At 31.5% G+C, this 144,179-nt stretch overlaps 1 protein-coding gene across 34 annotated transcripts; it reads right to left on the reverse strand.

Annotated features, from left to right (window-relative positions):
- Window positions 1-27,340: 27,340 nt before the first annotated feature.
- LOC119603142 (twitchin) lies at window positions 27,341-110,159 on the reverse strand. 34 transcript variants are annotated; one of them, XM_037955050.1, is made up of 45 exons: window positions 110,023-110,159; window positions 100,793-101,580; window positions 99,947-99,977; window positions 98,412-98,574; window positions 97,527-97,668; window positions 95,932-96,067; window positions 95,227-95,427; window positions 94,822-95,123; window positions 93,370-93,593; window positions 92,840-93,242; window positions 90,337-90,989; window positions 87,457-87,864; window positions 86,829-86,888; window positions 86,274-86,378; window positions 86,042-86,101; window positions 85,858-85,956; window positions 78,214-78,528; window positions 77,756-77,881; window positions 77,472-77,510; window positions 77,070-77,255; window positions 76,109-76,381; window positions 70,041-70,211; window positions 69,464-69,499; window positions 66,249-66,281; window positions 64,635-64,676; window positions 60,132-60,279; window positions 59,575-59,948; window positions 54,769-54,894; window positions 53,334-54,033; window positions 52,909-53,262; window positions 50,886-52,598; window positions 49,583-50,482; window positions 48,746-49,509; window positions 48,356-48,491; window positions 47,198-48,088; window positions 44,451-47,117; window positions 44,114-44,395; window positions 34,284-44,051; window positions 33,196-34,174; window positions 31,740-33,124; window positions 30,688-30,744; window positions 29,672-29,850; window positions 29,157-29,289; window positions 28,784-29,086; window positions 27,341-28,697 (listed from the first exon to the last, which is right to left on the reverse strand). In XM_037955050.1, the coding sequence occupies exons 2-45, from the start codon at window positions 101,103-101,105 to the stop codon at window positions 28,063-28,065; spliced, it is 27,015 nt and encodes a 9,004-aa protein (XP_037810978.1). In that variant the 5' UTR covers window positions 101,106-101,580; window positions 110,023-110,159; the 3' UTR covers window positions 27,341-28,062. The 34 variants fall into 34 exon arrangements, with proteins under 34 accessions (XP_037810978.1, XP_037810980.1, XP_037810981.1 ...); XM_037955052.1 differs by lacking the exon at window positions 99,947-99,977 and adding an exon at window positions 100,201-100,222; XM_037955053.1 differs by lacking the exons at window positions 99,947-99,977; window positions 110,023-110,159 and adding exons at window positions 100,201-100,222; window positions 109,532-109,962.
- Window positions 110,160-144,179: the final 34,020 nt, after the last annotated feature.

Consider the following 144,179-nt stretch of genomic DNA (forward strand, 5'->3'; position numbering starts at 1 on the left):
AAATTTTCTTGAAATTAACTTAGCTTACACTTGCCCTTTTCTACACCTATATATACATACATATATGTATATATATATATATATATATATATGTATATATATATATATATATATATATATATATATATATATACAGCTTATTTACTGACAATATTTTGCTGGTATTATTTCCCGCCGAGACTTATTTATTTTTATACCCTACACCACTTTAGTGGGGAGGGTATATTGGATTTGTGCTGATGTTTGTAACATATAAAAATATTCGTCCTAGACCCACCTTAAAGTATATCAATCGGCTTAGAATCGTTTTCTGAATCGATTAAGCTATGTCCGTCCGTCCGTCCGTCCGTCCGTCCGTCTGGCTGGCTGGCTGTCCATGTAAACCTTGTGCGCAAGCTACAGGTCGCAATTTTCAAGATAATTGGATGAAATTTGGCACGCACGTTTTATTTGACCCAAGGACGAAGCCTATTGAAAATGGTTAAAATCGGTCCATTATTTCACCTAGCCCCCATAGAACAGAACCCCCCGAAAAGGGCTTCTGAGCTCATAATTATGTTAAATATACATATATATCGATAAAATACGGCACAACTAAGTTTTATAGAAGTCTTGATAACCCTGCCAAATTTCATAAAGATCGGGCCCCAGTTGACCCTAGCTCCCATACAAAGTCCCCTTCAGAAAATTACTTGAATGTCCCAAATTAACTTATAAACACAAATATCGCGATGAAATTCAGCACAATTAAATATTATGTAAATATAAATATATTCACAAAATTTTATCGGGCTTGGTCCATATTTGCCCCTAGCCCCCATATAAAGCCTCTTTCAGAAAATTGGTTTTTCATCCATAAATTGCTTAAATGTATCGGAACAAGGGAATATTGGAGATAAATGTGATATTATGAAAAATAAATCACATTTAATATTCATAACTGGTGTAGGGTATCATATGGTCGGCCACGCCCGACTATACTTTCTTACTTGTTATATATATATATATATATATATATATATATATATATATATAGTGCATAAATAACTAGTTTTTGTGTATTAACAATAAGATACAAAACAAGTAAGAAATTATAGTCGGGCGTGGGTGACCATATGATACCCTACACCAGTTATGAATATTAAATGTGATTTATTTTTCATAATAAAGCATTTATCTTCAATATTCCCTTGTTCCGATACATTTAAGCAATTTATGGATGAAAAACAAATTTTCTGAAAGAGGCTTTATATGGGGGCTAGGGGCAAATATGGACCAAGCCCGATAAAATTTTGTGAATATATTTATATTGACATAATATTTTATTGTGCTGAATTTCATCGCGATATTTGGGTTTATAAGCTAATTTGGGACATTCAAGTAATTTTCTGAAGGGGACTTTGTATGGGAGCTAGGGTCAAATGTGGCCCGATCTTTATGAAATTTGGCAGGTTCATCAAGACTTCTATAAAACTTAGTTATGCCGTATTTTATCGATATATCTGTATATTTAACATAATTATGAGCTCAGAAGCCCTTTTCGGGGGGTTCTGTTGTATGGGGGCTTGGTGAAATAATGGACTGATTTTAACCATTTTCAATAGGCTTCGTCCTTAGGTCAAATAAAACGTGCGTGCCAAATTTCATCCAATTATCTTGAAAATTGCGACCTGTACCTTGCGCACAAGGTTTACATGGACAGCCAGCCAGCCAGACGGACGGACGGACGGACATAGCTTAATCGACTCAGAAAACGATTCTAAGCCGATTGGTATACTTTAAGGTGGGTCTAGGACGAATATTTTGGTATGTTACAAACATCAGCACAAATCCAATATACCCTCCCCACTAAAGTGGTGTAGGGTATAATAAAACGAAAGAGAATACAAGTAAAATAAGTTGTTGTAGATGTTTCAAAGAAAATATTTAAAAAAAATTTTTTTTTCCTACAGCTGTTCTGTTCTGTTTAGTTCTGTTATTGTGAACAAAATATTCTGTCCTTTGATAGTGTAGTGTTTTAAAATTTTGCACGAAGCACATTAACGTCTATGTGAACATTTTGAGGGAACTATAGTCTACTTTTTATTTTAAAATTTCATGTGTTCAAAATGCCACGCCTACATACATAATAAGTATTTTAAATCACATATCTCATAAACTGCAACAGCTAGAGTCCTCAAATTTTGTATGGACAACTTTGACATCCACATGAACATATGGGGACAATATGGGCGGACTAGCTATTGTGAGCGTGGCTCCTCCCATATAAAGAAAATCTTAAATTAGTATATCTGAGAATATACATAACTCCCATATGCACGATTAGAGGTAGAATCGTAAAATTAACATAAAAGTGAACATTTTAGAAACTATTAGAGCTCAAAGTATTAAAAGTCGCATATCTCAGAAACTGCAAGAGTTGGAGTCCTCAAATTTTGTATTGACAACTTTGACATCCATAAGAATATTTTTGGGTAAAATGGGCGGAATGGTTATAGTGGGCGTGGCACCTTTCATATGAAGATAATTTAAATCATATGACATTTTGGAGAAAATGGACGGATTTTTATTAGCGGGTGTTAGTGTTAAAGTTATTTAAAAAAAAATGGCACGAAAGATCTTTTCTGTTCAATTCAGTTTATTGGAATGAGTATTTATTACAATATTTATAATGTAGTTAAAATTTACAACGGTATTCAATTTAACAACAGGGTGTACATAAAATATATAATACAATGTTTACTTGGTTTACACAAGAAAGGAAATTATTAATGTTTACAAAGTAAAGTGAATGTTAATACTCCAACACTCCTCCTCATTCACTTTAAGTTGCATTTATTACAAAAATAAATATGTTTGATTGGTGACAACGGCTTTGTTAAAATGTCAGCTATCATCTCCTCCGTTGGACAGTAGCTTGAAGTTATTATACCTTTCTTTACCAGATCTTTTATCATTTTATATTTTGTGTCCATGTGTTTTGTCTTAAAAGAAAATTTGTCTTCATTTAAAAGACGTAGACAGCTTTGATTATCATTGAAAATGTTTGTTGTTTCATTTATAGGTTGGTGTAAATCTGCTAAGATTTGCCTTATCCATTTTGCTTCTTTAGCAGCTTCTGATAACGAAATGTATTCCGCCTCGCATGTTGAAGTGGCAACGAGAGTCTGTTTTTGACAAGACCAAGCAATTGTACCGCCATTGTAGAAAAATATTCGTCCGCTATTCGACTTTCTTTCAATTCTATCGTCTGCCCAGCTGGCATCAGCGTAACCAATTAATTCTTTATTTCCATTCCGGTTGCTTAGAAGCAGCTTTAGGTTTGCAGTAGTTTTTAAATATTTTAATATACACTTACATTGGTTCCAGTCTTCATTTGTGGGGTGTGAAACCTTTTGTGCTAAAATGCTTATAGCTGCTGAGACATCTGGTCTGGAATTAACTGAAATATATAGGATATGACCAACAAGTTTACGATACATATTATTGTTTTCAAGAAGTTTTGTTTCTCCTCCTTTTCCGTAACTTAGATCCATTGGTGTTTTAGTTGGTTTTGATTCTTCTAGTCCAAATTCTTTGGCAGTTTTATTAATATAAGTAGATTGGCAAAGCTGAAAATTACCATCTTTATCTTTTGATATTTCAATACCTAAATAATGTTTTAATTCACCTAGGTTCTCTATAGCAAAACTGCTTGATAGTTTGTTTTCAATATATGCTATCTGATCCTTAGTTGAACAGGCTAATATAAGATCGTCTACATAAACAATTATGTAACATACCTTTTCATATATATTACCATAATATAAACATGGATCATTCAGGCTCTGTTTAAATTCAGCTCTTAAAAGGTTTTCATGTAGACTATTATTCCACGATCTCGCCGACTGCTTCAAACCGTAAATACTCTTCTTTAACAAACATACAATGTTTTCATTTCCCTGTTGGAAACCTTGGGGTTGCTTCATAAAAATAGTTTCTGACAAATTACCATTTAAAAACGCTGTTTTAGCATCAATATGATTGACAATAATATTATTTGTTCCTGCAATTGACAACAAAATTCTGAACGTTATATGAGATACCACTGGGGCAAAAACCTCATCGTAATCGATGCCATATTTTTGTGAGAAACCTTGCGCAACAAGGCGAGCTTTGAAACGACATATATCACCGGCAGCATTTCGTTTAATTTTATAAACCCATTTGCTCCCAATAGGCGATGCTTTCTCAGGCAAATTAACAAGCTCCCATGTTTGATTATTCTTCATCGATTCCATCTCATCCTGCATAGCAGCTAACCACTGCTGCTTTTCATCACTATTGATAGCCTCCTGATAAGATTTGGGTTCTTTAAACTCTCTTGTTAACCAGATTTCATTTATTAATCTTCTAGGCTCTTTACCTTTATTCTCTCTGCTAGAAACTCTTACGGTAGGTGTTTGTGTCTCCAAATGTTCTTCAGAATTCTGCTCGCTAGTATTAATATTTTCATCGGCAGCCACAGCTTCATTATTGATTGTTATATCATTCATCTTAATTGATGTGGAATTCTCCTCCTCAATCAATAATGGATCAAAAATACGATCAGTTTGTTTACGAAAATCTAGAGTAACTTGCTTTTCAGCCGAATTAAACATACAATCTGTGAACCGAACATCCCGACTAATGACTACTCTTTTTGTTATATTATTGTAGCAACGAAAAGCTTTAGAATTATTATCGTAACCTAGAAAAATCATTTCAAGTGCTGTATCGTCTAACTTACGCCTTTTTTCAGAAGGTATATGCACAAAACATTTGGATCCAAAGATGTGAAATTGTTTTAAACTTGGTTTTGAGCCATACCACAATTCGTGTGGTGTTGAATTTGTAGTTTTTGAAAAAACTCTATTTTGAATATAATTTGCTGTTGATACAGCTTCTCCCCAAAAAGTATACGGTAAATTGGCGTCAATAAGAATACATCTAGCCATTTCAATTAAAGTCCTGTTCTTTCTTTCTGCCTTTCCGTTTTGTTGCGGACTGTAAGGGGCTGTTAATTGATTCTCAATTCCTTCAGACTTCAAAAACTCTATAAAATTCTTTGCTGTGTACTCACCACCTCTATCGGATCTAATTACCTTAGGAGCACGACCAAAACGTGTACGACAAAACATAACAAAATCTTTTAATGCTTCTTCTACTTCAGATTTTCTTGATAATAAACGTAGTGTCGTAAAACCAGAGTAATCATCAATAAAAGTAACTATATATCTCTTTCCAGATGGAGTAGTGGTTTGCATTGGGCCACAAACATCCGTGTGTATCAACTGCAACGGTTCTGTAGACTTACTTAAGGATTGTTTCGGAAAAGGTGTTCTAGTTAGTTTGCCTTTAGCACATGTTTCACAAATTTCTTTAATATTACATTCAACAATCTTGAAATCTTCAGCTAAATTTTCTGAAAACATTTTTCTTATAGCCTCCGGATTGCGATGACCTAATTTACGATGCCACTGATGAATACAGTTTTCATTATGTTGCATTATGGCATTAATATTTTCAAATTGACGTAAAATATACATTTTCCCTTTCAGATCTGCCACGCCAGTGTTTTTATTTTCAAAATTTATATAACAAATATTTTTCTTGAATGATAAAACCTCTTTAGCGAGAATTTTATTTTGATTGCCATTCTCATCGCACAACACAAATTCAACAGATCCAATACCTTCAATCTCAGCTGTTTCACCATTTGCCAATTCAATAGAACTTTTGTAAGAGTTGTTAATCGTTGTGAAAAATGTATAATCATTAACCGCATGTCGAGTCGCACCTGAGTCCACCAGCCAACAACATTTTTTATTTTTACCAAATGTGAAAAGAAAATCTGTATATTTTGATTTTTCCTCAACAGAATTGATTTTGTTAAAATTATTATTATTAGAAGATTGTTTAAGTTTCCAATTTTTATACTTGCCGCAATTTTTCTTTTGATGACCAGGCTTTTTACAAAAATAACAAACAGCTCCATTCTTAGCAACCACTTTTAAAACAGCATCATGTACGTTATTACCAGCATGTAAACGACGTTCATATTCTGCAATCACCTTTTGTTGAACCAAAGCAAACGTTATTTCATCCTCTTTACGAGACTCCAGTGAAGTTGTCAGGGTATCATAACTTTCTGGTAAACTACTTAACAGCATAGCAGCACTCCACTTGTCAGACAAGGCGTCTTCACCAATATCACTTAATTTTGTAAACAAGTCGTTCATAGCAGATATATGAGCAACTGCGTCACCACCTTCTTAAAGTTTAAGACTACATATCGATCTCATCAGATAAACTTTTATTACTTAAGGTGTTCTTTTCGTGATATTCCTTTAAAGCGTTCCATGTGTCTGCAGCAGTCTTCATGTTACGAATATATCATCCATCACAAGCAAACCGATAGTACCTCTAGCTTCATCGTCCTTATTATCCCATTCATTTATAATGGACTGATTGGTTATTACTCCAGCCACATAGTTTGGTGAGGGACGTTTACCTTCAATGACATGCTTCCATAAATTATGTTTGCGTAACAGAAGCTCCATTTTAAATTTCCAGTTCGCATAGTTTTCATTATTAAGTTTTGCAAATTTAGGCTTAGTGTCTGCCATATTCTCCTTATTCCAAATGTAGCAATAAAATTTGTTTAATATCATTATAATTTTATTACTCTTTAATTGTTCTTTAATTTCTTTACTTTATTTAAATTCCAATCTTTAGCAAAGGCCCATAACCTGTTAAAGTTATTTAAAAAAAATGGCACGAAAGATCTTTTCTGTTCAATTCAGTTTATTGGAATGAGTATTTATTACAATATTTATAATGTAGTTAAAATTTACAACGCACAGTGGGGCAGAATGGAAATTTTTTGGAAATAAATCTGGCATTTCTAAACGGCTGATCCGATCTGGATAAAATTTGGCGTGAGCGTAGCCAAGGAGTATTCGAGTTTAAGTTTTGAAGATGAACCCTGCAGATGCCCCAGGGACGGCGCTGTGGCGGCTCAAAGTAGGGTACCTACGACATGTAAAATTTTTAAACTCGTGCCATTTTTTTGTTTTTCACCCAAATACAAAGATTTTTATATTTTGTGAAAGCGCTCGTCGAGATCTTGAAAAAACATGCTTGGACATACTACTTATCTCTTATAATATCCGAGTTATAGGCATTTAAAAATTTAAATTAAAAAACGTATATTTTTGGATCAGTAAATGATATTGATCTGAAATTTTTTGTATATTATTGGAAATTTTGTTGTCTAACTAACAGAAAAAATTGAGTCCATTTGGTCCAAAATTACGCCCGGTATTCAAAAAAAGGCGGACCAAGGTATGGTAAATTTTGTATCACTAAATTTTTAAATGCCTATAACTCGGATATTATAAGAGATAAGTAGTATGTCCAAGCATGTTTTTTCAAGATCTCGACGAGCGCTTTCACAAAATATAAAAATCTTTGTATTTATGGCACGAGTTTAAAAATTTTACATGTCGTAGGTACCCTACTTTGAGCCGCCACAGCGCCGTCCCTGGGGCATCTGCAGGGTTCATCTTCAAAACTTAAACTCGAATACTCCTTGGCTACGCTCACGCCAAATTTTATCCCGATCGGATCAGCCGTTTAGAAATGCCAGATTTATTTCCAAAAAATTTCCATTCTGTCCCACTGTGCAACGGTATTCAATTTAACAACAGGGTGTACATAAAATATATAATACAATGTTTACTTCATTTACACAAGAAAGGAAATTATTAATGTTTACAAAGTAAAGTGAATGTTAATACTCCAACAGTTAGTACCTCCCATATGAAATAAGTAGAAAAAATCTTATGCCTCTGAAACTATTAGAGCGAAAATCCTTTGACATCAATGTAAAAATATGGGTAATAAATTGGCGGACTAGCATACTAGAACCTCCCATATGAATTAAATAAAAAATCCATATATCTGTGAAACTATTAGAGCTAGAAAATTTTACATGAAAAACTTTGACATTTATGTGAACATTTAGAGAGAAATGGGCCCTGGCATCATCCATATGAATTAAACTATTATATTATACAAACTTTTCATAGGTTAAAAAAAATCTAAATTAACATTTGGATAAATTGGCGAACTTCCAATAATTTGCTTGGCATCCCCAAAATGTAAAAATGTATATCTGAAAAACAATTAGAATCTTCAAAATTGTAAATTGGTTTTTTATATACATTGATTTTTGGCTAGCAAAGCATAATGGGTATAGCTAGTTGAGGATAAATTTTAATAATTTGAGTATTTAATTTAACTAAAGAAAAAAATAAGAATTAAAGAGAGACATAATTATTCAGCTTTTTTTGTTAAGTATGAATGTTTAGAAAAGTTAAGAAATAAGTTATGTATGACTAAGATTAAACCAATATCAATAAAATTTTTATGTTATATATATATATATATATATAGCTCTCCCTCTGCCTCACTCTGAATATATTAAAAGAAAATAAAGTAATATACAATATAATAATATATATTCATTTAAGCGCAACAAAAAATAACTTTATTTTTTGCGGACTTTATTTGCTTAAACAAAATAAATTAACAAATTATTCGTTACTCCTCTATATCATTCTCTTACAATACCAGGCGTTCAGTAATTTCAGCAACGTACAAGATTTCATTCATAGTTTTCTATTTTCAAATTTTAAAAATTAGTTACTTTTGAATGAAAACTGCAACCCTGCACATATTTTTTACTTCGTGCGTTGCCAATACTATGTTTACTAAACATAGTTTCTCTACGACTTATACTCAAACAGCTGTTATTTATATACACATGGCGTATAATGATGGTAAGAAGTACGACAAATTTTATTATTTATCTTTTATTTTCTTTATTTTCAGGAATCTAGGACAATCTTTGGGCATGGAGATGGGTAATTGTGTATTGTTCCAAATGTTTTCTTTACTTTTATTAATATGTTTTCTTTTTTTCTCTTCAGGTACAAAATATAAGCAAAAAAAACAAACAAAATGAAATCCACCGAGATAGGACTGGAGGAGTGGTGGCTCCAACTGCATTTTATTAGCCCAATCTCATAATAATAAATCCACCGGGAGTGGTGGCTCCATACGTATTTAGTAGCCCCTCCTTGTTACAAAAAAAAAAAAATAAATCCACCAAGATTGAGCTGGAGGAGTGGTGGCTCCAACTACAATTAGTAGCTCAATCTCAATTACAAAAGAAATCCACCGGGAGTGGGCAGGAGTGGTGGCTCCATACGTATTTAGTAGCCCCTCTCTGTTGTTTACTAATTTTGGGGGAAAAAAATAGGTTGTAGGAGTAGACGACCTCTTCCCAAACAGCGATTTCCCCGTCAGCGCTTGATCTCACTTTACATGACATGAGAAGTAATTCTAATTTATTTGGAGGTGCATTAATTGTTTTAGCGGGTGATTTTCGCCAGACACTTCCTGTGATACCTGGTTCAACACCGGCTGATGAACTCAATGCTTGCCTGAAATCATCATATCAAACAAACATGCGTGTACAGTTACAAAATTATGCTTCAACTTCAGGGTTTGCAAAACAATTGCTTGATTTAGGAAATGGAAAAATGCCAATTGACCCAACCACAAATTGTGTAAAGTTTCCTTCTAACTTTTGCAGGATCACACAATCAAAGGAAGAGTTAATAAATTTTGTTTTTCCAAATCTTCAACGTAATTTCAAAATTAGGCAGTGGTTATATGAGCGTGCTTTACTGGCACCCAAAAACATTGACGTTAACTGTATCAATAATATTATTTTGAATATTTTATTCATTTTTATGGTATTTTAAAAACATATAAATCCATCGATACTGTTACAAATAATGATGATGCCGTCAATTATTCTGTAGAATTTTTGAATACACTTGATTTACCATGCTTTCCACCCCACGAACTGAAGTTGAAAATTGGCGTTCCAATTATTTCATTGCGAAATATTTATCCACCACGTCTTTGTAATGGTACTCGATTAACAGTTAAGAAATTAATGAACAACTAAATCGAAGCAACGATTATAACTGGCCAATATAAAGGAACGGATGTCTTACTACTTCGGATCCCAATGACAACATCGGAAATGCCATTCGAATTTAAATGGTTGCAATTTCCTATACGTTTGGCATTTCCGATGACAATAAACAAATCTCTGGGTCAATCCCTACGAGTGTGTGGAATAAATCTCGAAAATCCATGCTTCTCACATGGTCAGCTTTATGTTGCATGCTTGCGAGTTGGGAAACCTTCAGATTTGTATATCTACGCTCCTGAGGGGAAAACGAAAAATATTGTATATCCCAAGGCTTTAGAATAGGAAATAATTATTAAGAAAAATTTTAATTGTAAATATTAAGTATATTATATTTTAGTAATTTTGTAATATGTATATCTATATATATAAAAATGAATGTGTGTTTGTATGTATGTATGTTTGTTTGGACTTTATAGATGGCTAAACGGCTTTTTTCACGAAGACCTTTAACATCCATGTGAATATATGGGAGAGAAATGGGCGGACTTTTGTAAGGGGGGCTTAGCACCTCCCACATGAATTAAAAACAAAAATTCTTTTATTTCAAAAACTGTTAGAGCACGAATAACTTTGACATCCATGTCAACATTTGTGTAATAAATTAGCGAACTTGATTTTAGGGGCGCATAGTGTGTTTTTAATTAAAATTTCTTATACAATAAGATGATTATATTAGTAGTAAATATCATCTACTTAAAAAAGAAAGAAATAATTATTAAAGCTCTAGAGTATAAGAATCCATGCTTAAATTGGATCGCTCTTTTGAGTGAAAAATTTGGCGCAAATCGCTCTGAAACTCGATTTCACTTGAAAAAAAGCGTGGAAAGGAACAGTAGGTGGCCTTCCATTAAAAACTTCCAATTTTAATGACCAAATTGGAGAAAGATGTTACTGATCGTTTCCAATTTGGCAAATGAGCATATGGGTGACTCTATTGGAGTTCACATTGCTCACAGAAGTTTTAATAAAGTGTAATTTGCTTGGGAAATGATTCACAAACGAATCCCACATTAGAAGAGTCAACAAAAAGAACCGCCTTGAATTTGAGAAATGTTTTAAGCATTGGTCAGATGATGCTTGGCATATAAACAGTGATTTCATTGCGAATTTCATTCTTCAAAATCGGCTCACGAAGGCTGTCAGTGAACGTTTCCAGTTTGGCAAATGAGCATATGGCTGACTCTATTGGAGTTCAGCTCTTCCTTTATTAGATGATAATTACTATTATTATAATCCTCGTATTGTGTAATTTCTTCAAGAAACTTCCATTAAAAACACACTAAAAATCATAAATTTACTGTTATTTCATTGCTTTGCATTTTTTGTGCTCACGGAAAATGTTCCCTTTTTTTCAGCAAATATAAAATATTTATTGTAATAGAAATTGGAACAAAATGTTACTAAGTTAAGGGAATAAACAGCAAAAAGAAGAGATGGATTCAATACTGTTATTTAGAAACAGACGAAATTAAAGAGCATATCGTTACACGTTTAATTTTTTGTGCTCGCTACTGTACATACATATGTACTACGTTAAGGAAAAAAAAATGTCAGCCATAAAAATATAACAAATATGTTTACAAAAGTTGGCGATATTTTCGTATAGGGATTAAAACTCGAAAATTTATATCGAGAATTGTCTGAAAATATTTTGTTCAATAATACCGTCGATCTGTGGAATAGGGTTATAACTTTTATACAATTTTTAAAAATTTCCTATCCATTCCGAATAGAGTATAAAAAATTCCGTTGAAGAAGTAAAATACTTTTTTCCGAGCGTTAAGCAGTTTTTCTCCTTCCAAATTTAGTACCCATACATGTAGATTTTACTATAAAAAATTCATTCATTCAATTTGTTCATGAAAGGTTTTAGAAAATCAATTTGCCCCGGAAGGTTTTTCCACCAAAATGACCCGAGAAAACGTTTCGTATTAAAACACTACTAACTACCACGCAGTGATAGGGTTTTGGTTATTACCCTACTGTGCAATTAAATTACATATTTATGAATGTTTCGATTATCTTTTGTTTATATTTTAAACGAATAACGTTTTTATAAGTATGTTTTCTAATAATAATAACTTATTTCAAGAATTCTCTTAAAGAGTTCTTAATTCAAAAATATAAATTTAAAAGCTTGTTTTTATATCCTAGACCCCAAAGAGCGGTGTTTTGGGTTGGCAATCAAATTCCAATTAATAATCAGATTAGTTAATCTAAAAATAAATTTAATCTGATGTTAATCCCCTTTGATGTTTTTGAGTTCAAGATTATTAAACTTTGTAGTGTTGTAATTTTTAAAAATTTCCTAATAGAGTATACAAAATTCCGTTGAAGAAGTAAATCACTTTTTCCGAGCGTTAAGCAGTTTATTCTCCTTCCAAATTTACATGTAGATTTTACTATAAAAAATTCATGTAAATTTGTTTATTAAAGGTTTTAGAAAATCTATTTGCCGCGGAAGGTTTTTCCACCAAAGTGACCCTAGAAAACGTTTCGTAATTAAAACACTACTAACAACGCAGTGATAGGGCTTTGGTTATTACCCTACTGTGCAATTAAATGTCATATTTACTAGCTGCGCGTACCCGCCGTTGCCCGGGTTCTTTTAAAAGTAAAGAGAATATTTTTCTATCTGTAATGACTACACCTTTTGTAAGAGATGCCAAAATTTAGCTTATAACGATAAAATAGTTATTAAGGGTTTTCATTTAAACGATTAAATTTGCCATTTGTGCAAGTATGCAACTTTATTCGACTTGTTTCATGAAACCCCTGTTCAAATTCTGTTCAATTACAATATTTGTAAACATTTTAAAACAATGCACAGTGGTATAGGAAAAAAAAGAGGGAAATAATTCGGTAACTTCTAATCGGTCGGTTAATCCGATTTTAATGAAATTTGGTATGCACAAAGAGGAGGTGTTGTCGAGTTTAGGTTTTGAATTTGGACCTTATAGGCCAACCAGGGGCCCGGCGGGGGGCCCTCAAATTAGGACACCTCGGCTATGTTAAATATTTAAAACTATCCTATTTCTTCATTTGAGTTCCGATTTAAAAGTAAATTATCTCTTATAGTTTAGGAGATATTCGCATTTGAAAATTAAAATTTTAAAATTTTTACCGTCCTTACTTTAGTTTTTTGATAATAGCGGGTCCAAATATTCCCGATATACCGTTTTGAAAAATAGACAAAATTACCTTTCCATTGATATATAACATGCCTACCTAATGTTTTTTAAGTGACAAATTAATTAGGGAAAACTCAACATCTTTTAGAAAATTTACCTAGTACTATTATTTTCATCCATAAGGTTAACTCTTAAATTTGTTACATATATGGATGAAAATAATAGTGCTAGGTAAATTTTCTAAATGATGTTGAGTTTTCCCTAATTAATTTGTCACTTAAAAACATTAGGTAGGCATGTTATATATCAATGGAAAGGTAATTTTGTCTATTTTTCAAAACTGTATATAATTTTTGAAAATTAAAAAATTCGGAATACTTTAAAAAAAATTAAAAAATGCTTTTTATTCAGTTTTTGCGAAGATACAAATTTTTCAAATTGCAATAAAAATTTTATTTATGAATATTTTTTGATGAAATTTTACAGTTAGGTAGATTTTTTACTCAAAATCCATTTTCTTATTAGAAATCCCGGAATTCCCAAAAAAGTTTTAAAAAATCCCAAGAATGGGATTTTTTGGTTTTTTGCCTATTATATCCATACCAGGGGCGGGGTTATCGAAACCCGTTACAAAATGATTAAGAACATATTGGGTCATATAAAACAGGTCACTATAATATGATATCGACTATGCGATTTGAGAATTTTTGCTCAAAATTGAATTTTCGATAAAAAATAGGGTTTTTTTGGATGGACCTGGTCCCCTCGGTATCAAAAATTTTTAGGTTTTGTTTCATTTATCGTATTTTATGTAAAGTCAGCTTTTCAAAAAGTATAAATTCTATATACATCTTCTTAGAAACTTTTTAGATAACTTAAAAAGAAAAAGATACTTTTTTCCCAACAAAGTGGCAAAAAATCGCCTTTTTTTAATTTTTTAAATTAAAAAATTTGAAAATTTTAATTTTCAAATGCGAATATCTCCTAAACTATAAGAGATAATTTACTGCTACATTTTTTATAGTGCTCGATGAGGAGATTCTATATACGAAAATCGGAACTCAAATGAAGAAATAGGATCGTTTTAAAAATTTAACATAGCCGAGGTGTCCTAATTTGAGGACCCCCCCGCCAGGCCCCTGGTTGGCCTATAAGGTCCAAATTCAAAACCTAAACTCGACAACACCTCCTCTTTGTGCATACCAAATTTCATCAAAATCGGATTAACCGTTTAGAAGTTACCGAATTATTTCCCTCTTTTTTTTTTCCTATACCACTGTGCAATGTCAAACGAAATTAAAAAATAAAAATTAAATATTTAAACGAAAAATTATAAAAATTGTGTTTAAAATGTGTTTATTCAATTCTAAAAAATGTATAAGTGAACATTAGAAAGCGGTTTTATAAATGCACAATGAGATTGTTTAAGTTTGTCAGTCTAAACAGTCTCTCAAACTTATAAGGGCTGTGCAAATCAATTCCCATACAATTCAATTGCGAGAATGGAAACATGCACAGTTTGCGCAGTTTACGAGGGTTTTGAACGTTTAAATGAAAACCCTTATTATATTTTTCTGCATTTTGTTAAATACTTAAAGTCAGTTTCTGGACCAAAATGTCCCTTAAAAATTTACAAATTGAAAATTAACTTTAATTAGGAAATTTTGACTAATTTGTAGAAACATTTAGGAAACTTTCTTTGAGAAATTAAACTGAAATCATCATTGTCAATCACTGGTAGGGAACTAAGGACACTTTCAAATTAGTTGTTATATTTATCCCATGTGCAGTAGATTTAAAGAACTGTTCAGTTTAAATTCGGTCACACTGTACTTTGAATTGTAGTTCCCCTGGTGTATAGAGACAAAAGGCTTCGGGGCAAAATTTCACGCGATTTTCTTTCTATTTGAAAAAGTACAGGCAATTGAAGAAACTTTGAAGCGATTATGAAAAATTCTGCACAAAATCATGAAAAACTTGGGCTCATTGGAAAATTAAGTTTTTTTCTGCCCTAAAAAATATGAAGAATCCTTGAATCTTGAGAGAAAACAAAACAACCCAGCGGTAAAAATACACATTATGTACTCGCTTATCTAAGTGATATTTCGTGGCAGTCACTTTCACTTATTCTTCCACTTAGATTTAACATAAAAGTGTCCTAGGCTGCCTCGTCGATGTGCTCTCGCTTAGAATGTAAGCCACAATATCATTAAGACAAATTAAAATTTCACTTCTTCTTCATATTTTCACTAAAAAATATGAAGAATCCTTGAATCTTGAGAGAAAACAAAACAACCCAGCGGTAAAAATACACATTATGTACTCGCTTATCTAAGTGATATTTCGTGGCAGTCAGTGGTGATGCTTTCACTTATTCTTCCACTTAGATTTAACATAAAAGTGTCCTAGGCTGCCTCGTCGATGTGCTCTCGCTTAGAATGTAAGCCACAATATCATTAAGACAAATTAAAATTTCACTTACATAATGTGTGGAGTTCTAAGCGAAGTTAATGAGACGCTTATAAAAGCTTGCAAATAAGAATGTAATGTATGTAGATTGTCTTCCGATTTTGTTATAGAAAAAATATATATTTTTTATATTTATTTTAAAATTATGCAAGTTTATTTAAAAATGATCATCAAATAATAAATATGTATTATAGTTAATTCAATAAAAATATAATTAAACAATTTTAACGAAGATAAATGAAATGAATCTTAATTTTCTTTTGAAACTTTCGGTCATCTTCCTTTAGAGATCCTGTAAAGAATCAAGAGGAAATTGTCAGTATTAAAACTAGAATATATGAAGTAAATTTACCCCAATTTTTAAGTCCGTTTCTGCCATTTAGATCACCACAATTATTTTAAATTTTTACAATAAAATAACTTTTTTAACAAAACACAACGTCACTTACAAAAGATCAACTTTAAACTGAAACAAAAATATTCTTCTTTTCATGTATGTAGTCAGTGTTGCCAACATTGGTCAAGCAAAACGCGCGCAAAAAAATTAAAAAGGGGTAAAAAAGCGTAATTTTCTAACTGAAAATGGGTAAAAAAGCACTAACGTTTTTTAGTCAAATATTGTTTATTTTAATAAAAATTGCACATTATTTCGCTCATTTCCTACAAGACTCCAAAATTCGTTTTTTAGAACATTGACTACAAAACAAAACATGCGTCATACTAAAGTCTTTCATCTGTGTGAGTTAGATTTTTAGTAACGTAAGAACTAAAACTAATGTTTGACGAATATTAGATAAATAAGATGAGAAATTTTCAAATTCCTTGATTTGTTTAAAAGTTATTTTAAAAATAGTAAAATGTCATTAAACATTCAAACTGACAGGCACACTACCAACTGGCGAACCGATGTAACCACACCCAAATTGTAAACTTGTGTGAAATATATTTTTTTTGCAAAATCTATATATATTATTTTTAAGTTTATATATCGATACCCATAAAATTTTGTACATAGATTTTGTTTTGTTGGTCAGTTATATCGTCATAAAATTCGGAATAAAGAATTATAATAAAAATCTTTTTATTGCGAGTACAACGATGAAGTAATCATGGAGGCTTTATATATTAGGGATAGGTTCAATTGTGTAAAAAAATTGTATAAAACTTATTTTTTGTCAATTTTCATCGCTGTACTCATATTTTTAAGGGGACCTTAATAGGGGGTAGGGAAGGTTACCGAAAAATCCGAATTAAATTCGGTAGGAAGATTACGTTTGTATAAAAGTTGTTTATTTCGAATTTCTCCGCTATACTCGTATTTTTAAGTCAGTAAAGAGCGTTAAAATCAATTTTTGAAGGTGACAATATGTGGGGGTAGGGTCAATTATGGACCGATTGCCGTAAAATTTGCTAGAGAGATTTTGGCTTATATAAAACATATTTATGTCGAATATTTTTAAGTCGGTAATGAGTATTAATGTCATTTGGTAGAGAAATTTTGATGCATATAAAAGTTACTTATGTTGAATTTCAACGCTGCACTCATAGGGAGACCTTATTTGGGGGTAAGGTCAGTTATGGACCAATTCCCATAAAATTTGGTAGAGACATTTTGCCTTATATAAAACTTATTTATGCCGAATTTCATCGCTATACTCGTATTTTTAAGTCAGTAATGACCGTTTAAATAATTTTCTGAAGGAGACCTTATATGGGGGTAGGCTCAATTATAGACCTATTTCTATAAAATTTAGTAGAGATTTTGGCTTATATAAAACTTACTTATGTTGAATTTCATCGCTATACTCGTATGGGGGGTAGGGTCAATTTTGGACCGATTCCCATAAAATTTGGTACAGAGATTTTGACGCATATAAAACTTATTTTATCGCTATACTCGTATGTTTAAAACAGTTGTGACTGTTAAAGCTGTTTTTCGGGGGGTCACTTGTATGAGGGATATGCGAAATTGCGGACCCATATTGCCCATTTGCCATACCAAACAAACCTTACCTATAAGAAATATTTGTGGAAAAATTTAACTCGCTTGCTCTTTCCGATCTAACCCTATCGTGCTTTCAACAGACAGACGGACGGACAGATGAACAGACGGATGGACATGGTTAGATCGGCTTAGAATTTAATAAGGACCCAAAATATATATACTTTTGTGGGTCTACGACCAATATTTCGATGTGTTACAAACGGAGTGACAAAATCAATATACCCCACTCATCTTTTTTGATGGTGGGTATAAAAAGCACTAAATGCACTGTCATAAAATTAGAAAGCACCACTGTAGTGCCTTTTTGAAAAAAGGCACCATGAGCAAAATTTTCCGCGTTTGGCACACCAAAAGGCACCGCAAATAGTGCTAAAAGCACTAAGTTGGCAACACTGTATGTAGTATACAAAAGAAAAATAAAACGGTACTTTAGTTAAGTTTTTTTTAAAGAAATAAAAACAAAACACAACAAGAAAAAGACAGATAACTCTCTGCTTAAATCGTAATCTATGTTAAAATTAAAGTGCATGATATGTTGGATTACGCATATATTGCACTCTAAGTACTTAGATTGCTCGCTTAGAACGTCATACTGATGTCATCGAATATTATCTAAGTATTTTGTTTCATTTACCGCTGGGAACTTTTAATTTGACAAACAGTTTTGAGTAGTTCATTAAAGAGTAAAACCACCGTTTTTGTCTCATCATTGTTTCTAAAAATAAATACATCCATTTATACAAACGTATGTTTAAACATATTATTTTTATTCATTAGCTTTTATGCATTCACACTAAAGTTTTGTCTGAATTTAGACACCACTTATTAAATCCGAAGAAATAAATGTCAAATATCGTTAGATGTACAAAGCAGATACCCAAATAATTTTACTTATTAAAATATCCACGTCTTCCTCTAATTAAAAAAAAATCCGGATTTTGTAAATGGAAAATATGTGCTGGAGTTATTCAAAATCATTATTTAATTTGAAAAGCTTGGAATAAATACTGCGCTACATACAGAAAGAGTTGTGGATAATTTTCTAAAAGTATAAAAAGATATCAAAAGATCAATTTATCCAAATTTTATATGAACAATGCTTTCTATGCATCGTTTGAGAGGTCTACCTATATAAGATTTGCAAAAGTACTGTCTTTCGGGACACTCTAATGAGTAGTAAAATTCATATCTTCATGGTTTTTTAGATTTGAGCTGCATTTACAAAATGGCAATCAATATATCAATATAATTTTTTAATAGCATATTTACCTGGTCATAGATTTTTATTGTTATCTCGATTAACAATAAATATAAATTTTATATTTTTGATATGAAACTCGATTTGTATGGAAAATATGAATGATTACGGATCTTTATTGTTTTCTCAAATTCAGAGTTATTTAAAGTAAATTTTTAAAGAGTTATATATTTTTCGAAAATTTCCCTTTTTATAGAATATTTTAAAAAATTCTCTTTTTTTATACAGTATAGTTCTTATGAATAGTGAAATATACGTTGTTTTTGTTTTACTTAATTAATTTTTTCATAAGTAAGATTTATTTGTTTTAATTGGTTTGTTTTTATAATCATTTTGATAAATTTTTTAAGTAAAATTTCTCCAATAAAATATGAATACAAATCAAACACTTTTTTTAGATTCGGGTAAAATTATGAAAAATAAAGTATTTTCAAACACATACAAATGCTTCTGATAACCCATTCGGGCATATTTGCAAAAAAAAAAAAAAATAAATTTTGAAATATTAAAAACAGCTAAAGAGGTTAAAAAAAATCATTAAAAATACATTTATTTTGCAAAAGTTCATAATTCTAAAAACATACATAGTTGTCCATCCCTGCATTGGCAGATTTTCATGTACAAAAGAATGAAACAAGCGACAACACAACCACCTTCAATCAACGCTCAAACGAGACTGAATGTGTTTTTAATATATGTGAGTATGTTGTTGTAAATTTAGTAACGACCGAAAAGCACGCGTGCATAGAAAATGCTTTGCTCTGCTCTAAAACAATCTCAAGAGAATAATCTCGTGATGAAAACAGAAAAACTCAAAGTAAATACTGAAACTCCTGCAAAAATTATAAACAGAAGATTGACAATCGACGGAAATGATCAATGGAGACTATTTATTTATTTATTTGTATTTAATTTATGGCTTCATTCAAAATCATACAATGGAACATAAAAGGATTTTTTAATAACTATATCGACTTCCAATTAATCTTAAAAGATGAAAATCCCCAATTTATTTCATTGCAAGAAACACACTGTCCTTATAATTTTATTCCTACTCCCCCAAAAACATTCAAATCTTACTTTGAAAATGACATTGCAAATACCTCAGCCAAAAGTGGAATAGGCTTATTCATTAAATAATATATTCCTCATAAACGTATTTATAATTCATTTTCATATTCATTCATAAACTGCTCAATATTACAATCGAAATCACACTGAATATAACATTTGCGATAATAAATTTATACATTCCACCCACAGAACCATTTTCGTTACACGATTTTAACGAACTTTTTAAAAATATTCAAACTCCCATTATTCTGTTTGGGGACGTCAACAGCTGGAATGTTCTATGGGGATCCCAAACTAATAATACGCGAGGATTAACTATTGAACCCTCCTTAAATACAAACAACATATGTATTATTAACGATGGCAATCCCACTCACCTTTTAACACATAACACCTTAACGCACATCGACATAGCTGGCTGCTCACCCTCGTTTACTTCCGTATGCTGTCAAACTTTAGATGATTTACATCACAGCGACCATTTCCCGATAAAAACAACATTAACTACCGGTACTAATAACTTTATAAATACGCCAATAAGAAAATTCAATTTAAAAAAGGCGAACTGGGATCTTTATGGCCAAAAAGTTGAAAATATATTAAGTAACATAAACTTTTCACATGAGGTTAACAAGGACAATGCTTTAATTACTAAAGCGATTAGAACTGCTGCCAACTTCTATATACCACAAACAACACCAACTCAAAAAAGAATCGTTTCCTGGTGGAATGAAACTCTCACAAAACTTCAGAACGACAAAATGAAGAAATGGCAAACTTTCAAAAAGCACCCTCTCTGTAATAATTTAGTTTTATATAAAAAAGCCAATGCAAAATTTAGATTTGAATGTAAAAAATCAAAAGCCGAAAGTTTTAAAAAATTTACCGAGACCATATCAAGAGAATAGAAACTAACAATGAATTATTACGGAACCAATTTCAAATGCAAACTACTTTGCTGACAGGCGGTCAACAAACTCTCTTGACAGCAACTTTTCAACAAATTTCTCTGCAACTTAAAGGTCTTCTTTATCAATTACAAATATTCATGCCGTCAACACCAAAGCCAAACAAATTGAAAGTCAGTTGACGAAATGTGAATTATTATTGGCTTTAAAAAAGTAAAAGGTACTTCACCAGGTCAAGATCGGATATGTTATGACATGCTAAAACACCTTACTTGCCAAGGGAAAGAAACAGTACTCCAACTATATAATGATGTTTTTAATACTGGAATCACACCACAATCGTGGAAAGCAGCATAGTTATAGCCATCACCAAACCAAACAAAAACCCATTACACTTTAACGGATATAGGCCAATTTCATTATTATCATGTTTGTCCAAAATTTTGGGAAGAATGATTGCAAACCGTATAGCATGGTATATGGAAACTAGAAAATTAATTGCCGTCAATCAAGTAGCATTTAAACATAATCGTAGTTGTACAGGCGCATTGCTCCACATTGACTATTACGTTACAAAATCACTTTTATCCAAAAACCACACATCCATCTTGGGAATTGACTTTGAAAAATCGTTCGATCTCATAGGAATACACGTCATATTGAAAACTATGAATTACTGGGGCATCGGTCCTAAAATTTTTAATTATGTAAAATCGTTTTTAACCCACCGAAAAATAAAGGTCAGAATAAACAATACTCTCTCAATAAACTACCCTCTTAACAATGGGATTCCACAGGGTTCACCGCTTTCGGTTGTTCTCTTCCAAATAGCTTTTAATGAAATAAGCTAAATTATTAAAAACAAGTAGGAAATTATAGTCGGGCGAAGCCGACCATATAATACCCTACACCTGTTACAAAAAAAGTTATTTAGTTTTCATACTAAAGCATTAAGGTTGAATTGTACCTTGCCTCAGATATACTTAAGCCATTTATTGTTGTATAAAATTATGGACATTTAAGTCAAATTTTGAAGGGGGCTTTGTATAGGGGCTATGGTTAAATGAGACCCTATATGTATTTATAAAATTCATGAGAGTCATAATGGCAATAGGCTTCGTCTCCGCTACCATAGAAGATTATGTGCCAAATTTCATTGAAATATAATCAAAATTGCGACCTGTAGTTTGATTACAAAGTTTACAAGCTATATTCAGGGGTTCAGTTATATGGGGCTAGGTGAAATAATGGACCGATGTTAACCATTTTCAATAGGCTTCGTCTCCGATACCATAGAAGATACCAAATTTCATTGAATTATCATCAAAATTGCGACCTGTAGTTTGATTACAAGGATTACATGGACGGACAGACGGACGGACATAACTAAATCGACTCAGAAAATGATTCTAAGCCGATTGGTATACTTTAAGGTGCGTTATCAGCACAAACCCAATATACCCTCCCCACTAAAGTGGTGTAGGGTATAAATATAAATATGTTGATCATTGCCTATACGCAGATGACTTTTACATACTTTCTAAAAATAACGACACTTCTAAAACAAATATTACATTTGAAAAAGTAATTCAAGATATTGAGACTGGTCCAAAGTGTCTGGGGCAAAAATATCCTTGGAAGATCATCTATTTTACATATATGCAGAAAACACAATTGTACTCCAATATATCTTAATATCAACAACAGTATACTAGGAGTAATATTTGAGAAAAACTATAGCTGGAAAAACACATCTTAGTGCTCAAAAAATCTCTCGTCACTACAGCAAGCTTCATTAGATATTTATCTACTAGATGCTACACTGAAAATAATCCATGCTCAACTTTACGAAAAAAAATTTCGTAACTTCTATTTTCGTAATATTTACAAAAATTTCGTGTATAATACGAAATATTATTTAACAAAACCCTTTACTATTTTTACGAAAGTACGAAAACCTTTCGTAATATTTTTTTCTTAAATTTTAGCGAAATTAAACACAATGATACTAATAATATTATCATTAAATAAAACTACAACATTTTTATAAAATTTAAGAAAATGTATATTATTCACGAATTTTGAACTGAAATTAGATAAATTATTTAAAAATGAACAAAAATGTTTGCATAAATTAATATTTCGTAAATTTTGCCATATTTATTCAAAATTCTCTTTTTTCAATTTATGTAAATTAATTTTTTCAAGATTATTTTGCATTATACTAAAATATTTCGTACAATTTCGTATATATTACGAAAGAATTTCGTGGTGCGAAACAATGAACGATTCGTACAATGTACGACATTTTTTGTATATATTAGGCATGGATTTTTTTCAGTGTATGTACACATAGATACTATTAAATACCTAGTTACTGCTCTTATTTTGAGTAAAATCAATTATGGCCTGTTTTTGTACGGCAGTGCAGCAAAAACTAATATAAATCAAATTAAAACTCTTTATCAGGTCTTTCCTCACTTGAACAAAAGATCTCTGAGTGTATGAACCGACTTTTACCCAAACTCATTTCATTTCACAATTCAATTATAGATTCTGACGTTGCAAAAGTTTTGTCTTCTAATAAAAACCAAAGAATACAATCTGCTTTATCAAAAATATTAGCTGAATTCTCTTCAATTTTTACAGCCGAAGCAGCAGGAATTTTACAAGCTATAATAATTGCGACTAAAACCAATAAAAACACTGTTATTTACACCGATAGCTTATCCGTTATATCAGCAATATTCGTGACATATTAATAAAACACAGAGGTAAAATTAAATTAGTTTGGATACCTGGTCATTCCGGAATACAAGGAAACACTTATGCAGATGCAGCAGCAAAAGTAGCATGTTCAGCTCCCTTATTAAAAGATCCATTAACCGAAAGACTTGATATATGTAATTATATTATTAACAAGTTGAAACATCAAAGAATTACAGAATTGAAAAGTTATTACCACCCACACTATTCTCAAAATAATCCCGATATAAAAACACCTAAATATCCAACGAACATTAATATGATACCCTACACCAGTTATGAATATTAAATGTGATTTATTTTTCATAATAAAGCATTTATCTTTTATTACCTTGTTCCGATACATTTAAGCAACTTATGGACGAAAAACTAATTTTCTGAAAGTGGCTTTATATGGGAGCTAGGGACAAATATGGACCAATCCTGATAAAAATTTTGTGAATATATTTATATGTACATAATATTTTATTGTGTTGAATTTCATCGCGATATTTGTGTTTATAAGCTAATTTTGGACATTCAAGTAATTGTGCCGATACATTTAAGCAATTAAGGATAAAAAACTTATTTTCTGAAAGAGGCTTTATATGGGAGCTAGAGCCAAATATGGACCAAGCCCGATAAAATTTTGTGAATATATTTATATTTACATAATATTTTATTGTGCTGAATTTCATCGCGATATTTGTGTTTATAAGTTTATTTTGGACATTCAAGTAATTCTCTGAAGGGGACTTTGTATGGGAGCTAGGGTCAAATGGGGCCCGATCTCTATGAAATTTGGCAAGGTCATCAAGGCTTGTATAAAACTTTGTAGTGCCGCTTTCTATCAATATACAGGTATATTTAACACTATTATGAGCTCAGAAGCCCTTTTGGGGGGTTCTGTTGTATGGGGGCTAGGTGAAATAATGGACCGATTTTAACCATTTTCAATAGGCTTCGTCCTTGGGCCAAAAAATTTCATGCCAAATTTCATCCAATTATATTGAAAATTGCGACCTGTACCTTGCGCACAAGGTTTACATAGACAGCCAGCCAGACGGACCGACATAGCTTAATCAACTCAGAAAACGATTCTAAGCCGATTGGTATACTTTAAGGTGTACCCTTAAAGTTTTTTACCCTTAAAGTTTTTTACCCTTAAAGTACAATTAAAGTTTTTCACGCTAACGTATGGGACACACGATCACTACACATGAACATCTACTGAATACCAACTTTAATAATGAATGTCCATACTGTGGCTCCACAATATCATTCAAACACCTTCTCTCTACTTGTCCCTATCTAAGTAATCTTCAATCCAAATATCTATCAAACAATGGTCTCAATCTTCTTAAGGAAACATCAAACGATAACATCAACGCCATTTTTAACTACATTAAAAAAAAAATAAAAAAATCTAATTTTTACCTTATATAATAGCTGATAGCCTTCGTAGCTCTTGCTAATCTCCTTTTTTAGTAATATTAGTCTTATATTAATATAAGTTTAATATAATGTAAATAAATAAATACATAAATAAATAAAACAAATAAATTGGAGCTAAGACAACCGAATTTTATCCTGATAACTTTGATTGTCAATGTGCATTTGAGTAATTTTCGGAAATGGTCCTTATATGGGAGTTGTGACCAATTATCGACCGATAAGGAAAAAATTTCGTATAATATGCCAAAAAATCAAGTCGAATTTTACTACAATGGATTTATAAATTAACGAAATATGTGCGTTTAGGTGATATTTGGAAGTGGACTTTATATGTATAGGAGCTATGACCTTACACAAGATATATTTGTGTCGAATTTTATCAAGATATCTTTATTTGATAATGAAATATGTGCATTTAAGTGATTTTTTTGGAGTGGACCAATCCGGAAAAAAATTTGGTAGAATGATTTATATGCTTACAAAACATATTCAAGTACTTTATCTCGATAGCTTTATTATTCAAAGAAATATTTGCGTTTAACTGATTTTCGTAAGTGAACCCTCTATGGGAGCCGATCCGGAAAAAATTTAGTTGAGTGATTCATATAAAGACAAAACATATTTGTGTCGAATTTTATCAATATAACTTTATTTGACAATTAAATATGTGCGCTTAAGTGATTTTCGGAAGAGGGACTTATATGGGAGCTATGGTCAATAATGGACCGATCAGGGAAAAAAGTGGTAGAATGATTTATGTGTACACAAAATATATTCAAGTGGAATTTTATCCTTATAGTTTAAGAATTTAATGAAATATATGGGTTTAAGTGATTTTCGGAAGTGGACTTTATATGGGAGCTATGACCAATTATAAGCCTATGCGGAAAAAATTTCGTAGAGTGACTCATATAAAGACAAAACATATTTGTGTCCAATTTTATCAAGATTGCTTTATTTGACAATGAAATATGAGCTTTTAAGTGATTTTCGGAAGTGGGTCTTATATGGGAGCTATGACCAATAATGGACCGATCCGTAAAAAAATTGGTAGAATGATTTGAATATACACAAAACCTATTCTTGTCGAATTTTATCCCAATAGCTTTAGAATTCATTAAAATATATGCGTATAAGTGATTTTCGGAAGTGGACCTTATATGGGAGATATGACTAATTATGGGCCTATTCGAAAAAAATTAGGAGAGTAATTCATATTTAGACAAAATATATTTATGTCGAACTTTATCACGATAGCTTTATTTGACAATGAAATATGTGTTTATAAGTAATTTTCATATTTGTGTCGAATTTTATAAAGATAGCTTTATTTGACAATGAAATATGAGCTTTTTAATGATTTTCAGAAGTGGGCCTTATATTGGAGCTATGACCAATTATGGATCGATTCGGAAAAAATTTCATAGATTGATTTATACATATACAAAATATATTCATGTTAAATTTTATCTTGATAGCTTTGTTGATCAGTGAAATATGCGCGTTTGAATGATTTTTGGAAGAGGGCCTTATAAAATTAAAATTCATCGAATTATCTTTTGTAGTTTCTGAGAAAACGACTTAAGAATTTTGAAAAAAACGTAATTTTTTTCGAAGTAGTCTGAAATTTTTACTCATAACTTTTAACGTTGGGAACCGATTTTGCTGATTTTTAATACCAAACTGCTTAGGACAACAATGAGTAGTGTTTGGTGAATTTGGTTTATTTCTTTTGCTTAGTTTAACGTGAGCGTGTTTTAGGCAGACAGACATAGCTAAATCGACTCAGAATTTCATATGGATCAAGAATATATATACTTTGTTGGGTCTCAGATGAATATTTCTAGGTGTTACACACGGAATGACAAACTTATATATACCCTCTATCACCACTGATGTTGTAGAGGGTATAATGAACAAAAATGTTTGCATAAATTAATATTTTGTAAATTTTACCATATTTATTCAAAATTCACTTTTTCAATTTATCTAAATTCATTTTTTATACTAAATATTTCGTACAATTTCGTATATATTACAAAAGAATTTCGTGGTGCGAAACAACGAAAGATTCGTACAATGTACGACATTTTTCGTATATATTAGGCATGGATTTTTTTCAGTGTACCTTTGCCCTAATGTACATGTGTATAAATATTCGCAGTTTTTTAAATTAAATAAAACATGAAAAGAAAAAACACATTTGTCTTTATATTCAGTATTTATTACAAATTATTTATTTTTAATGCGCAATACGTAAGTCAAAATAAATTGATGTAAATAATCGTTTTTAATACATTATCACCAACTTCGTAAATTAAAAAAAATATTGGAAAACACTTTAAATAGCTCTAATTAGTTTAACAGGTTTAATTGGTTTAATTCGATTTTGTTAATTGGATTTGACATTATTGATGTTCTTTTTTCACAGAGAGAGATATAGTATATATTATAGAGAGAGTATCTTTATTGAGAGTTGAGGATGCCACTTGATAAAATGTCAATATCAAAATAAACACCAATCGAACGAAACCGTTGAAGAAATTACTAATTAAGTGTTTTTATAACAAAACTTAACTACAAAATTAACCAACAGAAAAAGTACATCAGTATTATCAATTTAATCATATAGTATAATATAAAAAAATTTATTCTAATGAATTAAACAAAATATGTATGTAAAGTACAAAAAGAGAACTCTAGAGGGAGAGAGTGTGAGAGCGAATTTGTTTTTAACTACATTTTGTAAACAAGAGAAATGCATATATAAGTTTGTATGTAGGTTGTTCAACTATATATGTGAGAGATTTATAGCGAGCGCCGTTATTTTGTTCTCTTGTTTGTAAAAAAATAAACTATGTGTATTTACAATTATTACAATAATAATAATATTAATAATATTAAGTATTCGTTATTCGTTTGTTTTATGATTCGGTACTAAATACATTGATGGAGAAAGCGGCAAATGTTTCACCCTTTCTTCCAATCGATTTAGCTTGGTATTGACCTATATCATCTATGGAACATTGCTTAATGGTGAAGGTGTAGCGATTGCCATCTTCCTTGGTAAAGGTGTAGCGTGAACTAGATTCGTTGACTTGTTTGCCATCTTTAAGCCAGGTCAATTGTAAAGGTTCTTCTTGGGTTTCACATTCGAATTTAGCGTTTTCACCTTCCTGAACGGTTACTGATGTGGGGAATTTGACGAAAGTGGGTTGCTTTGGCTCTTCACCTGGTACAATCACATTGATGGTACATGTGCTATATGATTCACCAGCGTCGTTGAATGCTTCGCAGGTATAAGTACCAGCATCTTCAGGGAAGATCTCTGCTATTTGTAATTTATAAATATTCGCCTCTTTGGTATATTGGAAATCTTTGCTGGGCTTGATTTCTTTGTTATTATGCAACCATACCACATCGAAGTTTTCAGCGCCAATAATGCGGCACGCCAATGTCACCATATCACCGTCTTTAACGAAGCGGGATTCTAAATGACTAACAATTCTTGGTGGTTTATCACTGCTAATTAAACGTTTGGTGGAGTTTTTATCCAAAGCTATTATTGAGATGAATTGAAATAAAAAAATATTATAATTAGTTAAGAAATCGTTTCATTGATTATAGTTAAAAAAAAAAACATACGTTTAACAGTTAATTTGCATTTTGTTTCGACGGCGCTAATAGAGTTGGTTGCTGTGCAGGTGTAAACCCCTTCATCTTCGGGGAATACTTCATGTATGGTAAGTGTGGCAATGCCATTTTTATATTTCAAGTCCATAATATCTGACGAGGCAATGGATTTTCCATTTTTAGACCATGTGATTTGTGGATCTGGATCTCCTTTAACATGGCAGGTCAATACCAATTGATCACCATCACGTATACTCAAGTCTTGTAAGGGCTTGGTAAACTCTGGCTTGCACATTAAAGAATCATCTGGAGGCACTAGAAATTTACAATAATTGGAAATATTATTATATATATCAATTAATATTCATTTTGTATTTCATCTTACGTATCAATTCCTTAGTGGCACTACGTGATCTGGAGGGACTTCCGGGAGTTTGAAGGCTGTTGGCGGCATATTTCTTTTTGTTCGAAATGCTATTATTTGTTGTTGAATAGGAACTTGTAGAGTTATTGACAGTCTAAAAGTCAATAAAGAGACAAATAGATACGTATAAGATAAGATTATAATAAACAAGTAACGGCTATGTGTATTCGGCTATGCCAAATACCATAGGGTTATTTCATTAACTGAAAATTGACCGAAATTTCTAAAAAGTGTTAAACTTGAATACTAAAATCATTCCTTTGTTAACCATTTTGCTGACTTAAATAGCAAACATAATGATTTAAAATACACATACATACTTATATACTACTTGTAGAAATCAAACGGAATCACAAACTGATATACACCCTTTTCGGGAAGGTAAAATTATGAATTTTTCAACAATAAAAATTTTCAAGCAATAATATAAATTTCAATACTAATGTAAATCCATATAATTGCACTTTTGCATTTACCTTGTTGCTGCTGCTGGATGAGTAGTTTTGATTCGTCGATGAATAGTTCGACGAAACCCCATTCTGTCGTGTTGTGGATGAAGAAAATGAGCTAGAATTATGTGAAGATGAACTAAATTGTGTCCTCGTTATGATTGGTGGTGGCACTGGTTTAAGAGGATGTTCAATATATTTGCGATCTAAGGAAACAAATGTCATAAAAAAGAACATATAAATATTCGCACTAGCAGACGGTAATAAGTGGATATATTTGGTCATTTACATACATGTGCATACATATTCTAATTAAATCATTAGAATGTTTTAATTTTTTTTAAGAATAATACTCTGTGTCATATTAACATAAATAAATTTAATTGTTCTAAATACCAGAAAAGTTTGATTAAAATGCTTCTTTATGTACTGACTGATACTGAGTAACATGTATGTAGATGCCTAATGTTGTACTGTATGTGAACATTTAGTTAGTCCTTTAAATATATTTTTTTGTCTGGTTCTCCCAAGTTCTTAGATCAATCTGAATGAAATCTATTCTGGAACACTAAACATTAAATGAATTGTTTACGTTGTATCATTTTATCAAACTTTGGGAGCACAAATTTAAGGACCAACATAATGTATCAAACAACATACAGTATCTAAATTAAGTTTATCGGTAATTATTTTATTATATATTACGTATTCATTTTATTGCATGACAAAATTACTAGATGTAATTCTATATTAAAATGCATGCTTTGTGAAAATAGATCTAGTGGGTGCTATTTAAATTGGTGTGAGTATTTTTATATAAGTATTAGTTTATTTCAATACCTTATTATATTTAGGGTTAATAATATACATACATATATTTACAGATTTTGTTTAAATAACAGGAGTGGGATTGGAATTATACGTAGGGAAAATTTTATGTGTGTATTTAAAATAGAATACTTATTGTTTTTAACCAAATTAAGGAAAATTAAGTGTTAGGGAAATTAAAAACATAGCTTTGTTTTCCTTAAAAAAATCTTTACCTCCTGAATATAAGAAATTATGAGCAAGTTCTGCCTGCTCAGGTGTAACCCATTCTCCTATTCAAAAAAGAATTATATAAATTTTTGTTTTAATATTAGTAAAAATTATAATTAAAAATATAGTAAAAACTATAGTCGGTCAAGGCCGACCTTACAGGTATGTAAATACATATACACAAATTATATTATTTGCAGTGTCCTACCGAACATTAGAATTCGATTAGGGTGTTCGGCAAAATCTTATTTGATTCCTGGATAACAATTACCATGACCTCTAAATTATGTTTTAGATAAATTATAATAAAAAGTTATGTAAGGGTTCGCTCTAAAACTTGTGTTTGGTTGGCCACTACTAATAAGTTTAAAAAATAATATTTTATGTAATTTTAATCCCAATTGACGGAATTACTGTTATAGTGTCGATATTTCTGAATACAATACATATACTACGTAAACCGGAACATCAAAGATATAAATAGTAACTGATTTTTGTGAAACAAATTGAGTAACGGACCGTAGCAATATAACGATGTACAAATATATATTGAGTTATTTCGAAGTATTTATTCGAGAACACTTACTTTCTCTCCCAAGATTTCAATCTCACTCGTATATAAATTAAAATAAATTTGGTATTGACTAATTGGGGAATGTAGAAACAATGGCAGCAATTTTTGTTATAAGCTAACCTATTGATGTCATCCAGTTAGATATGCCGAATCCTGCTGATCAGTCAAAACACCAGTACGATATACGTTTTTAGCTAATAAATATTGTGACTCACCATTTGAGGATTGTAACCTATACAGCACTCTTTTTTGGGGATTGTTTCTTTTGTAACGCTAATTGAAATAATCTTTTTGGAATAATGTTAATGCATTTTTAAGAAATGTTTAAATATTTGACGTGTTTTTCAAACAAAAAATAAAACTAACATGACTATATAGTTTCATATCTATACAAAAAGTGCATATTGCTGCTTTGTTTCTACACCCCTCAATTGATGAAGCAAAATAATTTATATATTTATATTTTTCATAATATTTATTTACCTTCAACAATGACTACACATTCGGTTTCATCTGTACCATGGCAATTTGTAGCCTTGCATGTGTATTTACCAGAGTCGGAGGGCTTGCAGTCAATGATTTCCATTGTAACTACACCATCAGAATGGGTCATAGAATATTCATATTTGTTTAGTTCGCGACCATCCTTGTACCACTTAACGGTTGGCACTGGTTTACCACTTAGACAGCAGAGAAGTTTGCAGGTATCACGAGCCTGCATAACGCGTGGACGTAACAGGAATGTAAAACTGGGTGCTGATTCGGATTCTTCTTGCCAGAACGTGTATGGGAGAGGTTCACGGCGACGAACCGGTGTTGACTCATGGACATATCTAGGCTGTTCCTTAGGCAGTGGTTGAACGTTTAGGAAAACGACTTCTTCGCGTGAGCCATAATGATTTTCGGCACGTATTATGTACTCGCCGCGATCTTCTAGTTTTACACGATTGATGATAAAGTAGTAGTCATCGCCAGCGTATCTCTTCATAAACTTGACGCTTTGGCGCAGCTCAACATTGTTGTGGGTCCATGTAAGTGTAGGTGTTGCAATGGCAATGCAGCGGCAGTAGAATTTGACGCTTTGACCTTCGTAACAGAATTGGGATGATGGACGTATTACAAAGCGAGGAGCAGCTTGACGACGATCAAATGATGTGTCATGCATTTTGTATTTTTCCATAAGAAGTTTGCGTAGTGAAGAATATTCCGAAAGGCGACCAATAGGTAACAGGTATTTTCCAAAGTCTTCATACTTCTTACGAAGTTTGTCCCGGAATGCAAGATAACGATCGCGTGCAATTTGTTGTGTAAGATCACTATGATCGCCGGTTAGCCATGGATGCAACAAGCACTCATGTGCAGTCATACGTTTTTCCTTGTTAGCCACCAGAAGTTTTCGTATAAAGTCTTTTCCCTCCTCGGAAATATGACGGAAAGCCTGAGCATCAAAGTCCCAATCACAAGCCTTAACGTTTTTAAGTGTTTGTATGTCATTATCACCAGCAAAAGGTGAAAGACCACTAAGCAGGACATATGTTAAGACACCAGTAGCCCACATATCGGTGTAGAAGCCAACTGGTTCGCGATTGACAATTTCTGGTGCTGCAAACTCTGCAGTACCAGTTGTAATCTTAACTACCTCATTGGGGTCCAGACGTGTCGCTAGACCGAAATCTATTAATTTCACATTTGTGCTATTACGGGTTTGACACATTATATTTTCTGGCTTTATATCTAGATGTATAATATTCTTTTCGTGCATATGTCTTATGCCTTCGCAAATTTGTCTCATGTAGTTAATAACTTCGGCTTCAGTCATACGATAACCTTCTGTTGTAATGCGTTCGAAAAGTTCTCCGCCAGATAAGCTATATGATGAATAATAAAAAATACACATATATATATTAAAAGTGGATATTTTTTATAGTAAAATACTTACAATTCCAAAATTAAAACCATTTCATCGTCGTCCTCATAGGCATCGTGCAAGTTTATTAACTTTTGATGGTGCAATTGGTTCATTATATCGATTTCACGTCGAATGAGGTCTTTTTCAACAGCATGTGAGACAGGTATGAACTTGGCAGCGAAAATGTTGCCTGTACTACGTTCACGGCATCTGTGTACTACACCAAAGGCACCAGTACCGATTTCTTCTAAGATATCATATTTGTCATATACACTATCGTGTGAGATTTCGACTGGTTGCGGTACATATTTAGAATAAATATCAAAGACATATGAATCATAATCCTTGATGGGCCCATCAGCCTTGCCTCGTACCTTTTTGCCATTTTCATCGATTTCCCATTTACGTTCTTTAGGCTTCTTTTTAATAGCATCCTTTGTCTTCACTAAGGTACTTACGTCTGAAGGATCGGAACGACCATAAACATTATCGGCATAAACCCGGAATTCATATTCCTTTCCAGGTGTCAATCCTGTAACAGCCATTGTTGTGAAACGGGTATTACCCACACGAAGCCAGGAGGATAGGGGATGTTCACGTTTTTCTACCAAATAGTTGGTTATGTTACTACCACCATCCCAAACTGGTGCCTTCCAGCTAAGTGATAACGAATCAATGCCAATATTATCAACGGTGGGGAATCGTGGAGGATCAGGGCGGTCACTTATTTGTATTTTAATAATAGCCGTATCAGAACCCAATTCATTTTCTGCCGTTATTCTATAAGGGCCCGAATCCATACGAGAACCATCACGAATTGTTAATATAGCGTGACGTTCTTTTGTTTCTACGTGGTAGTGACCACCAGACTCAATATTTTCACCATCACGTACCCAATGAATACGAGGCTTAGGGAAGCCAGTGAATGGAATTTTAACAACAACATTTTCGCCTTTGTCAAAGTAGGCAGTGTCACGGAATCGTGGTGGAACGTTCAATTTTGGTGCGGCTTAAAAAAACATTTTTATAAACATTAATATGAGTCATTTGATAAAAGTAGTGTACAATGCTATATATAATTCTAAAGTAAATGCATGTTAAAATAAGTGCATACTTACTTGCAATTGCAAGAGCGGCGCGAGTTGATTTGGCACCAGCTTTGTTTACAGCACGGCATACATATTCATCAGCATCTTCGCCAAAGACATCGTTAATATTGAGGAAATAATTGTCGCCTTCTGAGTACATATGATAACGGGCACCATTGGTAATTTCACGTGCTCCCTTGTACCAAGTAATAACTGGCTTAGGAATACCGGTTATTGTACAACTAAATTGTGCGTTATGATTTTGTATGCATTGGGCATCGCGTAGCGGTTTCACAATCACAGGCGCTGTTGCAGCCTTTGGATCAATCATCTTTACAGGTGTTGAAGCTACAGACTCCTTGGAGAGACCAGCTTCATTTTGAGCGAAAACGCGGAATTCATATTGACGTCCCTCAATAAGGTTGGGACAATTGATTTGGTTGGCCGCGCAAATGGTAACGTTGACACGTTGCCATGTGCTGCTACCAACCTCGCGCTTGTCTATCCAATAGCCTTGAATGTGAGCACCGCCATCCGATTCGGGTTTTTCCCATTCCAAATGCACAAAGTCCTCGCCGATTTCATGAACCTTGGGGGTTCCTGGTGGAGATGGTGGGTCTATTGGAGCCTTGGCTCTAATTGGGTTAAGTCCTTCCAAAGCTGGACCCATGCCATTTTCATTAACAGCCATAACACGGAACACGTATTCTTGATTTTCAATAAGACCCTGAACATTGAATGAGGTCTCCTTACAGAAACTGGATACGGTTATCCAATGTGGAGAAGTAACGTCTTTGCGTTCTACAACATAGTGAGTAACACGTAGACCGCCATCATATGTGGGTGGACGCCAAGCCAGTGTACAAGAGTGCTTGTTAATATGTGAGACACCCATTGGGCCGACAGGTGCTGAAGGCAAGCCAGTTATGCGTGCATCAAATTGAGCAGTGGCAGTACCTGAATCATTGGAGAATTCGATTTGATATAATCCTGCATCAGTCTTAACGATGTCACGTATGAAAATGGCTACATAATCGTCGAAAATGGTGTATTTGAAATGAGACTCGTCATCAGTTATTGTTTCATTGTTACGAGTAATCCTAACATTCATAGGTTGATCACCGCCATAGAAGATTTTAATTTTAGTGTTATCACCTTCGGGCCAGAACAACTCTGTTGGACATCTGTTGATAACTGGAGGTGAGCCAATCTTGAGATGTCCAGATGTATGCACAAAACCAAGGGAGTTAATGGCTTCACAAGTGTAATCGCCATCATCACCATTCTGTACATTGGAGATATGCAAACGGAAAACGCCATCCTTACTATCACAAGTATAACGGCCTGAGCCCATTTGAATTTCTTTTCCATTACGTAGCCATCTTGCTGTAGGAGCGGGTTTGCCAGTAGCCTGACATTGCAAAGTAAAGTCTTTGCCAAATGGTGCCACACGATCTTGTAGACGAGTTATCCATTCGGGCTTCTCACCACCTAATACTTCGCAAACCTTAATAGGCATGGTGCAGGAACTGGGTTCGGAACGACCGGCAGCATTGACAGCAAAAATGCGGAATTCATAGTCTCCCATTTCAATGAGGTTTATAACAGTGTATTCAGTATCCATGACATTGTAGTCATTACATTTAACCCAAATAGCGCCCCCAATATCACGACGCTCCACGATGTAACCAGTGATACGTGAACCTCCATCGCTGAGTGGTTTCTCCCATTTGAGGTCAACGTAGTTTTTGCCTACTTTAACAACTTGAGGCGTACCAGGTGGTGAAGGAACCGTGAACTTACCCTTAAGTTTAAAGCGTGTGGAAGGAGCTGAGGGTTTACTGAAACCAGCAGCATTTTTAGCTTTAACTCTGAATTCGTATTCACAGCCATTTGTTAGATTGTATAGCTGATATTTGGTGTCTTTAATCAAAAATTCATAGGTATTCCAAGCGGAGTCATTCACAACGTCTCGGTATTCAATTTGGTAGCCTTGGATGCGGGAACCACCATCACTGCTTGGACGAGTCCAGATCAATGTGACATTGCCTGAGTCCCAGTCTATAACTTTAGGTTGACCTGGAGCATCAGGAACGGTAAATTGGTATTTTGCTGTTATAGGATCTTCCATTTCCAGGGGTTCGGAGAGACCATATTGATTTTCAGCGCGTACACGGAAGTGATACTTGTGATTTGGTTCCAAGCCCATTACATCGTAGTGAATATTACGCACAAAACTACTAACTTTTACCCAGGTGCCGCTGTTATCAAGTTTTTCGACCACATAGTTGGTAATCGGTGATCCGCCATCATCTAATGGAGTCTTCCAAGACAGTGTGCAGGTATCGGGTGTAATGTCTGAGGCCATCAAAGGTCCTTGAGGAATGCCTGGTTTATCGACAACCGTTACATAGCAAGAAGCAGAATCAGAACCCTTGTTGTTGGTGAGAGTAATGGTGTACGATCCAGTCTCTGAGCGCTTAGCGCACTTGTTGTGATAGACAGAACTGTAATCTGTAGTCTCGAATTTGATACGATCGTCTTGCAAAACTTCTTGGTTGTTAATAGTCCATGCTGAAGTAGGCCGTGGATTGGCATGATAAGGCACAGTTATACGGAATTCTTCACCAGCAATTACAGTCATATCACGTATTGAGAGATCAGAAGTAATCTTTGGTGCATGTGGTGGTCGGCGGCAGAATATAGGATCACTTGAAGCGCTATATGGTGATTGACCAGCAGCATTTACTGCAGCTACTCTAAACTCATATTCAGCATTTTCAATAAGGTTGGGAATTTTACATGTCAAACTGGGATACAATGATTGTATAGCTTTAGTCCACTTTTCTTCACTGATCAAGCGTTTTTCTATAACATAACCAGTAATGGGAGAGCCACCATCGTGTCTAGGTTTAGTCCATGTAATTGTAATGCTATCTTCGGAGGAATCAATACCACGAGGCACGCCTGGGGCATTAGGAACATCGAAGGGATGTCTGGCGCGAATATGTTCATCTGTAGTTGCTGGATCAGATTGTCCATATTTATTTTCAGCAATTACACGGAAATCGTATTCCTTGCCTATCGTTAAATTACGTATACGTACGAAAGGTACAGTGCAGTAACTGCTAACCTTTGACCAAGTTGATGAGTGGGCTTCTTTCTTTTCAATAATGTAGTTAGTGATTGGTGAACCTCCATCATCTTTAGGTGGTGTCCAATATAATGTAAGAGCATCACCAGCGAATTCGTCAGCACACAAATTGGTGGGTGGTTTTGGACGATCTAGAACCTTAACATTTATAGTAGCGGTATCAAAACCAGACGGATTTTTCAGCTGCAGTCTGTATTGTCCAGAGTCGGAGCGTTTAGAATTTTTTACAATAAATGAAGCCGAATCATCTGTTAAACGTTGGAACATACGTTGACCATCATCCTCTAACACTATATCGTTAGCATACCAATGAGCGGTTGGTCGAGGGAAGCCTACATAAGGAACGTGAATGCTAAAGTCCTCACCAGCACGACAAACAATATCGCGAACGCCTCCTAGATCCATGCATGGTTTGTTGGCTTGTTCTTCAATAACAATTGGTTGTGAAGGTTTTGAAGGATCTGAGCGACCAACTTCATTAACAGCAGAGACGCGGAAAGTATATTCTTCACCTTCCTTTAGGTTTGGTATGGTATGTACGGTATTATTTATAGGCAATTCGTTAACTGGTTCCCAGTTCTTAGAATTTTTAGGTTTAATTTCCAAGAAATAGCCCTTGATTTTAGATTTACCATCATTTCTAGGAGGACGCCATGACAAGGTAACACTATCCTTAGTTATACGATCTGCCTTTGGTGGCTCTGGTGGATCAGGTTTGTATCTTTGTAATTCAGCCGTAATAGGTTCCGAAGGCTTGGATGGTTTACCAGGTCCGGCCTCATTAACAGCCAAAACGCGGAACTCATAACGTCCGCCTTCGTGTAAGTCAGGTACGGTATAGCTGGTATTTGGTGTTGGATAGTTGTTGCATTTGATCCATTCCCCTCCACGTTCACGACGTTCAACTATATAACCAGTGATAGGTTTACCCCCGCAATACTCTGGTGGATGCCATTCCAAACTGGCTGATGTTGGTGAATAGGCGACAACCTTTGGCTGACTTGGAGCATCTGGGGGATCAAATGGCGATTTCGCAACAATGGGTTTACCTTCTAATGGTTCAGATAGGCCATATATATTTTCTGCTCTAACTCGGAATACATATTTCTTGCCCTCTGTCAGACCCTTCACCGTATAGCTAGTTTTAGGACAATAGCCTGGTACAGGGCGCCAGTTATCAGAACCAAATTCACTTAGTTCAATAACGTAGCCAGTAATATCACTTCCTCCATTATCTTTGGGAGGGTTCCACGAAAGGGAGATGTGATCAGGAGCAGTTTCAGTGTAAGTCAATGGTCCTTCAGGTGGAGTGGGCTTATCAACAACTATGATTTCGATATCTGCGGAATCTTTTCCGAATTCATTTGATGCCGTAATATTGTAAACAGCAGCATCGTCTCTGGTGGTATCGTCGATGCGGAAGATAGTACGTTCCGAATTTGTACTAAATGAGTATCGGTTATTTTCAGGTACTCTAACACTTCCACGCTTCCATTCAATTGTGGGTGTGGGAGCTCCCGAAATGGGTATATTAACATTCACGGGTTCACCAGCACGCACCTTAATCTTGCGGCCGATTAAACCATCCAAATGCAAACGTGGTTTTTCGCGCATTGATTTAGCAGTCAATACATTGGAGGGTTCTGAGTGTTTACCATTACCAGCTGCATTTACAGCAGACACGCGGTATTGATATTGGTGATCGAAAGTAACGCGATCATCTGTGTATTCGGTGTTAGGAACAGGTTCAGCATTAATCTTAAGCCAGCGACCAGTGGCAACGTCACGTCTTTCAATGTCATAGCCAATGACAGGAGAACCTCCATTACTAATAGGGGCCTTCCATTTAATAGAAATATGATCCTTATCACTTTCGGTCAGCTCTGGCTTGCTAGGAGCTCCAGGTACTGTGTATTGATTCTTGGCAATTACTGGTTCTTCCGATGTCAGAGGATCAGAACGTCCCTGCAAGTTTTCTGCCATTACGCGGAATTCATATTGTGTACCTTCCAAGAGTCGTGGCACAACGGCATGATTGTATTTGGCATTAACATAGGTCACTGCTGGCACCCAGCCACCACCGTGAGTCAAGTCACGTTTTTCAATAACATAAGCAGAAATTTCTGAACCTCCATTGTCTTTAGGAGGTTTCCACGAAACTGTTACAGAATTTGCAGTAATTTCTTCATACTCCAGAGGACCAACTGGTGGTCCAGGGCGATCAAGTACAACCAATTCAAAGCTTCCTTCATCAATGCCTGAATCGTTACGTAAGAGCAAATGATAGCGACCAGAATCACTACGCTGACAATTGACAGTGTGAACAACTGTATGGTAGCCAATCGAAGTTATGGTAGAGCGTTCATTATTTGTCAAAGGTTTGCTGTTGAGGTTCCAAATAACTTCGGGCGCTGGTTCACCAATGAAATTGATATCAATATGGAAAATAAGACCCGCTTTAATGCGTATATCATGCAAGGGCGTAATAATTTTAGGAGCCAAATATCTAGCCTTGGCTGTGATCATATCCGAAGGTTCGGAAGGTTCTGATTGGCCAGCTTGATTTACAGCAATGACACGGAATTCATACTCTTGTCCTTCTGTTAAATCTGGAACTGTCGCCGATGTTTTGTTTGCAGGGGCATGAACCACATTAACCCAGTAGGGACTACCCTTTTCTTTCTTTTGTATAATATACTCTGTGATGGGAGAACCACCATCCGACTTGGGCTCAGCCCATTGCAAGTCAACGTGATCACGATCCCAGTCAGTGACGACGGGCTTGCCAGGTGCATCTGGTTCATCGAATTCATTTTTGGCGATAATACTCTTGGCAGCTTCCAAAGGTTCGGATTCTCCAATAGCATTTACTGCTTTGACACGGAACAAATATTCTTTGCGATGTGTAAGGCGTGTCACATCATGTACTGGGTGTGTGCTCATACCAGCGTCAGACCAAGTACCGCGTGACAAGTCCATTTTTTCAATAATATAGTGTAAAATAGGTGAACCACCATCATCTTCGGGCACTTGCCAGGTAAGATGACAACCATCTCGAGTAATTTTAGTGATATCCAAAGGACCAATTGGTGGGCTAGGACGATCCAATACTGTTGCGTGAGCAGTAGCGTCAAATGATCCGTGTTCGTTTTTCAAAACCAGGGTATATCTACCTTCATCGGAACGCAACGCACTTGAAATTTCGAATGTTAATTCGTTTTGGAATAAGTTCATATCGACACGTGGCGAAGGTTCAATTTCCTTGCCATTAAACAACCACTTAATTGTTGGTCTTGGAGATGCTTCAATAGGCAGTGACCAACCGAGGCTCTTTCCAGCATGAACTGTAATGTCGTTAAGCAAAGACTTATCAAAGTAGGGTGCCAAAAATCGAGGTTTACAAATTACTGGCATTGTAGGATCAGATGGGTCACTGTGACCACCACGGTTAACTGCAACTACTCGGAATTCATACTCTTGACCTTCAGTTAAATCAGGAATATGAGCTTTTGTTTCACCTCCAGGAACGTCCAAAGCTTTCTCCCATTGCCCGAATTTAGGACGCTTCTCTATGATGTAACCAGTAATGGGGGATCCACCATCACGTTTAGGAGCTGGCCATTCCAGATCGACAAAGTTTTTACCCCAATCAACTGCCTGGGGTTGTCCAGGTTTGTCAGGTCGTGAGAAGGGATCCTTGGCCGTAATGGCTTGGGTGGTTACGAGAGGTTGTGATTGGCCTTGTTTGTTAACGGCACGTACGCGGAAATTGTAGTCATGTCCTTCGATTAGATTCTCAGCACGAATTTCGCAATCAGCACAATCACCTACTGGTACCCATCTCATGGCATCAGTATCCATTTTTTCCACGACATAGTGTGTAATTTCTGAACCACCGTCATCTTTAGGTGGACGCCAACGTAAAGTAATGGAGTTCTTGGTGACTTCATCAGGACGTAGAGGTCCCTCAGGAGCCGACGGTACATCCAAAACAGTAACTTTAACTGTAGCTTTGTCCACGCCATTAATATTGCGAGCTACTAATGTGTATTCTCCAGTATCGGCACGCTTAGCATCGACTACGCGAAGTTTTGTGCGGTAGTCTTCATTGACCAGCTTAACACGATCAGTGTTAATAACAATATTGCCTTCATGTGACCATTCCTTTGCAGGAACAGGTTCACCAATTACAGGTACATCAAATTCAAATGTATTACCAGCACGTACTTTAATATCAAGCATAAAGTTACGATCAATCTTTGGCGGTAAATTCTTAGGACGTGCAACATGAGATAGTGAAGCATCACTAGGTTCTCCTGGCCCAGCTTTATTAACAGCACGTACACGGAATTCATATTTAACACCTTCGACCAAATCAGGAACATGACCCGATGTGACATCACCTTCAACTTCTGCACAAGGTTCCCAGTTTGGAGAATACTTATCGCGCTTCTCAATTACATAGCCTGTAATAGGCGAGCCACCATCACTCTCGGGACGAGACCATTCCAAGTCCACAAAGTCTTTGTCAAAGTCTTTGATTTCTGGTGTTCCAGGTTTTGTGGGTTCTCCATAGGGATTTTTGGCTTCAGTGGCATGAGGAGTAGTCAACGGATCAGAGGTTCCTTGACGGTTCTTAGCACGTACACGGAATTTGTATTTGTGGCCTGGGGTAAGACCTTTAACATCGAAATTAGTAGTAGGACCATCAGTTTCACCAGCTGGAACCCAACGTCCAGTAATTTCGTCCAACTTTTCAATTACATAGTTTTCAATTGGTTGCCCGCCATCATCATCTGGAGGATTCCAGTGTAATGAGCAACCTTCAGCATGAACATTATCCACCTTCAAGGGGCCATTGGGAGGTGAAGGCTTGTCAATTACAGTGACTTTGACATCGGCACTATCTTCTCCACTCATGTTTTCAGCATGTACGGTATATACTCCTGAATCAGCACGTGTAGCGTTAGATACCTTCAGTTTGGTGTTATAATCAACATGTGTAACTTTCACATTATCTTTAGTGTAAACTTCACGTTTTTTAAGCAACCACTTGGTTTTGGGTGCAGGTTCACCTGACACCTTGCAGTCAAATGTAAAGGCCTGTCCTGCTTTAATGCGAACCTCGATGAGATTAGTGCGATCAATAAGAGGTGCCTTATTACGAGGTTTAGCTACAATGGGTTGGGTAGCATCTGATGGTTCACCAGGACCAGCGGCATTTACAGCCGAAACACGGAATTCGTAAGCCTGGCCTTCTACTAAATCAGGTACTGTGGCCTTGGTTTGATCAGCAGGCACTTCAGCGGCTTTCTCCCATTTACCATATTTATCCTTCTTTTCTACAATATAACCTGTAATAGGAGATCCACCATCGTTAAAGGGAGCTGTCCAGGCCAAGTCAATATGGTCTTTATCCCAATCGGTAGGTCGAAGGTTTTCTGGCTTGCCAGGTTCATCGAAGGGATTTTTGGCAATAATGGATTCATCGCCTACTAAAGGTTCTGATTCTCCTTCAGCATTGACAGCAGAAACACGGAATTTGTATTCACCTCCAGGATTGAGGCCTGTGACATCGGCTTGAGGTTCCGTAGAACGGCAACAAGGTATCCAGCATCCACTTTCAGGGTCCAGTTTATCAATTTGGAAATATTCAATAGGAGTGCCGCCATCATCTTGTGGCCGTTTCCATTTTAGATGACAGCCTTCTTTGTGAACATCAGAAATTTGTAGAGGACCTTTAGGGGCAGTTGGTTTGTCTGTTACCACTACATTAATTTGAACTGTATCTTTGCCGGAGCTATTTGTAGCCGTAACAACATATTCGCCTGAATCGGCGCGCTGAGCGGGACGAATGACTAATTTCGTATAGTAGTCGGGAGAATCAATAGTGACGTTTTTGCCTGTTGTCAAGGGACAATTAGAAAATCTCCATTCCACTTTGGGAGCAGGCTCGCCCACAATGTTGGCATCTAATTTCAAAGTGGAACCAGCAGAAATTGTTACATCTCTTAAATTACGTCTATCAATCTTAGGTGCCAAATAACGAGGTTTGGCTACAAATGTTTTACCGGCATCAGAGGGTTCAGATTGACCAGCTTTGTTGACAGCTATAATACGGAATTGATACTCATTTCCTTCAATCAGACCATTTATTGTTGCCAAGGGTGCTGGAGAATCAGTTTCAAGAGCTTTCTCCCACATTGGACTATATTTGTCCTTCTTCTCTACTATATAACCAGTGATTGGTGAACCGCCATCACTAGCAGGTTCTGGCCAGGCCAAATCAACTTTATTCGCCGTCCAGTCTGTAGGTTCAGGTGCTCCAGGCTTAGATGGTGTTGTGAAGGGATCTTTAGCAACGATTGTTCCAAATGTTTCTAGAGGTTCTGATTCACCTTCTTTATTAACAGCTTTAACACGGAATTTGTATTCGTGTCCTGGAGTTAAGCCATCAACTTCAAATTCAGGTACATCACTCTTTCCACAAGGCAACCAAATACCGGTATCTGGATCGAACTTTTCAATGACATATCCATCAATAGGCTCACCACCATCGTCCTTGGGTTTTTTCCATTTCAATTTGCAACCTTCTTTGTGAATATCCGAAACTTCCAAAGGACCCTCTGGTTTGGCAGGTTTTGCTGAAAACATGTATAATATGTATAACATTTTGTATTTGAATTAATTATTTTACTATACTTACTTATAATGTTTATTTGAAATTCAACTTGATCTTGACCATATTTGTTAGTAGCTACAATCTTATATAGACCAGTATCTTTACGTTCTGGACTTCCATTGATGTATTTAGTATTGTACGGAATATTGTCAATGCGACGAGATGAAGTTTGTTGAATGGATTTTCCACTTTGAGACCAAACAACATCAGGAGCTGGTTCACCGGATACCTGAATATCCAAACAAATAGGTTCTCCAGCTTTTACATTGTAAGTGCGGATATTGCGGCGATCGATTTTGGGAGCGACTAAAATTAAATTTAATTAGTATTTTTTGAATTGAAATAAAAAAAATTTATTTACGTTTTCTTGGTTTTGTTATAACCGTCTTGCTGGCATCAGAGGGTTCTCCAGGCCCTGCAGCATTTATAGCTTTAACTCTAAATTCGTATTCACAGTTTTCATCCAAATTAGGTACAGTGGCTTTGCACTCATCACCTGGTAATGGTGCCGAAATTTCAGTAGCCTTAATCCATTTATCTGTACCCTTTTCACGTTTTTCAACAGTGTAGCCAGTTATAGGAGAACCACCGTCGTTGAGCGGTGGTTTCCAAACAAGATCTACATGATCCTTATCCCAGTCAACTGCCTCTGGTGTACCAGGTTTACCGGGTTCATCGAATGGATTTTTAGCAATAATAGATTTATCACCATTCAAAGGCTCCGATTCACCTTCAGTGTTAACAGCCAGAACACGGAATTTATACTCCTGGCCAGGCACCAAATTATTCAATTCAGCAAATGGTTCCTTAAAGCGTCCTGATGGTAACCAACGGCCAGTTTCCACATCCATTTTCTCAACAATATAGTGTTCAATAGGTAAACCACCATCGTCCAATGGAGGATTCCATTTAAGCTTACAACCTTCCTTATGTACATCTGATATACGAAGAGGTCCTTCTGGCTGACCAGGTCTATCAAGGACAGTAACTTCAAATGAAGCTTCATCGTGGCCAGATTCATTTTCAGCCTTAATGGTATATTTGCCAGTATGGGAACGTTTGGCAAAGGGTATTGCAAGTTTAGTGCGGTATGGTTCTAAATCAATAGTAACTTCATCGCCTTCCAGACGTGCTTTATTGTGGAACCAAGTCTTTGTTGCTGGTGGTTCTCCTGATACTTTAATGTCGTATCTCACATGGTTGCCAGCCTTAACTGTAATATCCTTAATGTTTGTGCGATCGATTTTGGGAGGAGCAAATCTGTCTTTAGCAATCATTTGATCTGAAGGTTCTGAAGGTTTACTTTGACCAGCTTTGTTAACAGCCTTGACACGGAATTGGTATTTTGTGCCCTCAATTAAATCATTGACGCGAGCCTTTGGCTCAGGCGTATTGGTCTCTAAAACTTTTTGCCACTTGCCAGTATTATTATCTTTCTTTTCGACTATATAACCGGTAATAGGAGCTCCACCGTCATCTTCGGGAGCACGCCACTTCAAGTCAGCATGATTACTAGACCAGTCGACAATTTGAGGTTTTCCGGGAGTATCAGCTGGATCATATGGATTTTTAGCTGTAGTAGGAATATCTGTAACCAATGGCTCAGATTCGCCTTCAGCATTGACAGCTTTAACACGGAACAAATATTCCTTACCCTCGGTAAGGCCAGTCACATCGGCTTCCGGAGACTTTGTGGTTAGTACTGGAACCCAACGTCCAGTTTCTGTGTCCATACGCTCAACCACATAATGTTCAATAGGTTCACCGCCATCATCGTCTGGTTTATCCCATTTCAAATGAACACTTTCTGCTGTCACATCGGAAACAGCCAAAGGACCTTTAGGCTTGCTGGGTTTACACAAAACTTCCAACTCAACTTCAACAGTATCAGTTCCGGAATCATTTTTAGCCATAACGATGTAAATGCCCTTATCGGAACGTTTAACTTTTGGCATTATAAATGTTGTTTTATAATCTTCATTTTCAATTTTTATTCTATCGTTAGTTTTAAGAACTTCGGCATTGTAAGTCCAGGTAACCTTTGCTGGTGGTTCACCTTTAACAGCTGCTTCCATATGCAACATTTGACCGCTGCGTAATGTTTTCTTTTGTAAGTTTTTGCGGTCGATATGGGGTTTAAGAAAACGAGGTTTAGCCACAACAGATTTTGAAACATCACTAGGTTCACTCGGACCTGCTTTATTAACCGCAACTATACGGAACTCGTATTCATGACCTTCTTCAACATTGGTTACTGTACCCTTAGTGTGATCTCCCGGAACAGTAGCAGCATCCACCCAAGATCTACCTGATTTATCGCGCATTTGTATAATATATTTCTGTATGGGTGCACCACCATCACTTTTTGGTGGATCCCATGCCAAATCCACAAAATCTTTATCCCAGTTAGTGGGTTCTGGACGTCCCGGCTTATCTGGCTCATCGAATGGATTTTTAGCAATTATAGGCTTTTCAGTTTCCAAATCCTCAGATTCGCCTTCCTTGTTTACGGCTCTTACACGGAACTTGTATGGTTTACCTTCGCTCAGTCCAATGACTTTAGCTTCGGGTTCTGTGCTTTTACCACAAGGCAACCATTGACCAGTATGTGGATCAAGTTTTTCAATTTCGTAGTAATCAATGGGAGCACCGCCATCATCTTCAGGTTTCTCCCATTTAAGTTTGCAACCGTGCTTAGTAATGTCATTGACTTGTAAAGGACCTTTAGGCTTTCCAGGCTTTCCTAATACGGTGACATCTAGTTCAGCAACATCTTCGCCCACTTCATTGCTAGCTTTAATTGTGTATTTGCCAGACATTGGACGTTTAGCACGCATAACGAAAAATTTGGTGTTATAGTCGACATTATCAATTTTAATGCCTTCTTCGTCGGACACCAAGGGTTGATCTCTGAAAGACCATTCTACTTTAGGTGCTGGCTCACCTTTAATGTTAATGTCCAAGCTAATAGAAAGACCCACTTTAACAATGACTGGTTTTAGATTAGTACGATCGATATGTGGTTTAACTGCAAAAAGAAAATAGTTTTTTTAAAGATATGTCTATGACCATGTACTGCTTCAGATTAAAATAGAAAAATAAACTTACGGAAACGTGGTTTGGCAATATGCCAATTCGTTTGCTCAGAAGGCTCGGAGGGACCAGCCTTGTTGACTGCTCTGACACGGAATTTATATTGTTGGCCCTCTTCTAGTTTTTTGACAACACCCTTGCAAACTGGTCCATCAGTTTCAGCGGCCTTAACAAACTCGCCGGAATCCTTGTCCATAACTTCAATTATGTAACTAGTAACAGGAGCACCACCATCACGAATTGGTGGTTCCCACTTCAGCTTGACATGGTGTTCATCCCAGTCTTCGAATTCTGGTAGACCAGGTGGTGCAGAAACATCGAATGGATTCTTGGCAACGATAGCCGAATCCGTTTCCAATGGTTCGGATTCACCTTCTTCATTAACTGCCTTAACACGGAATTGGTATCTGTGGTTTGGTTCCAAACCCTTGATTTCTTGTTCAGTCTTTTCGGGATCAACTGTACCGGCAGGTACCCAGCGCCCAACAGCGGTATCTAATTTTTCAATTACATAACCAGTAAGAGGTACACCACCATCATCTTTAGGTTTCTTCCATTTGAGTTTACAACCCTCCTTGTGGACGTCACTAACTTCTAATGGTCCTTCTGGTTTCGATGGCTTGTCTAAAATTATAACTTCCACTTCAGCTTCGTCGACACCATTAATATTCTCAGCTTTAAGTTTATAAACACCGGTATCCTTTCTGGAACTGTCCATAATAACTAGCTTGGTATTATAGTCCTCATTTTCAATGCGAGACTGTCCAGTGGGAATTAAGTCTTGTTCTTTAAAGAACCAAGTTAAAGTGGGTGCCGGCTCTCCCTTAACATCGACATCGAATTTCACTGTTTGGCCTGCGCGGACCTTGACGGGTTTCATCTTTTCCCGATTAATGCATGGTTTTACTGCACAATTCAACAGAATAACATTAAACATAATAGAAGAATTAAGAATAAAAAAAATTACTAAGAATTCAGACCTATTCAAACATATTCAAACGCTATATTAAGAAGCTATGCTTTGTTTAACTTAAGGCCATATTTCTCGTGTGTACATAACTGAAATCTGTTATAAAGCCTTGCATAATAAATTATATATTTATTGTATTTTATTAAGCCTTTGCATTAAAGAATTAAATAAAAACCGTAAAGTGGAAGCGTCAATTATCTTACAGTTTCTCGGTTTCGCTAGATGTGGTTCAGTGGCGTCACTAGGTTCGCTAGGACCAGCCTTGTTGACAGCCCTAACACGGAATTGATAAACATTGCCTTCAATCAAACCTTCAACTGTTGCCTCAGGAAGTGGACTCTATATTCAAAATAAGATTTTAGTATTAATCATACATAGCCTTCTTGACGACTAAATTATAAATTAATATAATATGATATGTACTCATCTTATGTTTAATATTTAAAGAATCATAAAATAAGTAAGAGAAGCTAAAATTTTCAAACATTTTGCAACAAATATGATTTTTTTCAGTTTTTACAAAACATCTTCTTTAGAATTACCCAAAGAAATTATATAAATAATCAATAGAAATAGCCTATATAACAACTTACTTCTGTTGTTAGTACTTCATCCCAGATTGGAGAGTATTTGTCCTTCTTTTCAATAATGTAACCTGTTATGGGTGCACCTCCATTGTCTTTAGGTGGCTCCCAAACAAGCTTAACCATATGTTCATTATAATCATCGATCTTTGGTGTACCAGGTTTGCTAGCAGCATCATAAGGGTTTTTAGCAATGATGCTGCCATCGGTCTCCAAAGGTTCTGATTCACCTTCCTCGTTGATGGCCTTGACCCGGAACTGATATTCATGGCCTTCTTGGAGGCCCTTGACATCGATTTCGGTATCATTGCCAGACGTACGACCGACTGGCACCCAACGACCTTGCTTTTTATCAAACTTCTCGACTTGGTAGGCGGTAATGGGTTTGCCACCATCATCATCGGGCTTCTTCCACTTAAGTTTACAGCTATCTTTGGTAATGTTACTGACTTCCAGGGGACCTTTCGGCTTTCCAGGAGCTCCCAAAACATTAACTTCCACCGTCGCTTCATCCTCTCCGTGTTCGTTAACAGCCCGAATTTTGTATATACCGGTATGTTGACGCACAGCATCAATAATTGATATTTTCGTGTTGTAAGGTACATTCTTGATTTCACAATTGCTTGGTACTTCCTCAGGTTTTAACTCCTTATCATTTTGATACCATGTAATTGTGGGTGCTGGTTCACCACGCACATTAACATCATATTTAATTGGTTTGCCAGCACGAATAAGTAGTGGTTTAAGGTTGGTACGATCAATACGGGGTTTAACTGTAAAAATATATTAACATTATAAAAAAATTTGAAAAGTGAGCAAGTTCCGAATCTTTTAAATACTACTCACGTTTCTTGTATTTGACAATTTGCATTTTACTGGCATCTGATGGTGCCGATGGACCTGCCTTATTAACTGCAACTACACGGAATTGATATTCTCCATATTCTTGAAGACCAGCAACGGTTGCCTCTAACTGATCACCAGGTACCTCAATAGCCTTCTCCCAGTCAGGCTTATTTTTGTCCTTCTTTTCAATAATATATTTCTCAATCGGTGCACCACCGTCATTATTTGGTGCAGTCCATTTAAGAGAGACACTCTGGTTATCGTAGTCTGTTACCTCAGGAGTACCTGGTTTGTTAGGTTCGTCATAGGGATCCTTAGCAACTACACCCACCAAGGTAGTAAGTGGTTCCGATTCGCCTTCCTCGTTGACTGCAGAGACGCGGAACATATACTCGGAGCCCGGATTCAGGCCAGTCACATCAAAACTGGGAGGTTCTTTCTCACCAGGAGAACGACCGACGCGCACCCACTTGCCAGTAGCTGTATCCATTTTTTCAACAACATACTCCTTAATTGGTACACCCCCATCATCTTCAGGTTTCTTCCATTGCAATTTGCAACCGGTGGCAGTGACATCGCTGACGGCAAGTGGACCCTTAGGCGAGGTTGGTTTACCCAAAACCAATAATTCCACAGTCTCAGTGTCAACACCATTGCGATTTTCTGCTTTTAATGTATACATACCAGTATCCTTACGAACGACATTCGAAATAATGAAATCGGTATGATAATCGACATTTTCAATCTTAATACGATCACCAGTGGTCAGTGGGATGTTATCTCGCCAACTCCAATTTAATGTTGGTACAGGCTCACCAATAACATCCACAGACCATTTATGGGTGCGCCCAGTCTTGATTGTGACACGCTTGAATGTTGATCGATCAATTTGAGGTTTCACTATTTATTTTATGAATGGGAAGTAAAAATAAATTTAATTTTTCTTCTTTGCATAAATTTTGGCATGGAAAGCTAAAGCGGAACATTTAAGCTAACTTTATAGCAGATATTGACATCTGCACACCTCAATCGTGTTTCCAAAAATGTCATGGGATCTAATATATGAATTTTAAAAAATTTTATGCACGTCGGGTTATTTGCGTACTTATTTATTCATTTTTAAAATCAAACCTATGTATAAAAATTGGGAACAGCTAAGTCTTCAGATCTAGCTTCAAATTTATATAATGTTTCATACAGAAAATTAAATATAAATTTATATTATTTTGATAAGACCCAAAGCAAAGCAAAGCAAGCTTTTTTAACTGAAAATAAAAGATAATTAACTGTTTAAAATACTTACGGTTCTTGTGTTTGCACAAATGGTTATCTGTAGGTTCGGATGGCTCTGATGGTCCTGCCTTGTTAACAGCACGTACACGGAACTGATAAACCATTTTTTCCTTCAAGCCCTCCACTTTGCAGGTGGGAGAAGCGTTTTCAGTTTTAGCCACTTCGGTCCAGGTGGGTGAAAATTTATCCTTTTGTTCTATGACATAGTGTAGAATTGGTCTACCACCGTCGGAGGGAGGTATTTTCCACTTTAGTGTAACGCTCTTATTATCGTAGTCATCAATAACTGGTTTACCGGGTGCACTTGGTGGATCGTAGGGGTTCTTTGCCAAAATAGAATCAGACGTTTCCAAAGGTTCTGATTCACCTTCTTTGTTGATGGCTTTAACACGGAATTTATATTTTTTACCAGGTGTAAGTCCCTTGAAATTAAATGAGGTTTCATCGGGACCGACTTCTCCTGCTGGTATCCAACGTCCAGTTTCTTCATCCATACGTTCTAATGCATAGCCGGTAATTTCACAACCACCATCGTCTTCTGGACGTCTCCATTTCATTTTGATGTGATCGGCACGCACTTCTTCAGGTTCAAATGGACCACCAGGGGCTAGAGGACGGTCTAAAACGATAACTTGTGCTTCTGACTCAATAGTTCCAGAACTATTAGATAAAACCAGTTTATATTTGCTGGTATCTTTGCGCACAGCTTTCTTGATGGTGATCGAGGAGTTTCGTTCAAGTTGCTCCAAAACTATACGTTGGTTGTCGAATACCAACTCTTTATCACCTTTGAACCAAGTAGCTTTAGGTTCAGGTTCTCCATCGTATTTTATGTCATAGCGCACTGTTTGTCCCTTCTTTACTGTAATATTCTTAAGACCGTCGCCCACTAAGAATGGCTTGACAAAACGGCATTTCGCGATAATAGCCTTTGTCTTGTCGCTAGGTTCACCTGGACCGGCCCTATTAACAGCACGGACTCGGAATTCGTACTGTTGTCCTTCTTTAAGTCCATCTACAGTACCCGCGCGAGCATTGCCGGGCACCTCTTTACCTGCAACCCAATCGTTTGAGAACTTTTCTTTGTACTCAATAATGTATGAAGTAATGGGGTCTCCACCATCGCTTTCAGGAGCTTCCCATTTAAGATCAGCATGATCTTTATCCCAGTCAGTTAAATCTACATCTTTAGGTTTGCCAGGCTCATCCCATGGATCCTTTGCAAGAATAGTATTCTTAAATGTAGCTGGATCAGAAGGACCGATCTTATTGACAGCACGAATACGGAATCTGTATTGTTTTTTCGGTACCAAGTCTTCGATGCTCTTTGAGCACGGTTCACCCTGCAATACTTCAGCTACAGGTTCCCAACCTTGCTTCTTACTAATGTCTTGTCTTTCCACAATATATTTTACAATTGGCGATCCACCATCATCCTCAGGTGGCTTGAAAACTACTTTGCATGACGTTTGGTATATGTCTGTGACATCAACATCGCGCGGTGGTTGAGGTACATCCTGGCAAATTACATTTACATCCTTAATGTCATCACCCTGGCCATTAGATAACTTGATTTGATAGGGGCCGGACATGTCTCGTGTAGGTTTCTTAATTTTGAAGGTGATTTTATCATCCGTAATAGCAACCTCTACATCTTTCACAGCCAAAGGCTTTCCATTCTTCAAAAGCTTGGCCTCGACTGGTGTTTGTTTAGTACCGTTAACTAAAATAGGGCACAAATTTTATTAAATATATAAATTTATACGATAGGCTGTTATTTTTGGCGAAATGACAAGTTTGAGAATTTATTATGGAAGAATATTTTTTCTTTCATAATACTTAATTATAAATGTGATTTTTGTCTTATTATAAATTGTAAAGCGCATCTATATTTATACATATACATAAAGATTTTAATACAAGAGAAAGCTATTCTGAAATACTATTGTGGCAATAAAGTTAATAGTGATTAAAATTGTTATTGAATTAAATAAATATTGTCTTATATAAATATTCTTTTATATAACACCTACCTTTGTATGGTACTTCCAATACAACGGGTGCACTAATCGGACCAGCAAACTCATCGGGACAGTCGATATTAGGCTTACTTTCTCCTTTACGTACAGTAAGCTTACAGCTTGACTTCAATTGACCAGATTCACAAGTGATCTCACCCTCATCAGCCAATTCTAAATTATTGAATACTAGTTGATGTTTGCCACCACCCAAATTTTTAATCTCAATGCGATCACTGGGAACAATTGGCTCGCCATTGAATTTCCAGTCACATGGTGCTGTCTGATCTTGCAATTCAACATCGAGTACCAATTTCTCGCGTTCCACGGCATCGGTGTCCTTAAGTTTCTTGTTGAAGCGATTTTGATCTAAAATCATGTGAAGATAATTGATATTAATGTGTTTTAAGGCGTGTTTTAAAATAACCATTTACACTTACAGTTAATGATGATTTCGGCTTCAGTTTTGTCGGCATTCGTGGTACATTTAAACATGCCGGCATCGGTAACTTTGCAGTCTTTAAGGATAAGTTTACGTTTGCGTCCGTCTTTAACGATTTGTATACGTTTGTCCGGCTTAATTTCTTCATCGTTACGCCACCATTTCACTTCACCCTGAGCATCATCAATTTCACAGGCCAAGGTGACGGTATCCTTTTCGATGCATTGTTGAGACTTCAAAACCTTTACGAATTTATATGGGTACTCGACAATTTTAAGTTTGCATTCGGTTTTGTCCGGTTGTCTGTCCAATTGACAAGTGTAGTGACCGGTGTCTTCCAATAAAGAATCTTTAATTATCAGCTTCAGATTACCATTGATATCTTTCGAGATAAGATAACGAGGATCATCAGATTCGATCTTTTTGCCGTCTTTAAACCATGATACATTGGCCATGCTGCTGCTAACCGAACATTCTAACGTTGTTTCGTGTTCTGTATAACCTTCAAGTTTCTTTTTCAGAGGTTTAGTGAAAGTGTAGCTAGGATCAGCTTCTTCCACATTAAGGAAAGCCGTACTCGAAACACCGCCGATTTCAATAGTATACTTGCCTGTATCTTCAACTTTAGGTGCGGTAATAATCAGTTGGTATGTATCATTTTCATTCTTGAATTTGAATTTACTGCCGGGGAAGCATTCCTTTTTAAATTATAAACAAAACAAACATTACATATATTTTCATTTCAAATATTTTTATTATCATGTGAACAATTTAACTTAAAATTCCTTTTTTGAAATTTATGATTTTATCCTTAATTTATATAATTTTAAAAACAACTCTGTATTGAAAAGGATATTAAATGAAAGGGTATTAATACGAAGTTTGAGGCAGTATTTTTTGAAAATTTTTAAAGGGTATAGTACCAATGTATTCCAACATTTTTACCGATTTATTATTCAATTTATCTGTCTCGTGTGCTGCAAGACCTGTCAGATTTTCAGATAAGCTTTAAATTTTTTCTGAATTCAGGAATTAAAAAATGGAAAATGTGAGTCATTTGAGCAAATTTTACTACACATTTTTCGTGAAGATATTCTAAAGATAAATGTATATTTTTTATAGAAGTTAAATAAAAATTTAGACTTATTATTGTACAGTGAAATATTTTTTTATAACTAAAAAAAACGAGTTATGTATTTTCGGTATCTGAAAATGTGAAGAGATTTTATTGAATTCATCAGAAGTAAAAAATATGTATTATGGAATAAACAACAACAATTTAAAGATTGATAAACAAATGCATGTATACACAAGAGTCCTGGCAGCAACTAAAATATAACCCTTAATACAATTTCCTTTTTTTATTCTTTGTCAACTATTTTTAAGTATAATGTGTAAATTTATAGTTTGCAGATTATTAAAATAATACTTACATCCTTGCGGAACAACCATTTAGGTTTACAGTTGGGTTTGCTGAAACGAGCTTCAAAAACAACCTTCTTATCCTTTCCTTCTTTTGCAAACTGATCAATCAATGGACTTAAGAACGACTCTTGTTTCTACAGTTTGGAATTAGGCAGCGTCGCGAAGTTTGAAAAAGGTGGTTTCGTAGACGGTGACATTTATGTTTACGTTTTTATTATTTTCAATATTTTATTCATATTGAAATTTATATAGAGAAAGATTGAAAATTTTTTAGTTTGGTTTGCGTTGTCAAAAATGGGAAAAGAGTTTGTTTCTTTCTCATTACATTTTTTATATAATAACAAACAAAAATATTCATACACATATGCGATACATGTTACATGATACATGTTAAATAAAACTTTGAAAAATTAGTCTTAGAAATAGTGAAAGATAGTATTCAAAATTTATCTATGTATCGCATATGATTTTATTTCTAATGGTTTTGGCTTGTAATATTATTAAAAAAGCGTTATTTTTATTTTTAAATAAAAATAAATATAGAGGTGGTTTGTAATGAAAGGTTAGCAATTTCAATACAAAAACAAAATACATGCATGCTTTATTTATTACACAAATTATCAAAAATATATCAAAAAATAATGATTACATCAATAAATTTACAAAAATATATTTACACATACTTTCAAAAATTCTTATATTAAATAGAAAAAAATTAAATGTACCAAGAAACAAGGGTACAGCTCAACAACTTTTAAGTTGTCTGCAATTTGTTTAAGGAGTTTTCGTTAAGGTTTACTTGAATGTTACCTCGTAAACCCGATTAAATTTTTAATATTCTTTGAATAAATAATGTTCTATGAATACGAGTTTAAATTACAAAACTATCGTTTTAGTTAAGAAATAAAACATTATGGAATGGGCAAAATATTAATTTTTGAAATTTTCTTTGAAATTTTTAAAATATATAACAAATATTTTTGATTCGCCTATTATTATTATTATTTTAAATGGAGTTGAAATTTTCGGTATTTGAGAATGTCGAATAATCGACCCTCTTACTTGATAATGAATTTAAAAAAAATCTAAATAAATTTGTAACCAAAAACAAATTGCTGTTTAATGTCAAATAATTATGTTATTAAAAAATATACGTGTTGAGCCGTGTACATAATAGATTCATACACATAAGAGAATTATAAAAAAAAAAAAACAGTATGAACTGTTCACCTTAAAACGCTGTAAAATCCAATTTAATAATTATAGTATGTACATTTAAATAAAAAATTCAGACCCGTTGAAATTACAAAAATGGACAAAAAAACAATTGGGGCCATGTTGCGATAAGAGTAAAAAGTTCTAATTATAGACAACAGATAAAAACTTTAATAAACATTCAGAGATAAAAAGTGTAAACAGAGAAATTGAAAGATATAAAGAGAGAATGAAAGAGAGAAGAAGAGCGAAAAAACAGTAACTGTAAGATGTTCAAAATCAAAGGTAGTATAAAATGATCAGCAGAATTTTCTGAATTCAGTTTAACTGAACTGATCGAACCTCTTCTCGTCGAAATGGGTGTAGTGTTGGCCAATCTGGAATCAATTCAGCCAGTGATGGTCTACGCGATGTGGGTGCCTAATCATATTTTAAAGAAAAATGGACATAAATTGTTTATTACTAAAAAATTCTTTTTCTGTTTCAACATTATTTACTTTCTTTAAAATGTGTTTATTAAAATTGTTAAAAACGAAATTTATCAATATGAAATTTCGTATCTGGTTAATTATAACACACGTACACAAATAATAAAATAAAAATTATGCATACTATTTTTCACTACAAAAATACAAAAACAATATTTGCCAAACAAAAATCAACTTTTGTTTTAATTTACAAAAAGTTGACTTTTAGACATTTTTTAATTTATAAAAAAGTCGAATTTTCTGAATTTAAACTAAATTTTTACTTATGAAATATACGTGTTAACCGGTGTTTCAAGTTTTGATGTTTACTTCAACAAATCACTCTTGCAACGAAAATAATAGATTTAATAGGATATAGATAAAACTACATTAACCTTTTCACGCAAAAAACTTCACCACACACTTTATTTTTACGTATATTGATCATTTTTGATGAAAAATGCAAAAAGTGTTTTCGAAGGATATCGCAGGATATTATCCTTTTTAGCATGTAGTGACATTAAATTCTAAAAAATAACTTATTTTTCTTTGGAAATAAGCTTTTACTGTAGCTGTGAACTCAAAATTACGCTCAAAATCAAGAAATTAAAAAACTCTTTGGACACCGGTGTCCCGTATATGTGAAAGAGTTAAAGACTTTAGAATGCAGTACTCAGTTAAAAATACCCGGATTTTTAGTACGGGCATTCCATCTTTTAAATCTTTATAAGTGAACAAATAACAAACTACTTATGTATCTATGATTAAATATGGATCAAACAAAATAATTATATAAGTGTAGAAATACAACTGGACTGAATTTTCTGCATTTTGTTTTACGGTTTATTCGGTACCGAAACATATTAAGCAGTGTACATGCCGGTATTATAATTATATACATTTAAACTCTTTTATGGTAATTATCATTTTTGGCATCTGCATAATAACGGTATTTATACCACTATATTATTAATTCGGTATTAATAACGGAAGCAGTTGCCTGACTGACATCCTGTTTTAAAATGTTGTATTTCCACTTTAATAAATTTTAATTTCTAATTTGAAAAATCATGTTAGTTAGAAATTTTGTGCATATTGAGTAATTGTGCTTGTATGTTTTACATTAGGTTGATTACAACACATACATATATTTCTAAAAAAATTAAATTGAAGTACTGGGGAATTATGCTGAATATACGGTAGAACTGCTACTAATTAAAAATATACTCTTAACTACAGTTATATGAATGTAATACATATACTACATATGTACATATGTATGTTCAGCTGAATCGATAAGAAACAATATTTTCGTTCAAATCAGTTTCTGGTAGTATTTTATTACGCCCTTTAATTTTCTCAAATCCTTCAAGTAATTTTGTTAATATATTTATAATTGACTAATTGGGTTTGCACATTTCTTATAATAGAAACTGATTTGAGAAAAAAAGTGTTTTTTCGACACACCCTAACATGTTATCATATGTATTTATGTGATAAAATAAGGGGAAGCAACAAAATAGATACTTATCACCTAAATTCTAATGAAATACGGGAAATTTAAAAATAATATTTCGGCTTATAAAAATTGTAAAGGTATTATGCCTACCTCATATTCTTCACCTAATTCCGACATATTATGCTTTAATTGTTAAAGTAAATGTGTTTTTATTTACATTTTAAATGCCGTTTAAATGTAGAAATTAAAAAAATATAATATAATTGGGAAATATTTACAAAAGATAACACTGGCCAACAAATTTTTAACCCAAATTAAGCAGCGCTGAATTCAAATCTAGCATCAGATTTTCTCCATCACATCATATTTCCGAGATATCGGGTTCTATTATTTTTTTTTTTTCAAAATAAAGAAACCGATATTTTGAAAACCTAATGGTAATGGAGAAACTCTGAGCCCAGATTATGATTCAGCACAACTCAATTATGTAGATAAGCATATCTTGGTCTTTGGGTTTCGACTTTTTTTTAAATTTTGTTGGCCTGTGTAATTATAATTACTGTAATTAAAATAAAATAACTAAATATACTTGTAAAAATAACTTATTACTAATTAGTATAAAAAGAAGCAAGATAGAATGGCATAACTAAAAAAATATAGTTTTTATAAAAACTGCATCGAATGTTTTGATATTTAATTATTTTTTTAAAAAAAATTTTATGCAATAAGGGAATTTGAAAACTAAACCGCCTTTAGATAGTAGTAATTAAAATGTTTCATATATCAATTTTAATTAAATTTTTACTTATTAAATATTTGTGAAAGACATGATTTTTTGATATTCTCACACCGAAATTAACAGACATTTTTAAAAATATACTTAGAAAGCAATATGAAAGCCAAATAAAATTTAGTTTTGAGTTATGCCAGTCTTGTAGTTAATGAGCGTTCCGAATGGCCACCGTTCGGTGTTTTCTTTCATTTCAAGTACAGCGAGAAACTGGATAAATTGTCAAATATTCATGCAGCAACGGCTCTGAAATTTGTTCAGCGGCTTGGACACCGCAATGTATGTATGAAATTGATAACTTGTATTTTGTTCTTTATAAAAACTATAAAAATTGGTATGAGCCGATGCTACATGTATTGAAATGATTTTGCTTTATTTAATAATATTTTTAATTTTATTGTTTTAAAGGAATTATTTATAGATAAACAAAATATTCAGATATTGACAAAAAAGTGTTATATTAAACAAAATCAAAATGTTAGATTTATTTTAGAAACGTCAATTTCATTCCGAATTTTTGTGATCAATTCTTGAAACTGAAATCTTTGATATTGACACAATGAAATATTTTTGTTGTATTAAATATAATATAAAGAAAACACCAAACGTAAGGGAATTGCCACAATGTTTAGTTGTTAAGAGCAAAAATACAAACTCGTTTATTAGATATTTGAAATTTGTATTTATACTCAAAAATTATGTTAATATTGGTTTGTTTCATCCATTGGTTCGATGTTCCATTTGTTTTAAATTTGAAAATAAATTGGCAGAAAATAAATATAATGTATGTTTATCAAGAATCAAAGCAAGTTATTTATATTATATAATATGCAGATAAGCCATTTTGTTTGTTCTGTTTTACGCCTAATAAAAGATGTCTTACCCTTTCGACTTTCTTAAGAGCAGGCATTGGTTTTTCGGTTTCTTTAAGTTCACCCCAATTGGGATCTTCTTGATCTTTGTCCCATTTTTGATAACGACGTTTCTTTAACATGGCACGGAAATCCATGCCGCTTGAATCAGATACAAATAATTGCATTTCGGCTGAATCCTCGCCATGTATATTTGATACCACAACTTTATATTTTCCCTCATCATTAGGCTTACATTTACGCATACATAATGTAATGGTATTTGTTTGACCATCGGTCAAAAATTTGAAACGACCACCTTCGAGGATTTCACTAATACCTTTGTAGAATTTAAACGTTGGTGCTGGATTACCTTCTATTCCTACTGTCATGTAGGCAGTCGAATCTGTTTATGATTTTGATAATGTATTTTTTAATAATATTTTATTAATTTTTAGAACGAAAACATAATAAAATAGAGACACAGAAAAATAAAGACGATAGTTTAAAGACAGACAAATAAAGATAGCAACAGGATAAATAATAGAAAAGTGTTTAATACAAAAATGAACCATTTGCATGAACCTACCTTCAACAACGGAATATGATTCCTGTACATCGATAATTGTGGGTGGTCCGCCATCACCGATATCGCGCAATGGAGTTGACGGCTTATTAATGAGATCTTCAAGATCCTGAACACTGGGACGACGTACATCGATGGACGTGCGACGTCTCTGTTTACGTACACATAACATTATCACAACGTATACAGACATATACATAAATGACGAAGATTGGCGAAGAACAAACATAAAAAACGAAAAAATATTATTAGTTTTGAAAAGTTATAAAAAGGGAAATACTGAAAATATGTTCAATGGGAAGGAAAAAAAACAAAACTACAAGTTAAATAAAATCAACAAGAAAAAATGCCGCAATTCAACAACTTTTGAAAAATCAAATTAAAGTTACATTTTACAAAATACTTTGCATTGGAAAGTTCATCGAAGCAGTTTTGTGAAATTATTATTGTATTTTTTTTTTTAATTTGAGAATTTTGAATTGGTGTCATACTTGATGACTTAGCCATCACTAAATTTAAATTCTGAAGTTTTACAACGAGTATCATATAAATTCACAAAAATCTCCGATTTTTGATATTTCAAAATAACATTTTAAAATCCCAGCAAAGCATTTTCTCGTATTGTGTGTAGCTTATTATATGACAGTGTTCATAAATTGTTAAATTTTAACTGTTATTCAATTCAAAACTTAGCATTTCTACTTTCTACAAAACACTTTAACTACAATTTCTACATTTATTTAAATATTTGGAATGGATTTTTTTAGTAACAAGAAAAAATTTTTCAAAGGGAATTTTGTTGTTAGAAAGATGATGGAATAAAATATGATTTATATACATACATATGTCATATGTATATGATATTAGTACAATTAAATGCTATGAAAGAAAATTAATTTTTCTAAAAACAAATCTTGTCTTAAAAGATTTTTACGATTTTGTTAATGACGTAAATAGATGATGTATGAATGAATGTTTATAATAATGCTGTCAATAAGGATTTATTTTGTAAAATGGATTTATTGGCAACACTGGATTTCAATGAATACTAGTCTTACACACAAATCTTGATACTATTTATTACATACATACAAATATAAATGTATAAAAATATACATATATACATACAAACACATAACATAATTAAAAATTAAATAGTTTTTTATAAATCTAATTAAATATATATTGTCGTTTTCGAAAATAATTTTAACCCAGCAATGACCTTGGTTTACCCAGTACTATTTGTATATGATATAAAACAAATCCAGATCGCCAAATTGTCATGATCAACAATGACTAAAACTATTTTATTATAAATTTTATCTTGCGACTGTGGATTTAATTTCGAACCATTCCACTATAGTTCAAACTACCAGTTTTCCTGTGCGAAATTAAAATTTTGGAACAGTGAATTTAATTTATTTTTTGATATCATTTCCAATACACCAATATATTAAAATTCGCAATAAATTTTTGCGAAATGCTAAACACAGTTCTACTGCACGCACTCAAATTCATCATTTAAAAATATTAAAAAAATTTCTTTTGTGGAGTCTATATTTTATCATTATTTTTAAACGTTATTTTTGGAAAGTGTGTAAATAATCTTCAATAACTGTCAAATAGATAGCACTTAGAGGTGTCAGTAATTTATATATATTCTTGTAAATGGTTGGAAATAATATTCCTTCACTTCGAAAAGACAATATTTAAAATAACCTTGAAAAAATTGAATTTGATTTTAAAATTTTAACTTCATAAAAGCTTTTAAGAAAATGTTAACGTTTGTTAAACCTGAAATAAGAAGAAATGAATAACCTAAAATGTTGTGAATTAGTTTCATTTTACCTCAAATTGCACATTTCTGCGCGTTTTGAGTAATTTAATATTTTCTAGGACTACGCAAAGGATGATGTCCTTATCAGACATGAGTTTTTGTCATCCTGTTATCCATGGTGTTTGCAAGGAATTACTGTATTTATAGGTGCGAATTTTCGTAATTTTTTAGCAACAAAATGGAAAATTGCAGTAGGAAGGAAGAAAAAAATGTATTAAAACTGATTTATAATTTCAGGCAGTAACAACCGCTGCTTGGAAGCAAAGACCATCACGCTAGAAATTAGTTCTAAAAAACTTTAGCGAGTCCGACAAGTCCTTCCAAAATGAAAAAAAAGTTGTGTTATATAAGTCCTCTTAATTGTAGACAATGGGTTAATAACGTCCAAAGAATTAATTTTCGCTTAAATTTGTTCTAATATACCTATTTATGCTTATGCTCCATCTAAGACTTTAAAGAGTTTCATTATTTTGTCAGTTCTAATTTCGCACTGAAAAACTGATGATTTGAACCAATGTGCATTCTTAAAATCATACATACATACATGCATATATCCAATTCTTATAACAATATCGATGTATAAATACGACATTTATGATTTTCAGAAGAAGGGGATTGATTGATTTTTTTAGAAAATAAAATTAATTTGTGTAAAATTTCATCACGATACTACGATACGATTTTGACAAATTTTCTGACCACTCGGGTGTTTTCTGAGTGGAAAATATGTATGTAAATTTAATTTAAAACAACTATTTTGTTTCAATATTTTTATTTGTAGTAGACGATTTTTAACATGAATATTGTTGGCAACTTGGTCATCGCGCGGGCTAAAGTTATGCTGATGACATTAAAGATATGGTGATGACACTATTAACACAGATTTATTATTAAAATATGAAATATGTATATATACATTTATTTATGACAAGGACTAAAGCAGGTGGTTAAACATGGCAAATATTTGTAGAATTAAATACGTAACAATGCTATGTAAATAGGAACATATTTTTCCAAGTAATTTTTTGGGACACTAAAACAATATATATTAGAGAACAGCACAATCCGAATTTGATTTTTTGTGAAAGATTTTGTTTATAAATAAAATGCAGTAAGCCCAAACAGAGAAAAAGTTGAAGGTGGTTACTATGCAACCACGCATATGCAATTTTTCCAGTTTAACAATGTTAAACATATATCATATATTAAGAATATATACAGTCAAACTTGTTCGTTATAAGTGAAGTTCGTAATAAGGCGGGATAAGTTTTCGTAGATCAAAAAATAATGTACCATTTTTCGCAATTAAAAAAATATGATATATAAATTTATTTCATATTCTTAAAAAAATACCATTGATTTTATTTGTTACAAATAGGGAGATCAAGAAGTACAAAATGACAAAGTCGAAAATAAAGCACTTCTATATCAGATTACAAGAAAGTCATTACTGGAGTACTTCTAAGTAATGCAGACGGTAAGTAGTAGTCAAAGAAAAGTAGGTGGCTATGGAAGTATAACCCATTCCCGAGTTTTTGTTGGGTAGTTTCTAAAATGTGATAACTGTACAACATATATTTATGATCCGAAAATTTACAATATTATCGACATAAATTTTCCTTTTATACGTTAATATACGGTGCATATGTATATTGTTGTTGTACATATGTCATATTTTTATACCCTTCACCTTCATGAGAGGGGTATATATAAGTTTGTCATTCCGTTTGTAATTTCTACAATATAATTTTCCGACCCTATAAAGTATATATATATTTTGGATCTTTATAGATACCGGATTCGATTAAGCCTTGTCTGTCTGTGTGTTGAAATCAATTTTCTTAAGACCTCAGATATCTTTCGGATCTCAGCCTTCAATAGTTCTATCTGACATGCTTTCGAGAAGTTTCCTATTTAAAATCAGCAAAATCGGTTCATAAATAACGGAGATATGAGCAAAACTCTGAGAGAACCTCTGCATATTTCGTTAAAAAATTAGTATTTCAGATTGTGCTTGTTTCAGATTGCTTGTTTAAATAAAGCGCTGGAAACAACAACAATGTACATAGTATTTGTGTTTGTTGTTTTGAATTTTTTCTTTGTCATAGAGATGGGAAAGCATTTATGAACGAAATGCGTTTTTTTTTTTTTTGAAAAATTAAAGAATCAAATATTAAATTTAACACTATGGTGAAGGGTATATAATATTCGGCACAGCCGAATGTAGCACTCTTACTTTTTTATTATTGGTTTGTTTCGTGGGAAACCCTATAATAAAAAATGTGACATATGTATGTATGTATAACGATAGAATTAGACAATTAATTTACTAAACTTGTTTTCATCTTAACACAAAACATTTGCCAAAGCTATCCTTACATTAATATAACATGGTTATTTACATTGTATTTTAGATTCAGAGAACTTGATATAAATCCCTATGATTTGCTTATTGTGTGGTACATTTAGGAAACATGTTGTTTCCCCGTGGACACATGAAATCATATGAAATAAACCTTTTATATACATTATTTAATAGCCAAGGATTATTTACAAATAAAATGCGACAAAGTTATATTTTGGCACATATTATATTAAAAAAAATTAATAAATGTTTCTAAAACTAAGAGGATTTTAATAAAAAAATCAATTTCAAAGAAATTTTGAACCTGTTTAGAATCACCCATTTCGCCGGGACGTGGTTTGTTTTTCTGATTAGAGTGTTTTTTTTAATAAATCACCAAATAAAAATAAAGTAAAAGAAAATAGTTTTTAAATAAATATGTTAATAATAATTCTGATAATAATAATAATAATAATAATAATAATAATAATAATAATAATAATAATAATAATAATAATAATAATATAATAATAATAATAATAATAATAATAATAATAATAATAATAATAATAATAATAATAATAATAATAATAATAATAATAATAATAATAATAATAATAATAATAATAATAATAATAATAATAATAATACTAATAATAATAATAATAAAAATAATAATAGTAATAATATTATAGATATACATAATGAAAAATCAATAAACCCTCTACACGATTACCTAGATTATTAACATCAAAAAGATTTTTCCCAATAATGTATTAAAAATTCCGTTAGCTTTTTTAATTTAATGTCATTTAACCGGCTTTGCAGCAATAAAAAGTTTTAGTAAAATTATAGAAATCTGACTTTTTCCACTTCATATTTTTGTTGTACATTACATAATAATTTCGTCTTACTTCCACCCATTAAATAAATAATCTTAACTAATAAAGTAATGGCTAATTTTATTCTCGGTTCCTTTGAATATTAGAGATATAGTCACCGCCTGAAATGGGCAATAATTCAAACATACATTCATACATACAGAACATACATACATACATACATACAATAATCATACATACATACAGACTATAAAATACATACATACATACATACATACAATACATACAGACATTACATACAATACATATCATACATACATACATAGCATACATACCTACATACATACATACATACATACATACATACATACATACATACATACAACTACATACATACATACATACATACATACATACATACATACATACATACATACATACATACATACATACATATACATACATCATACATCATAGCGATACATACATCATACATACATACATACATACATACATACAACATACATAATACATACATACATACATACATACATTACATACAGACATACATACATAACATACATACATACATACATACCTACATACATACATACATACATACATACCGACATACATACATACATACAGCTAAACATACATACATACATACACATTAGATAAAATATGTACATTGTACATACCGAATTTAAAAAGCTTCAGCAAGCTATCCTTATTCGAACATAAACTATTTCAAATGGTGAATACTTATTTTGTAAAAAAAATACCTACTAATATGTGTAATTAAAAGTAAATATATAAAATTATTATTAATAAATGTATTCGTTTTAAATATTTTTAGTTAAATTTTTGTAAGAAAATTAATAAATGCAAATTAAACCAACTTTGCACTACATGAGTAAAGCTTTTAAACGTTTTATCGGTTTTTTCTTGATAACAAAAGCTTTATCATTTTTATGATTTTTTAATTTAATCAAGACCAGTAAGTAAGTATATGTTCTTTAATAGTTATTATCTACTGAGTTTTAGGGCAAAAAAAAAATGCCAATTTGTTGTTGGAGAATTTGATCGTTTCTCACCTGTCCGTCACCAACTTCTCCAGGTCTCAATAACTGGAAAATTTTGCAATTGCAAACAAAATATACATAAAATTTGTTAACACATTTATTTTTGTTGTGCAGGTTTAGATGAACAATAAAATATTTAAGTATATTATGGAATTAGAAATAATATATATATATATATATATATATATATATATATATATATATACAGAAAGTAATACCTTGATTTGATGTAGTAGTTTATTTTTTTAAATTTATTTTCTTAAAGAAATTGTATTTCAATTTTATTAACTTAAGGCATAGCTTAATTTTTATGGTACTTTATTCCTACTAAACTGTAGAATGTGTATATCAATATATTATATACATTTCATTTATTATTTAATTTATTTATTTCATTTTATTTTATTTATTATATTTAATAATATTTTTTAATCACTTCACTTTTTATTTATATCTATGTATATATTAATTTATACATATATAAATATATATATATGTACATATATTATAAATGTAATGCACTTTATGCTTGACAAATGAAAACTAACTGTGCGCTTTAATAATTTCATTTAATTTTGTTTTATTTTCAAAAATTTTATTTTTTTTTAACGCCAGCTGTATATTAATAATTAAAAAAGAGGCATAAATAGAAAATTAATTATGCACCTGCCAAGGAAAATGTATATAAAACCCCAGCTAAAGGCCAGACATTTTTTTATTAAATCATTTAATATTATTTGCAATTAATATTTATGTATGCGTATTATACAACAGTCCCCTTCTAAAAATATAACTTCTTATGTTTTATGATATATTCCTAACGGAGGGTTAAATGTTGGTGAGTGGCACCGTTTAAAATATTATTCTAGAGGTATTTAGAAGCAAAGTTCAACAATATAACAATTTGTCATTATTCTCAAAAATAGTACTTTTGTGTGAAAATAGATTAGAGGGCACGATTTGGTTTATACATACATATGTACGTAGTGATAAAAATAAATCTTTAGGTTAAGATTTTTCTTAATCAATGATTTCTTCTGTTCAAAAATTAGATAAAATTAATAAAATATGTATGTACTATGTGTTTTTATCAATTCCTTTATATGCCTTGTAATGTAAAAATTTCCGTCAATATTTGGTTAAATGAATTGAAATATTAAAAAGGATATATTTATGATATTAATTTCGTATTACTGCCAAATGAAAGATATAAGGTATTTATATCATGTGAAATTTCTTTAAATTGTGTGTGACCCCCAAAGTGTACCAATGATCTCAACGTTTTTCACTAATATATAATTTATGATTTCATAAAATTATAGTTTAATTTAAATATTGACAATTTTCATTAATACATCAAATCATTAATTATTTTATAAATTCCATTATATATCTTAAATATTAATTTATACATATAAATAAACATAAATGAAATAAAATTAATACGCAATTAAATTAACTTTGAACTTTGGACAAAGTAAAATTCAAAAGAAGGCGAATTATTGAATATTATGAACCGAAAAAACAACAGGTCCACTTATTTGCGATTATGCGATTTTACGTTTATCTTTGGCAAAAGTCCATAGTTCCTTTTGAGACTAAATTTTTTGGAAAGAATTAAAGGGCTTGTTGCAGTAACTCGTAACGGAAATTAAATTTTATTTGTATAACATTTTTAAAATATAAGAAATTTATACATAATGTATATATTTCTGGTGATCAGATCATATTTGCTATTATACATTATATTATATTATTGAAACAAGCCCTATCTTTAATTTATACAATTAGTATTTTTTTATTGTGTTGTAAAAGTGTACGTGTGTGCATTTGTGAAAGAGTTTAGTGGATAAAATATGTGGGGGTGGGTGTGTTGTATGAAAATATGTTTTTGTGTATGTGATATGTTACAGATGTGCAATAAAATATGTATTTTTTATTTTAAAAAAATAGGGAAAGTTAATGTATCTTAAGGAGATTTTTGTTTCTTGTTAATATAATTACATCTGTAACTAATTGCCGTAATAGACTATTTCCGAGATATAAATATGAAATGCATTTTTTAAACACTTAAAATGACATATATAGGTTAACAAGAATGTAAATATATGTCGTTTTAAAATTTTTAAAGATTAAATAAATGTTTTCTTGCAAAACGCCCTTTACATAACATTAATACCATTTTCAATTAGTCTAAATCTAAATTTTATAAAATTCCTGCAATTTATGTTATTTTTTTGAAGAAACGTAGTGAAATTGAAGGATAAAAAAAGATTTTTATTTATTCACAATTTATACCCCATTTACACTACAGCGAAATCTAGTACTTAGAGATTTCGAGCAAATCCAGTTAATTTTCACTAGATTTCCCATACAAAACAAAATCTACTCAAAATCTAGTAAAAATAGAAATGCAACTCTGTTTTTTTGCCAAATAGTACTAAAAAATACGACGCTGTAGAAGAAACAATGACAATTGAAACAAAACAAATAAAAAATGGAAACAAACTAATTTTTTAAGAAAATTTCCTACAAAACGGAAAACATGAAAGAAAAATGTTTTGAAGGAAAATATAACGTGATATTTAAATGCCGAATTCTGTACAATAAGCAAAATACTAATAAATATTTTATATATTTTATTTTTTGCTGTTAAACAAGATTTATTTTTAAAAGAAATCTAGCCGATGTCAAAAAAGTGAAGTGTGAACGATCTAGATTTTGAGCAAGATTTTAAATCTAATCTACTAGATTTCGCTGTAGTGTAAATGCGGTATTAATCTAAAGCGCAGTAGTTGTGCCTCTGGTGTTAATTATACGCATTAATTAAAGCTATTTCATATTAATTTAATTTCGACGACTGCTATAGAGTAAATGTATATCGAAGGATGTCGCTTTTTATAAGTTAGAGCTTGTCAATATTATTAAACAATTTAATAACATTTGAAGAGTTCAAATATTATTTCGTACTATAATCTTAACGACTGAAAAATATCCTAATATCAATAAGATGTTTCAGTTTCTCTGTAACGATTTCTAATACACATTTGTATTCTAACATTTGAGTTAAACGTGAGCTAGATTACAAAAGGAACTTTTATGGAGAGATTCCTTATTCAACGTAATATGATCAACTGCTACATTCCCGAAATGGTAAGTAACTTAGAAGAATAATAGTAATAATCGTGTTATAGTAGAGTTGTAGAAAGTATAATAAGTATGCTTACCCTTGTGTCCATAACTTCTCCCGGACGTAGTTTCTTCTACATACATTTAATCATTCATCATTTGTGAACAGTAAAGGATTTGTTTGTTGTTTAATAATAATTGTTGTTGTTGGTTTGTTGTTGTTGGTAATGATGTTAGAGCAGATCGGAGTGGATCGATGCAAGGGGATTGGGTCGGGATTTTGAGGTGTAATGTTTTGAATGTGCCAACAAGGATGTAAATTCAGGTGTACAGGCAATTGGTTGGTAGGTTGGTTGGTGATGGTGTTTTGTATGATTTGAGATTTTCATAATTGTGTGTTTGTGTGTGTTTGATGTTTTTGTATATTTTCGGTAAATATTATTAACAAAAAATGTAGTTGCAAAGACATAAAAAAGAAACAATGTTAATATAACATAAAAGAATAATATTATGTGTATTTAAAACTAAATGATTACATATTTCAAAATAAAAATATATATGTATTTAACAATAAAAACTTAATAAATTTTAAAACCAAAACCAATGTATTATTTTAAATAATTAAATAAATTTTTATAAAAAAATAAAATATTTATACTTGAACATAAAACTTACCTCATCATTAATAATTAATGACGGGCGACGACCAGTTTCGGGTGGTACCAATGAGCCTCTTCTACTTTGTGGTTCAGGGGCTAATGAAGGCCTCTTCTCGCGAATGACTTCAATTTTAGGTGGCTCTCCAGGAGCTGGAGGTTGCACCTTAGGAATTTTGGGCTTATCATCCTTTAAAAATTAAACAGAAATATAACGTTTTAATGAATTAATTGTTAATTCTTAAAGGTAAACTAAAAGTAATAATTATGAAACTATAATATAGCATGTCCGACAATGTTTAGCCTACACCGTTTATTACACACTTTATTAAAGTGAATAATGTTGTTGTGAAAATTTATTTGTTCAGTTCACAGAGTTGTGTTACGTTGTTTATGATTTTTTTCGGGTTCCAGCAGACATTTCTCACATAGGGTTTATGACTTTTTGCAGATATACAAATTCAATTCTAGTAATCAACAAGGCTATTAAAAATCTGGGAGAATCCATAGCAAAACGGACGGATTTACCATCTCCGATTTTAATGAAATTTCTAATACATGTTATGGTTTGAAGGTCAAATCAATGACTTTTTGATCGGAGTCCCGTTAGCGCTTTGAAAACTTAAAAATATGTTAGAATTGTCCAATTGTATAATTGCCCATAGCTTTTAAATTCCTTTAAGTACAAGGTAATTTTTGATTTCGTTTTAATGCCAAAGATATTGTCCACCACCATCAGTGGTGATAGAGGGAATGTATAATTTTGTCATTCCGTGTGTACCACTAGAAAATATTCATCTAAAACCCAAAAAGTATATATATATATATTCTTGATCCTTGTAAAATTCTGAGTCTCAAAAACTACCAAAGATATTTCGATGAATTTTTTCACACATTATTTTTTTGTGCCAATAATTCCCGGAAATTAGTTTACAGTTAATAACTCCTCAAATGTATCGGTATCAACACAAAATTTTGTACATATAAATATAATATGAATAGTAATCATACTACCAACGCAGATCTCAGTCGGTCCACAATTGGTCATAGCTCCCATATAAGGCCCACTTCCGAAAATCACCTTAATGCACATATTTAATTGTCAAACAAAGGTATCTTGATAAAATTCGACACAAATATGTTTCGTCTATATATGAATCATTCTACGAAATTACGGAAAGGACCATAATTGGTCATAGCTCCTATATAAGGTCCACTTCCGAAAATCAGTTAAACGCATATGTTTCATTGATAAATAAAGCTATCGATATAAAATTCAACTTGAATATGTTTTGTGTACATATAAACCATTCTACCAATTTTTCCCCGGATCGGTCCATTATTGGTCATAGCTCTCATATAATGCCCTCTTCCAAAAATCATTTAAACTCACATATTTCTTTGTCAAATAAAATTCAAAAATTGTGTTGACAAAATTCGACACAAATATGTTTTGTGTACATACATATGAATCACTCTACGAAATTTTTCTGGAGAGGCCCTTAATTGGTCACAGCTCCTATATAAAGTCCACTTCCGAAAACCACTCAAACGCACATATTTTATTAATTAATAAATCTATTGGAGTAATTTTAGACTTGATTTTTTTTTTTTTTTTGCATATAAATCATTATACGAAATCTTTTCTTGATCGGTTCATAATTGGTCACAACTGCCATATATATAACTGCCATTACTTAAAGGCACATTGTCAATCTAAGTCATCGGGATAAAATTCGACATAAATGTGTATTTTGTATATATAAATCGTTATACGGAATTTTACTTCAGAATATCACTTAATACCACTTAATTCATTATTAAATGATTATATCCATATAAAATTCGACATGCGTATGTTTGTGTATAGATAAATCATTATATTAAAATGTTTGCAAATTAGGTTTTATGAACCTAATCAAAATTAGTTCCACATATGCATAAATGTTAGTACCCTCACTATGGAAACAAAAATTTTTTTAAGTTATCTAAAAATTAGATAGCTAAATGGGTTTTAATAAAAAGTAGCTTGCTGGTGGAGGGTATTAAAGTTTCGGCATAGCCGAATATAGCACTCTAACTTATTTTTTCTTTACTTTTTTCATATTTCTGGCAAAAAAAACCATATGCAAATTTAGTATCATATGAAGGGTCTTTGAGAGACGATTTTAATGACGTAACACAATTTTGAATACGACTCCAAATTTATTAGAAATGTTGTAATTTTTCGCACAATTTTTAGATTTTTCATATATTTAATGTAATTAATTGAAATTATTACATTATAAACCACATATTATTTCACTAAAATGGTTTTTTCAGTTTCTCGATATTCGTATTGTATTTTATTTCAACATTTTAAAATATATTTGTAAATAACGGGTTCTATGTTTTTGTTTACATTATTCTGCAATGTTTTGCTAGCGTACATAGGCTTCGATAAATTCAAATAAAATTCGATGTAGATTAAATTTTGAAAAACGGAAACCGTTTCGGTAAACTTTTTTGAGGATTATTATTAAAAAAAAAATTTTATATGAAATTGGAAGACTGAAAGTCCTTTCTTATGATACCAAAAACTCATATCGTTCCTTTGGAAGGAAAATTAAAAAAATCATAAAAACCTCAAAATAGGATCTTTTTATCCTTTGATCCAGCTCACCAAATTCGACTCCAGGACAAACAATTTGAGAAATGGTATCTTAGAATCAATTAAACTTTAATTTTAGTTGGGAAAATTAACACCTTATATTTCCTCCATACAAACGGGGCCACTCTAATATGTATAGACATACCCTTTTGGCACTGAAAAACCTTGAAAATGTTCTCATATTTCCTAAGAGAAGAAAAATATCAATATTTGCTTAAAATAAATATATTTACTACTATATAACATACAATTGGCTAGTCAACTACCTAGAATTTGAAAAACGTTTGACTTCAGCGCTCATTTACTAGGTTTGTCAGTCGAATGAATATCGCGAAAATATGTTTTTTCAGTTTAAAGAAAAATATTAATATGTATATATGTATATCACTAGTTATGGTTATATGGGTACCATTGAAAACTATCTTGTCTATCGATTAAGAATAGAACTCCGGTTTCAAAACACTTTTTTATTTTTGTAGAGTCTTAAATCGTGAACTTTGTTTAAATACATACTTTAGAAATTAATTGAATAATCTAGGAAATTGTAAAAATTATTCAATCACTCGAATAAAACAATTTTAATTAATTTTTTTCGAACTAAATAAAACTTGATCAAGACTTGAAGTGAGTAATTAATTTAATACTGATGTTAGTCCTAATTTTTTCGCCAATTTTCTATTTGGATAGAAAATAAAATTGTTGGTGATTGTTCACTGCTGGTGTACATATGTATGTCTTATAAATTGTTTACATTTTTAGAGATTAAAAATTATTTTCACAGCAAATTTGTTAACATAATACACACCGCTGGCGTTATTTTAATTGTAGCCATATTGATACGTTATTTGCCTTTAATAAACAAAACAATATGATTTATCTAATATTTATTATAATTGACATTATTCAATATTTAATTTTTTAACACGCAGCAATATTTTCCACTATAAATCCACGTTGACAAAGTGAACTTTTAAGCGCCAGGATGTTTTCGTCACGCTTTATTAATTTGTATGTCTAATAATTAACACTTGTCAGCAAGTAATTTTTTAATAAACAAAGAAGGAAGATGAATGAAAAATAAACAAAGTGACACGGCCCGTGCTGTTGCTGAAACAGCAAAAAACTGAAGACAAAATCGTCAAAATGCCCAAAATAAAATGACAATATGACAAAAATTCTAACAAAAACAATATTAAACATAAAAAACCAGTCAGTACCTAAATTCTCTAAAGATATTCTCACAAAAAAGGTGAAAATATGTAAACATTTTTATAAAATTTTTGAAGAACTATAAATATATTAAGATACATACATATATACATCAAATTATTGTCATAAATGTTTCTTTTTTTATTTTTATATTTTTTATTTTATCTGTAAAGAATATATGTATACTAAATATAAATTTATGTATATATATTCTTATTAATATATAAACTTAAGTATTTAAATAAATACAACATCGAATTAACAGCTTTCCGCCAAATTTGTTATTATGTACCAATAAACTTTGATTATTTAAATCACCCTCAACATGATACTTTCACCTTTTAATAATACATAGTCTACTAAAAATATGTTTCTTACGAGGCACATATCGTAGTATTTATTAAATTTAAGTCTTAAACCACCGAACCGATTGTTTTAATCTTTACGTGGAGAGCCCACATGTCCAAGCAAGGATATGTAAAACGGATCGGGCGCCAATAGTTATTATAAAGACTCAGAACTTTTTGGAGCAGTGTATAATCAAAGATAAAAAATCACAAACGCATAATACCCACTATAGTGGTATAGGGTATAAAAAAGGGTTAACGCGAATTTATTGCAAGGTGAAGTTAAAAGTTAAGTCGAAATACAGGAAATGAAAAACTCATTATATTTATACCCTACACCACTATAGTGGGAAGGGTATCAGAATCGTGTACCCATGTAAACCTTGTGCACACTCTACAGGTTGTAGTTTTTAAGATAATTTGGTAAATTTGGACGAAACCTATTAAAAATGGTTAAAATCGCTAAATTTTTGAGCTCATAATTATGTTAAATATACTTGTATCTCGCTAAAAAGCGACACAACAACAATATTTTATACAAACCTTAATTACATTGCTGAATTTCGTAATGATCAGGCTTCATTTCCATAAAAAGGCCCCTTCGCAAAATAGGCCCACAATTCACGCACAAATAAATACTAAGTAAATATAAATCTCTCCACCTAATTTTATCGAAATTGGTCCATATATGCCTTTAGCCCCCATATAAAGAATTTTGCAGAAAATTTGTTTTTCGTCAATAAATTACTTAAACATATCGGAACAAAGGTAAAATTCAACATATGAATAATAAATCACATTTAATATTCATATTTGGTGTAGGGTTTCATATGGTCGGCCATGACTGACTATATTTATGTACTTGTTTTTATATGTATATGGCAGCGGCGTGAAAAGAAACTTATATTAAGCCAATTTCTGAGGGAAATTTGTTTATTTATATTTTTTATATAAATACTTATATCGAAGTATTAAGGTTTACATAAAATATGTTTTGGCGTTTTTGGTAGACATACTATAACATTTAAAAAAAATAATGAAGTGATTTTAATCATTTTCTATAAGCTTGGTCCTTGGTCTGAAATAAACATCAAATTATTTTAAAAATTGCGACTTGTACTTAGATAACAAGGTTTACATGACTTAATTAAATCAGAAAATTATTCCAAGCAATTGTTATTCTTTAAGGTAGGTATATGACCACTATTTTTGTGTATCACACACATCAGCACAAAACAAATATACCTTTCCCACTAAAGTGGTGTAGGGTATGAAGAAGAATACGTTATATATTTGATATTTATATTGCGTCACGGTTAAAATTTAAGTGAAAAGAACTCTACTTTGCCTTGTCGAAGGTATGTATATTGCTGGGCGCACTGATTAGATTGTGATAACAATTCAACAACTAGATTTACAAAAACAACATTGAAATTGTCGATTATTTTTCTGGCTGTTTCAAAAATTATCCACAGAAAAATGAACTGGTAAAATATGTTGTAGATTCAACAAAAATTAAAAAAAAAATATTTAGGCTAATGGAGCCTGTATTAAGAATTTGGTGCCCACTAAAAGGAACACGTTCAATTTTCTCCAGCGAAGAAAGACTTTTACTGACAACTATAGTCTACGCTATTTTTTAAAAGCTTGTTAATTAATATAAATATTTTTTCCAAAACCAAGCTAAAACAGAGATTACGCGTTGTAAATGGTGAAATATTACTATTTAAGCAGTGTGTTTCTATGCCAACAGTTCATATTCAAACCATTAAAGTAAGAATTACTTTTTAATTGAAAATTTTGTGAAATAATCGGCGATTTAAAATTCCAGATAAGTAAGCGATAAAGGTAAAGCGAGGTGTACCGAAGATAACATCTTACCTTAACATCTGGAGCCACTTGTTCCATAGGAACTTTAATAATGGGCGATTTGTTTTCATCGTTAGCCACTATTTGGCCTGATGGCTCCGCGGGAGTTTTAATTTCGGGTACGGGTTTTTCTTTTAGGGATTTTTCAAATTCGGGTTTTTCATATTTTTCTAATATTGGACGTTGGTAATTGTCGTGAATTTCTGGCAAACCTTCTGACTTCTTTAAGTGGGATATTTGGGCCTTTGAAGCTTTGCTTGGATTAAATTCCATTTGAACAGTTTCCTTTTAAGAAAATTTCACATAAATAATAAAATAAACATACACAAATTCCAGCAAATTCAGCGCAACAGGCTTTGCGTTTAATTTAAATTTTTAGCGTAGAAGAAAGTTTTAATTTTGATAGCTTTTTTAAAAAAGTTTGAAAGTAGTTTAAAATAAAGAAAATTATAAAAGTTACAAAGAGAAAAATAAAGAGAATTACAGCCGTGTCACCGTTAACTTTGAAATTTCAAGCTGATCTTTAGCAAAATATTTTTTAGATAGAGCTTAAATGTTCTAAATCGCGATTACGCGTAGTAAATATATGTATATCATTGTTGATCTGTTTATTTTTTTCAGTTCTAACATAATTTTGTCTTCCTTACGTTAAAAATACAAGTTTAGGCGGTAAAATAAAAAACTATTGATAGAGCTTTAAATAATCTTCAATAGAAAATAAACTATTTATAATTTTGTAAAAATCAAACATATACTGTTCCGTAGTCTCGATTTCTATTTAATACAGCAGATATCTGGTTAAAAAAGTATAGTAGTCCAGAAAAAAGTAGAGAGAGAAGAAACAATAAGAGTAAGAGAGTAGCATCAATATCATTTAAAAGGAGTTGTAGCAAATAGTATTAAAATCAAAAAGAATTTTATTTAAGAGAAGATGACAGTTTTGCAGCATTTTTATTTTACTTTCATTAAGTACCTTCAACAATTGTTTGGCTTGTTGAGGAGCCTCACACTCTTTTTGATCTCTAACGACTGGTTTAAGGATAACACCCAGAAAACTTTCCTTCTGTATGGGTTCTTTGGTCATTAGAGCACGTACAGATGAACGACGTCTCTGTTTAATTAGTTCCGATATTGACTGACGTTTGTCGTTATTTATGTTCTGTTAGTTGTCGAAAATATGTATTTAAAAGTTAAAATTTCAAAATGGTGGTGTTAATAGTATTGTGATAAATATAAAGTGGAAGCAATAGGGAATTTTTGTGATTTCGTACTAAATTCATGAATTCTCATTCGCTACTACATACGCGAATCAATGCATATACATTCATATTTATGTACTATTCCTTGATCCATAGCAATAAAGATTCAAACTTACCTCTGCTGGTTTTTCGACGGCAACTTCAGCAGCTTTTTTCTACACACATTCACATTTTGTTTATTTTAAGTATTTTTTGTAATGTGTTCAGGAAAATGAAACCATACATAATACGCATAAGTAAAAAATACAAAGAAAGAAGACATGGAGAGTAAACAAAAAGAATGAAAATAAAGAATGAAAGGTATTATACGTTTAATGCACATAATGTACATATGTAGGTTGATTAAGAGTTTTTTAACATTTTTTATATTGTCTACTTTTCTTTTGAATATGTTACTTACCTCTGGTTCAATGATTACAGGACGCAAAGTAGCAGAATCCTTGTCATTACTTTCTTCAGGAAGTTTACCTTTACCAACTTTAAAGCCTTTAGGCTCATCAGCAGGTTTTTCGACAGCGGCTTCTTTCTGTTAATATTTAAAATATGGGGGAACATAAAAAACAAAATGAAGACATAGTGAAAATAAATAAAGAAACATATAACATATAAGAGGCAATATGAAATGCAACAAAAATTTTCAATTAGTGTTTTAAACAGAGAACGAAAATAATTTGTCGAGCTTTTCAAGTGGTAGAAATTTCTTAAGTCGTACCAAAACAATAATTTCTGGTTGCGGCACTTTTTCCACACAAAATTTCCTCTAAAACCATTAAAAATACTATTAATTGTTTATGACAGAATGTTTAACCGCAGTGTTATTTTTGATCTCTGTTCCTAAAAGACGGTAATATGTATTACCTTGGGTAGGCCATTCTTTTGTACAGCCTGCTGTGGCTCCGGCTTGGCTGTATCGAAGACGGGTTTTTCCATTTTATTTGGAATTTCTGATGCTCGAGTAAAGTCACTGGCTTCAAATTCAGGTTTTTCGAATTTCTCCAATACGGGTCTTTCATAATCCGGTATTTCAGGCAGTTCTTCATATTTCGATTTTGGTTTTGGCTTAGCCTTTGCTTTAGGCTTAGCTGCTTCTGGTTTTGGTTCTTCCTTTGGTTGAGCTATCGAAGTCTTGCGCAATTTAGGCAGTTCTTCAGCTGGTTTAGGCTCTTCAATGACCTGTACAGACATGTAGACAGACAAATTCATCAACGGTTACATACAGACATGCATAGATTATTTCAACATTAATTATTTTCACAGACAAAGTTGTTTAATTTCCTTTTCGATATTAATGATTAAACATATACAATAAAGCGAAAAGAAAGCGCGATAAATATAGATATAAATAGAATATTGCAGCGAATTCATTATTTTTTTATTTATGTGGATCTTTCAAGGCTAATTTATAAAGGTGACAATAGAGTTATAACAAATATAACTTATAAAAAACTTATAAAATTAATAAAATTAACTAATTTTCTCACATACTCAATATATAAATAAATACATGAATTTGCTAAACTTTTTTTAAATTCAATAAACAAATAAATGACAAACAAATAAAGAAGACAGAGCGATAGAGAAAGAGAGAGAATAAAAATAATATACGTTCAGATTTAGCAAATAATGAATGAAAATTATCATTATTTGCCCAATATTAACGTACCAAACTTATGTAGATTATGATGGTTCATGAACGTTTTCATCTAAAATATGTATTACATTAATTCCGAGATACAGTTACTCCAATTTTTTTTTTAGTTTTTGATGAGATAAATCAAAGAATATGAATATTAATTTTTGAGGACTTTGGATCTGTTTACTGGAAGGTATTAAAAAATTTCATAAAATACTATAAACAAATTTTTAATTTATTTGAGTTCATGAAGACAATAATTTTGAAAATTAGCCTACCTAAACTTAGGTGGAAACATCATGGCATTATTTTTATTTAATATAAATTTGACCACCATAATATACATACATATACATTGGAAGCAAAAACAGAGAATTTTATTAGCAACGAAATGCAAAATAGAGCAAAGAAACAGTTGTAAGCCTTGAAAATAACCCAAGGTGGTCCAAAATCATCATGAGATATTATAACTTCGAGTTATATAGAACGCCCTTCATAAAATTGTTTTATAACATTTACATACGTGCTATTACCCAATTCACAATCGTTGTCGTATCGTTGTATGTCGTATTTTTTATTATTAATTTGTTTTTGTTTTGATAATAAAAAATATGACATACAACGCCGATTGTAATTGGACACTTTTTAGGATGAATATCTCTAAAACGATGCGTTTCAATGTACTAAATACGAGAAAATTAAAAAACTATTTTTTTGATAAGTTCCCTCAGTTCCCTACGTGCGATTGTAAATCTTGATCTCAGTACAATATGTTGAAGAAACAAATTTTGCAATCTTTTCGAATTGGATGTCAAAAATTCCGTAACTTTGAGCTTGTCGCGGTAAAAATAGTTAAAATTTTTGTTAATGTATTTCTGGTCTGCAAAACGACTTTTATTGTGTTATAAGAGGCATATAAATTTCAAAAAATTCTGAAGTGGACTAAACCAAATGTCAAACTATTTTTTAAATATTTTTCTGTATGAGCTAAAAATTACAACTATTTTGACATTTCGATTAAAAGCGAAAACAATATGCCTCTTCAACCCACTTAAAATCATTTTGTGGACCAAAAATATTATATTGAAAATATATGCCCCTTATAATACACTAAAAGTTGTTTTGCAGACCAGAAATACACTAACAAAAATTTTTATTTGTTTTTCCGGGATAAGCTCAAAATTACGAAATTTTTGACAACCATTTAGAAAGGATTGCATAATTTTTTTTTTAACATATTATACTGAGATCAAGATTTTCAATCGCAGGTAGGGAACTGAGGACCTTTTCAAAAAAAATTTTTTTTTTTTTTTTGTCGTAAAAAAGTGGTCCACGGGACGCCCTAATGTACATACGTATATTTTCGAGCATAACGACTGGTAAGATATGCCATACAGTAATCACATTATTATTGATTTCATATTAAAGTATTCAAAAAATGAAACCGATTAACAGGTTTTTTTTTGAAAACCGATCGGTTTTATGTTGGCTAACCAGGTTTTTATGCATGACATTTTCTTTAAATTTTGAGAAAAACTTTTATGTAGATTTTATGTTAATTTTACTACAAAATATTTTCTTTTTGATTTTTGTTAACAGGATGGTTTTTCTTTCTACAAATTCTTCACTTTTAGAAAGATTGAGAACTTTAAAAGCCCAAACGTACTCAGCCTTTTTTTCTGCACACGCCATTTTTTCTTTATTAAGAAGTTGATTTAAGGCTCGTTAAATAACATTTCAAGAATTCTTCATAAGTTTAAATTTTTTCTCAAATATTTTTTTAAAGTAAAGCGATTTTTTTTCATATACGTCGAAATTTTGAATAAAGTGGTTTTTATTTACCATCTTCCTTCAGTAGTGCCGGACAAATATTTGGAAATGAGAATTGATTATTGGGTGTTTGCATCGATTTTGTGAATCTTAAAATCGATTCAGACAAAAAATTCAATTATATAAAATTTAGGTCTTCATTATGCCCACTTTTTACCAGATTTCTTTCTTTTTGGCCCGATTTTTAGTAAGTCAATCTTTCTAAAAATTAAAAAAATAATAAATTTCGAAAATATTATTGACATTTTATTATTGAATTGAAACATACGGATCTGAATTTATACCTCATAGCTCATTTCTTACATTACAATTTATACTTTTTCCGAAAAATTCTTGGAAGTGTGAGTGATAAAAATAGCATCTATTCACCAAGATTTAAGATTATTGCAATGTAATTTTTAATATTTTTGTGACAGGAATCCATAGTAATGTGAGGAAGACCAGTAACATTTTTTATATAAAAGATAACAACTCTGACTATTAAATTTTTTCCTCCTAATTTAATTCTTTTTAGCATTTCCTTTCTATACGAATAATTCAAAAAATTACGTTCCAAATTTTTTTTTCAAAATATTTTTTTCTGGACTTAGACGGCCAAAATAAGGAAATCCATTTAGGTTTTACATCATTTTATATCGTTGTAAACTAGTGTTATATGTTATATTTAGAAAATTTATTTTATGATTTTTGCCGATAAAATTACCATTAATAAAAAGTCAGTTAATCGGTTTTAATAATTAAAAACAAATTCGATACCGGTTTTTTAGAAAATACATTTTTTGAAAACCGTTTTTTTGTCCTCCGACATAATAAAACGATCTAAATATAAGAGTTATATTAATCACACCATTTTGGGCCACCTTGATAAACAGAATTATAGGATTGAAAAGAAAAAAATTATAAGAAGAAGTAAATACTTAAGTATGTATATATCGCTCATTTACTATAAGATTGGCATAATCAAAAACGGCTTTGACGTTTATAACAAATAAATACCCTAACACCGAAAATAATATAAAAGGCTAAAAAACGGCCCATATTCTCCCAATTTTTAAATGGACCAGTCTTGTAGTAAACGAGCGATATGTACCCAAAGATATCGATTTTGTTTGCATTTGGTTATTTTGTTCACTGTCTGGTGCTAAATTTTAGTCCCATCGGATAACGGGAACCCGCGCCGGAAATCGATAGAAAAGTGTCAAATTGGGTAAATAATAGGACTTTGTTTGATTTCTTCAAAACTTGTACCACTAAGATTATCTTTTCTTAGTCTTTTGATCGAATCTTATCTTCTAGAGATAATTGTCTATCCAACGAAATATAAAACATTTATATCAAAGGACAAACAACTAAGTTATTGAGAATTTCCCAAGCCATATATGTACATGTACGTAGAAAAATAAAGTTTTTGCATTGTTTGTTTGGTCTTTTTGATGTAAACAACAAGTAAGAGTATTATATTCGGCTGTGCCGAATCTCATGTACCCAGGCCTGCCAGATTTGCCGATTTATCGGTATTTTGCTGATATTTTACCCTTAAAATAGTAAAGTGCCGATTTCCCGATTTTTGCTTCAAAAATGCCGATTTTTTACTCATACATTATTCAAAAATATTGTAAATTTGTTATATTTAATGATTTTAATGTTATATTAATGATTTAATGATTGCAATTCTAACGAATTTATTGTCAAAACTAAACTTCACTTAAGCAAAAACGACATGGAGCTTTTAAACAAATTGGGAAAATAAAATTTACATTACAGTAAAACACAATTTGCTACATCAGCAATTTCAATTGGATCGAGATGTACTTATGTATATTATAAAAAGGAAACACAATTTATGCATGAAAATCCTAAGCAAGCTAATTTTTTTAAATTTTTAAGGTTCGAAAATAAATTTACACATTTTGTGGAAAAGCTAATTCAGAACACTTACCCGGTTTTTGTTCGACGAAAAAAAAAGAAAATAATTGATTACAAATGTGCTTTCACAACATTCCCGGATTTAAAACCGGCTTTACAGTTATTTTCTGTGTTTATTAGTCTTTTCTCTTACTCAATGCCCCATCAATAAGATATTTTATCATACTATTTGGAATGGTTTTAAAAATACTGTAAAAAACTAAATTTTTACAAAAAACTTCTAATATCGATTAGGACTAGAACCACTTACTAATTCCTTATTAGACATATGTCTAGACAATTGGTTACAAATCCTATTGAAACAAAATTATTAATGTTGTTGATAACGACCACCTTGCCAAGTAATGTATGAAATAACTACACTCATTACCAAAATTACAGGATAGTATTCAACAAATAATTATAAATTAACATTTTTCTGCAAAAGGGATACAAATTCTAAATTGTGTTTTTTTTTCAATTGCCGATTTTTAAAATGTAAGTGCCGACATATACCGATATTTTAGGAAAAAATTGCCGATATTTCTACAAATTTATCTGGCAGTCCTGCATATACCCACCATCAAACCGTATGCCATAAAAGGAATGCTCCCCTAACATCATGATCACTCATCAAATTAACAGATCGTTTTTCATAAAATTTTTTAGACCGATTTTGGTTCATATAATCGCATTTTACCGAACTTTCCGCATGAAATTCGGTAGGAAGATTTAAGTTTCTATAAACGTTTCGTATATCAAATTTCATAAATATTCACGTATTTTTATGCCGTTAAAGTAATTTTCTGAGGTCCCCTTGTATATGGGGGTAGGGTCAATTGTGGACCGATCTGCACCAAATTTGGTAGAGAGATCTTAACTCCTATAAAACGTATGTGTATCGAATTCCATCGCTTTACTCGTATTTTTAAGCCAATAATGAACTTTAATGTCATTTTCCGAAGGGGAGCTTATATGGGGATCAATCATACGCCGATTCCCATAAAAGTCAGTAGAGAGGTTTTGGCACATAAGAAACCTACTTATGTCGAATTTCATCTCAATACTCTTATTTCTAGGCCAGAAATGACGTTAGAGTAATTTTCTGAAGGGATAGTGTCAATTATGGACCGATCCACATAAAATTCGGTGGAGAGATTTTGGTTTATAAGAGATTTGCTTATGTCAAATTTCATCGCTGTAATCGTATTTTTAAGCCAGTAATGAGCGTTAAACTAATTTTCTGAAGAGAACCTTGTACATACATAGAATTTGGTAGAGAGGTTTTGGCTTGAAAGAAACTTACTTATGTCAAATTTCATCGCTATACTCGTATTTTTAAGCCAGTAATAAGCGTTAAAGTCATGCTGGGGATCTTATATGGGGTGTAGGGTCAATTATGGACCGATCCTCATAAAATTTGGCAGGGAGTTTTTGGCTCATATAAAACATATTTATGTTGAATTTCATCGCTATAGTTACACTTTTAAAACATATATGCCCGTTAAGGCAGTTTTTCGGGGGTCCACTTGTATGGAGGCTATCCGAAAACGTGGACCAATATAGCCAATTTTCAATACCAAGCAAACCTATAGAGAATATTTCTGGAAAATTTCAACCCTCTAGCTCATTCCGTTCGGACTCTATCGTGTTTTCAACAGACAGACAGAATATATATATTTATTATTGATTACAATGGTAAAGTGTAGTGATCGTTTAGGCAAAATATCGACCACTTAATTTACAAGAGGTAAGTAGTTAATTGGAAATGCGGTAATATAACTAGTGAAAGGTGCAAATTGGCACCTTTTGTACTGTAGGGTAATTAGTCGTATTTGCTACATATGTATTTGTGAAAGAAAAATGCCTATAACTTTGCTATTTGTCGCACGATATTAATATTTTACACCTTCTCTAATAATTTCTCAAGAAGACATGATTTGATGGAAATGTTGAGAAAATGTTATTTTAATGACAAAATTTTTGAAGAAACTAAAAGTCCAATTATTTCTTAATTTTACACTTTTCAATCGATTTCCGGCACGGGTTTCCGTTATCAGATTTGTCTAAAATTGTGTACCAGTTAGTTTTAGACAGTAATCTATTGTATGTACATTAGGGATATAACGATTGACAATTTTTGCAAATATTTAAGTTGGCATATGAGAAACTATATTATTATTGTTAAAAAAGTTCACGCACCAAATGTCTCTCCGTCATGTTTTTAAAATCAGTTTTTTGAAGGCTCCATATATCTTCGGAATCCAAAACTTAGAGAAAATCAAAATGTCCTGAGATATAGGCAGGAACGAGTCGAATAGAGTATTAAAAAATATGAGAAACTATATTATTATTTTTTTCGCGGTTGTTAAAAAAGTTCACGCACCAAATGTCTCTCCGTCAGTTTTTTAAAATCAGTTTTTTGAAGGCTCCATATATCTTCGGAATCCAAAACTTAGAGAAAATCAAAATGTCCTGAGATATAGGCAGGAACGAGTTGTGATGTGACAAAAGTATTTTTTTCGGTGAAAATGCCCATACATAAATATTTTAATTTTAAAATAAAAAATTGTAAAAAATTGGTTTATATTAGAATTGGGGTCGGTGCGTGATGTTTTTGATTCCAAATGACATACAAAAATTATTTTCATTACTTATACCACACTGGCCATCTCGTCGTGGTATACCAAAAATTTCGCCAAATTAGTTATATCCCTAATGTACATATGTATATAAAATATAAGTGTAGAAATACAACCTAGCGGTTAGCGAATTTAGTTGAAATATTTATATATTAGGTATAAAATCATTTATTACCAATAAAATTATATGTAAATTAATATTTTTAATCAAAATGAAAACCATAATAAATGTGTAAGAGATAGAACAGGGAGAGAAAGAATGTCAGAAATACATATATTAGAAGTTTGTTCGGATTCCGTGGATGCAATTTTCACAAAAGAAAATTTATCCCGGTATCCGGAGTTGTATTTCTACACCTTTGAAGAATCAGCTTTTTACAAAAAACAAAAGAGACACAGAGATAAATAGCAAGAGTATGCGAAGTAATGAAGAAAGAAGAATACTTTGCGTTGCACTTTTTTGCTTGAATGTAGATAGATAGATTTGTTTACCTTCGAAACACGTCTTTTTTCGGCGGGTTTAAGTTTGGGTATTTCCTCTTTAATCTCTTGAGGTGCTTTATTAGCTTGTAAGGTCTTATTTTCACCTTGCTATAGATTGTAATACACATAAATATTATAATTAATTTTATGAACAGACTTGAAAACCAACGATGAAAAATTGTAGTATACTAACCTCTAAGGCTTTCTTCTCAATGATAGAAGAGCGGCGAGATTCAGTCTTGGTTTCTTCAATCTAAATACAAAACATTTTTAAAGGAATATGAAAACAATTTCGTACTTTTAGCACAGGGACACAACACATTTTTATATTGATTGGTCTTTATAATTTATTACATAAAACTCATATTTTTGTAAAAACTTTAGTCTGAAAATACTTATAAAATACAATTTATCGGTTTACTTACCGCTACGGATGAACGACGGGATGATACTGTAGACTCATCGTGGGTACTTATTATAGACTTGCGACGGGTCTCTTTAGTTTCCTCTTGAACAGATGAAACACTTGTCTATTTTTTAAACAAGCACAAATACGCCAATGAAAACATTAACATGAAAACAATTAAGGATTTAAACAGATTTACAGAGACAAAAGGAAATATGTATGTATGTGTTTACTAGAATGCTCGATTTTTAATTGTAACTTCTATTAGAACAGAATATAAAAGTATAAAAAATATAACTTTTTTGGAATGGATGTGAAAGCTCATCTATAAAGAATTTTTGTTATTAATAGTGATCAATTAAATAAGTGTTGTATTTTGATTTATATCATATTTTGGAAAATATAATTTCATCACGACATTAAATTAATGAAATACTAAGAAGCATTCTAGTGTGAATGTGAAATGTGTGAGCGTAATATCTTCAAAATCATTAAATTATCTTAATAATCGTATATTATTTAACATTATTAAACTATCAATCTTTGTTGTATATCTACATACGTGTATACATACCTTGCGCTGTTGTACACGTTGTTCTGTCTTTTTGAGTCCGATTTGCTCAAACAGTTCTTTCTATAATTTGGAAATGAGAAAATACGAGAGACATATTAAAACATTATAAAAGTTGAAAAAAATTTAACAAATTTTGCAACATTGGTTGTGCTTTTAAAATTTATTATAATTGCATAAATTTAACAGAATAAATGTACCGTCTTAGGCATAGTTCTCTGTTATATTTCATTCTGTCAGAATTATGTCCGATGTAAACAGATTTCTGTTTAAATAACGATTACTATGCTTAAGAATTTTATTTTGCCAAATTTATACGTAAGCGTATAAAGTTATTAAAAGCTGTAGAATATATGTTGAAAGCAGAAAAGACGTTAGCAAGAAAGCGTTAAAGAAAAAATAAAATGCAATAAAAAGGAAAAAAAACTAGTGATCTTAATATGTACATATGTATATTTATGTGTATTGATAACTAATAATATGATGTGTTTATTATAAAAACTTTTTGGATTTGTATTTTATTAATTCATGATTAGTATTTATCTTCTCTTTGCCATTTCGCAAAAAGGCCTTTCATCATTCGTTTATTTAAGCAACATCTTGATTGGACTATATTCCTGATATTTCTTACCTCTTCAGGAATGTTTTCAGTACCGTCAACAATATCTTCTGGTTTACTAACGGATTTCTTTTTCTTTTCGTCAGCTTTTTTCTTATCCTCTACGCTCTTTTTCTTTTCTTCTTCGACCTTTTTCTTTTCTTCCTCTTCCTTTTTCTTTTCTACTTCGATCTTTTTCTTTTCATCTTCCACAGACTTTTTCTTCTTTTCCTCTTCTTCGGTCTTCTTCTTTTCTTCATCGGCCTTCTTTTTTTCTTCGACCTTCTTCTTTTCTTCTTCGACCTTTTTCTTTTCTTCTTCGTCCTTTTTCTTATCCTCTTCAGCCTTCTTCTTTTTCTTTTCTTCTTCAGTCTTCTTCTTTTTTATTTCTTCCTCAGCCTTTTGCTGCTTTTCTTCTTCGGCCTTTGCTTCGTCCTCCTCCTTATTTTTTGTGTTATTTTTGTGTATGACAGTGTTTTTAAAATATGAAATTTTTGTATTTTAAAAGTATAAAAATTATAGAAAAATTTTAACAATTTGAGCCTTAATTGAATCTTTAAAACTTGTTACTTTTTCCTTAGTAAATTACTGCTATTACTCTAAACTTTAATTGTCCAATAAATAAGAAAATGTTCGTAAGTGTACTAATATGTACATTAGGGTTATGACTTATTGCAATTTTTGCAAATATCAAAAATACCATAGCAAGAGCTTGTAGGGTAGGGCGTAAACAGATGTTAAGAAATATGATATTATTTATTCGCGATCGTTAAAAAAAAGTTCCCGCACCAAAAGCGATGAAGTTTTGTATAAATTTTACTTTTTCTATATGAGAAAAATAAATACTTTTGCTAAAATTTTTGCATTTGTATTACATTATCTTAAAGAAAACATTGTTCTTTAAATCCTTGTTATGGAAATTATAACAAATTGCGATAATATTGCATGTTATAGAACATAGTACATTCAAACTGGCTTATAACGAACTCGGTTGAAAACTCGGTTGAAAACTTGTTCGTAATAACCGAATTCTCGGTTATTACGAACAAGTTTACAAGTCCCGCAATTTTGGTAACTATTTTCATACAAAAAACAACTCGGTTATTACGAATCCTCGTATAAAACGAACTACTTTTTCAGTCCCTCAAGTACAACTATAATTTTATAACGAACTTCAAAATTATGTGTTAAAGTCATAGGGATATATTTTGCTTTGTTAAAAAAAAGTTTAAATTTGTTAAGAAAAATATGAACAAATAAAATCAATGGTGTTTTTTTTTGTAAAGAATATTAAATCAATTTATAAATCATAGTCTTAAAATTTTGTAAAATGCCACTTTATTTTTGGAACTACAAAAACTTCACCTGTCTTATTACGAACTTCGCTTATAACGAACAAATGTGACTGGTTCCACGGAGTTCGTTATAAACGAGTTTGATTGCATACTTTTATATGAAAATTATTAAAATAATTTTTGGAAATAACGCACGAGAGCATTTTAGAAATTGCTTTCGGTGCGGAATTATATTATTAGGACAGTATTGGCTATAAGGCAGTGCTATGGTCATTACGTCATTACCCTAATGTACATACATATTTAATTTATGAATCGTTTCGTTCCTTTATCGAAAGTGTAAATTGTAAAATTTTGATGAATTTGAAATAATGTACGTACAAAAGTATATCATGTTAATGTAAATTATAAAAGTTTTTAACAAATAAGCATTTTGTGCATTGATACAGATCCTGTTATATTTTGCACAGCAGTTAAAGGAGTCAAACCACATATAGAAAATAAATAGATTCAAGAAAGCAAAGTTTAAGATAAGGATCAGAAATTTTCGGACAAATTACGAAATAAAGATGTTTCCAAACAAAATTTACTTATTTTCACCTAATTTTTTGGAAACAACGAATAAGGAGGGTAGATTGTATACAAAATACGTAGAAAAAAATAATACCAAAAGCCATTCACGCATTCCAACTCATGGTATAGTAATAAACTATAGAGAAGAAAGATATGCATGTTTCTAGAACTGTGGAGAAAATTATTTATTTATAATTCGCTAGATAACTGGGAGTTGAAATAAAACCTCTTGTAGGCGAAATATAGAATGTGCAAACTCAAATCATGTGTATATGTTTCAACAAGAGGTTATATTTAGGTTTATAGAAATTAAAATTAAGAGACGAGAAGAAAAAATATTGAGAAAAATAGAAATAAAAAGAAATAAGTATAGACTATAGAAAGAATAAATATGAAGTTATGCAAACAAATATTTTATGATAAATCGAACCTCGTCTCTTTGTACTTGTTGCGTTGGTTTTAGCTGTACATCGAATATGACCTTGCGTTCTTGACTATCTAATTCACGTGATAATTTTCGTTTGGGTTGAAATGGTTTAAGCTTTGGAAGTTCATAAATTGTTACTTCAGGAGCTAACGATTTTTTTCTATTAGTATTCAAATCAGAGGTCTTTGAAACAGTGGCGGAAACCTGACTAACCCTTGTAGATTTTTCTTCCTGTTCTTTTGATACTGAAGCTTTCTCTTCTATTTGGGCTTCCTGTTTTTTTACCGTTACCTTCCTTTTCTGTTGTACACTGGTGCTTTCTTGTTTTTGCGATTGTTCTACTTGTTGTATCTGTTGCACTTGTACTATAGTTGTATCCTGATTTATTTCCTGTTGCAAACTGAATGAAACTCTTCTTTGTTGTTCTACTTTAACTTCTAGCATTTCAGCTTGTTTAACAACAGCTTGCTTGATTTCCTGTTTCTGTTCTAATTTCGATTGCTGCTGAACGACAGCTTTAACCTGATCTTTCTGTTCTTGAATTTCTTGCTTTAGTTCTTCTACCTGCTTTGTCGATTTTTCTTCTTTTTTTTCATCGACTTCTTGTTTTGTAATTACCTTGCGTTTTACTTCGGCAGCTTCTTCCTCCTGTTTTTTCTTGTCCTGCTTCTTTTCGACCACAATCTTACAAGTGGATTCATCTTTGCCGGCCTCGTTGGCAACGACAACTTTGTAAGTGGAGCTATGCTCCATGCGAGCCGAACTCAATGTTAAACGAGCAGTTGTACCATCAAAAGTTGTAGTAATATCTTTAGTCTCCTTAACCAAAGTAGTGCCTTTGTACCATTCGATTTTGCATTTGCGATCTGATTGCTTGAGACTAATCAACAATTCGAAAGTTTTGCCTTCAACCACCTTTTGATCGGTGAGTTTGCGTGTTATTTCCGGTTTTGTGGGCTTTCGTTCTTCCTCGGGTATGTCAACCAAATTGACAATCTGAGAGACGGCTTCACCCTTCTCATTGCTGGCTACCAATTTATATGCACCCTTGTCAGTCTCCTCGACTTCATTGATTTCCAATTTAACTGCAAATTCACCCTCTTTGGTCTTTTCTACCACATAAACATGGCGACTGCTTTGTTTAACTTCATTAGTCTCTTTAAACCAGGTACACTTGGGTTCGAATTTCGAGGCCACTGTGCACTCAATAACCACAGTGCGTTTTTTAATAATTTTAATGATCTTGGGTTTATCTTTGATAACAGGAACAACTAGAGAATATAAAAAACACATATTAAAAGTAAAAGTAAATAAAAGTTATTTTTTAAATTTTCCTAACAATGTTCTTAAAATTTGTTATTTAAAATTCCTTAAAAATATATACTGAACATATTATTTCACCAATTCAGTTTGGTATATTCATTAACTAGGCAAAGATTTCTATGCAAATGCATATTTGCAGTCAGTAACTTAAAATAATTTTAACTATTTTTCCTTACGAATCAAAGAATTTGCTACAAAATGGCATTGATTTGTTATTGCATATTTTGGTTTAAATGCATAAATTGCATATTATGCTTTAAATTGCATATATTTTGCACATTTCTAAAATTTTTGTAGTATATTTTGAATATTTTTTTATTTTTCTAACTAACACAATTTGTGTTTTGTTCTCTTTTTATTACATATTTATACCCTACACCACTATAGTGGGGAGCGTTTGTGCTGATGTTTGTAACGCATAAAAATATTGGTCCTACACCCACCTTAAAGTATACCGATCGACTCAGAATCACTTTCATACAAGTTTTTTGCCACAAGGACGATGCCTATTGAAAATGTTTGAAATCGGTCCATTATTTCACCTAGCCCCCATACAACCTTAAAATTTAAACCACAGCGGTGAGAGTATTATGCATTTCTGCTACTGATTGTAATGTCCAAAAGTGCTTAATAATACGATAAAATTCAGAACAAATATAATTTATATAAAGATATATCAATTCATCAAATTTTATTAGAATCGGACAATTTCGTCTTTCAGAAAATAAATGTTCTACAAACATTTGCACATGTTCGTTGTTTGAATGAAGCCAGTAAGCTTTCCCACTCTCAGAAATTAAATATATGGGTCATTTCGTGTCAAGTGAATCGATGTCTTCCGATGAAATTTGCACCAAGGTTAGTACTATTGGATATTAGGCCAGACACAAATTTTCAGCGATATCGGTCCAGAACTGCCGGACTTATTTAAATATTTTTTAACTTAAGAATAAGATTTTTCCCCTATTTTTTCAAAATGGAAGTTTTTGTTACCTTTTTTTTTCTCAAATCAAAGCTTAGACCATTTCCTTTAAGAGCTTTGTGGATATTTAGCGGGATGTATAAAAAAATATTTGACCTCAAGAAGCAATGTTTTTGATATTGAAAAAATCTTATTCTTAAGTTTAAAAATATTTTTTTATAGATATCGCACTCGCATCCTATTAAGGGACTATAAAGACCATAAAGTAAATTGTCTAAGCTTTCGTTTGAGAAACATTGAAGAAATAGCTATCTGAACTCCTTTGGACACTTTTTGCTGGGACCAATAGGTGAAAAGTTTCACGCATTTGAATAAAACCGTGTATGACCAAAATGTCCAACTTTGACCCCCTCTAAGTCCGGCAGTTCTGGACTATCAAATGGTACTAACATTGGTGCAAAATTTCGTCAAAATCGATTTTTTGAGTTGGGTCACTTGATATGAAATCATTATTGTAATTTTTGAGATCGTGGTTCCGTTAAATTAGTATTAGAGTACATAATGCGGTAGCTCTGTCATCAAGAACATATATATTTGTTGTCAAAAACTTAAGTTCTAAATATGTATCTATAAATATGTTCTTAAAGACGATAAAAAAATTATAACAAATAAATTACAGAAGGAAATATTTTTGGTCCAACTTTTTCACATTTTAGTGCATATTTTCCTAATTTATAGTGTATGTTATAAGCGCATATTTTTAATTTTTTACCGCATGAAAATCCTTGCCTTTTTCATTAAAGTAGAGTGAATTTTGTGTATAAAATTTAGATGTATGTATGTATACTCTAAACTATATACATATAATATACTTACTTTCAATATTAAGTGTAAGATTGGCATTAAGTTCACCCAGAATGTTCTTGATATTGCACTTATATAAACCGGAGTCTTCCAATTGAGGGTCAATTAGCTCCAGTTTAATGTAATACTGGTCTCCACGTTGTTCCATGGACATTTTGATTTTATTACTTTCTTTGACCACTTCACCATTGCGATACCATACAATATCTGGCTTGGGATCTGCTTTAACCTTACATTCCATTATAACCAGCTTTCCATTGTTTTCGGAAACAATACGTGGCTTTTCGACAAATGTTGGTCCTTCACCTTCAGGTTCTGGTTCCGCTTCGATATTTAAATTGAGATTGGCGTTCGATTCGCCATATTCGTTTTGAACGTTACATCTATATGTGCCACCGTCGGATGCGCCGGGGTCCTATGTATTTATATATTAAAAATTAACAATTTAATAAAAAAAAAATACATTATAAATATATGAAAATGTCGTATGTAAAAGTTGTTAGTAACTAAAAATTTCTTCGGGTGCAAACATTGAAAATTACCTTGATTTCCAAAGTCAACTCATAGGTGTCTTCGGCAATCACAGTCGTTTTAATCTTTATTTTACTTGACTTATTTACCACTTCCTGGCCTCTGTACCAAGTAACAGTTGGTTCAGGCTTAGCCTTGCATCGGCACTTCATCGTGATTAGTGTACCAGAGTCGTTTGGAATAATTCGTGGTTTTTCGATAAATGATGGTGCAAATCCATTTGCATCGTTAGCGCCTAAATAAATTATAATTTTTGTTATAAAATAAACTTTTCTACTTTTTGTACAATGTAAATATTTTTAATAATTTAAAAAAGAAGCTTTATAAGTAAAGTTAAAAGAAAATAATAAAACTATTTAATGTGATTTTCTTAAATTGATATTGATTTTGCAATGAAAAGCGTTTGGATGAAGACGTTTGGTGGAATACAAATGAAACATATTTATTTGAAAACTAAATTTTTCTGAAAATCCTGAAATTTACAACTTTTACAATAATTTACTTCATGCGCTCCATTTTACCGACACCATTACGTTTACCATCATGGACATTATAAATATTGCAACAATACGATTAAAAATATTTACAGAGTTTGAATTTTATGAAATCATATGGATGAATCTAAAGGACTTTGAATGGTACTTTTAAATCATTTTGATATTCAGGAACTTTCTTCAACGCTTTCTGTGAATAATTTTTTTTTAATAGATAACCATAAACATATTTTTTTTAAATATTTTAATATAAAAACGTGTTGCAATTTTTAAATTATTGTGCAAATTTTCCCATTTCATGTTATTTTATACATTTTTGGTAAGGTTTTTAGAGTATATACCAGATCATTGAAACTTTTTGTGACTTGGCTTTGAGAAACCAAAAGCTTAGTAATTTATAAAAACTTACAGATAATTTTAAACAGCGATGGCTTTGTCAATTCATTTGTTCTTGATTATAAAATAAATCAATTTATAATAGGAAGGTTGATGCCGACCTTGTTATATTTCCACACATTATGCGATATTGAGTTATCTGGTTTTGAATCGCAAAGAAAATTCATTTTCTAGATTATTTGTTCTAAAAATCGAACTATTCCCTTTCCAGTAGCATGGAAACCTAATTGGGATAATACAGACGATGAAATTATTAGTTAGGAGCTATAAATCATTATTGCTCCACCCCATCCCCTCTTTGCATAAGTATCTACATATTTGCCGATCTTGTTGTGTAAATGCATATTGGGTAATTATGTCTGTGCATGCATCTGAATCATGCAAAACAACGCCTATTGTTAATAGGCGAGTTTTCGAATATTTTCCTTTTAGATTTAAGATATTAGTTCTTTTACTAAAAATTGCAAACGTTGGTTATGTAGGTTAAAATTTGTAGAACATTTCATATCATTATCAGATTAAATCATATATCAATACTCATTTCATACACTTTATGAACAAAATATTATGTACCTTGGAAATTGAGCGCAATATTGGCATTGCTCTCGCCATACATGTTAAATGCATTACAACGGTAATTGCCGCCATCTTCTTTGGTCGGATTCTGTATTTCCAAAGTCAACACATAGCTGTCCTTTGATGTGGCTTTGCGCGACATTTTAATCCTTGATGAATTATCGATTTTATCATCACCACGATACCAGGTAATATCTGGCACCGGGTGGGCCTCTAATATGCACTCCATGATTAAAATATCTTCTTCTTGTCGTATTGTTGGTTTCTTAGGAAAGCGCGGTGATTTTCCATCGGGTATTCTATTTTGAATGTTTAATGTTTTTAGCATTTTTTAATAATTTGTTTTCTGTTTGCAACATATAATGCTTGTAACCCTCACAGTATAACACCCACCCCACTTACTTTTTTGAACCTCCTTCGAAATTTAAATTAATCGTAGATACACCCTCTCCGTGTTTATTTTTGGCCTTAACACGATATTCACCTTGATCGCTTGATACAACATTTGATATTTCCAAGCAAGCCATGTGATATAATTTCTGATCCAATGTCAAAGACATTTTGTAACGGCCTCCCTCTTTTAATTCATCCTGGGCGTGGTACCTTTTTGAAACGTACGTTTTAAGTTACATACAATAAATTTATTTACATATATTTTTAGTTGCTAACACGATCCTAGGAAAACATCATTCACAATCGGCGTATTCCCACTTACAATTTAACCGAAAAATTTACTAAAAACTACAAAAATATTTTTCTAAAAATTTAAACAGTTGTGCAGACTTACTTAAAAAAATACTGTTATGCTCGAAATATCGAAATACATAAAATGGGATGAAAATTTTGTTAGAATGTTGTAGAATTTATCTAACCTTGTAAAATAAATTCGCCATGGGCTTAACTTATAATCGATTCGCCTTAAGTAATAGCGATATTATTAAAATGTGAATTTACTGGCGAAAAAGTGGGGCCTAAATTTTGTAAATAAAAAGTTACTATGTGACATACATAGTTTATTCTCGATATCGCCTATTTCTAACTGATGTTTTCCAAAACAAAATTATATATGTATTCAATTGTGTAACGCCTTTTAATAATTATTCGTACCACGTAACTCCAGGTTTGGGATCACCAACACATCTGCATTCGAATGTTACATTGCCACCATCTTCGCTTTGTCGTATGACTGGTCGTTCGGTAAATGTGGGTTTTATGCCATCTTCAGGTACTGGAGCTTCATCGCCTATGATGTAGGTATAAATATTTTTGTGGTGATCTTTAGTTTATTAAAAATTATTTTATAACAAAAAATCTCGTTTAATGTGTACCATCATTATCTTATTCTCTCACTAAATTAAAATATGCCTTTTTCTTTTTTGTTTCAAAATATATGACAAATGTTTCAGCTTTTTGGTAATGTAATGCAAATTATTTTTTATTATTAATGATCAGAACAAAAAACGGGGTTAGAATACTTACACAAAAACAAAAACCAATAATAAAAAAATATTATTATTAGAAAACAACAAAAAGAAAAAAGCTGCTGAAACTGTTTATTAATTAATGTAAGTTAAATTTGTAAATAAATTTTTTTTTCCAACAAAAAAGTTAATGATATTGTAAGTAGGCATGTCAGATACTTATTCTTACATATTTTTTATATTTTAATTATGGTTTAAATGAAATTTTGAAAATCGCAGTTCGGGTTATTGTGACACTTAACGTCAACTTCGACAATTGATTTTTTTAAACCCCGATTGGCATAAATATACTGCCACTTATCTCCAACCAAAAAGAAATATTTTTATTACTAAACATATTAAATGTGTTGTTTTTTTATTTACAATTTCTGATACGATTTCCATTTTTAGATTATTTGTGGCCTAGGCTACAGCGACTTGGCCACACATTTACCAGGCTCTCACAAACTGACATTTTTTACTGGCACAATCAAACAAATTACAGTTTTAGAGAAGCAATTGGATGTGAGGTCAAACCGCTGATCGGAAATCGATCTGTATTTAATTTTCAGATTAGAATTAGAATTAAAGCCAAAAAATGTAAAAATTTCATTAAATAATTTTATACATATGTATATTTATATATGTCTATCTGACAGCGCTGCTTACAGTTTGGCAAACGTTATTTTATTAAGCCCCTTTCAGTTGTATATGTAGGTACGTATCGGTAATAACGCACACGCACAAATACATATTTAGATAACAATTGATATTTATATAAACAATTAACGCTATATAACACAATTAACTGTGGTTTTTATTTTATTAACAATATAAAAAATATATTTAACAAATAGAATAATAAATTTGTATCTTGATATACATATGTATTATATGTTTATTAGACATCTGCATATGGATATTTGATTACAAACTCGCTGCAAATATGGGTTCGAAATTAGCTGACACACTAATAGATTCTCAACTGTATTTTAATTAAATTTAGGCCTCATATTTAAGAATTTTAGGCGTCATATTGACGAAAATTTAGTTTAAATTATTTTTCGCGTAAGCAATATCTGTTGAGCCCCACAGTATTTACTTGTAACAGACAGACGGATCTTTAGAATCTTTTTTGGAGTCATATTTTCAAAAAATTAATTGAAATGTATTCAAATACATTCATGCAGATGTCTGCTATGTATATGTAAATATGTATCTATATTATGTGTTTTTACTTACTGTCGAAATTTAAGCTAATTGTAGCATTACTTTCACCCAGCTCATTTTTGCCATTCACTTTGTATTTACCGGCATCCTCAACCGTTACATTCTTAACTTCAAGTGTTGCAAAATATGAGTTACCATCCTTATCGATACTTATCTAAAGTTTGTAAAAAAGTAAAAAAAATGTAATCATCAATAATAAAAAATATATCCGTAATAGGTCGTAATAGGATCTTATATAAAATTATAATCCTTTGACAAGAGCTATTATATAAATAAAAATTTTATAATTGAAAAGTGTTCAGAATAAAATGTCAAAATTTGAAAGCGTCTGCCTATTATAGAATCCGTAGTGTTCATAAAAAATAGGCATATCGAATGTCGAATCCGTTAAAGTTTATTTTTTCCATTCCCTCGATAATTTGTATACAATTTAAAAAGTTTTAAAAACTTAAAAAGTCCTCGTGAACATTGTAAAACGTTTATATTATACATAAATAGTAATATCAATAAACATATCAAATTATATAAATTTGAAATTAAATGTTTAAGCCCGTCAACATCTAAAAACCCGTTTTATGTAAATAACTCCCTATTTTTGGGTATATTAAAAATTCTGCTCTAGGTTATGTGGCGACTAAATTTATCTTTTGAGTTTTGTCACACCTATCAGACATTACTTGAAAGCAATTCTCCAATTCACATTGGGCATCTTAGCTTTGTATGTCGTAATTGGTTTATTATTATTGTTTTGATTTTGTTTCAGCACAGAGAACGTCTATAATAAAAAAAATATGATATACAACGATACCATACTACAACAAGTTAAAGTCAAATTCTACTTCAGTATTCACTAATTGCACTTTATATTAGTATTCAGTAGTCAGTATATTTATTTACCTTATGGCGCGGGGATTCTTTGACTATTGTGCCATTGTGGAACCATGTTATTGTGGGTTTGGGATCTGCATTTACCCGACATTCGAACAGTAGTCGTTTGCCATCATCTTCCTGTCGAATTGAAGGCTTTTTCGCGAATGTCGGCGCGAATCCGTCGATTTGCCTTTTGTTAAAAAATATATACTTTAATGTTTGAAGAGCTGAGATACATATGTATGTAAATGCGTAACATTATTATTGTTATTTGCCGTAAATAATAGATAGCATTTCTAATCTAGCACAGAGAACGTCTATAAATATTATACTTTCAATTTAAATAGTTACAAATTATAGCATAAATATGTGAAATTTCGTGCCAAGTGACCCAACTTTAAAAATCGATGTCTTCCGATTTGGATGAAATTTGCACCATGTTAGAACTATAATAGGCCAGACACAATTTTCAGCTCTATCGGTTAAGAACTGCCGGACTTAGAGGGGGTCAAAGTTGGACATTTTGATATACAGGGTTTTATTCAAATGATAGCTATTTCTCCATTCTATTCAAAAAAAATTTAATTAAATTTTGTTTAAATAATACCCTTTTTTTGCTTAAAAGAAAGCGTATATAATTTCCTTTAAGGGCTCTAAGAAAAAAATTAAGTCAAAAAAGTTAAGTCATGACTGAAATATTTTTTCAATATTTTGGCACTTAATTTTCCCCTATTTTTTCAAAATGGACGCTTTTGTTGTATTTTTTTTTTTTGCTCAAAATCAAGCTTAGACTATTGCTTTAAGAGCTTTGTGATTACTTAGTGGGATGCTAGTGGGATATATGTATATATTAAAAATATGTTAACTAAGTGACCACAAATCTCTTAAAGGAAATGATCTAAGCTTTATTTGAGCAAAAAAAAAAAAAAAAAAAATACAACAGAAACGTCCATTTTGAAAAATAGGGGAAAATTAAGTGCCAAATATTGAAAAAAAAAATTATTCTTGAGATAAAAAATATTTTTTTTTATGGATATCCCACTCGCATCCCATTATGGGACTATAACGCCCTTTAAGGAAATTGTATAAGCTTTCTTTTAAGCAAAAAAAAAAAAAAAACAAAAAATTTTTTTGGAAAGAATGAAGAAATAGCTGTTTAAATTCCTTTGGACGATTTTTGCTAGGACCAATAGGTGAAAAGTTACACTCATTTGAATAAAACCCTGTATGACCAAAATGTCCAACTTTGAACCCCTCTAAGTCCGGCAGTTCTTAACCTATAGCGCTGAAAATTTGTGTCTGACCTATTATCCAATAGTAATAACTTTCGTCAAAATCGATTTTTTGAGTTGGTTATCTTGACATGAAATTCCCCATATATTAATTGATATTATATAGAATTGCCATTGTAAAATGTAAATTTTAAAAGATTAATTTAGGAAATATGTAAGTGAATTGCTACTTTAGATTTCTCTTTATAAGACGTTCTCTTGTAGTACATAAGTAGTTCTGTAAAAAATGTGCAAAACATGTAAATTAGGAAAGTTTCAACGCATACTTACCGCGTATCCTCCTGGACGGAAAATCTGCCCTCTTTGTTTATTAAAAGCATAATATAAAGCAGTGTATAAGATTTATTTAGCAATTAAAAAGCAGAAAAAATATATATGAAAGGCAAATGTGTAAATGTAGCTTCTTTGGTTATAATAAATATAAATGCGTATTAAGATTAATTGTTACATAGAATTAAAGATCTTAAAAAAGCTATTATTGATTAAATAATTCAGTTTTGCAAACTATTATTATAGTGTCTTACTTTTCTTTTGGTTCATCGGCAGCTGTAATTTGGCCAAATGTTAAAACAAACAAGATATTAATTTCATGAAAATATTTCATATTTAAAAAATTGAACATTATATTTATGTTGAAACTAAGTAATATTACATATTTACATTAAACTAACTAACCAATTTAATTATCACTACCCCTTACATTATTAACTTAAAAAATAGTTTTTTGAATTTTATCTTTGAATCAAATCTGTTATTTGGACACTGTTAACAGTGTCAAAAATTATAAAAACAATCCTTTGTAGACCTATTTATGGATATCTCTTGTAGACATATTTAACGATTGTCAATTCAAAAAACATACATAGTTTCAAATCATGGAATATGAAAAGTAATATCTGATATACAAATAATTAAAAACGAAATATTTCTGTCAAACTGAAAATAATAAATAATTTTTAACATTTTGATTTAATGACTGAATTATAACTTTCTCTCTGTTATCCAACAGAGCTATTTAGTTTTAGATACTAATAAACAAAATAAAACCTATTATTTCAAAAGCACATCTAATATAAAGATAAGAAACTATTAAACTTGTATATATTTTTTACTTACGTGTGAAATTTAAATTTATAGAGGCTGAAACTTCGCCCGATTTGTTTTTGGCCTTTACTTTGTAAAGTCCGGCATCTGTTTCGATGACATCATCGAGCTCTAATACTACAGTAAATTTGTTATCACCAATTGGTTGGATTTTAAATTTTGTACGTTCATCCTCTATTACTAAATTATCGCTGCGATACCACTCAATATCTGGTTTAGGCGATGACAATAATTGACACTCAAATATTAAACGATTGCCATCATCTTCTTGACGCAATTGTGGCTTCTTTACGAAGCTGGGAGCGAAATCTTCAGCCACTCCCATGCTGAGTATTTAATTATTTAGTATCACGGTTTTTGTCAAAAACAATAAGCAAAAAATGCCTGCGATGAAGTATCTCCCCTTCAAAAAACTGAAGGGTTTGAAATTTTACAACTACTTTTGTGTGTGTTTCTTAAATGTATATATAGGGAAAATTTTCGTAAACATTAATGAAACATCAGACGGTATTTACAGCCGTCGTCGCCTTTTTCTTGTGTTTTTTATTTGATGATTTCCCGATTAAAATTTCCGCTTCCTTTTTATTGGTAAATGTCTTCAAGTTTTGCAGTGGCGAGGTATATATATTATTGGTTGATTTTTCTGTGATATACTTATAATTAGTTTTTGATAATGTTTCGTAAATAAATCTCTCTTAAAAATTGTCTCTCTCTGTCTCTCAATCTAGCTGCGTATTTTTTATATATTATATTTCTCTCTCTAGTTTTATTATTTCTCTGGTATTGTATAATTTCGTTACCTATTGGAAAATATAAAAATATGTTATAAATCATGTCGAAATGGATTTGAAATTTGGTTTTTGTTTATACAGCTAAACTGTAGCTTAAAATATTTTCCATAAGAGATTTTTTCAATTAATATTTGTTAGGAAAAATTATTTTAAAATTTATTACATATTATTTTTATAAAATAACCCCATAATATTTTAATATTAGTAAAACATTTTCAGGATAATACAGATTTGTTGCATATATTTTTTATTGACTAAAACATTAATCGGAAGGCAATGTCAAATGTATAATGAAAAAAGTAAATACATATAAATACACCGGTGGAAAAATAATAAGTATAAACAAGAAGAATCAATTTTAAAAACAAAATGTTAGTATTTTAACGGAAATGTTTCCTACTGCAATTGACTACAATAAAAATTAGAGTGACACGTAAAAAAGCTAATACTATAAATGTCACTTTTTGGTGGTCCGTTTAGACTAGTGTGTAGATAGTCTATAGGTCTGAGGATCGTAAGTTTGTTTCCCACCAGATACTTTGGTATGTTTCACTACAATCGGCATATAGTTAAATAAATAAAGCATTTAGTAATAATTACAAGTCATGTTATTGCAACCCAAATTATATTATGAACCGAAACAATAATATCAGAAAGTTTTAAAAAAATTTGTGGCAATTTGTACTGTTTTTTTTTTTTGTTTGGCTTTACTGTATTCTGTTTGTAAATTTTAAGATCTGTTAAAATTTTATTGTAAGTTAAGTCATTTCAATAGCTGATTATTTTTTTTGTCCATCAAAACTTATCCCGAGTACATTTAAAACAATTGACATTCACAACCCGACGCTGTCGAGCTTTTTTAAAAATCAACTTTTAAATTTATGGGAGAAAGAAGAATAAAGAAATTTCATTCTTCTTTATTCTTTCTAATGCAAAATCAAAAAGTTGCTAAGGGTGAACCGGCACTTACAAGCATACAGGTGAACTGACTGCAAGTCGATGCCCCAGCTTAGGGCGCACTGATTATAAGTTAAAGGTGGTTCTACTACAAATACAATATTTCCAAAAACAACATACAACACAGTGAAACAAAATAAACGAAAATTGAAATACCTGGGAAAGGTGGATCCGAGTAGAACAAGAATCTGATTTTGAAATTTGCCAAACACCTCGAAAATCTTGGGATACGGGTAAAATATCGGATTTTCGTATCTTTATGCACTTATGAGTCATTATTTTAGTTGAATCTTAATTAGAAAGAAGCTGAGGCCTTTAAAATGACATACATATATGATGTTAAAGTTACCTGTAGAATTATGTTCGCATTTCATCGGCAAACATTTTTTTGATTTTAGTTCTGAACCGTTTTTCAAGTTTGGTGATGGTTTTTCAAAGTATTTTATATAGGAACCGTACTGTTTATTAACTGATTACAAAACCAGGTCTATTCAAGAGTAAAACACGATGAATCACGATGAATTTCAGCATAAATAATTTTTATAACATAAATCCTTCCATCAAATTTTACGAGGATCGGCCCATATTTAACCCCAAAGCATCCTTCAGAAAATTATTTTTTGAACAATTTTGTATTAAGAAAAAAAAAATCGTCAATTGTTAACGGACTATTAACACCAAAGTTGCATATTACTCGTGAATAGACATAGTCAAATACATTTATAAATAGTACGGTTACTATATCAAAAACTTGTAAAATTATGCAAAACTAAAATTAAAAATATGTTTGCCGATGAAATGTACCAAATTTCTCCAGGTTACTTAAACATCATATCTGCTTTCTAAATCCGTTGAGAAACATAAAATCGGTTATATTCAGCAAAGTTAAAAACTTATAAGTGCTTAAAGGAACGAAAACCCGGTTTTTACCCGTATCTCAAGATTTTGGAGGTGTTTGGCAAATTTCAAAAACAGATACTTGTTCTACTTTCAGAAAAATAGTATCACGGTATTTATTTTTGTTGCTAGTTTTGCTTGCTGTGACTGTGCTGATACTTGTGCTGATGTTTGTAATGTAACACACAAAAAAATTCGTCCTATACCCACCTTAAACTATACCAATCGGATCAGAATCATCAATCAAACCTACATCACTACAGTGGGGAGGGTTTGCAAGATAATTTTATGAAATTTGGCACATACTCTTCTTTTGACCCAAGGACAATGCGTTGAATGTTCAAAATTCACTAATAAACACTAATAGGACATAAAAGCCAGTTTTTATATCCTACAACACTATTAGGGTGATCGACTCGGTTTTTCAACCGGTTTTTTCTGCTTTACCAGTGTCGGTTTCTTCTAAATGTCGATTTTTCGAATATCGAATAACCAGGTTTTTTTACTTTTTAAAAACCGGATTCGAATACTTTTATTTGCTTTGTATTCAAAGATTACTTAAATTTAATTTTGTAGTAAATAATAATACAGTCCGTCTAAATTTTAAAAATATTGGAGTCCTGGAACTAGAGTATATTTTTCTAACGCATCGTTGGTTAAACTTTTTTGATTTTCCTAATTAATTAACAAATTTTATTTTTAAAATTTATTGGAATAAATATTTGATAAAATTTTATCAATCTTAAGATTATACTCCAATTACAATAATTACTTGGCGGCTAAACTATTATTGATGTGTTGGATTGCCTATGAAAATTGTCTAAACAGGGATTTTAGAATAAGCTAGGATTACATAGTTGCTTATTTAACAGAAGTGTCCCACTATTTTCCGTTTTTTTTTACATTAAAGAAATAATGTAAATCAGACGACTATATATAAATTTATAATCTTTTAAACTGTTAAAAATCACTTTAATTTTTTCAAAATAAAATGGATTTTATTATTCGAACTATTCGAAAACCGGTTTTTGGAAAATGTCGAATAATCGATCACCCTATAGAAGAGAGAGTACTATTCGTTTGTGCTGATGTTTGTAACACTCAAAATATTTGTCCTACACCAATCTTAAATTATACCAGTCCGTTCTGAATCACTTCTTGTGCGCTGGCTATAGGTCGCAATTTTCAAGATAAGTTAGTAAATTTTATTATTGAAAATAAATCACATTTAATATTCGTAATTGGTGTAGGATATGTATTTTTTATTTTGTTTTGAACAAACGAAAACAATCAGACAATCGTACGAATAATTCGGTTCGAAATTAGGAGTTATGTTGCGAATGAGAGCGTGAATTGTGAAAAATCGTGTCGTCAGATAAAATTTAGATTTTTTCACATGACGTGAGATCAAGATCCAAAGTAATATATTTTAAAATTCATCTTATGTGAACAGTTTTTTATGTTTTATTGAGAAAATTATTGGATTAATTTTATTATAATAATATGTGAATACGCATATAGTGTATGTATTTGCATTCGTTTTTTAAGCAATTAAATAACGTATTTAGGATTTTTATCCATAATAAATGCCACTTATTGAATGTATTTGCCTTTAGCTTTTAGGCACAATATTTTCTAGATATTTAATTAATAAATAATAATATTGCATGAGATATGGCACGCTTAATATGTTTACTACATACAATTACAAAAAAATAGCTCATACATAGTTTTAATACTGTCAATTTAATATTTATCGAGGTATGCAAGACCGAGTTATGTTCTGTTCAAGATACAAACGAAAATAAACTAATTTATATATAGAAAATAATTATTTCTCTATGAATATATGCATTAAGCTTTGTTATTAGAGTTTTTTGTTTTTATAAAAATTTCAAGAAATTCAAGAATATCATAATTCAAAATTTGGGGTTTTACACTAGTTTCTACAAAATTTTCATTTTATCTATATTAACTGTCTTAATAACAGATTTAGAGTTTGTGAGGTACAATTACTTAACGAAGATGCAGTCATTATAATAATTGACGATTTTAATAGTATTATTATTTTTTTTAATTTACATAGTGTTTCTAATTGTGCGCTTAAAATTATACTTTACAAAATTTAAAACTTTTATATGTATATTTTTAAATAAAAATTAAATGTCACGAATGTAAACAAACACAATTCTTAACGCTTTTGGTATAAACAGCTGTTATACTGTGATAAACAGCTGTTTATTAATCTATAATCGATTTCTACATACTATTTGTCTATATAATAGCGCTGTTGCCAAATCAGCGTTTTTTATAAGAAAATTTTCTATTTATAACATTTCGAGGTCAAATTTGTTGAAAACTTTTTATATGCAGTTTTGAAAAAAGTAAAGAAAATACATTTTTTTAAATTATAATGTTATATTACTCCATAATAATAAAACTCATTACAGACAATGGCAAAGTTTAAGTAATTTTTAAATGCATTCGGAATTTAGAATTTCAGGTAAAAAACCTTGGGATTTTATATTTTAATATGTAAACAATATCCAAAATTCTTTATAGAACTTTCAAACCTTGAGTATTTATTATATTCTTTTTAAGAATGACGAGTTTTATACAAAAATGGCGAAAATGAGTTAATTAGTTTGTTATATTAATAGCAATAATAAAAATAATATCTACATCAACCTATAAAAAATATAGATATATCTATCTATTCATTACAAAGTATAGACTTCGTTACGGACGGGTTCTCTCATTCTGTCTTTCTCTTTTTCTCACAACTATTAAGCGCATGTGTTGTTGCTCTTGGATAAAATGTAATATGATATATTTTTTATACTTATTTATTATTATTTTTTGGAAAATATTTTTTAGCTTTTATCAGTCCATTTGTGTTTTTTATGTTTATTTTTAGCTAATGTGTTTCGCCTAAACATCTTCAAAATAAATATAAAAATATATAGTTCTAAATATATACACTGACATGTACATTTATTTTAAACATATATGTTAAAACATACAAATGAGTAAATACATATATTTTTATATATAAATTTGTATTTTAAAATGTACTATATATTGAAATAAAGTTTGTTCGTAAATTAAAAAAATATACTTATAAACGTAGAAATGAAAAAAACTACTTGGATTTATTCTAGAAGATGTACCACTTTTCAAAGATTTATATTTTAATTAAAGTGATTTTTTTACTAGAATTTAGAAATCCTACTTATTAAAAACAATTAAATAAATTGATTTTATTTTTTTATAAAATTTTTTAAAATAAAAAACTGACTTTGACCTTTTTAAAAAAAACGATTTTTTATTAATAACACAGTGTGACAAAATTACAAAAAATCAATACACTCATCACGAGACCTAGTGAAGTTGGTAGGTCTAGTAGAGTAGATTACAGTACCATTTTTAGAATCTTCAATAGACCCTAAAAATCGGAAGATATTGGATTTTTTTTTTGACTAAACAGACTAAAAAAATTATATTTCAAAATTTTCTTAACCGATTTAATATTTTTCAACTGTTTTCAACTTTGTACTTTTCAAAAAGTACACACACTTTTATATTTTTTACGGAAATTTGTAAAATATTTTGATCTAAATACAAACTTTTATATTTTTTTAATTTTTTTTACAATTCAAGATTATTTATTACCCACACTTTATTTGAAAACATATTTTTTAAATATTTTTTTATTTTAGCTTTTATAAATAAAATAAGATATGAAACGTTGAAATCAGATAAAATGATCTTAAATTGTAAAAAAATTTAAAAAAAATATAAAATTTGTATTCAGATCTAAATATTTTACAAATTTCCTAAAAAATATAAAAGTGTGTGTACTTTTTGAAAAGAACAAAGGAAACTCTTTTCAAAACAGTTGAAAAATATTAAATCGGTTATGAAATTTTTGAGATATAATTTTTTTAGTATGTCTACTCAACAAAAAGCGTTTTTTTTTCCAAAATCTTCCAATTTTTAGGGTATATTGAAGAGTCTAAAAGTGGTAAAATTATCTACTCATCTAGGTCTATAAAAAGCATTATATCGCATAATGAGTGTTTTTGAGTGTCACACAGTGTAATATTAACGAATAATCTTAACTTAATGCATAAAAAGAAAGTGTAAAATAGTCAAAATAAATTATTGCCAGATTGTCAGAACAACACGAAAAGGTAGTTTAGAGACTATAGAGACTTGCTTGAAAACTTGCTTTTTATTCTGATTTTCAAGATTTTGAATATAAACAAGTCAGTTGTAGAGTTACAAGAAAGTTGGTTTAAAAATTTTCAATTTAAATTCATTGGTAAGATTTAAATTTTTTAAATTCTGTATAAAAATTTAAAGAATCTATATAATGTTTAGCACCGGCATTAATAAATTATTATTGTTAACAACGTCCTAGTACACTTTTGGATAAAAACACTTAAAAACTCCATTCTATATATTAAAAATTCGAAAATAAATTATCTTTAATGTATTTTACAAACTTAAAAAGTTATGAATATTGCCTGTTTTGCTAGATTTTTAGTTCAGAAATTCACAGAACTAATAATATTACTATAAATATAATAAATACTATAAATCAGTTAACATACGGTTTTTAAAGTAAGAACCTTTTCCATACTAATAGAATATTTACAGCATAAATTTGTTTAAAATAAATACTGAGGAAATCATTACATTTGTCATAAGCATGCTACATATTAGTAATATTTGCTAAACGTGGCATAAAAACTGATAGCCCAATAAAGTCGAGTTTTTCCTTCGGCGAATATAAAATCGTTTGTGCTTTTTGGAAGCGCCTAGGCAACACATCAAATTGGCTATACTTATACCTTTTATTAACACAATCAAACAAATTACAGTTTGAAAGAGACAATTTGATGTGTGGCCATTCGAAAATAAAGTTTCCCGTGGTCAAATAGGAAAAAGGTTTAAAAATATATAAGTATACGAGTTTTGCTGGCAATGATGACAATAAAAACAATTTAATTTTTATCACATTTCTATGCTTCATATTCATTCCAAAAATAGTTATATATTGTTTTAATGTGTACATTTTTTATTCTTTTAAAATTAAGCACAACGTTTTTCCTTACTTTGTTTTTCCAGATTTTTCTAATGTCTGTTTATATCTTTTTATATATTATATAGCACTTTTTACAATTTATTATTTTTGATAGAAATGAACAATCCTGAACTGATATGATCCTATGTACATCCCAAAAATAAATATAAAGCCAATGGATGTTTAATGGTGCTATCATTCACCTCTAATAATATTACTTTTAAATTATAAAAAATATTAAAAATTATTTAAGGCTAAACTTTGGAAGGGTATTTTTAATAATGAAACAGTATCATGACTCCTTGTTCTAGTTTGCTATATTTTATCAATCTTAATTAGGAGTATTTGTGGTTAAGGTAAATGTTACTAAATATTGGGATCATTTGATATGATTAGTAAAATTTTAAAAAAATTTAACTTTACACAAACTTTAGGGTACACATTATTCATAAATCTCGGTTGTGTTTTAAACGACAATCAACAACATATTTTTAACCGCAGCCTATTGTTAGTTTTCTGCATTGTTGGAGTTAAATATTTTTTTGACAATTTACTAACTAAATAGTTTTTTATAATAAATGACCGGCTTTTTTATGTAGTCGGTAAGAAAGTCATCATTGTCACTTTTCAACCGTAGAGTACAAATTGCTATTATCAGTGATAAGGAATTTAAAATATCCATGGAATACGATATAATCTTATAGATTAAAGTCTATTTATACGTTAAAATAACATATCATCGAGAAAATGTAATTTATATCAATTTTAAACCCATAATTCACACCAAATTTCTACCAGGACAATTTTTTGTTTTTCCCATTATGATTTATCGGTTTAAAAACACAAAGCAGATCTAATTTTTTAACTCTTGTATTGATTTAATCATAGATTTCCCGGGAATTCCCGGTGGTATAAGGCTTTTTAAATATTCCCGGGAAATAACAAACCCTTGTTCCTCTGGGATATCATTATTTTCATTTCCTTCTCCTTGATCAGATGTAGTTAACGCATACTTACATTCAGTCTTGTTTGTCTATTCAAATATTAGTATCTGTGTCTTGAAAGCACTTTTTTTATAATTAATTTTTTTTTTTTCATTTATCTCTCACTTTAAAAAAACACTCATATTCCACATAAATATATTTTATCCTTCTTGTAAGAATATTTTCCATTCAAAATAATATATTTTTTGTATTCCTTTAACATTATATTATTTAACATGTATATATTTTAAAATTTTTTTGTATTGAAATTTTTAATATATTTCGTTTTCTATATGATTATTTATAAATATTTTTAATATTCTTTTTATTCAAACTGACTATTATATCAACAAGTTATCCCTTTTATTGATATTATTTTTTTGTTATTTTTTTTTTAATTTTCCTATTTCACAATATTCAGCAAGCATATTAACGTTATATAAAAATATACCGCAAAAAATTATCCCGTTAAAAAATTTTAATAATAACGGATATATATATTTAAATTAAAACCAACTAACGTACAGTGGCACACAGCAGCGCAGCTAAAGATTTACTACGTGCGTCGATACGTCTCTCACGATTGTGAATCTAAAACTGTTTGCCTCTACGCGGCTTTTGCCTCTTGTTACCGTTCTATATACAAAAATTCTCTATAAACATATTCCTGCTTTAAATTTTCTACTCAATTTTAATTTTTTTCTGTTTTCTTATTGTTGTTGTGAAAATATATCAAAGAAAATTTTTATGTTTTTTATTTTGTTGTGTTTTTGTATACATTGAAATATTAAACTATTTATAACTCTATCTAGAAAATATCTATTGATCTACATCATCTCTATCATAAACTTAATTTTGTTTGCAATGATGATCATCATCATGCAGAGGTAGTATAAAAAATATTAACCCATGTGCGACCAACCGTATCTTTAATAATATAGAAAATTTAACAATGAAATAAGTCATGCAAACTTTACATCAATGTTTTACTCTATGCATTTACTCTATTTGTAGGTCAACTAAACTAAAGAGTCGTCTATTGTTCCTTTCAGATAAGAAATATTTATGTAATACAGAAAGGATTGTCTTTCAAACTAAAAAAATGTATATAAATTATAAATTGAATTGTATTACTCTATGTATTGATTCTGACTATTTGTAAGTCAACTAAGCAAAAGAGTCGTCTATTCTTCTATGAAAGTATAGTCGGGAATGACCTATCATATGATACCCTAAAAGTGATTTATTTTCATAATAAAGTATTTATCTTCTATTACATTGTTCCGATACATTTAAGCAATTTATGGATCAAAAACTAATTTTCTGAAAGATGCTTTATATGAGGGCTAACGGCAAATATGGACCAAGTCCGATAAAATTTTGTGAATATATTTATATAATATTTATTTGTGCTGAATTTCATCGCGATATTTTTGTTTATAAGTTAATTTTGGACATTAAAGTAATTTTCTGAAGGAGACTTTGTATGGGAGCTAGGGTCAAATAAGGCCCACTCTCTATGAAATTTGGCAAGGTCGTCAAGGCTTTTTATCGATATACAGGTATATTTAACATAATTATGAGCTCAGAAGCCCTTTTCGGGGGGTTTTGTTGTATGGGGGCTAGGTGAAATAATGGACAGATTTTAACCATTTATAATACGCTTCGTCCTTGGGCCAAAAGAAGCGTGTGTGACAAATTTCATCCAATTATCTTGAAATTGCGACCTGTACCTTGCGCAAGAGGTTTACATGGACAGCCAGCCAGCCAGACGGACATAGCTTAATCGACTCAGAGAACGAGTAGAATACTTTTGTATGTTACAAGCATCAGCACAAACCCAATATATCCTCCCCACTAAAGTGGTGGGTATACAAATCACTTTTAGTAATATTGCTTTACATCAAAACTTTTAAAATGACAAACATTTATGTAACTTTCATACATATATTTTTTTATCAATTGCAAAATGTTCCTGATAATGACATCAGTGATATATGCAATAATTAGTGCATTTACGAACGCACTTATATTTTTATTGTTTCATTAATTTTTATAATTTTTTAATTAAATTGGAAGGCCTTTTTCATCCAAAGATAAATTGAATCGTAGTAATTAAATTTCTGTAAATTGTATGTATACAAGAAATGAAAAATTACGTTGTAAAAAACACATGCCCGACTATACTTTCCTACTTGTTTTAAATATTTCCGTCTGCCATCCAAAACCAATTAAAAGGCGATAAGAACGGTGAAAATTTTGATAATGTGATAACATAAGAACAAAAATAGTTTAATTACAAAAAAGTTCGGATATATGTATGTATGAAGTATTTAACTAATTTAAAACCAAAATATGCTTTTTTAAATACGATTTATCATTTTGGCAAATTTCAATGTTCCTAGAAAAATCTTTACATACCTGGTAAGCCAGAAAGTAATATTGGAAACAAGTAGAAACTATTTACTTTTGGGGGGAATAACTACTTATTTTTGTTCGACATTGACCAACAAATAAGTAGTTACCTACAACAACTAATTATGTGGTTACCAATTTACTTACAGAAACTCTGAATACTAAAAACGAAGAAATAATAATATTCATATTCTGATCGTAATTACAAAAATAAAATTTTCCCCAGACGGGATTTGAACCCAGTCGTTCAGTTATTGTCTGCGTCTTAATCCAGCTGGTTGATCAATGGTCCATTAACTACTCGTTTTATTGTAACTTTGTGAACAGTTTTAAACAAATATAAATCAATGTCACTTCAAAAAAAAAAAAAATATTGGAATCAAGTAGGCCTCGAACCACCAACCTTGTTTGTTAAATAGACGCGCTAGACAATTGGGCTATAACATTTCCAAATTACTTTGCTCTATATCCGTAAGTACACATTCATATAAATAAAATAATATGGTTGATAATGACTACTCATTACCAAGTATTGTATGAAATAACTACTTTTCTTTACAAAAAATTCCAGATTTTTCGCTGGGAATGAATGAAGAATATAAGATTAATCGTATCAATATAGAATAACAAAAAAAATATTAATTCGTTAAGTTTTTTATTTTTACCAAGAAAATACAAATATGTTCATTAGAGGTGGTCAAAAAATACCGATTTTGTTTGTATGGATCTTATTTTATTATACCTCGTTGGATAATTTTCTCTAAAATATAAATAAGGTTTAGTTGAAATGTCAAGAAAATGTAATTGTACCATTACAATTTTTGAAGAAATCAAAAAAGTCCTATTGCCAACGAAATTTTATACGTTTCAATCAATTTCCGGCACGGGTTCCCGTTATGCGATTGGGGTAAAATTTTACACCAGTTAGTTTTAGACACTAATCAACAAAAAGAAATATGTAAGAAATTCATTAAATAATGCTAAAAGTTGGATGTTTGATCGTTCGTACATTATAAAAACAAACCAATTATGTTTAAGGAACTGTAAAAGATGAACATAAATATTCAAAACCTAAATAAGCGGACCAGCAATAGAGGCCATGGTAATCCAGAAAACTATAAAATCTAGATTCCAAAAGTTGTATATTAAAACTGTACATATTAAAAAATGGCGGTTGAACAATATAGATATCTGTAATCAGCAATATATGTATATTTGGGAAACTATAAATGTTAGACTCAAATTTATTTAAAGTATGTAGTTTAATTACTAAAATAAGTGGTTATTACACCTATTACATGCAAGTACTTATTTGAATCTACGCAACTGTTCTGATTATTATGCACATATTTACTACATTTATGAACGCACTCATCTTTTTATATTTTTATCACATTTTATATCATTCGTTTACATAACAAATAGATATAGTGTCTTTGGTGTACACAAGGTCCTTGGAACCTATAATTTACACTTTTTCTTTCCTTAATATCAATATCAGCAAAATTTTAAAAATATGCTATTGGTAGTAATGACGAAAATTTATGTAACTTTTACATCTTTTTATTATCAACTAGATTTTTGTACCCGGCGTTGCCCGGGGTTTTAGTAATTTCATAACATTATACTTAAGTATTCTCCCGTCAGAGTAAACTAAAAAATCTGCTAATTTTTCCCTAACTTCTTCATGTTTAGAAAAATGCTGAAGGTCTCCTCATGAAGAAACTCCCTACAATTTCTTATAAAGTTATAAAATAAATTTCATTGAATTTGAACAATATTTATAAAAGGTACCAACGCAGTACCAAAACAAGTAAGAAAGTATAGTCGGGCGTGACCGACCCTACACCAGTTATTAATATTAAATAAGATTTATTATACCCCCCACCACCATCAGTAGTGATAGAGGGTATATATAAGTCTGTCATTCCGTGTGTAACACCTAGAAATATTCATCTGAGACCCAACAAAGTATATATATTCTTGATCCTTATGAAATTCTGAGTCGATTTAGCTATGTCCGCCTGTCTGTCTGCCTAAAACACGCTCACATTAACGCTAACAAAAGCAAACAACAAAATTCACCAAAAACTATTCGTTGTTGTCCTAAGCAGTTTGGTATAGAAAATCAGCAAAATCGGTTCACAACGTTAAAAGTTATGAGTAAAAATTTCAGACTACCTCGAAAAAAATTACGTTTTTTTTCGTAATTCTTAAGTCGTTTTCTCAGAAACTACAAAAGATAATTCGATGAATTTTGTCACACGTTTTTTTACCCAGGGATCAATTATGTTGAAAATCAAAACAATCGATCCAAAATTTCCCGTAGCCCCCATAAAAAGGTACATATTTCCGGAAATGGATTCATCGTTAATAATTTCCTCAAATACATCGATATCAACTCAAAATTTTGCACATATAAATAAAATATCAACAAATATCATACTACCAAGGAAGATTAGTATCCGTCCACAATTGGTCATTGTGCCCATATTAGGCCCCCTTCCGAAAATCACTCAAAAGCTCATATTTCACTGATAAATAAAATTTAACATAAATATATTTTGTATATATATATATATTTTAATGAATTCTAAAGCTATTGGTATAAAATTCGACAAGAATATGTTTTGTGTATATTCAAATCATTCTACCAATTTTTTTACGGATCAGTCCATTATTGGTCATAGCTCTCATATAAGGCCCACTTCCGAAAATCACTTAAAAGCACATATTTCATTGTCGAATAAAGCAATCTTGATAAAATTGGACACAAATATGTTTTGTCTTTATATAAGTCACTCTACGAAATTTTTTCCGGATAGGCTTATAATTGGTCATAGCTCCCATATAAAGTCCACTTCCGAAAATCACTTAAACCCATATATTTCATTAAATTCTTAAATTATAAGGATAAAATTGACTTGAATATATTTTATATATATATACATATAAATCATTCTACCAAATTTTTTTCCGGATTGGTCCACTCCAAAAAAATCACTTAAATGCACATATTTCATTATCAAATAAAGATATCTTGATAAAATTCGACACAAATATATCTTGTGTAAGGTCATAGCTCCTATACATATAAAGTCCACTTCCAAAAATCACCTAAACGCACATATTTCGTTAATTTATAAATCTATTGTAGTAAAATTCGACTTGATTTTTTTGGCATATTATACGAAATTTTTTCCTTATCGGTCGATAATTGGTCACAACTCCCATATAAGGACCCTTTCCGAAAATTACTCAAATGCACATTGACAATCAAAGTTATCGTGTATTTTGTATATATAAATCATTCTACGGAATTTTTTCCGGATCGGTCCATAGGTTGTCTTAGCTCCCATATAAGGTATACTTCTGAAAATCACTTAATATCACTTAATTCGTAATTAAATGATTATATCCGGATAAAATTCAAAATGAGTATGTTCTGTGTACAGATAAATCAGTATATAAATGTTTTCAAACTGGCCTATTAATATACATTTTTCTCGACCTAATTAAATTAGAAACAAAAATTTTGCCAAGTTATATAAAAAATTAGATAGTTAAATGGGTTTAATAAATAGTAGCTTGCTGGTGGACGGTATTTAAGATTCGGCATAGCCGAATATAGCACTTTAACTTGTTTTTCATAATAAAGCATTTATCTTCAATTACCTTGTTCCGATACATTTGAGCAATTTATGGATGAAAAACTAATTTTCTGAAAGAGGCTTTAAAATTTTGTGAATATATTTATATTTACATAATATTTATTTGTGATGAATTTCATCGCGATATTTGTGTTTATAAGTTAATTTGGACATTCAAGTAATTTTCTGAAGGGGACTTTGTATGGGAGCTAGGGTCAAAAGAGGACCGATCTCTATGAAATTTGGCAAGGTCATCAAGGCTTGTATAAAACTTAGTTGTGCGGCTTTTTATCAATATACAGGTATATTTAAAATAATTATGAGCCCTTTTCGGGGGGTTCTGTTGTATGGGGGCTAGGAGCGATTTTAACAATTTTCAATAGGCTTCGTCCTTGGACTGAAAAAAGAGTGTGTGCCAAATTATCATCCATTCATCCAATTATCTTGAAAATTGCGACCTGTACCTTGCGCACAAGGTTTATATGGTATACTTTAAGGTGGATATAGGACGAATATTTTTGTATGTTACAAACATCAGCACAAACCAAATATACCCTCCTCAATAAAGCGGTGTAGGGTATAAATAGTACCCGTACCATCTTTCTCCATTGAATTTTTCAAATTTATGTATTTTGTTTAATATATTTTGTATCATTTCAGAAATCGATGTTGTAGAACATTTATTAAGAAAATCACATTTATTGGAAAAACACATTTTTTTACCGATTACGGAAAAATATTAATAAAAAATATATATTTCTTAAATTTCACAAAAGTACAAAAAATGTAGCAAAGCAACACATAATTAGGCGTTTTTGCCCGTTTAGTTTGAATTTTTTTTCCTGTTTTTACCTATAGGGGTGGACTTTCGAATACACATATCTCTGAAACTAAAAGCTCATCGTCAAAAATATTTTTACTTCAGAACGAAAAAAAAATCAGACTTAAACATAAAAGTAAAAATATTTCCTATTTTTTTCGCCTTTTCTCCTATTTCGAAACGGAACTTTGCTACATAATAATATAATATTTCAGATACTTTAAAAGCTTAATCAGAAATGTTTTTGCTTGAGTATAGACAATAATTAGTATTTACTCCCAAAAGTACGAATTTTGTCCCTTTTTCATCCATATACCTCTTCTTGTCCCTTCTTATCCAAGTTTTGGAAAACAATATATCCTATCACACCATACACCTATATATATATTACTATGTTTAAAATTTAACGAAAATCGTTCCAGCCATTAAAGTGTAATTAAAAACATGCGCACGCAACAGCAATTTGCAAGATAATTTGATGAAATTTGGCCCATACTCTTGCAAGGACGAATCCTATTGAATCCTTTTGAGCTCATAAATATGTTAAATCTTCTTGTATCACACATAAGGTAAAAATTTATTGAAATGCTTTATTATTAAAAAATAATCAACATTTGTAACATAATCCTGGTGTAGGGTATCATATGGTCGTCCATGCCCAACTATAAATTTTTACTTGTTTATTTATTTGTTTTATTTATTCATTGAAGTAGTTTGAATAATCTGAAAATATGCATTTATTGAGTCCCTTTACGCAGCAAATACAAATTTCCCTTTTTTACCTACATGTGTCTGAGACTATCAAAATCATAGTTTATAATATTTTGGCTTTAGAATAGAAAAAATATTTCTTAAAGCTCAAAAGCTCTAATTTTGTCAGGTTTTCGCCATTTGCTAATATATATTTCTAACAAATTAAGTAGTTTAATCGAAAATGCTTTTGCTTAAGGATAGACAAAATCAGTATTTACTATCAAAAGTACTAATTTAATTTTTAACCATTTTAGCCCCCCTAAGTTCTGAAAAAAATATAGTCTATAACACTCTCCAAGTATAGATCTAACTATGTTCCAAATTTAAAGCAAATTGGTCTAGCTGTTTAAGCGTGATTGGCGAACAAACAAACAAAGAGATTTATAATATATATGTATGTATTAGGATTGCAAAATTATTCTGATCGTAGCATCACTGATACGCACATACTACTGCATTTACGGATGCACTTATATTTTTATTGTTTTATAAAATTTTTATAACAAGAGCTCGTTTAAATTAAATTGAAAGCTCTTTTTTCATCCATCAAAAACAAAATGGATTCGATGATTTTGTTATTCAATATGTAACACATTAAAAAATTTCTCATTGTTAAAAAAGATCTGTAAATGTATGAAGATAAAAAATAAAACTGTAAAAGTATCGGTATCCAAAGATATCAATGAAATTTCCACTTTATACCTTAGGTCCTTTTATCCATTTCTTATAGTCAGCACGATAGGTATGTAGATAGATGAAATATTTCCTTCTGCCATCCAAAACTAATAACAAGTAAGAAAGTATAGTCGGGCGTGACCGACCATATGATACCCTACACCAGTTATGAATGTTGAATATGATTTATTTTACATAATAAAGCATTTATCTTCAATATTAACTTGTTCCGATACATTTATGGATGAACAACTAATTATATGGGACGCTAGGGGCGAATATGGATCAAGCCCGATAAAGTTTTGTGAATATATTTATATTTACATAATATTTATTGGTGCTGAATTTCATCGCGATATTTGTGTTTATAAGTTAATTTTTGGACATTCAAGTAATTTTCTAAAGGGGGACTTTGTATGGGAGCTATGGTCAAATGAGGGTCGATCTTTATGAAATTTGGCAAGGTCATCAGGGCTTATATAATTAGTTGTGCCGCTTTTTATCGATATATAGGTATATTTAACATAATTATAAGAAGCCCTTTTCGGGGTGTTCTGTTGTATGGAGGCTAGGTGAAATAATAGACCGATTTTAACTATTTTCCAGCCAGACGGACGGACATAGCTTAATCGACTCAGAAAACGATTCTAAGCCGATTGGTATACACCCACTAAAGTGGTGCATGGTATAAAAAGGCGATAGGGAGAACGCTAAAAATTTATAATAATGTGGCAATTTATGAACAAAAACAATTAGTTACCAAAACGTTCGGGTTATACATAGTATATGTATGTAGACTTAACTAATTTTATACCTGATGAAGGTGGATGTATATAAACGCGTTCTACCGGCAACACGTTGAAAACTTCTATCAAAAATCTTGAAGTAGTTCTCATATGAGACGAATGTTAAAAGATGCTGAACTTTTGGCTGCAGATGAAAAGTTCAGCATCTTTTAACTTGAGAAATTGACAGCTGATCAGGGTTGTATGTTTTTCACTGTAGAAAATATATACAAAACATTAAAATATATAAATTTTTTACTTTTTAAAGGCATATTAGCGTGGTGTGTAACCCTGCAATAAATTAATTAAAACAAGCTTATAAACCAAACTAAAACTAATAATAAGAGTTTATAAATACTTTATATACATAAATATGTATGTATATTACTTACTTTATAAAATTCCACACAACAAGTTTCACATGTTTAAGTCAAAGAATTTTCTTAATGGTCTGCCCCAATTATGGATAGTGGTTTTCTCCAGTCAACCGTTTATAACGCTTATAATTGAATTTACATGTTTTGACAACAAATGTAGTTAAAGGTGAAAATCAATATTTATAGTATATTTCATTGTTCTGAAAAATCTAGCAATCATGATTGGCAACTTTAATAGGATATCATTACCGGGCCCTTCAGACGATTACACTTTACGTACGACAAGTCTCCATTCCATTCGTATGACAAAAAAGAGAATAAAAGTCGTATGATTTATATTTTTTTGTTTACACGATTGGTATAGAACAATAACACGATTGGTATAAAATAATAATTATCGATTTACGTCTGTCCATATGTTTGTTCTGAAGGTTCAGATATCTTCGAGATCCAAATCTTGTATAATTCTATCAGTCATGCTTTTGAAAAGTTTCCTATTTAAAATCAGCCAAATTCTGTAAAAACACCATGAGTTTTTACAGTTTTAAATATACATACATATTTCGGATGCTATTTTCGACTTACATATATAGATATATACTTGAAAGACCTTTCATTTAATATACATTATGTCGGCTCATTAATTGAAGATATGTACATATGTACCTCCTTTAGATAATCATTTTATCTTTCATATATATTTCTTTAGAAATATTGGTATCTAGATGAAACTCAGAACAACTAATGATCGTTTGTGTTGGTCGGTCATAGTTCTCATATAAGAAGCACTTCCGAAATCATTTAAATTTGGATAAATCTCTTTGAAATAGTATACATTTCAGTTCAACACAAAAGAGTTTCATATGTATATAAAAATCGTGATATTTAACCACAATCATATTATAGGTTCTTTTAATAATTGATCAATAATTGGTCATACTTTTCTACTATATAACACATTATAACAGCATATATAACCGTATTTTTATATTTTGGTTTTGACGGGCAGTTGCTGACTAGATATATAGGTATATATATATATAGAAATAATTGGCCATTCTTTTCTACTATATTACAGATTATAACAATATTATATTGAGGTTTTGAGCGGCACTTGCTGATTCGATATTTATAAGTTTACATAGGCTATACGTATATTAAAAAAAATTCGAAACATCTTTTAGGAGAAGAATCATATAGCTCATTTACCACAAGACGGACAAAATATTATATTGAGGTTTTGAGCGGCACTTGCTGATTCGATATTTATAAGTTTACATAGGCTATACGTATATTAAAAAAAATTCGAAACATCTTTTAGGAGAAGAATCATATAGCTCATTTACCACAAGACGGACAAAATCTAAACAAGTAAAAGTGTTATATTCGTCCATGCCGAATTTTATATACCCACCATCAAATCATCCTTATAAATAAACTTTGATATTATCGAAGTAATTTTCTCATTTATTAGATCTACATATCGCACACCTAGTACAAAAGTGACACAACTCAAAATTTTATTTTTGCGTTTTTATATTCTTTAAGCCTTAAGTTTAAGCCTTAAACTATACACAAGATACTTGTTTAACTCTACAAAAATATTAGTGTATTTTGTTGTTGTTAACTGTTCAAGAAAAAACGTTATGTCTTTCTTTATCTTTCAGAATTTGTGAAAAATTTGTTTCCTTTTCTTTAAAAAATTTTTTTGAGTTGTGTCACTTTTGTACTGGGTGTGCGATATGTTGAATTTTATCATTATATGTCGATATTAATATGAACATCAGGGAAATATTTGGAAGAGGGCCTTTAATAAGAGCTTAAGTATGGACCGTGCTCTTCCGATTTAAAGATATTTTTTTTGGTCCAATATTTATAACCATAAACTGTTTTTTTTTTTTTGTAAGAGTGGTTATATGGAGGGTAGAATCAATTATGGACCTATCCTTGTCGGTTTATACAATAATTATTTGTATCGAATTTTATCGCTGTACTCGTATTTTTAATTCAGTCCTGAGGTTTAAAGTAATTTTCTGAAGGAAACCGATAATGGGGGTTTGAACTGTATCAACCGATCCTCATCAAATTCAGTTGAAAAATTTCAGTTCCTATAAAACTACCGTAATTTGGAAGAACTTTTGAGCCATAGATGAGTGTAAAGTCATTTTCTGGAGTGAATCTTATATAAGGGTCAATTATAGACCGATCTTTACAAACTTTCGTACATAAATTATGTTTCGTAAAGAAGTTGTTTATTCTAATTTCATCGCCTAAGTCGTAATTTTCAGTTCACATAAAACTTGTTTATGTTGAATTTCATACATCTACTCGTATTTTAATGCCAGTAATGAGCGTTTAAGGCGCACTTATACTGGGGATGGGGACAATTATGGACCAATACTCCTGAAATTTAGAACGATTTTTGTTCATACAAATATGTTTATGTCGCATTTTTAAGCCAGTAATGAGCGTTAAAGTCATTTTTTAATGGGGACCTTAATATGGAGCGTAGGGTAGGGGCTCATGCAAAACTTGTTTATGTAAAATTTTATAGCTGTAGTAGTATTAGAGCGTTACAGCCAGTAATGATCGTAACAGTCATTTTCTGAGGGGGAACTTATATGGAGGGTGGGGTCAATTATATACCGATCCTCATCAAATTTAGTAGATAGGTTTTGGCTTCTGAAACTTGTTTATGACGAAATCCATCGCTGTACTCGCAGCTTTAAGCTAATAATGAGAGTTAAAGTCATTTTCTGAAGGGGACCTTATATGGGGGATAGGGTCAATAAGGGGCCAATCCTTGTAAAATTTTACAGATATTTTATAGAAGGGTATTGAATTTTATTGCTATATATACTTCTTAATGTCAGATATGAGCATTAAAGTCATTTTCTGAAGGGGACCTTATATGGAGGGTAGGGTCAATTATGGACAGATCCTTATAAAATTTTAAGATTTAAGTTCCTATAAAATATCTTCCTATCGAATTTCACCGCTATAGATGTATCCTTTAGACAGTTATGAGCGTTAAAGTCATTTTATGAAGGGGAATTCATATGGGAGAAGGGTCAATTATGGGTCTATCCTTATAAAATTTTACAAAGAGATTTATGTTCCTATAAAACGTGTTGGTGCCGAATTTCACCGCTATTGATGCTTCTTTTAGCCAGTTATGAGCGATAAAGTCATTTTCTGAAGGGGTCTTATATGGGGGCTAGGCGAAATCGTGGACCGATTTCAAGACGGACGGACATGGCTAGATCGTCTTAGAATCTAATAAGGACCCAGAATATATAAACTTTATGGGTCTTAGACGAATATTTCAATGTGTTACAAACGGAATGACAGAAACAATACAACCCCATGATGGTGGGTATAAAAAGGCGTTTGTATGTTTAACTACACCATTTTTTAAATAAGTTTTTAACAAATAAAGGGAATAGACATATTAGAAATTTGATAAATATATATAAAAGAAACATATCTTGTAGCTCTCAGTTCAAAAATCCGAATTTTGGTAAAAAAGCGATATGTTCTAGATATTTCCGAAAATAAACTTTATGGGTTCGGAATCTTACTCACATCTTAAACATTTTGCACAGAAATTAATGTTTTATAATGATGTAAAAAATTTAAATTGAATTTAGCACTGTTACTTTTATTTGATATTGTTATTGGCTTTTGGTATAAGAAACTGTGATGAGTCAAAGTGAATCAATTATAGGGTAAAATCATTTCAAAACATATTTGAATTGTTAATTACAATTTATTCCAAAGCTTTCAAACTACATACATAAAAAACAAAACTTTCATAACCCGGCGATATCAAGGCCCATATATTACGAATTCGCCCCCACTTTTCTCAATTTGTTTGTGTTTGGCGCAAGATGCCCTTTATGCGTTTATCATACATATGTATATACATATTAAAGGCCTGCACAAGACAAGAATATATACATATACTATGTATCAAATAAATACATACATATATAATCAAAGGAGGTCTAAACAAAAGTGTCAAAATGTCTAAATGACGTTTCCTCATGTTCTAACAAACATCATAGATAATAAGTTTACTCTTATAAAAAGGATTCGTTCTAATACTTGTGCATTTATTATCATTTGTTACTTTGATTTCCTATTGAGATTTTGATAACAATCTTGAGAAAACAAAATAAATAAATTTATTAAATTCAGATTCCCGATACTTTTCATCTCATTCAAAAAAAGTCGTTTCGAGAAAAATGGCTTTGAATGTTTAATGGCATTTTACTATTTGTTAAATAACTTTTGATAAAATCAAGGGATTTGAAAAATTAAACCAGATTCAGACAGTAAAGAGCAATATTTGTGCCATTTAAATTAAAATTTATTTTTTATTTGTCTACTACGTGAAAACATGAGTTTTAATTATTACGTTTGCAACAAAAAATGTATCTCACTCCGAAAATAATAGACAAATTTATTTATAATTATGAAAGACTTTTGTATGACACATGTGTTGTAGCGAAATTAAAATAATATGAATTATAAATATACTTAATAGTATTTGCAATAAATCGCTATTGATGTTATTTGGTCATATATTTCTTAAAACAAAAAAAATTCCAACAAAGCTAAATATTTTCTAATGATTTCAACACATAATTTTGAAGGAAAATCTTATGAAATTGTACTAGAGGGACTGACAAGATAGTACGTATTATCCGAGGATTCGTAATAAAAGATAGTTACAAAAATATAATAACCCTTCTCAATTTTAAATAACGCCGCCCTACAAACTGTTATATTTTTTACTTGCAAGTTTTAACTGCAAATCCAAATCTTTCAACAAAAAAACAAAATTAAAGAATTTTATTGGGGATCGGTTTTCAAAGGGTTAAAATACTCTGTCTTTATGATCATTTTAATAATTGGAATGACCCACCTAGATCATAATATTAAAAAGTTTAGTCAACACTTTTACTAAAAACAATTATGTAAAGTGTCGACCAAATAAATAAGTCGAAATTGTAAATATTAAAGAATTATAATTTTTATTGAAATAAATATTTGACCTATTTCGGTGCGCTTAAGTGTCATATTATGCATTAAATAAAATTAAAATATCATTACTGCGGTCTTTGGCTATTTCCCCCTCATCACATTGCCAACTTTTTTCTAACATTTTCCACTAAAATAGTTTCGAAATATCGAGAATATTGATTGTTCTTAAATCTAAATATGACACGAATCATTTGGTATTTTTTTTATTAGGAATTCATTAATCGAAAATAATATTTGTAAACATTTTCAAATGTTTATTGTCAAATACTCTCTATCCCCCTCTAATGTTTTACTTTCGCTATTCCAAAAATAAAAAAAAAAAAAAACTATAACATGCATAAAAAACGGCTGACGCCAATATTGTTGCGCTATTCTACTAAATACTCTAAGTGTGATTTTAGTGAATAGTTAGCACCCATCTCTACAAAAAACACACGCAAATTTAGGGGGACAAACCTCAAAAATTGTTTGATTATTTTTTGCCTTTGTTTGAATTCAATATGAGAGACAATTGTCCAAATAGTAAACAAATGTATTTAAAAGTAAAGAAATGTGACCCAAAACAGAATAACGGTACTCCGAAAGTCGTGTTTATTACAGAAAATTAAAACTAATGTTTACCTGCTACATGTCCCCTAACTTTGAACTATTATAACTTTTTTGTTTTTGAAGATTTTTTAATTTTTCTTTTTGTCTTTCTTTTTTAAGCTTTTATTATATTTAATAATGGCAATAACTTTTTTAAAAGTATGATTGATAATAAGGTCTCCATGTCTTTTAAAGTTAACTCAAAAACATAGAATACCACTTGATTCTGGGGTTATATTGTACCCATATGATAAAATGATATATAATCTATTGGGATTATAAAATATTTTTTGCATCTTTTTGCATACCCCATACACATTTTTTCAAAAGTTCAACATGAACTCGCAAAAGTTGAATTAGTACATTTTCGATGTTTGGCGTTGAGCTGTGAGTGAAAATTAAAACAAATTTACTTAAAAACCCACTAAAATATTAGCAAAAGTGACAATTTTTACTTTATTTGATATTATTTGAAGTAATTTTTCACTCATATTTAAAATTTTGACTCTATAAATATCTTTTGCCCGTTTTAACACCCTGAAAGGTTGGCAGTCGCTAAAGTAATTTACTAATCTTCTTCTATATATATAAAAATCAATGTATGTTTGTTTATTTGTTTGTTTGTTTGTACCTTATAGGAGGCTAAACCTCTGAAGCGATCTTCTTGAAATTTTCAGTGTATGTTCCGGAAGGAACTATAGGCTACTTTTTATTTTGAAATTGCAAGTGCGAAGGGGGCGACGCCCATATATATATATATATATATATATATATATATATACAGTGGACGTCCACTAGTACGAATTATATAGTGTCAGGCCCTTTCGTAATACCGAAAAATTCGTATTATTGAACAACACATTTTGTATGCTTAAATTCAAATAATACACATAAAATATTGGATTTTATTTATTTTTGTTTTATTTTTCATGAAAAATTACATAACGGAACAAAATATAATAAATGTGTATTATTTTAAATGAATTTCTTGTACATAAACAGGCATAAAAGGGACATATTTACGTATATGAATTGTTAATTTTGATAGTATCGTGAGTCCAATGGTTGAAATGAGATATATGTAGAAGGTTTTAAATTTTAATGTTTTTAAAAAGATGTGTGCCAAAGACAATTTGCAATTTACATATGTGTTCTAAAATGTATTAAAATGTTCAGATTACATAAAACTTTTATTAGAAACTTGAATGGAATATACCACAATTCTCTAATTTATAATTTTCTCTTAAAAATTAGAATAGTTGTCCTTAAACCCATTGTTTGGAATGTGGAGTCACACTACTTTCAAAATTAACAGTTCATACATACATATGTATATAAATATCATTTTACTTATTAAAAAAACCATCATTTAACATCGATGTTTATTACATTGTAAAATGATTCTTACGGCTTTTTCAATAACAGTGCTTTTGAGGCTTCAATATTGTTCTCAGCTGAGTTATTGTCGGGAACTAACAAAATACTTTCCTCATTGGCGTTATCATCCAATTTAATTTCTTCTCTTGGGTCATCAAAATTCCAATAAAATAAATTAATAACACTAAATAATTGTTGATTTGTAAATATACATGCAGTAAATTGTGTGTATAGGATTTTTAAAAATACAAAACACTTGTAATAAATACAAAAAAACTTCAAAAAAAATTGTGACTTTATTCGTACTATAGAGTAGACAATGCAACAATTTTGCCATTCGTATTATTGGATATTCGTAATAAAGAGTATATGTACTATTGGACGTCCACTGTATATATATATATATATATATATATATATATATATATATATATATATATATATATATATATATATATATATATATATATATATATACATATATATATATATGTATATCTCAAGTATACTTAATAAATATTTTCTATAATTTTTCGATACTAATATGATCAACATGTTCTTGATCTTGAATGCCCTCCACGAGCTACTTTGATATTAGTACTTTTTTAATTGATCACCTATTTGTAGAAATAAGTTTTCTCAGGATTTAAACAGTTCAAACCTGTTACAATTGCAGGATTTATTGAACATTACAAACCTCATTTTCTTTTACATTTTTCAAGCGACCTAAGATATGCTTTACCCATAGGGTTGCCAGCCTGGCTGGACTTGGCTGGATTGTCCAGCTTTTTTGATGCTTGTCCAGTCTCAAGCTAAAATTTAATTTGTCCAGCTAAATACAAATTTTTTAGTACACTGCAATAATTTTTATGTTATCTTTGTCAAATCATGTTAGCCAACACTGATTGTTATACAACTAAGTTATGATTTCCCTCATCTATCATCAATGACAACATGCCTCAACACTTGAACAGCTGATGTCGTAATAAATATTAAGTCTGTTCGCGTACTGGATAATTTGTAACAATTTGCAACAATTGTTATTGGATTCCGTTCGCGTACTTTTGAAAACTTGCAACAAGAGAGCAAGAGAGCGATAAAAATGACAGTTCGTTGATAGAGAATATTTAGATTTTTTTCCCAATAAAAAAAAACCAACATATGTTTGATGTTTGAATATGTAAACAAACCAAAGAAATTTGATAAATTTTACATTTTTTGAAAGAAATATATAAATTAATAACACACGAATATTAAAAAATTATTTGTTATTAGATTTATTTTTATTTTATTTATCATAAATTAGTTTTTAAAATAGTTTATTTGTTGTGAAAAATCATAACAAATATTGTCAATCTAGCGTTTTTAAAACAATTTAGTTTGTCTTTCTCTTAGCGATTTTTTTTATTTTAATAATATGTTAGTATCATGAAGTTTTAAAACAATAATATATTTTTAATGATACTACATGTTTTGTTAACTTTAAATATCCATTTATTTATAGGAAATAAATCAAAGTTTCAAATAAATTAAAAATTACTCTCTATCATTAAGTTACTGGAAAGTACGCGAAAAGACCTATTATTGCGAGCGATAGTCAATTTCTTTACGTACATCTTACGTACTTATGATTTTTTAAATTTAAAACTTCAAAAATGGCGCTTTTTACAACTTTTGGTCATAAAAACTAAGTTAACGAAGTGATCGGGGAAAACTAAAAATATATTCTTACTCTATGGACTATAACAAAACGGAATTGGTATATGAGAACCTCTTTTTTTGGTGTATCACTGTGAAATTATTTACACAAACCAAAATTAACATTTTCTCAGTATTTTTTATGTCCATCTTTTTTTGTTTTGTCCAGCTTTTTAAAACCCAATGTCCAGCTTTTTGCGAATCGGAATCTGTACCCCGTTTCTGTACTTTTAGTGAGAAGTTCTCACATCGAGAAGTGTGTAACAAAAAATTCCATCGTTTCTCGATTTGTGAGTAAAAAGTGTTTCTGTAACTTAAAGTGAGAAGAGGCTACACGAATTACGTTTTTATTGGAAATTTCCAATAAAACAGCTGTCAAAAATATAAAAATTAAAAGAAGAAAACGAACAAATTTATAAACGAAGAATAAATAAACAAAAAATATAGAAATTAAATGAAAATTGTTCGAAAAATTATCCCACTAAATTCGCCCTTGCCAAATTCTAAGTTTACGCCTACGTACTTTTTTAGCATTTGCTTCTGTACATACGAAATTCCTCGTATTTTCTAAAAATTAGTGAACAATATTTATTTTAATCTTAATTAATTATAAATATAACATTACTTTTTCATTATTTCATAGAATTCATGTTTAAATTAATTTTTTTTTAATTAAAATTTTACTTTCCGCACCGTTTTAAAATGTGAGTTTTTTTGACAGTTCATGTGAGAAACTTCTCACAAAATTTTCTTACAAAAACACTTTTACTCACAAATTTCCAATAACTTACTTCAAAAATCATAAATGACAGATAGTTCTCACAAAATTTTCTTACAGAAACACTTGCATGTGAGAAATGATATTTTGTTTCAATTCACATTGTTTTTTCTTCAATTTCACTGTTTCATGCGAGAAACTTCTCGATGCGAGAGTTACAGAAACGAGGCACTGGCAACCCTATTTACCCAGCAGTTCGACGGGACAGTCCCGAACTGACCACTTAACCTACCACTTGTGGTGGCCCCTAGCCACCTGACTACCCAGGTGACCAACCATTTTTACATGGGCTTGTCCTACGAGGAAGTCAATCGTCACTCTACACCCTACAAGGATACAGTAAAGAGACGATTGCCTCCGCTCTCGCTTACAAAGGGGACACTAAAGTGACGACTGTCTTCATTCTCTTTAACAAAGAGTTTATTTGTGACGAAAGACCCAAAAAATACGAATTGGAGGTGGTAAGATATTAATGGAACTAAAATTTAAAAATTTCAAGTGTCTACTCTCTAGAATACTATGGGACAATAATGTGACGATTAACCCGAAAGATATAAATTTGAGTCAACCAGATGGTGGCACATTAGTAGAAAGTAACAATCATTTCTCCAAAAGATGGGTAAAATAACTACTTTCGGAAGTACAGCAAAAAAAAAACAACTTTTGAGAGTATAATCTCTAGGTTACTTGAGGACAGTAAAGAGACGACTGTCTCCGCTCCCGCTTACAAAGAGGACACTAAAGTGACGACTGTCTTCATTCTCGATTACAAAGGGTACATTCGTGACGAATGACCCAAAACATACGAATTACGATCATCCAGGTGGTTAACTATTAGTGAAAATTACTGTCTTTTTCGTATGCATTGACTCTTTGTCGAACTGCTGGGTAGCGATATTTAATAATTTGCATGTGTGCATGTGTGTGAAACATTTAAGGGTTTTACAAATATACCTATATGCTACTAGCTACACCCTTAGCTTTGCTACCCTAAAAGCAATGTAAATAAAAAATTCTTTACGATTTTGAAGATTTTTTTTTATTGAAAGCTCGCCAATTTTTCCAAACGTTAATTTAGATTTTAATGTAACCTATGAAAAATTTGAAAAATATAATAGTTTCCCAAATGGGAGATGCCTAGGTGCTATTTAAATTCCACCTATTTTTCTCTAAATGTTTACACGAATGTCAAAGTTTTTCATGTAACATTTTTGTATGTAATTTTAATGGGAGGTTCCAATTTGCTACTCCTTCAATTTATTACCAAAATGTTCACATTGATGTCAAAATATTTTTGATATAATAGTTTCCCAGACATTTAATTCTATTTAATTCATATGGGAGGCAAATAATCATATGGAAGTCAAAAGAGGTGCCACTTTTTTAAATTCTTATGGCTAATTGAAAAGAGTTGCCACACAATATTGTGCTAATATTAAAATAGTGATAACTACTATAATAATGTCCATTTTTTGCATAAAAAACTTATATAGAGATAGGTTTCTATATAACAGGCTATTATAATAAACGCTTATAAGGTCAATTTCTGAAGAAAGAGTTAAATTGAGCCGACAATTTAGCCGCCGCCGATATTTCCTATAATAAGCCGCCACAGCCGATCATTTAGCATCGGCTTGTATCTCTGCGTGGCACCGCTCCCACTTGCAATTTCAAAATAAAAAGTAGCCTTAGTTCCTTCCAGATATAGGGAATATACGGTTAAAGTGATTTTCGGGACAGGATGTAGTATGGGAGATATGACCAATTATAGACCGATCGCAAGAAATTCTTAAGGTATAATTTCTGTACATAAAAGTTATATTTCAGTAAAATTTTGTATATATATCCTAATTTAGTAATAAGTAATGTGTGCTTAAGTGATTTTCGGAAGGGAACCTTGTATGGGACCGATCGTGGAAAGCTCTTGAAATATAATTTTTGTATACAAAACTAATATTTATGCCAAATTTTGTATCAATAGCTTTATTTGGTAATGAGTAATGTGCGTTTAAGAGATTTTCGTAAGAGGACCTGGTATGGGAGCTATGACTAATTATGCATATAAAGCCAAAATTTGGCTAAATTCTACATCATATCAGTATTTGGTAATGAATATTGTGCATTTAAGTGAGGAGGCAACCTTGTATGGAAGCTATGACCAGAGTTGGACCGATCGTGAAACAATTGTATAGTGTCATTTATGTATATTAGTGCAACAATATTTGTGCTAAATATAAGTGTTTTTCTGAAGGAGACCTTGTATGGGAGCTATGACAGATTATAGATCGATCGAAAAAAAAATATAGTAATATTTCCGCAATTATTTGTACCAAATTTTATATGGATATCTTAATTTAGTAATAAGTTACGTGCGTTTAAGTGTTTTTCTGAAGGGGACTATGACCAATTATGGACCGATCGGAAAAAAATTACAGTACACAAGGGCAATAATTGTACCAAATTTTATATGGATATCTTAATTTAGTAATGAGTTATTTGCGTCTAAGTGATTTTCGAGAGAGGACCTTGTATGGGATCTATGACCAAATATGAACCGATCGGAAAAAAATTTCATAGTAATGTTTCTGTATATAAAAGAAATACTTGTACCAAATTGTATATGAATATCTTAATTTAGTAATGAGTTATGTGTTTTTAAGTGATAAAGTGATCACAGTAATATTGTGCATATGAGCAATACTTGTACCAAATTTTATATGGATATCTTAATTTAGGAATGAGTTATGTGCGTTTAAGTGATTTTCGGGAGGCTATGACCTATTATGGACCGATCGGAAAAAAATTTCACAGTACAAACAAACAAATTTTCCTCCCGAAAATCACTTAAACGTACGTAACTCATTCTCGGGGGAGTTTTCCAGATTTTTCCTACCGAGCGCGTCCCCGGGTGGCGGATAGGGGGTGGTGATGGACCATCTGTCCTCTCCCAGCTTTAATTTCACTTAAGCTGAGGGAGGGCAGATTGTCCACCACCTGGGAATATTATATTCCCCGCGGACCAAAAAACTGGAAAAAAAAAAAAAAACAAATATGGAAAATAAAAATAAAAAGATAAAAGTTACGGTGCAGGGCCTAAATAACCCAGTACCGGCGGCAAGTGTTGATCTACTCGCGAGTCACGTGTCGTCGTCATCCTGCAATCGTGAGCAGAATACTACTACGGAGGTGGGTACCTTGGCCTCCGTGGCGGACAATGCGTCAAGTGTACAGCATGCCGCTGGCAAAAATATAGGGGTGAAAGAGAAGGATGTACTCGGAGAGAGCTCTAAGCTACCTCAGCCTTTAAATATAGGTGAGGGTTCCGACTCTGAATCCTCAGATGATAATAATAATAATACCATTATAGCAAATCCCAAAAAGGATGAAGTAGAGCAAATGGTGAAAGAGGTGAGTGATAGCATAGCTAAACTACCTATTACTAAGAAAAGACTTTCTGGAGCACAGAGGAGGAAGTTGAAAAAGATGCTTCAGGAAATCATAGTTAGTCAATCCCACGACACTCCAAAGGAATCGGACTCTCTCACAAGATCTGAGGCAAAAAGGATCAGGTCACCCGAGGAGTTGACAACTGAGAATAAGCCTAAGAAGAAAAAGAGCTCCCCGTCTTCTAATACACAGTCGAAGCCAAGCCATACTTCACTCAAAGGAATCTCAAGTGAGAATCCTGCGAGTAAGGGTGACAACGCCAAGCCAGATATTCCGAAGACGAACACGTCGGCGAAATCAACCTCGAAGGTAAGGGAATCTCAAAAGAAGCCCCGAAAAACGAGGAAGGAGAAGCTAGACGGAGGAAAAGGTAAAGAGCCGCCATCTTACGCCAAAGTTGCCAGAAGTAGGCACCGGGACGATCTCTGCTATGCAGTTTACGATGCCGGTAATCCGACAGGCAAAATTCCAATAGACCAACAGAGTAAAATAGAAGACCTGGTCAACAATAAGATAGTGGACCATGCAATAGCTTCAAAGGGCAAACAACCAATATAGAGCGAGAGCTGCGAGTTCAGCATGGGCGTGATGTTGATGAGGTTGGCATCTCACCAATGTGTTAGCACCCTAAAGAACTTGGTGGAAAGTATCCCTCCTCCCTGGGACGGCGCTAGGCTGGGACTGGCAAAGAAGAGCGAGCTTCCGGTGCTCCTAAAGTCCACTGTCTACATAAAAGGATGGGGCAGTAAACTGGCTAATGAACGTATACTGGAAATTCTTGGAGGTCAAAATGCTGAGCTGGCCGTGGAAAAATGGGATGTCTTTTACAGGAAAGAAGAACCTGAGGGAACTTTATTTGTAATAGGTATCGACCAGAAATCCATGGCTAGTCTTGCCAAGAATAAAGGTAGGGCTTACTTCGCCTCTAAATCTGTCATATTCAAAATTGGGAAGGTGCCGATTGGAAGGGCTGTTACAACAAGCCTCGAAAAGGACACTAAAAAACCTAAGACCACAGTATCCACTACTGATAACGTTGAGGAGTCAAATCCTAAAATCGAGGAATTTACCATTAACTCGCCAGAAGAAAGTGTAGTTGCCCTTTCCAAAATTGGGAAGGCGCCGATTGAAAGGGCTGTCAAAACCGGCCCCGACAAGGACACTAAAACACCTAAGACAGTACCCAAAGCATCATTAGCAAGTACTAGCAATGTTGAGGAGTCAAATCCTAAAAGCGAGGAGGAAATCACTCACCCGCCAGAAGACAGAACAGCAATGCTCTCCAGAATTGGGAATGTGTCTATTAAAAATACTGCTATTCCTATGCCTGATAAGGACACCGCAGTGCCATCAACAGTACTCACTGCATTAATAGCCACTTCAGGCTATCCGGAGGAGTCAAATCCAAAGAGCGAGGAGGTGACCACCAACTCGCTGGAAGACAGTTTAATGGATGACCATGATTGAGGTTATCCAAATAAACCTCCATCGGAGCGAGACAGCTACCAACGCTCTGATGGCTAAAATCAACACAGGTAAAATACATATAGCTTTAATCCAGGAACCTTGGACGAAGAGGACCTCGTATGGGAGTTATGACCAATTATGGTCCACATATTGAAAATGCAACTAGTTAAATACTGTTAAAGTAATTTTAAGGGCAGGACCTAGTATACGAGATATGAACAATTGTAGACCGATCGTAAAAAATTCTGTAAGTAACATTTCTGACATAAAAGCTATATTTCAGTAAATTTTTGTATCTATGTATATTGTAATTTCCTAATTAGTAATGTGTGTTTAAGTGATTTTCGGAAGGAAACCTTTTATGGGACCGATCGCACCCATATTATTATCCGATCGCGAAAAAATCTTAAAATATAATATTTGTGCCAAATTTTGTATCAATATGACCAATTATGACCCATGACATGTGTTTGTCATCCAGTTATCCATGGAGACCCTCACGCTGGAAATTAGTTGTAAAAAACTTTCGCGAGTCCGACAAGTCCTTCCAAAATTAAAAAAGTTGTGTTATATAAGTTATCTTAATTATAGACAATGGGTTAATAACCAAAGGGTTAATTTTCGCTTAAATTTTTTCTAATATACCTATTTATGTCTATCCTCCATCTTATACTTTAAATTATTTTGTCAATCTTAATTTCGCACTGAAAAACTTATGATTTGAAGCAATGTGTACTGGCATAATCCCAAAAAAAATATGTTTCGAGAAAAATGACTTTAAATGTTTAACGACATTTTAATATTTTTTAAATCACTTTTTAACAAATCATTAGATAAGAAAAATTGTACCAGATTGTTTCTTATTTAAATTAAAATGTTATCATTATTTATCTAACATTTGTGAAAACTAGAATTTTAGTTTTTACGTTTATAACAAAAAATCGATCTCAGATCGAAAATTTGAATTTGTTATATCTATAGATTTATTAAATGAAGCATAGAACCGAATAAGGGCATATAAACCATTTGGGAAATTATACAGGAGAGCATAAAAACGTCATAAAATCTTAAAATTATAAATATTTGATAAACTTTTTAAATATATCCTAAGATATCATTCATCATAGCTATCCCTCTGAAAAGTTTCTGTAAAAAATTAAAATCACAACTTGCAAAAATCGACACTTGAAATTTTGCTTAAATGGAATAAGGGCATATATATATATCCATATATTTTTGTTGAATATGTTAAAAAATAAGTTATTTTTCATGTACATACTTATTATAAACTTTGACATCATCAACATAAGATACCATTGTATAATATGCTTAAGTTTCAAGGAAGTCCTTTATCATCCTTTTAAATTATTGAAAAACAAAATTAAATCACATTTTTGCGATTTTTATACATTAAATTTTTAATATTTTTGAGTTAGAGGTCTATATAATGTCAAATATAGTTATTAGTATTACAATAATGCTTATAGGGACGAAAAACATCTTAACTTAAAACTATTAAAAACTCAAAAATTGTAGTATTAATATATACTTATAATTATGGATATATGAAACTTTTGTTTTCCATATTGAGATTAATGTTAAAATAAAATTTTTTGCAATATAATAAAGGAAAAACACGGTAATGGGTTGTATTTCTATAACCACTTACTTTTCAATGCATTACCTTGAAGTACTTTATTTACGGCTTTGTCATTTTGTTTGCACATTTTATTTAATTGCGTGTTAAGAATTGTGTTTTACAAAAAACAAAATTAAATTTGTATGTGAAAATCATTATTTGACGCGCAATAAAAAAGCTAAGCAGTGGTGCAGTAAGTAGAATATATGACTAACAAACCGAAGTCCCTGGTTCGTATTCTAGCTGGCTCTTAAAAAGACCGCAGTATACTGGGCTGAGTATCGTAGTAAACTTGGTGAATATAAAAAAATTGTTCGTAAAGCCAAACAGCGTAAATGACGTATCGAAGATAAAAAAATTCCTATACAAAACTCATGTCCAACCGAAAACTATGGTCGATGACTCGGGCATGAGGCTGGAGGATATGAAGGAGACAATGAAACTCCTAACGGACGCTCATTTCCCACCCGGTATACCGAATAACATAGATGAACCGATATTGGAAGAAGGGGAGGCTAATACGGAAATTGTAGTTACATCTGATGTGATTAAAGGGGCAATCAAGAGCTTCGATCCCTATAAAGCTGCAGGGCCGGATGACATTTCCCTGGCACTGTTACAGATGGAGGCTGGACAGGTTTCCGTACATCTGTCTCAGATATTCACTGCATACCCCCATTAAATGGCAGGATGCAAGGGTAATATTTATACCTAAACCAGGGAAACCTAGCTATGCGACACCTAAACCTTATCGACCGATAAGTCTTACGTCTTTCCTACTTAAAACCTTGGAACGGATAGTCGATAGTATGGTTAAAAGCAGTATACCCGACAAAGACCTTAAATTTAAGCAGCATGCATATGTAAAGGGACGATCGGTGGAAACCGCTTTAAACAAAGTTGTTCACTACATAGTTGAATCCTTCGATAGCAAACTGTATACACTGGCGGTATACATTGACATCGAAGGCGCTTTCAATAACGTTCACACTGATACTCTTATCCAATCCCTAGATCAGTTTTATGTTGACCGGGTGCTCCGTAACTGGATCAACTACATGCTAAGGAACAAACAGATAAGCTGCGAGATCTACGATATTACTATTAGGAAAAAGGTATTCCGCGGTATATCACAGAGTGACATTTTGTCACCTTTACTCTGGGTTACCACGATTAATAGCCTTCTAAGGACCCTAACTGAGAAAGGACTTAGACCTGTCTGCTATGCAGACGATGTCGTAATACTTTTGAAGGGAAAGCATCCAAATTATTTGTGTAGAAGGGCTGAGGAGGCTCTGAATACGGCCTTGAGCTAGGCTCAACCGAGAGGCCTCAATGCTAATCCGGCGAAGACAGAAATCTGTGCCTTCACAAAAAAGACAAAAATTTCCACGTATACTGAACCTTGCTTCCTGGGCAAGAAGATACCGGTGACAGACAAAGTTAAGTACTTAGGTGTAATTCTCGACTAGAAATTAAAATGGAGACACCACATAGAGGATAGGATCAACAAGGCACATCGGTGCTGGGCGATATGTAGGAGAACTATAGGCATGAAATGGGGTCTTAGTCCTACTATGACAAATTGGTGTAATTAGACCAATTCTAGCTTATGCTTCAATAAGCTGGGTGAAACGCTGGTCCCAGATAGAATGTCTTGGTCAAGCGGAACAATAGAACAAATACCAGTAGGAATCCGGTGTTATACGGATGGCTCGAAATTGGGGGATAAAGTGGGCCTGGGGTTTTACATTAAAGACCCAGAAACAGAAATATACCACCGTTTACCTAATCATAACACAAGCTTCCAGGCAGAAGTCCGAGCAATAACGGAATGTGTAAATTGGATTAGAATAAATATGGCGCCCACGACCATTAATGCGGATTCAGACGAATGTAGAGCATGTGGAGGGGACAGTGAAACTCTGGAGCACTTTCTTTGCCACTGTCAAGCATTCGTCGAAGTTAGATCCAAGTATCTTGGAAGTGATGTTATTCCAGAAATAACATTCCTGACTAACACTGATTGGAAAATTCTTAGGAATTACGTCCACGAAACTGAGTTTCTGAACAATGAAAAATAATATACTCAGTGAACAAAAATTTTTTTATTAGCTTTTTAATGTCAGTTTTTCCAGGGTATTAATATAGATTTTAATTTTGGATTCTGACAGTCTTATAACCAATAAACTAAAAAAATTTTATTTTCAAATTTAAATTATTGGGAACCACTACAATCCGAATACCCTTATATTTCTAGAATGTGTTTTTATAATCCAAAGTACAGCAGCAGATAAGTGTCGGAAAACAAATATATTATTTCATACAAACTTAAATTTTCAAATGGTAAAGAAATATTTGTGGTATTTGGAAACAACTAATTTTCACAGGGAATATAAAACTCACCAATAAATGATATGACATCAAAAAGTGAAGTGAGGAAATGAATATGCCAATTAATCGTTTGAAATTTATCATATTACTAGCTATTCGTACCCGGCGTTGCCTGGGTTTTTAAGTGATTTCATAATAGCGGAGTTCAGTGTTTAGTGCAAATGGTCATGTAAAAGTGCAAATGCAAAAATTCATAGCTTTTTATTGCAATCCAACAACAAAACACACACTGTTGCAATTGTCACACCATTGCATTGATGCAATACTTAAATGATCGCTTTTTTGGTGCATTATTGCGTTTCCAATTCTCTCATTAAAACAGCTGTCAGTTGTAAACAACAAATTAAATTAAACTAAAACAATAGAGGCAAAAACTATTACAAATAAATTAAAAAGTGAAAAACCAAACAAAATGTGGTCAACAGAAGGAATATAAATGTTCTTTGATTATTTGGAGGAGGCACTAAGTATAGAAGTACTTTAAAAAAAAAATGTGTTTTTTACAAACCGCGGAACTGTTACAAAAAAATTAATGTTAGTTGAGGCCGTATACATAAATGGAAAGTTAGGTATCTACAGACCACTTATAAGTAGACGAAAGTCTTACATTCAGTCCAAGTTATTTCCTGAGCAACTTCTTCCAAAGATTATTGAACAAATCAAACAAAAACCTTCATTAAATGTTGACTTCTATCAGCTGCTAAAAAGCTTAAAATGCATTGCAAATATCAAAGAAAAAAAAACCTCTCACAATCGTTAGCAAAATATTTGCAAGATTAAACTTTTACAATACAAAACGCATCGAACATCGAATACCGCTAATATTACGTATATAGATCCATGTATGCAAATGCACATCGATTTAACTTTTTACCCTGAAATTATGAATTTCAACATACTAAACCATACATTCCAAATAAATGTTTTTCTTATTACATAAAATTATTCAAAATTCGTTAATTTGAAACAACTTTCAATAAATTTATCGAAAAAGTACAAAAACTAAAATGTTACTCCTTTTCGCAAATTAGTTTTTTTATACCCTACACCACCATAGTGGGGAGGGTATTATACGTTTGTGCTGCTGTTTGTAACGCCCAAAAATATTGGTCCTACGCCCACCTTAAAGTATACCGATCGACTCAGAATCACTTTCTGTCCGGCTGGCTGTCCATGTAAACCTTGTGAGCAAGGTACAATTCGCAATTTATATTTTGATGAAATTTGGACCATACGTGTTTTTCGGCCGAACGACGAAGCCTATTGAAAATGGTTGAAATCGGTCCATTATTTCACCTAGCCCCCATACAACCCTACCCTCCGAAAAGGGCTTTTGAGTTCATAATTATGTTAAATATTGTAGTATCTCTACAAAAATCGGCAAAACTTAGTTTTATATACGTCTTAATAATACTACTAATTTTCATAATAATCGGACTTTAATTGACCCTAGCCCCCATACAAAGTCCCCTTCAGAAAATGACTTGAAGGTCAATAATTCCCTAATAAACACTAGTATCACGATGAAATCCAGTATACATAACTCTAATGTAAACGTAAAGCCATGTACCAAAATTTATAAGGATAAGCCCATATTTACCCTTACCCCCATATAACCTCTCTTTTAGAAAAACACTTTTTTCAACAAATTGTTAAAATATTTCGGAATTAAGGTAAACAACTTAAATGCTTTGTTATTAAATATAATCCACATTTTTAACATAATCAGTGGTGTAGGGTATCATATGGTCAGCCATGCCCGACTATACTTTCCTACTTGTTTATTTTATAAAGCTACACTTTTTACCTTTTTGTACCTTACTGTTCATGTTTCGATCACTTTTCACAAATATGCACATAGGGTAGTAACATTTATACAATTTTTTAAAATTTCAAATCGGTATAATAGAGTATGTTAAAGAAGTAAATCACTTTTTTCCGCGCGGTAAAAAAGTTTTCGCGGCAAATATATTAAAGTTTTCGTATAATGATTTATATGCCAAAAAATATTCAAGTCGAATTTTACTACAATAGATTTATTAATTAATGAAATATGTGCGTTTAGGTGATTTTCGGAAGTGGTCTTTATATGTAAAGAAGCTATGAACTTACACAAAACATATTTGTGTCGAAATTTATTAAAAAAAACATGTGTTTTTAAGTAATTTTCGGAAGTGGGCCTTATATGGGAGCTATGACCAATTGTGGACCGACTGAGATCTACGTTGATAGTATGATTTCTGTTCATATTATATTTGCATGTACAAAATTTTGTGTTGATACCGATATATTTGAGGGACTTATTAACGATAACCTAATTTCCGTGAATATATACCTTTGTATGGGGGCTATGTAAAGATTTTGAACATAATTGATCACTGCCCTGAAAAAATAATGTGTGACAAAATTCATCGAAATATCTTTGGTAGTTTCTGAGAAAACTTCAAAAGAATTATGAAAAAAAACTTAATTTTTTTCGAGGTAGTCTGAAATTTTTACTCATAACTTTTTACGTTGTGAACCGATTTTGCTGATTTTCAATACCAAACTGCTTAAGGTGGTATTAGACGACATGTATTTTCGTATGTACTGTCCCTTTTTTTATCCATATGTAATTCCGAATGTATGTCAAAATTGTTATTTTACTATAATTTGCTATTATTTGGAAGCAAGTTATTAGCGTTATAGCCGTTTTCTGAGATGGACCTTATATGGGTGGTGGGGTCAATTATGAACCAATTCTCATAAAATTTGGTGGGAAGATTTTGCTTCATATAAAACTTGTTTATGTGGAATTTAATTGACATACTGCTGTTTTTAAACCAGCTATGACTGTTTACAGCGTTTTTCGGGGGGCCACTTGTATGGGGGCTATGCCAAAACATGGACCGATTTTGCGCATTTTCAATACCAAACATACCTTACCTATAGAAAATATTTTGGAAAATTTTAACCCTCTAGATGTTTCCGTTCGGACTCTATCGTGTTTTCAACAGACAGACGGACGGACGGACATGGCTAGATCGTCTTAAAATATTTATACTTTTGTGGGTCTATGACCCATATTTCGATGTGTTACAAACGGAATAACAAAAGCAATATACCCCCATCTTTTTTGATGGTGGGTATAAAAAAATTTTAACTATTGTTGTTATAAAGTGTAACTTTCTACCATGTATTATATCCTAACAACATTAAACATGTTTGAATATAAATGTGACTCCAGGCATTATCTATTGTGTTGCTTTTTATGACATTCTGACTTGTGGAAATAACTACCCAGGAAAAACTGACATTGAAAAGTAATGAGTTAAAAAGCTAATAAAACCTCTTTTTACTTCTTCTTCATTAGCATTTTAAGTCATTATTTTAACACGGTGATGTCGTTGGAGGCAAGTACATGCACGCTCGCTTACAAATAGGTAGTTAAAGAAGTACTTGCAATTTCTCTTACAAAACTGTTGTTGAGTATGTTTGTTTTTTCTAATAAAAAGAGCCAGCTAGAATACGAACCAGGGACTTCGGTTTATTAGTCAAATACTCTACTCACTGCACCACTGCTTAGCTATTTTATTGCGCGTTAAATAATGGTTTTCACATTCAAGTGGAATTTTGTTTTCTTTTTTGTAAAACACAATTCTTAACACGCAATTAAATATGTAAAATGTGCAAACAAAATGACAAAGCCGAAAATAAAGTACTTCTATATCAGATTATAAGAAAGTCATTACTAGAGTACATCAAGGTAAAGCAGACGGTAAGTAGTAATCATTGAAAAGTAAGTGGTTATGAAAGTATAACCCATTACCGAGTATTTGCTGAGCAATTTGTTGTTACGCCCTTTTGAATTTCATGTTAATAAAATTAAAGTTTTTTTACAATAAAGTTCTAAAAATTTGCAACAACATGTATTTCGATGTAATGGACCATTTTGAATCATAAAGTCGACTTTTAAATTTTTGGTTGCTAAGCCATTTTGCATTTCATATGCATAAAGAAATTACTAAATGATATTAGCCTCACTACGGAAAAAACATATGCCGAGTTATCTAAAAACTAGATAGTTAAATGGGTTTTAATAAAAATAGCTTGCTGGTGGAGGGTATTTAAGATTCGGCATTGTCGAATATAGCACTCTTACTTGTTTATATATTACTTCGTCATTTTAAGTCCGATCGTAACATATGATATATCAGTGTTTATGGCTCGACTGTAGCCACATTTCACGCTTAGACGATTTTTTAATTAGACGTAGTGTTCTATGCCCGACTTCTGATATATCGGTTTAGCTATGTCCGTCCATGTAAACCTTGTAAGCAAACTACAAGTCGCAATTATCGAGATAATTTGATGAAAATATACATCATTTTACCCACGGACGAAGTTGTTTGGAAATGGATTGAATTGGTCCCCCTATAAGGATTTGGAACTCCTAATTATGGCTTCAAGGTCGTTAACACTAGCATTATGATAAAATTCTGAATATCTAACACCTACATATATGTGTGCTAAATTGTCATTATTACAATTTAGTTAGATGCTCTTACCACTGAGCTATTGATCTCTTGTTCGTACTCTCTAATTGTTGTTATGGAGAGCATGTAATTTTTTTAACAATTTTTGTATTAAATGCAAATGGATACTTTCAGCTTTCATTTCGTCAGAAATGTGCCATGTGGTTATTTTAAGCACTACATGTGTTTATCAAAGTGACATTTTTAAAGCGTTTAATTTATTTAGAATTTATTTATCATATGAGAACTACTGATTAAAATGGTGAAATGTAGTGAACGTTTAGACATAATATCGACCACTTTAGTTATCAGAGGTAACTAGTTAGTTGGAAATGCGGTACTAGTGAAAGGTCCAAATTGGCACTTTTCGTACTGTAGGGAAGGTACTCAAATTTATGAGTTAATGTGTTGAATTTGTTGAAAAGTGAACTTTTTTTTTTAATGACACACAAATGTACTAAGAATTTTTTATTACGAATTCCACCTGCAAAAAGTGATCATTTAATAAGAATGTAATACATCACAAGTACTGTTCTTCATTCACAATTTGTTTTATTCGAAAATCTTTTAATATGAATCATAAAAATAAAAAATAGACAGATAAGTAACACAAACAAAAATATTTTTTCGAAAATATATAAATGTATAAATACATTTCTGTTAAAAATAGATATTAATTTTGACACACCTATGTACATATGTATGTATGTATGTATTATGTACGTTTTTAAATTTTGTCCATCTGTCTGTCGCCATAAGCGTAGGCAGAGAACACAATCAAAAACTGCATTTGAATAATATTAAAAGCTCTCTGGGAAAATAATTACTAAAAAAAATCTACCAAAAGGGTTGCCAGGAAAAATTTAATTATAAAAATTATGGAAAATGTGGGCGTTAACGAAACTTTTATTTTGATAAATAGAATGGTAAAACAAATTGTAAATAATATTTTGTAAAAAATAGCGAAAAAACTATTATATATATTATTGAAAACAATGAAGCATATGTTATTACTTCTTCGTATACCGATATACATTTTCTTATTCTTCCCCCTCTGTTTGACCCAATTTGAGTAAATCAAAATCGACATATCCGACAAGCCTGGTAAATATAAATGAGCCATTATATTAAAAGAGATAAATGATGATGAGCGTAAAGCGCAACGTATGTGGGTATGTGTATGTATGTATGTATGTATGTATGTATGTATGTATGTATGTATGTATGTATGTATGTATGTATGTATGTATGTATGTATGTATGTATGTATGTATGTATGTATGTATGTATGTATGTATGTATGTATGTATGTATGTATGTATGTATGTATGTATGTATGTATGTATGTATGTATGTATGTATGTATGTATGTATGTATGTATGTATGTATGTATGTATGTATGTATGTATGTATGTATTTGTTTTTGCAAGACAATATAGAACAATTTTTTATTTATTTATTTTATCATTTCATTTATAGATCCACCTTCATCAAAGTCGGTAGAAAGATTTAATGCCAATAATGAGCGTTAAAGGCGCACTTATACTGGGGATGGGGACAATTATGGAACAATACTCCTGAAATTTAGAACGATTTTTGTTCATACAAATATTGTTTACATCGCATTTTTGAGCAAATAATGAGCGTTAAAGTAATTTTCTAATGGGGACCTCATATGGAGGGTAGGGTCAATTATAGATCGATTCTCATCAAATTTAGTATAAAGGTTTTGGCTTCTGAAACTTGTTTATGTCTAATTCCATTGCTGTACTCGCAGTTTTAAGCTAATAATGAGCGTTAAAGTCATTTTCCGCAGGGTTACTTATATGGGGGATAGGGTCAATAAAGGATCGTTGTAAAATTTGATAGATAGCTTTTGGCTCGCACAAAACTTGTTTATGTAGAATTTCACCGCTGTACTCCCATTTTCGTGTCAGTAATGTGCGTTAAAGTAGTTTTCTGAAGGCTACCTTATATGGGGGGTAGGGTCAATTTTGGACTCATCCGCATAAAATTTAAGAAAATGATTTTAGTTCATATAAAACTTTGTTATGTCGAATTTTATTGCTATGTATACTTGTTAAGGTCATATATGAGCATTAAAGTCATTTTCTGAAGGGGACCTTATATGGAGGGTAGGGTCAATTATGGACCCATCCTTATACATTTTTAAAATATGTTCCTGTCGAATTTCACCGATATAGATGTTTCCTTTAGACAGTTATGAGCGTTAAAGTCATTTTATGAAGGCGACT

Source organism: Lucilia sericata, unplaced genomic scaffold (genome assembly GCF_015586225.1).
Source record: "Lucilia sericata isolate MDLA Ls3-8-SP2 unplaced genomic scaffold, ASM1558622v1 Contig000276F_arrow, whole genome shotgun sequence".
In the NCBI taxonomy this organism is placed as follows: domain Eukaryota; kingdom Metazoa; phylum Arthropoda; class Insecta; order Diptera; family Calliphoridae; genus Lucilia; species Lucilia sericata.

Coding starts and splice junctions, on each gene's coding strand:
- LOC119603142 (XM_037955050.1), bottom strand. CDS start 101,105: ATGGGAGTGGCTGAAGATTTCGCTCCCAGCTTCGTAAAGAAGCCACAA. Junction 95,428..95,931: donor CCCAAACCTGGAGTTACGTG/GTACGAATAATT, acceptor CGTTTCAAAAAG/GTACCACGCCCAGGATGAAT. Junction 70,212..76,108: donor AAGTGGCTCCAGATGTTAAG/GTAAGATGTTAT, acceptor TAATTTTTAAAG/GATGATAAGCCCAAAATTCC.